Consider the following 144179-nt stretch of genomic DNA (forward strand, 5'->3'; position numbering starts at 1 on the left):
AGGACTACATGCACCCCTGTGTTTATAGCAGCGTTATTTATAATAGCCAAGATATGGAAGCAGCCCGCGTGTCCATCAATTGATGGATGGATAAAGAAGACACACAGCAGAATATTATTCAGCCATAAAAAGAACCAAATCTTGCCATTTGCAGCAACATAGATGTAGCTAGAGGGTATTATGCTAAGCAAAATAAGTCATAGAAAGACTAATACCATACAATTTCACTCATATGTGGAATTTAAGAAGCAAAACAAATGAGCAAAGGGAAGAACAAGAGAAAGAGACAAACCAACCAACAGACTCTTAATTATAGAGAACAAACCGTTGGTTATCAGACGGGAGAGGGTCAGGGGATGGGTGAAACAGGTGATTGGGATTAAGGAGGGCACTTGTGATGAGCACCAGGTGATGTATGGAAGTGTTGGTGGGATCCCTGGGTGGCTCAGCAGTTTAGCACCGCCTTCAATCCAGGGCGTGATCCTGGAGATCTGGGATCGAGTCCCACATCATGTTCCCTGCATGGAGCCTGCTTTTCTCTCTGCCTGTGTCTCTGCCCGCACCCCCTCCCATCTCTCATGAATAAATAAATACATTTTTTTAAAGGAAAGTGTTGAATCATGATACTGTACACCTGAAACTAATATAACACTGTTAACTGGAATTAAAATAAAAACTTAAAAAAAAAGAAAATATGGTATCTAAATGTTTATGTATGTGTGTTTATATATAATTTATATGTTATTATGTATTATGTGTCTTGTATATTTATTATATTTATATAGATACATGTATTCATATAATATACATAATGCATATAATATACATACATGTGTATATATAATCCCATGCACATAGTATATACATGCTTATATAATATGTATGGCCCAGTATTATTCAACAATAAAAAAGAATGAAATCTTGCCATTTATGACAATGTGGATAGAACTTGAGGACATTTTACTAAGTGAAATAAGTCAGGCGGAAGAAGATAAATACCCTATGACCTCTTTTATATATTGAATCTTTAAAAAAAAAAATGAGCTCAGGGGTATAGAAGACTGGTGGTTGCCTGAGGTGGAGAGTTGGTGAGTGAAGGAGGTCAAAAGGTATAAATTTCGGGTTATAAAATATGTGATGAGGATGATGTATACAGTGTAGTGACTATAATTAACAATACTATATTACATATTGGAAAGTAGCTAGGAGAGGGGCACCTGGGTGGCTCAGTCACTTAAGCAACTGCCGTCAGCTCAGGTCGTGATCCCAGGTTCCTCTGATTGAGCCTCACATTGGGGTCCCTGCTCAACGAAGAGTCTGCTTCTTCCTCTCCTTCAGCCCCTCCCCACTCACTCATGCTCTCTCTCTCAGATAAATAGATCAGATCTTTAAAAAAAAAAAAAAGAAAGTAGCTGGAAGAATAAATCTTGAAAGTTCTCATCATGAGAAAAAAATTTGCACCATGTGTGGTGATGGATAGTAACTGGATTTATTGTGATTATTTTGCACTATATACAAATATGAAAGCATTACACTTGAAATTATTATAGCATCAATTTTTTAAAAAAGGATAGTTCCATGAAAAGTGTGCACTATACACTCAAAGGTTGCCATTCATATCAGCCTATATTATGGATCTTCCCTGAATGTTTATATGCTTGGTATAGGGGAAAATGATGTCTCATTTAATTAGATTTATTCCATGAATAGTTCTTTGTCCTGCATGCTCAAGTATTGCCATTCAGGGCAGCCCAGGTGGCTCAGTGGTTTAGCGCCGCCTTCAGCCCAGGGCATGATCTTGGAGTCCCGGGATCAAGTCCCACGTCGGGCTCCCTGCATGGAGCCCACTTCTCCCTCTGCCTGTGTCTCTGCCTCTCTCTCTCTATCTATCTATCTCTCATGAATAAATAAATGAAATTTTTTTAAAAGTATTGCCATTCATACAACATTCTGGTGGTATGGTTATTTCTGGACTTCTAATATGGTAAACATGGATGTAACTAAGGGCATCATAAAAATGAAATATTCCTTGAACTTCAGGTACACTGTGCAACTCACAGGATGCCATTCATATACTATTATGTGTGTATGTGTAATTCTGATCTCCTGAGGTTCATATAGGGGTAAGAGATTACTGAATGAAAGTAGATTTATTCAGGGGCACCTGGTTGGCTCAATTGGTTAAGCATCTGCCTTCAGCTCAGGAGTCCCACATTGGGCTCCCTGCTCTATAGGGAGTCTACTTCTCCCTCTCCCTCTGCTCCTCCCCCCAGCTTGTGCTGTCTTTCTCAAATAAATAAATAAAATCTTTTTAAAGGAAGTAGATATATTTGATGCATATATGCATACACTGCACAAATGAATGGATTTCATTGACTATTTGGTCTAGTCTTTGACGTTTTCTAGACTCCTCTCTTCTTTTTTTTTTAAGATTTTATTTATTTATTTATTCATGAGAGACACAGAGAGAGAGAGAGAGGCAGAGACACAGGCAGAGGGAGAAGCAGGCTCCATGGAGGGAGCCTGATGTGGTACTCGATCCCAGGTCTCCAGGATCAGGCCCTGGGCTGAAGGCGGCGCTAAACCGCTGAGCCACCTGGGCTGCCCCTAGACGCCTCTCTTCTTAAAGTTGCAAGTAATGCCCACATGAAAGAAGGCTTATTCCATGCATACTTCAGTGCACTGCACACCTGAAGTAGTGCCATTCACTGTCTTACCTACTCCGTGGATATTTATGGGCTCCTCACTTCTTACCGTGGAGGTATGTAATGGCCACAATAAACTAGACTGATTCTCTCTGCTGTTTACTGCACTCCAAACCCATTTAGTACCCTTCATATCCCAGTCTGCACCATGGATCTTTCTGTCCATGCTAATGGAGAGGTATATCTGGGACACACAGAAGTAGATGGAGTTTGTTTACATGCACTGCATAGTCAAGTTATGTGATTCACATCCTAGTCTTTGCCATGGAGTTTTTGGATTCCTGACGTGGTCAATGTGGAAAAAGTGATGGTCACATGAATGTAGACTGGGTCCATGTGGAGCTGTGTGCTCTGCACACTCAAGGGTGCTATTGACATCTCATTTTATGACACGGATCTTTCTGTATCCTCATTGCACAATTGGGGAAGCAAGTGATGGCATGTGAAAGTCAGTTTTTTCCATTTATGCTTGGGTATGCATGAGAAGCAGTTGGTTGAGCTAAGACTTAGAAGCAAAGAAACTAAAAAAAAAAAAAAAACTAAAAAAAACTAAAAAACTAAAAAAACTAAAAAAAAAAAAAATTAAAAAAAAAAAAAAAAGAAGCAAAGAAACTGAACAGGATCACCAAACTCCACCAGCCTACTTCCATTTGTTATCTTCTCAGGAAAATCAGAAATCTTTTTTGTCTTTTTAACAGTTTTCCACTCCCTTGAAAACATTCCCACTATTTTGGTTTTAATCTGAGGCAAAAATACAATTTCTTAAGCACTTGCCATGTTTGGACACACTACTAAGCCCTTTACATAGTTTATCTCATTTATTCATTTCCATGGTCTCCCAAGTCAGATATTAGTCATATCTCATTTTTTAAAATGAGAAAATTGAGCTTTTTTTCACCCTCTCCAGCCTCTTCTCAACACTGCTCTGGCTGCACCTGTCTTGGTCTCAGCTCTGGGCTCCTGCTATGCAAGCACCACCATCCTCTTTCTCCAGCCACCATCACAATCATCTCCTGGGACCTCAACAGCTAGGATGAGGTGTTATCCAACATCTACAAGATCTGGGAGATTACATATGGGCTGTGCCTGGAGGTGGGGGAGAGGATGGTCAGGAGAACAGAGGGTAACGCCGATGCCTCGCTCATTGGTGAAATGCCTCCACAGAAGGCCCTGAGGGTGAAGGTTACAGAAAGTACAGTCAGCAGTGGTATAGATACTGTCCTGAACCATCACCTGCAGAAACCAGCTGCATAACAGAAGCCTACAAGAAAGTATGTCAAAGATTACACGAGATCAATCAAAGACAAACTTGAAGAACAGAGGCCAGAAAGAGTAAAACCCTTCATGACCCGGGCTACAGAACAAACCAAGCACATCCTCACTAATTGCAAAAACCTTTATTGATGAAAACATGAACCCAGATGGCAGGGCTGCTCTGCTGGACTATTCTGAGGGTGGTGAGACCCCATATAGGATTTTCTTTAAAGATGGTTTAGAAATGGAAAAATGTTAATGAATTTGGCTATTACTTTGGATGTATCACCTGTTGTCATAACTGGCTGCTGTTCCTCATCCATATAACACCAGGACTTTGATGAATGGGACTGAGGTCATCTTGGGCTCTTCATTTATTTTAACATTGATTTATTTGGAGTGGAGGCATTTAAAAAAAAAAAGAAAAAAGAAACATGTCAAGTATGTTGTCTACAAATAAAATACATTTAAACTAAAAAAAATGACGGGACACCTGGGTGGCTGAGTCTTTTGAACAGCTAACTCTTTTTCTCTGCTCAGGTCATGATTTTGGAGTCGTGTGGTCAAGCCCCACATCGGGCTCTGTGATTAATGGGGAATCTGCTTGATATTCTCTCTCTCTCTCTCTCTCTCTCTCTCCTCTCTCTCCTCTCTCCTCTCTCCCTCCCTCCCCTCCCTCTGCCCTTCCCCCTGATCACGCACTCTTTCCCTCCCTCCCTCTCTCCAATGGGTAAATGGGTCTTCAAGGGAGAAAAATAGACTAAACAAACAAGGAAACTGAGGCACTTAAATGGCTTTTAATAAAGCCAAGATTTAAATTTAGGCCAATCTGAAACCAGAACTCAAAGTACATGATCTTGTTAATACGTCTTTAAACTGTGTTGTCGTTCTACTAATGGTCTTTTGAGCAGAAAAATTTAGCTGCTTCATAAATATTACATTTTGGAAAAATGGAAAGTTCATTGAAGGAAAATGTGAGCCAGAAGATCTCAGACTGTCATGTGTATAAAGTGTTGTATTAATTAATGTGCTCCAGTGGCTGAGATTCCATTCTTTTCAAAAGAGATTAAATTTTAAGATTTAAAAAATTATGATTGTAGCCTTCACTTGGATCTTTGCCTAATATGACAGTCAAGTGTGACTGAAGCATAAAGGGTTTACGCACCCCTCTCAGAGGGAGCTCAGTTCACCTTGTGAAAAGTGAGTTACTGCAGAGATAAAAAAGAATGTGTCTAGAGGAAGCTATTGTAGCCATGTCTTCTTCCTGCTGGGCCTGAGCCTTCATGCAGATCCTGAGACCATATATCAAGACTTTTCTAAAAGCAGCATTATAGGGATGCCTGAGTGGCTCAGAGGTTGAGCGTCTGCCTTTTGCTCAGGACGTGATCCTGGGATCCAGGATCGAATCTCATGTCGGGCTCCCTGCATGGAGCCTGCTTCTCCTTCTGCCTGTGTCTCTTCCTCTCTCTGTGTGTCTCTTGTGAATAAATAAAATCTTTTTTAAAAAAAGCACCATTATATGAATTAATAAGTAAATCATTGAAAAGTGAAATTAAACTGAAATTCCTAGGAAAAGAAAATGAATACTCTAGGACACAATGTAGCTAAATTAGGCCAACATAATTAAGTTCTAGCTTTTAGATCACTCTAGTTTGTCTATCGATGTAGTATTGAATTGCTAACAAATTAGGGATATCTGGTCTTCACCCACAAGCTTCTGTTTATAAACACCAGATATTTCTGATACCACTACTTTTGCTGGGGAGGTTTAATTTTGCCTTGCAGTTCAATAGGATTGGAGTAGTTGGAATATATTCTCAGAGCTGAAGTATTCCTGAACTTCTAGAACAACCAGTAACAAGTACACTTATTTTAAAAGTGAAGTTCAGTGGTGAGCAATTCTATGAATAGTGAATGCCTTTTAACCTACACAATACCACCCTTGACTGATTTTCGTTTTTGGAGTGTCTAGGTTCAGTTCAAAGGATTTCAGCATGAAGTACACAAATAGCAAGTTTTTGTATTAATTTATTTTCACCGTGTTTCCCCATTCCTGTGTATATGTGTGTGTACAAACACCAACAATCTTCTTTTAATATAGAAATATAAATAATACCCACAAAAGAAGAGCTATTCTACTTTCCTTAGATGTTTAACTTATTGTTCAAATAAAAGTGTTAACAACTCCATCAAAGTCTAGCTGCCTCAAACCTAAAGATGTCTCCTGAACCTTGGATTTTTTTTTCATTTACTCTGTTCCTGAGTCTCTGCTGTGACTTAGTATGGAAACATACACCTTTGGTGTATGTTTGGTTTGCAATTTAAAAGAGACAGTTTCTGTCATGATTCCTTTAGAGTTTATGTTAATAATGCATCTTTTGGATTTCTGCTTCTAGCCAAGATGGAGTAACAGGGTCTGGATTTACAGGAACAAAGTTATGAAACAACAGTTTTCAAAACGTTGGATGTTAGGCAATGAAGGACAATCATCCCCAAAAAACAGGAAACATTCTATGTAAGCTTTATGATTGCCCCAGAATATTGAATCCAATAACATATAAAAAGGATACATCATGATCAAGTTGGGTTCACTCAGGAATACAAGGCTGGTTTAACATTTAAAAGTAAAGTGGCATCTGGGTGGCTCAGTGGTTGAGTGCCTGCCTTTGGCTCAGGTCGTGGCTCCAGGGTCCTGGGATCAAGTCTCTCATCAGGCTTCCTGCAGGGAGCCTACTTCTCCCTCTGTCTCTCCCTCTGCCTCTTTCTACATGTCTCTCACAAATAAATAAATAAAATCTTAAAAAAAGAAGTAATCCATAAAGGGGCACCTGAGTGGCTCCGTCGGTTAAGTGTCTGACTTCAGCTCAGGTCATGATCTCAGGGTCCTGGGACAGAGCCCCAAAAAGGGCTCCGTGCTCAGTCAGGGAGTGCTTCTCCTTCTCCCCCTACCCCTCACCCTCCACCCCCTACTCCCACTCCCTCTGCCCATCACACCCCACTCATGCACATGTGCACTTTCTCTCTCAAATAAAATATTTTTAAAAGAGTAATCAGTAGGGGATCCCTGGGTGGCTCAGTGGTTTAGTGCCTGCCTTTGGCCTGGGGAGTGATCCTGGAGTCCCAGGAACGAGTCCTGCATCGGGCTCCCTGCATGGAGTCTGCTTCTCCTTCTGCACCCCCCCCTCTCTCATGAGTAAATAAATAAAATCTTTTAAAAAAATAATCAGTAAAGACTCAACAAACTAGGAATAGAAGGGAACACTCACAACCTCATAAAAGACATCTATGAAAAAATTGCAACTAACCTTATACAAAATGATGACAGACTAAATGCTTTCTCTCTAACATCAGGAATAAGGCAACGATAGATCCTCTTATCAGTTCTGTTCAAAATTGTACTTGAGGTTGTAACCAGTGCAAGAAAACAAGAGAAACAAAAGGAATTGGAAGGGAAGAATAAAACTGTCTTTATTCACAAATAATATACTTTTCTTTGTAAAAAATATCCTCTGGAATTGCATAAAAGGTACTATAATAAGAGGGTTTAGAAAGCTGCAGAGTACAATATGCAAGAAATTACATTTCTATATGATAACAATGAAAACTTGGAAATTAAAATTATAAAAATATCATGTATAGGGACACAAGAAATATAAAATAACTATGAAAGAATCAGACAAATATATGTTATACTTGTAGACTGAAATCAGAAAAAACACTGCGTAGGAGCACCGGGGTGGCTCAGTTGGTTAAGCATTCTGCTCAGGTCATGATCCCAGGATCCTAGGATCCAGTCACATGTCAGGCTCCCTGCTCAGTGGGGAGCCTGCTTCTCCCTCTGCCTGCTGCTCCCCCTGCTTGCGCGCGCTCTCTCTCTCATTCTCTCACTGTCAAATAAATAAAATCTTTTTTTAAAAAGGAAAAAGGAAAAGTTAACAACTTACCAAATAAACATATGCCAGCCCTATGATTCAATTGTTCCTCTTCTACTTACTTGCCCAATGAAAGAAAAATAAAAGCTTATAGCCAAACAAAGACTTTTTTAAATTTTTTATTTATTTATAAGAAACACAGAGAGAGAATCACAGATATAAGCAGAGAGAGAAGCAGGCTCTCCGCCGGGAGCCGGATGAGGGACTCGATCCCAGGACCCTAGGACCACGCCCTGAACCAAAGGCAGACGCTTAACCACTTAGCCACCCAGGTACCCTCCACACAATGACTTGTATGCAAATGTCCATAGCCGCTTTACCTGTAATTATCAAATACTAGAAATATTCCAAATGTGCATCAATGAATGAACTTAAACAATTATGATGTATCATGAGGTGGAATACTATTAATAAGAAAAGCAGGGCATCTGGCTGACTCAGTGGATAGAACATGCAACTCTTGATCTCGGGCTTGAGTTCTAGCCCCATGTTGAGTGTGGACATGACTTAAAAATAAAATCTTTTGGGCAGCCCGGGTGGCTCAGCAGTTTAGCACTGCCTTTGGCCCAGGGCGTGATCCTGGAGACCTGGGATCGAGTCCCACGTTGGGCTCCCTGCATGGAGCCTGCTTCTCCCTCTGCCATTCTTTCTCTCTCTCTCTCTCTCATGAATAAAAATAAATTAAAAAAATAAAAAATAAAATCTTTTTTTAAGGTTTTATTTATTTGAGAGAGAGAGAGAGCAGGAGCAGAGGGAGAGGGAGAAGCAGATTTCCTGATGAACAGGGAGCCCGATGCAGGACTCGATCTCAGGAACCTGAGATCACTACCTGAACGGAAGGCAGATGCTTAACCAACTGAGCCACCCAAGCGCCCCCAAAATAAAATCTTAAAAAAATAAACCAATAAAGAAGAATGGGCTAGTGGTACATACAGCAACAAGGATGAATCTCAAAATACTTTTTCTGTATTAAAAAAGCCAAACGGAAATAAGTATTCCTGCATGATTCCACTTAGATAATATATAAAACTCTGAAACACGCAAACTGATCAAGAGCAACAAAAAAAACATACCAGTGGTTGCTTGGGTAAAGGGGATGAAAAGTACAGGAGGGATGTGAAGAAGCTTTTGGGAGTGAAATATTCTTTATCTAGATCGTGGTGATGTGTATATATCTATCAAAAGTCATCAAATTGTACACTTTACATATGTGAAGTTCACTGTTAATTACAGCTCAGTAAAACTACTTAATTATTTTTTCTTCTGTAGCAAATTAGCTTGCTGTATCTTTTTACAAAGATTTATTTTTTTTAATTTTTATTTATTTATGATAGTCACAGAGAGAGAGAGAGAGGCAGAGACACAGGCAGAGGGAGAAGCAGGCTCCATGCACCGGGAGCCCGACGCGGGATTCGATCCCGGGTCTCCAGGATCACGCCCTGGGCCAAAGGCAGGCGCCAAACCGCTGCGCCACCCAGGGATCCCTGTATCTTTTTACAAAGATTTATTTATTTGAGAGAGAGAGAGAGCACAAGCAAGGGGAGGAACAGAGGGAGAGGGAGACAAGCAGACTCGACTCAGGCTTGATCCAAGGACCCTGAGATCATGATCTGAGTTGAAACCACAAGTCAGATGCCCAACTGACTGAGCCACCAAGGCACCCCTTGCTTGCTGTATTCTAACAGATAGATGATCACTGTTACATTTGGTGCTTTGGTATCACACTACAAAAGACTTAGAAGTATTGAACAGAATGAGAAACATGGTCAAAGGGCAGCTGCCTTGTGGGTTAAAAGAATGTAAAAATAACTTCAGTCATCTTGAGAGGTTAGTACAGAAAGGGGAAGCAATTTTAGAGATGCTAATTATTCCTCATTTCATAAATTATTTCTACATGTATTTTGTTCCTGACCTGTTTTGTTCCTTGATGTTAAAGTTATTTTAAACTTAAAATTTAAAAGACAAACAAACACACACATTTCATTGAGGGAAGAGATTGCAATCACTGTGACCAGTTACTATCAGATACTGTGGCATGGTTTGTAATATAAATTGGGGTGAGAGAAGGCAAAAAAATTTTAAGGTAATAAGACAAGGGTATTACTTTTCAATAAATAAAAGTCAAACACGTATTAGAGAGGAAAATGGATTTCTCTTTCTTTTATAGACAGAACTATGGAAGAAAATTTTTGTGAAGACAAGATGTATTTGACTTTAAATTCTTTTTTTTAGATTTTATTTATTTATTCATGAGAGACACAGAGAAAGAGAGAGAGGCAGAGACATAGGCAGAGGGAGAAGCAGGCTCCATGCAGGGAGCCCGACGCAGGACTCGATCCCGAGGCTCCAGAATCAGGCCCTGGACTGAAGGTGGCGCTAAACCACTGAGCCCCCCGGGCTGCCCCTGACTTTAAATTCTTTAGATGATCAGGGGCACCTAGGAGGCTCAGTCAGTTAAGTGTCTGACTCCTGATTTCAGCTCAGGTCATGATTTCAGGTAATAAGATGGAGCCCCTTAATGGATTCTGGGCTGGGCAAGGAGCCTGCTTAAGATTAAGATTAAGATTCTCCTTCTCTCCCTCTGCTCCTCCCCCTAGCCATCGAAAAGAATGAAATCTTGCCAGTTGCAATGATGTGGATGGAGCTAGAGAGTATTATGCTAAGCAAAATAAGTCAGAGAAAGACAAATACCTTATGATTTCACTCATAGGTGGAATTTAAGAAACAAAACAAATGAGTGAAGGGGGGAAAAAAAGAGGCAAACCAAGAAACAGACTAGAGGGGACGGGGGTGGGGAGATGGGTGAAACAGATGATGAGGATTACGGAGTGCCCTTGTCGTGATGAGCACCAGGTGTTTTATGGAAGTGTCGCATCACTATATTATACCTCTGAAACTGATGTTACACTGTATGTTAACTAACTGGAATTTAAAAACTTTTTTAAAAGGTTAGGGGACGCCTAGGTGGCTCAGTGGTTGAGCGTCTGCCTTTAGCTCAGGTCATGATCCCAGGGTCCTGGAATCGAGTCCCACATCGAGCTCCTTGCAGGGAGCCTGCTTCTCCTTCTGCCTATGTCTCTGTGTCTCTCATGATTAAATAAATAAAATGTTTTTAAAAATAAAATAAAAAGGTAAAGAGAATTCTATAGAAGATAGGAATAGAAGATACAGAGGCTTCAAAACCCCTAGACTCAACATAGAGTGCCCAAGGAAGTTACCCCTCCCTGAAAGCTGAAATCCAGATCTTTTGGAGAAGTCAGGGTCATGACTAACTGGATGACAGAGAAGTCATTGTGGTGTCACAGCAGCAGAATTTGCTGGAAATCCGCTAACTTGCTGGAGAAAATCTGTTCCTCTAGGGTTCCTGGGAAGCTGTTCACAGGGAGGTGTGTCACAAGAGGCGCGCTGCTATAAAACCACTCAAGATGGGTGCCAAGGGAAGCTTCTGGATGATGGATGCTGCCAGCTTCGGTGCCCTGTGGGACCTGTGTGCTGAAGAAGTGGCACTAGTAAAGCCCAGCATCTAAATGAGCCTGCTGAGCAAGCATATCAGACCATGATGTGAAATCCTTTCCTCCTGCAATGGCTCTTCAAACACCTCTTACAAAGTTTGACACTGCAGCTAGCAGAGGACAATTTAAAGGGTTCTGACCCATTTTCCCACTGCAGGTGAAAAAGGGTAAATTTGAACCTGAGAGTCAAGGAAGCAATAACTGGCACAGGAATTGCACAAAATGATGAAGGCCTGGGAGGTGACCGTATAGCACAGCTCACATGTGCCCACAAGGTTCTGAGAAACAAAGGAGCTGAGTGCTGGTCCTCCTCAGCCCTCCAGCCATGGGGTTTTGGATCAGCTACTATCTCTCTGCAGATACAGTTTAATATATGCTCTGTGTCCTACTTGTATTCCCTTCAGAAAACTATGGTGGGGCACCTGGGTGGCTCAGTCTGCTAAACATCCGACTCTTGGTTTTGACCCAGGTCGTGATCTCAGGGTCATGAGATCGAGCTCCTACTCGGGCTCCACATTCAGCATTGAGTCTACTTGAGATTCTCTCTCCCTCTCCCTCTGCCCCTCCCACTAATGTGTGCTCTCTCTAAAAGAAATCAATCTTTTTTAAAAGAAAGAAAGAAAACAATGGTGTCTCAGGCAGGAAGGAATATCCTCATCTTCCATGTTCTTCAGCTCTCACTGGCTGTATTTATAATGTGGCTTACTAGGGGCCGACAAGGGTTTACCAAAAAGTGATGGCTTGAGCAGACTAGCAGTATTGTCATTTACCCGGCTTACCCTTCCCCAGCAGGCAACCAAAAAGAAAAGAAAGGGAAATGTCAGAAACATTTATTAAGTATTCTTTACCACATAAGCATTTGTATAAACTCTATACCTATACGGATATATTTTATACATGTACATTTTACAGCAGAGGCATCTGAAAATTAGTGACTTGTCCATGTGGCAGAGCTGTGACTCCTACCTTCTGATTCCAGTTCCAGAGTTCAGTTCACTAATCCACGTGGAATACTGGCTCCCCATAAAAATCGCCAAGACAATTTGTTGATAAGACAAAGCTGAGTTTATTCTTACTGCAGTAAAAGAGAGCAACCTTGACAGAATTTTGGGTGGGGAGGAGAAACCAAGCTGTTATGAGATATTCGAGTCTAGCTTCAGGAAGGCCTTTCAGTGGAGAGTCTTAGGATTAGGTAAGGATGGTGATGTAATAATTTAGGATGGGTGACTATGAGGTGAGGATTTTTAAGGCAAAGAATTCAGAGTCTGGAGGAATAATGTATCGTTCAGGAAGTTCCCAGAATGAGCAATAAAGTTATTTGCAACTATTATCTTATTGAGCAAGAGCCTAGCTGAGACAGCAAGTTAAGGTGAAGACAGCAAAGTATGAAGTAATAAAGTCACATTAATGAGGTAACAGTAAGCTCTGTCGCTGTATATGGTTTGGGTTGTCATCCATAAAGGTTTCTCTTTTCTCCGTCTCAATGCTCAAATTTAAGCATGATGTATGACAAGTTATTCTGTTAGTGGAATGATCATTAACCAATTTCAATATTAAGACCACTCAGCATAATGACTAACTCTTACGTAGTCCTTTCTATGTGCTCTTTATATCCTACTCATTGAAATCATTGTGACTCTATGAAGTGGGTAGTATTTTCATCCACATTGTATAGACGGCAAAGTGATGCACAGAGAGGTCAAGTAACTTACTCCAGTTTACAATGCATGAGGCAATTGAGCTGGAATTTGAATCCAGGCAGTCTAACTCCAAAGTCCTTTTGAGGACCTAATTAGCATACTAATTATTCCATGTTAGGGGTTTACGGTTACTGCTCCTTCAATTCATCTGTAATTCATATCATTCAGATCAGAGAGGTGATTCAGATTAATCTATTGCCCAAGGTCATCTAGTTAATAAGTTATGGCCTTCAAACTAAGTTTGCAGACTTCCTCACCTGAGTAATTATTTTCCCCATCACCTCCCTCCAATTTGTCCTCCCACAGCTACCTCTTGATCTCCAAAGAACAATGAACACAGATGCCTGGGTGCCTCAGCGGTTGAACGTCTGCCTTTAGGCTCAGGTCATGATCCCGGGGTCCTGGGATCGAGTCCCACATTGGGCTCCCCGCAGGGAGCCTGCTTCTCCCTCTGCCTGTGTCTCTGCCTCTCTCTCTGTCTCTTATGAATAAATAAATAAAATCTTAAAAAAAATAAAAAAGAACAATTAACAAATCCATTAAATATTGTCCGACAAAGACAAAATACACCCAAGAAAGCGAATTCTGTATTGTTAGGGATCTCTGCAAGTTAGAGCACGGATTGAATTCTGATTGCTTCTGTAAAATAGAATAAGAAAAAAAAAGAATTTTCATGTTCTCATGGCTTTGGAATAGCTTCACTAAATGACTTTCATTAAAAGGAGTGAGTGAAAGTAACAATCTTTGTCTTAGAACAAATATTTAACTTTTATAATAGAAATGTAAACAGAGCAATGATTTCTGATTTCTCAATATGTTCTCTCTTGCTGAAGGACATTTAACTAGTTGTGACCTATAGTTAGGATAAGTGTAGTGCAAACTTAAAATTCCCAACAGTAAGGACACACAAATAGGAAAGGTAAGCCTTGAGTGAATTCTTATTTGGCAAAGAGCACGGCACCAGTGAATTTCTAATGCTAAAGATTTTTTTGCCATTAACTCGGGAACTAAAGCTTTATGGAAGTCACTAGGGCTGACCTTCTCCTATCCTTTAACAGGATAAAACTCTTGTCTCTTTTAGTTGATGGGCCCTTTCTTCGGACTCTAGAGTTGATGGACAAGTTGCTAGATAGTCTGAGCGCCAGGGGAAAACCAATAGGCGTGCAACTTACAGACCATTGCCAATAAAAATGTAACCTTTTTTTGTTGTGCATTTCACAAGCAGATTACATAACCTTTTGGGGATATGTCATCACCACCAATAGCATTTTTTTAATTTAAGTTCTTATTTTAATTCCAGTTAGGGAACGTACAAAAATATGGAACTTTTTGCAAATTTGCCTGTCATCCTTACACGGGTGCCATGCTCATCTCTATATTGTTCCAATTTTAGTTTATGTGCTGCTGAAGGGAGCATGACAGCAAGCATATTTAAATAACAGATGCTAGGGCACCTGTGTGGGTTAGTTGGTTAAGCATCTGCCTTTGGCTCAGGTCATGATCCCCGAATCCTGGAATCGAGCCCCAAATTGCGCTCCCTGCTCAGTGGGGAGCCTGCTTCTCCCTCTCCCTCTGTCTGATGCTCCCCTTTGCTTGTGCTTGCTCTCTCGATCTCTCTCTTTCTCTCCTCTCCCCTATCAAATGAATAAATAAAATCTTAAAAAAAAAAACATGTTAACTGTGCAAGGCTTTTTGGTAAGTGTAGTTTGATTTGGGCTTTGTTTCTTCCCTTCTTTCCTCATGGCAAATGGGGGAGGGGGGTAATGAGAGAGAGAGAGGCAGGGGTAACAGGAATGTTCTAGTGGGCCCACTTGGAGAAAGGCACGCAGGTGCTTCCTGTTCGTTCCCCCAGCCCAACACACACCCACATTGTAGAAAGAGCCCCATGTGGATGAAAGAAGCTCTTTATGTTGCCTTAAAAATGACACAGTAATTATGTGTTTCTCAGTTGCCTCTCCCTAGATTTACATGCCCAAAGCCATGCAAAATTTCCACTCCTTAAGCCACCCTCTTCATCCCCTAATCTCTTGATATCATTTCCTTGTGAATCAACCACTGTGGAGGCTGTCACCTGGTTTCTAATATAGCTCGCCTTTAAACCAAATTAAAAAAAAAAAAAAAACCAGTACACTGGAGAAAAACTGCACATCAATGAGCAAGTGAATATTTGCTAAGAGACTGTGATGAGCCCACAGCTTTCCCTGATTCCAAGTAGATCCTATACAGGAAGTGCCCTCCCAAGCAGGAGACTCTCACCCTGTTCTTTACTGAAGAGGGACTCCCCCGTGTGGGACAGCCACCTCAGCCTTGACACTTTGCCCATCCCTCTGAAATGCAACAAATCAGTATTTTGTCCCCACTTTAAAGAGTGAAACATCTGGAACTGGGAGGCCAAAGATAAATCCTTAAGTTCTGGCTTAGTGGCTTAGAAGATACCACTTCTCTAAGTTGATAGCTCTTGTTCATGATTAATCTCTCCCATTTTTAAAAAAGATTTTATTTATTTATTCATGAGAGACCCAGAAACATAGGCAGAGGGACAAGCAGGCTCCCTGTGGGGAGCGTGATGTGGGACTCGATCCCAGGACCCCGGGATCACGACCTGAGCCAAAGGCACATGCTCAACCGCTGAGCCACCCAGGTGCTCAGGATTTGTATTTCAAGTCAAATTGCATTCTCCGTTTCTTTTCCTACCTGAACCTAAAGAACAGATCTTGTGTGCGTGTGTCTGTGTGCGTGTCACGCGTATACACCTCAAAAACGTGTTAACTCACACCATTTGTCAGTGAAGAGTGATGAGAAACGTTTCAGCAAGGGTTCTTGGGAGCGTTAGGAGTTTCTCAGGAAGCATGTGGACCATGGAGTACTGCGGTGACATATTTTCCCCCTAGGAATGTGATCCCGTTGGTGGATGAAGGACTCCACAAAAGAGCAAAAGCACTGATGCCGACATAGGGCCAGCAAATACATCTTAGAAATTTTAAATGGGGGAGGGGAGATCAAGGGTTTGAGCAATTGGGAGTCCTCTTTGCTTCCAGGCTCAACACAGACACAAAACTAACTTAACAGGTTTTCCTTGAGGCAAAACTAGACATACCGTCAGCTTGAGATTATAAGGCCACATTCATCCTCTGCAGATACCAGCGTTCCAGCTCCTCTGGCTCACCTTGGGACCATCCTGTGTAATCCCAGGAGTGGCCGTTGCCCTGACATTCTATGGTAGACCAAATACTGGTCGTCCTCAAATGTCCATGTCCTGACCTCTGGGGTCTTCACATAGGTATCCATACATGGCAAAAAGGAATTGAGGTTGGGGGTTGAATTAAGACTGCTAATCAGTTGACATCCTAATAGGGAAATTCTCCTAGATAATCTGGTGGGCTCAGTGTAATCAAGAGAGTCATTAAAAAATGGGAAAAAAGACTGTCAGAATGATGCCATGTAAGAAAGATTGGACTAGCCTTGCCCACCTTGAAAATGGCCTGAGTCAAGGAATGCCAGGGGCCTCTGCGAGCTGGAAAGAGCAAGAACACAGATTCTCCCCTGTGGAGCCCCGAGGAGAAATACAGCCTTGACAGCAGCTTGATTTAAGCTCAGTGAGATCCATTTTGTACTTCTGACCTCAGAACCGTAAGGTAATAAATGTGTGTGGCTTTAAGCCACTAGGTTTGTGGTGATTTGTTACAGCAGCCATAGGGAATTAAAACAGGGCCCATGTGACTTCTTAGCAATATTTTTCACGTATTTTTTTTTACTTTATTAAAGTATTGGATTTATTATTGGATTGGATTTTTTACTCAAAAACGAGGTTTTCTGTCCTTCCTCACCAATCCTATCTAAGGTTATAATGTAATATGCATTCTTCCCCAGGTTTTTTAATGAAAAATTTCACTTTGCAACTTAATCTCTTTCACTTAAAATTCTATGGATGTTTTTCCAGGTCCGTTCAGATGTAACTTAATATAAAAGTTAAATGTTTATTCTTTTGATCAGAGCAATATAAAGAAAATTTACAGAAAAGGATAAACTTGGGGCGGCCCAGGTGGCTCAGCGGTTTAGCGCCACCTTCGGTCCAAGGCCTCACCCTGGAGACCCCGGATCGAGTCCCACGTCAGTCTCCCTGCATGGAGCCTTCTTCTCCCTCTGCCTGTGTCTCTGCCTCTCTCTCTCTCTCTGTGTCTCTCATGAATAAATAAATAAAATCTTTAAAAATAAAAAACAAAGGATAAACTTGAGCCAAGAAACATAAAGAAAAAAATATTAACCCATGATTCTACAATCTGTGTAAAGTCTGCTGATAATTGTAAAATATCATTAATAGATATTAATAGGGAGAAAAATCCATACTGTGTGGATTAGTTCAAGATATTAAGTAAGAGCCTCCCTCTTTTCCTTCGTGAATATTTGTTCAAAGGCAACTACTACTCAAGGCTTCTTGTGTTTTCTTTTAGATTTTGGATATATGTGTGTGTTTGGGTATGTGTCTATCCCACACATATCGGAGACCATTCATGATTGTGTACCTTGCTCTTTTCTTCTTAATTTATGCTATAGATCTTTCCCAATGTGACATACACAGTCTCTTTTTTAGTGGTCTTATTCTGTCTGAAGGCCATTTCCAATTTATTTGACCAGCTTCCAATTAATAAATGTGTTAGTGATTTTTTTCCTCTATAATAATGTTGTAACGAACATCCTTTTGAACACACTTTGAAGAACTTTTACAAGTATACACCTAGGGTACATTCCTAGCAGTGGCATTTCTGGAAGCATTTAAATGATTGTTGGCTATTGCCAAACTGCCCTCCAGAAATCACTGTATCACTTGACACTTCCTCCAACACAATATGGCAATGCCCATTTCCCCCAACTCTCACCATCACTGGATACCATCATATATTTTTATTACTAACCGTATAAGTGATGCATAGCATTTTATTATTTTGATTTTCATTTCTTTAATTATGAACAGGGTTAAGGTAATGATACTTCTGACATTGAGTTGCTCTGCTTGATGATTCACATGTTCATTTGGAGGACTGACAAATCTGTTTATGACAAAATAAGTACTGTTTGTGTATCACCTAAAAATTAATTTGCAACTGACGAGTTCTGTGACTTCAAGCAAATCTCCTTGGGCCTTAGTGTCCTCATTCTCACAATTAGGTTGAACCAGACAATCTCCAAGAATATACCTAGTTCCAAGTCTACAAGTTGAGTTGATAGAAGAATAAAGAATCAGGGGCACCTGGCTGGCTCAGTCAGTATAGAACATGTGACTCTTCATCTCAGGGTTGTGAGTTTGAGCCCCATGTTGGGTGTAAAGATTACTTAAAAAATAATTTTTTAATAAAGGATCTAAGGGTATCACAATTACAAACAGTAAATGTCTGAGTCCATTTGAGCTGTTATAATGAAATACCATAGACTGGGTAGTTTATTTTAAAAATTTATTTCTCACACTTCTGAAGACTGGGAAGTCCAAGATCAAGGCACCAAGATTCATTGTCTGGTAAGAGCCCACTTCCTGGTTCATATGTCCTCTCACTAAAACCTCACAGGGCAAGAGGAACAAGGGAGCTCTCTGGGGACTTTTACAATGGCCCTAGTCCCATTTATGAGGGCACCACCCTCATGACATAATAACCTCCCAAAGGCCTTGCCCCCAAACACCATCACAATGGGGATTAGGTTTCAACATATGAATTTGGGAGGCAGAAACATTTGGTCTATAGCAACAAATGAGCCACAATGTATGGATGTTAAAAAAACAAGAAGAAGAAGAATGCACAACCCCAGGGAAGAATCTTATTTATCCCTGACTTTTTAAATGTATTTTCATATTTTTATGTTTTAACATTCTAGTTAAATGGTAGAGAGTCAAACCAAAATGTTTAAATGAAGGGAGAAACCTTCATTTAAAAATTATTTCTTGGGGGCAGCCCAGGTGGCTCAGTGGTTTACCGCAGCCTTCAGTCCAGGGTATGATCCTGGAGACTCGGATCGAGTCCCATGTCGGGCTCCCTGCATGGAGCCTGCTTGTGTCTCTGCTTCTCTGTGTCTCTCATGAATGAATAAATAAATAAAATGTTTTTTAAAAATAATAAATAAAAAATAAAAATTATTTCTTGGGATGCCTGGATAGCTCAGTGGTTGAGGGTCTGCTTTGGCTCAGGTCATGATCCCGGGGTCCTGGGATCGAGTCCCACATCGGGCTCCCCACAGGGAGCCTGCTTCTGTCTCTGCCTATGTCTGTGTCTCTCTCTGTGTTTCTCATGAATAAATAAATACAATCTTTAATATAAATAAATAAATAAAAATCTTAAAATAGATAAAAATTATTTCTTATTTATCAACAAGGTCCTTTCCAAATCTGTGGCTTACACTATGAATTTTATAAGGCTATTATGAACACTGTTCAACCATATCAATTGTTTATTTATGTAACATAATTTTATGTATTTACTTCCACATATCTATATGATCCTAACATATGTCATTTCTAATGGGAACATTAATTCATTGCCCAAACATATCAGTTTGCCTAAAAATTTCTCCACGGTGGTTTTTCAGAAGCTTTCCAATTTTGACAAGAATTCTATTAACCAAGTGTAAAAATAGCTTTTTTTCACACAACCCTGTCAACAATGACCTGTTTAAGTTGATTTATTTTTACTAATTAAATACAGTTAAGATGACACCTCATAGTTGCTCTAATTCACACAAATTGAAATTCTTCTGGAAGCTTAGCTTCCAGAACCTTTTGTGGGGTTTTGGGGTTTTTTTAAGATTTCATTTATTTATTCATGAGAGACACAGGGAGAGGCCAGAGACACAGGCAGAGGGAGAAGCAGGCTCCCTGCAGGGAGCCCGTAGCGGGACTGGATCCCAGGAGCCCGGGATCACGCCCTGAACCAAAGGCAGAGGCTCAACCACTGAGCCACCCAGGTGTCCCTGGAAGCTTAGCTTTTGAATAACATTTGATATATTTCTTCTACATAACTATACATTCATATTCTTTGACCATGCTTCCGTTAGAAAGTAGTTACTGCATTTATAAACCAATGTCTCTCTTGCTTACGTATTTTGGGGGTAAAATTTCTGTTCCTACACATCAGTTACAAGTATCTCTCTCACTCAGCTGTTTTCATTTGATTATTCATTGTTATGGGAAAACATTTCACTTCTTTTTTTTTTTTAACATTTCACTTCTTATTGTATCTATTTTACCATAGGTATTTTTATTAATTTAATTCTCAAAAAATTATCTCCCAAGGGATGCCTGGGTGGCTCAGCAGTTGAGAGCCTCCCTTCGGCCCAGGGCGTGATCCTAGGGTCCCAGGATTGAGTCCCACATCGAGCTCCCTGCATGCTTCTCTCTCTGCATATGTCTCTGCCTCTCTGTGTGTCTTTCATAAATAAATAAAATCTTTTTAAAAAAATGATCTCCCTTCTACAACTGACTTAAGATCTGTGATTCCACATTCTTCTAGCTTTGTGGATGGCTTTTTAATATTTAACTCTTTAATTTGAAATATTTAGGCGTGACACAGGTGGTTTCTGTACATTTATTTTTCTCCATTTTCATATTTATTTTCTTTTTTAAGTATTTTATTTATTTGAGAGAGAGACTGAGCAAGCACGAGTGCAGGGCAGAGGGAAAGGGAGAAGCAGGCTCTTGATTGAGTGGTGAGCCCAATGCAGGGCTTGATCCCAGGACCCTGGGACCATGACCTGAGCCAAAGGCAAACGCTTAACCGACTAAGCCACCCAGGCGCCCCCATATTCATTTTCTTTAATACATTTTTAGTGATGCATTTTTATTATTTTGTGTCACTTGATGTACCATATATTGACATCTTAAAAATGTTAGTAGTCTACTCTTTATTGCTACTGTACTTTATCATTATATTTTCTCTACTTAAGATAGTACCAGAAAATTATGACAATCGTTTAAAGTTTGGCAGAGTAAATCCTACACTATTATCTTTTCATCTAAGAATATTGCTTGGTTGCATGTTTTTCCCTGAGAAGTTTACAGATAGTCAAGTTCTCTTAAGTACTCTGTACTTAAGTACTCTGGATTTTAATTGCTAATAAATTAAATCTATAAATTGTGAAATACCTTTTTTATTATATTCTCTGCCCAAACAAGAGCATACATGTATTTCTTCTTGTGTTCAGGATCCTCGTTTCTGCTGTTAAAGATGCCCAATCCTTTTTTATAATTACAGATGTTCCTTATCAGATTAGTACTACACAGTTAATGTTTTTTATTATCCTCGACATTTCTGAAGCATGGGTCATGCAGACTCTGTTTTCACCAACAAGTCACTTAACACAGCAGTTTCCCATCCATTATCTCATTTGCGACTCACACCAACAATGTGAGACAGGTCAAGTTCCAGACTTGTGACTTCAGAGGTGAACATGTGTAAGAAGTAAGCCCAAGGTCACTGAGCCAATAACTGCTGAAAATAAGTCTCAAGCTCCAATTCAGAAGTCTCTCCATCTCCTTTTTGGATTGCATTAAGAAAACAGTGAAGGAAAAAAAAAGAAAACAGTGAAGGGGCACCTGGGTGGCTCAGTCAGTCAATGTCTGCCTTTGGCTCAGGTCATGATCCCAGGTCCTGGGATCGAACCCTATGGGGCTCCCTGCTCAGGAGGGAGCCTGCTTCTCCCTCTCCCTCTACCTGCCCCTCCCCCTGCTTGTACTCTCACTCACTCTCACTCTCTCTCTCTCCCTCTGTCAAATAAATAAAATCTTTAAAAAAAAAATTTTTTTTGTATATTTTTTATTGGAGTTCGATTTGCCAACACATAGTATAACACCCAGTGCTCACCCCATCAAGTGCCCCCCTCAGTGCCCGTCACTCAGTCACCCCCCCATCTTCCCACCCACTTCCCCTTCCACTACCCCTTGTTCGCTTCCCAGAGTTAGGAGTCTCTCATGTTCTGTCTCCCTCTCTGATATTTCTCACTCATTTTCTCTCCTTTCCCCTTTAATCCCTTTCACTATTTTTTTTATATTCCCCAAATGAATGAGACCATATAATGTTTGTCCTTCTCCGATTGATTTACTTCACTCAGCAAAATACCCTCCAGTTCCATCCACGTTGAAGCAAATGGTGGGTATTTGTCGTTTCTAGTGGCTGAGTAATATTCCATCGTATACATAAACCACATCTTCTTTATCCATTCATCTGTCGATGGGCACCCAGGCTCCTTCCACAGTTTGGCTATTGTGGACATTGCTGCTATAAACATTGGGGTGCAGGTGTCTCGGTTTTTAAAAAAAAAATTAACACAGAAAATGAGGAGTGATCTCCAAGTTTTCTTCCAACACATATATACTGTCATCCAGGGCTGTTAATTAGGGAAGCAACTTACATTTAATTTAAGGTACAATATTCATACTTGATCATTGCAGTTTCCATCTTTTACTGATGGTGGCAGTGGTTGTCTCCGTAGACACCAGAACTTTTGGAGTTAGAACAATACAGTTAAACAGATTTCACAAAACCTTTATTAGGTCTACTACATGTTGTATATGGCATGTATATGTTGTGTAAGTGGAAATGAAGCGTAACATTGTTTTATGTCAGAATATAGTAATAGCCTCTTTTTTTTTTTTTTTTTTTAAGTGCACCATGGGGATGTCACTGGCCCTGAGGTCAGAATTCCTGTCAGGTGATTTGTGCAATTCCAAACCAATTCTTTTCACTAGAATGTTACGACATTGCTGTTGGCTGCCATCACTGAGTCCACGTCAGTTCTCTAAGTAGGTTAGAGGTCATCCTGCACATATACACTTTTTTATTGCCTACATGAACTTTTCGTTATTTTTAAAGATTTTATTTACTTACTTTTAGAGCAAGAGTGAGGGAAGGCACAGCGGGAGAGAATATCTAAGCAGACTCCCCACTGAGCACAGAGCCCATGATGGGGCTCAATCCCATGACCCATGAGATCAGGACCTGAGCTGAAACCAAGAATCAGGTGCTCAACCGACTGAGCCACTTAGGGGTCCCAGCAGTGTGAACCTTTAAAAGTAGAGTTCATGGACGGGAATAAGACACTCTGGTCTACCTAGGAGACGCAGGATTTTGTATACTTTCATAAGCAGAGGTAGTCTTGGGCAAAAACTGTGAAGGTTATGTCATTTATCTTTTCTTCCAGATCCTCTCCTTGACCTTTTGCCCAGTTTTTTCCTATCAGGAGGAGCCGGATCTGAGAGGCAAAATGTAGAGGAAAGAGCATAGCTTTGGCATCAAAAAAACCCTCTGTTGTCATTCCTACTCTGCTATTTTGAATTTAATTGACCCTAAATTGGACCTGGTTTCCTCACTTATAAATGGGGATGAATGATAGCTTATGAAGGTTGCCAGAAAATAAAACAAATAGGGAAGTATTTATGTAATTTATACATTTAGGTTATTAATATACCAGGATCTGAACCTAAATATTTTATGCATTGCTCCTTACAGCAATTTATGAATAACCCCCAGGGTCTTTGCATGTGCTGCTGGCTGTGCTAGATGACATCTGCCTTTAACCCTCAGGATTCAGATTCTAGAAGGATGGTTAGAATTTCCCTCTTTGAGGCTCCAATAGCACTTATGCTTACTTCTCTTTGGTCTTTTAAAAAATATTTATTTCTTTATTTGAGAGAGAGACAGAGACAGAGATAGTGACAGAGAGCACGAGTGGGAGGAGAGGGAGAAGCAGGCTCCCCACTGAGCAGGGAGCCCAACACGAGACTCAATCCCAGGACCCCAGGATCATGACCTGAGCCATACTGAGCCACCCAGGAGCCCCTTCTCTTTGGTCTTTACCACATGTTGCAATTCCCGTTTACCTGTCTATATCTCCCTCTAGACAAACTAGAGTCTTTTGGGAGCAGACACCTTGAGGACATGCATTTTTAAAGGTCCAGATAAAATATAGGATGACCAAGAGATAACTAATATGCAGGGAATAGGAGGGAAAGAATGGATAAAACAAGTATATGTGAAAATGAGAATACATGACAGACTATGAGATGTACTCTGGGAGGTAAAGTAGGAATAGGTCATACGTCCTTAAGGGATCCACTTCATGGAAGAAGTGGAACTGGAGAAAGGCTTTGAAGGATGAGAAAAATTTGACAGGCAAACACTGAAGAGACAGTGTCCTAGATGGTGGGAGCAGTACAGTCAAAGGCACAGAAGGAGCAGGATATCTTTGGGGGGCTGGACAGCACCATTGGCAGAGGTAGATTACAGATGGGGAAGTTGTGGGGGGCGGTGCAATTGGAAAGGTAAGCAGGAGCTTACTCTGAATTCGGAGATGAGGAAGTTGAAAGAGTTCCCACTGCTGCTTGGCCCTTGTCCATTCCTTCCCCTAAGTGCTCAGAACAAGCTCCTCCCCCATTTCTTCTAACACTTCCAGTCAAGCCACAGCCTCCTTGCTACTCTTAGAAACTAGCTTACATCAGGAGCCTCTTCTGGGACAATCACAGTAAACTCTGCTAGTGACATACTTTCGTTGCCTTTTCCTCCTACCATCAGTTTGGCATCCAAAAACCTCTGTCGTCATCCTTACTTGCTGAGTCTTCCAACTTTGTCACCCTGATTGAAATAATCAGAACCAAAAAAATAAAATAAAATAAAAAATAAAAAAATCAGAATCTATGAACATCAGACTGCTCTGATTTTTTTAATGGTTACATGATTTCAACATGATCCATACATGACAAATAGATAAGGTAAAACGCAACAAATCGCCAGTTGAGTCACTTGGACCAGTGGTATGGGGGGTTGGGTGCAGGAAGCAGTGGGCTTACAAGACAAAAAAGCAGCATGAGCTAGCAGGATCATTCCATGGGTTTCTTTTTTTCTTGCCATGCCCTAAGGACCTTCAATAACCCTGCATCTCTGACCCTAGCCAAGTCTGACCAAAGCAGACCTTCTGGGGCCTGAAGTAGTCTTACCCTGTTAGTCTAGGGCCAGTGCTTGCCTGTTATCCTAACATCTTGCCTCTGACCTCTTCAATGTTGGCCAGACGTATGACTGTATATTTGTGTTGCTTTCTCAATGTGCACAGCAATTTGCTCATTTCGGGGAGTACAACTCTTCCCTGAACAACCTGGGAAGGTTCAGCCTCTCTTCTGTAGGACCATTACATGGCGTCAAGATTGCAGCTATAGCACCATATTGGATCTTCTGGAAGAATAGTTTTTATCCAGAGCAAGCCACTATCCACCATCTCTCTTTACCACTAAGCCACCCAGGGATCCCTCCACCATCTCTCTTTAAACAGCCATTCTGATTACTGACAATCTGAGAAGCCATTCCTATAGTAAATTAATTACTCTAGTCCTTAGAGTCTTCTCTTCCAGCTTTTCACCATTCATCACCACCACTACCATCTTTGTTGAGCCACAGATGAGTGTATCAAAGACATGAAAAAGGGAAAAGTGTACTAGGTTGCCTGGCTGGCCCCAATTTTTCACCCCTAACCAGCAGGCAGACACTTGCCATAGTCTCATCCCGGGTGGAGTGAATTTTCCTGCAACTCGACTTTGAGCTCAGCCACGTAACTTGCTTTGGTGAATGATATCTGGAAGGAAGTGCCACTGACAGTTTCGAGCCTAGGCCTTAATGGGCCTTGCGCATTTCCATTTGTTCTCTTGCACTTATAATATCACCATTAGATGAATGTACCTAAGAACAAGCCATCTTGACCAAGAAAAACAAAGAACACACGTGGAGCAGAACCACCCTATCTAATACACAATGCATGATGGGATACAGGGACACCCTAGCTGCCACATCCTGAAGCAGTGACATCCAGCCTGAGCCTGGCCTTGATCAATAGAACTTCAGCCAAACAGCAGATGCACAAAGACTTCCTGCCTACCCTAAATGTCCTGTGTCACCACTGCTGACCAGACCAGGGTGACCACTTGATAAAAGGGAAGCAAAAGGTAAATGAGACAAGCCAACCAAAGCATCTTTTTGAGGGTTTGTACATGGAAACAAATTGTAATCAGTAAGGGAACAGAGTCAGGTAAACTCGGAGTGTGAGGTGTCATTTAGAGCCCTGGGCAACTTGATAAATAAACAGAGAAAGGCAGTCTTGAGAGTGAAGTAAGAAAATGGCACATGTTCAGAGTTTCAGAGAAGAGTCCCTGAAAGACCAAAACAAAAAGATGGTTAGAGTATACTCAGTTCCCAGATGCCTCCAGCACCAGCAGACACAAAGCCAGGTTGAGCTGCAGGTCTCATGTCTAAGAAGTTGTCAATTGTGTCATCACAACCATTTCTCATCTCCCACTCAGCATGTGCACATGCACACACACAAAAGCACACAAAGAGTTTTTAGCTAGCTTAAATGGATTTTGTTCCTTGTAACTAAATAAATGGACTAAGGGGGCACCTGGGTGGCTCAATGGTTGAAAATCTGCCTTTGACTCAGGTTGTGAACCCGGGGTCCCAGGATCAAGTCCCACATCAGGCTCCCTGCACAGAGCCTGCTTCTCCCTCTGCCTATATCTCTCCCTCTGTGTCTCTCATGAATAAATAAATAAAATCTTGAAGAAGAAAAAAAAGAACTGGACTAAGATATTTTCCATAGTGGAAGAAGGGGAAAGAAGAGCAACCAGTTGTGTGGTCACATTCCCTCACATGATAGAAAACCACCCTAACTACAGGTGGGACCATGTATCCTGTACCTTTTGCTGCATAAGGAACCGTCTTCAAGTTTAAGGGTGTTGAACAAAAAAATATTTTGCTCACAATTTTGTGGATTGTAATGACTGGGATACTTGGGACATTTGTGATGGCTCTTCTGGTCTTGTCTGGCTGGGCTGACATGGGATGTTCTAGGATGGCCTCACATGTCTACTGATTGTTAAGCTGTTTTTCTAGTAGGGCCTTAGTGGCAACGATTTGTCTCTCCTCTGTGGCGGTCTCTCATCCTCCAACAAGCTAGTCTAGGCTGCCCTATACGGTGGTTTGAAGATGACCAAAGAAGAAGCAAAAGAGCAGTAGCCTAAATGAGGAAGTTTAAGTCTCTGCTCATGTCATAGTTACTAGTGCCCCTTAGCCAGAACAAATCACTTGGAGTATACACCCAGGGCGATGGAAACAAAGCAAGGGGTTACATACAGGGTGGAGTGAACACTTTGGAAGCTCTTATTGCAACAACACAGCAAAACTATAGTAGAGAGGGAGGAAGAAAGGAGTACTGCCAAGAAGGGCCTGTGTGCAAGGGCCAAAAGCCAGGGGAGTGGTATTTTTAAGGGAATGAATCTAAGAAAGCCTCTGGTTTGCTGTAACTTGATCTGTATACCTCTGGAAGAGTACAAAACTTTAATTCAGGGACTTATTACTCTACATTCATGGAAACATTGATCTAAATAGTTATAAAACAGGGGCGCCTGGGTGGCTCAGAAGGTTAAGTGTCTGCCTTCAGCTCAGGCCATGATCTCGGGGTCCTGGGATGGAGTCCCACATTGGGTTGTCTGCTCAGTGGGGAGTCTGTTTCTCTCTCCCTCTCCCTCTGCCCCTCCTTGCCGCTCTTTCTCTCTCTCTTTCAAATAAACAAATAACATCTTTAAAAATAAATAAATAGTTATAAAATACACCCTAAGCATCTGTAGTATTTCACCCTCCCTGGGATGCCTAACCTCCCTTTCTTCCTTTAGAAAAGCATTTCAGTTGAATTAAACAGGGGGAAAATATCAAAAGATTGAAAATAAAGTGTTTCCTGAATACAATTGATGTAATAAGTTCTCTTACACTTGATAGCAAAGAAGGCTCCCAAATAATAAACATAATTATGAGGGGGGGGGCTATTCTGTTGCAAACACTTCACAGGATGGGGAGGTACCACCTGAGGCACCAAACCCTTACTTGATGTGGAGCTTGTCCCTTTATGTATCATAACCATATAGCTGTGTGTCATAAGTTAAAAGTGATCATTCTGTTCCTTATTCCTGAACATGTATGCAAGTCTGGGCATCCATATCTAAGAGGTTGGCCGACTGGAAACCTCCAAAGGTCATAGCAGTAGGGACTCTATCACCTGTGTCATATGCAGGCATCTCAAAGGGTCTAAACATAGGCACTAGATCACAGCAAGTTCTCTTAGCTAGGCAGAGATGTCATATCACCCCATCCAGAAGAAGAAGAAGCCATGAAAGGAGAACCATGCAAATTTATGTTTTCCTCATTGTACAAATGCTAATTGACAAACAAGTTAATTCTCCTTTAACCATGTTCCTCTTGCTATGTTGCCTAACTACAAACCAACAATTGTGACATCACCATCACTTCCAGGCAGAGAAAATTTCCATTCGTAGACTGCAGTATCATTCACCAACAACTAGGGAAAAGGACATGCAGGGGAGTGGAAAAGCTAAGGTATACAGCATTTGAAAATGGAAGTTCAAAGTGTATGTGAAAGTTTTCTGAAGAGCAGGGATTGGCAGACCAACTGGTTTTATTCTATTTTGTTAAAAGATTTTATTTTTAACTAATAAACCGTAGGGCTCAAACTTAGAACCCTGAGATCAAGAGTCACATGGTCCACCGACTGAGCCAGCCAACGCCCAAAGCGTCCAACTGTTTTTATTTTTAAAGATGTTATTTATTTATTCATGAGACACACAGAGAAAGGCAGAGACATAGGCAGAGGGAGAAGCAGGCTCTCCTCAGGGAGCTGGAAGAGGGACTCAATCCCAGGACCTCAGGATCATGACACGAGCTGAAGGCATATGTTCAACCACTGAGCCACCTAGGTGCCCCACCAACTGTTTTTAAAAGGAGAAAAACACCTCTGTTCCCCATAAGTTGTGATTTCACGTGTGCCAATATTTTACAAGATTTTAAAATAACCTTTAAAAAAATGAAACGTGTAAGCTTATTTAAATACAACCAAATGGATTCTAATAAAATTTATTTTATCATTAGTGAGAAAATAGGCCAACACAAGCCATGTGGTCAAAAATAAAGAAGGTCAAGATCAGAGAATCAAAATGCCAATGGGAGGGAAACAGGAGATTTCTCAACCCAGGAAATGAATGCCCAGTAATGCACAGTCAGCCAAGGGAGACAAGTAGAGGACAGAACCATTCACATATGTTGAAACTATCTCTACAGTTTTTAAAAATAGACTTTATTTTTTAAAGATTTATTTCTTTGAAAGAGAAAGAGCACGAGTGGGAAAGGAGAGAGACCAGCAGACTTTGTGCTGAGCGCAGCGCCTGACACAGGGCTCCATCTCACAACCCTGAGATCATGATCTGAGCCAAAACCAAGAGTTGATAGCTAACGACTGTGCCACCCAGCCGCCCTAAAATCGACTTTATTTTTTAGAGCAGGTTTTAGTTTCACAGGAAATTTGAGCAGAATTTTCTTCATTTTCTTCAGCTGTAATCATAAATACCCTCTGCCCCCAGAGCCACAGCCTCCTCCATCATCCATATCCTCCACCAGAGGAGTCCTTTCATTACAACTGATGAACCTATATTGACATATCACCCAGAGTCCATAGTTTACATTAGGGTTCACTCACAGTGTTTGTATTCTCTGGGTTTAGACAAATGTATAATGACATGTATCCACCATTATAGCATCATACAGAGTTGTTTCATTGCACTAAAAATCCTGTGTACTTCACCTATTCATCGCTCAGGCTCCCACACACACCCCCAAACAACCTCCTGGCAAGCACTGATCTGGCTCTCTCCGTGGTTCTTCCTTTGCCAAATTGTCATTTAGGTAGAATCCTACTGTAAGCAGCCTTTTCAGTTTGGTTTCTTTCACTTAATAGTACACATTTAAGTTTCCTCCATGTCTTTGCATGGCTTGATAGCTCATTTCCTTTTGGCCCTGAATAATAGTCCATTGTCTGAACGGACTACAATTAATCCATTCACCTACTGAAAGACATCTTGCTTGCTTCTAAGTTTGGCAATTATGAATAAAGCTGCTATAAGCATCTGGTGCAGGTTTTATGTGGACATAAGTGTTCAACTCCTTTGGGTAAATACTAAGCAGCACGATTACTGGATCATGTGGTAAGAGTATGTTTAGTTTTGTAAGAAACTACCAAACTGGGGATCCGTGGGTGGCTCAGCGGTTTGGCACCTGCCTTCAGCCCAAGGCCTGATCCTGGAGTCCCAGGATCGAGTCCCACATCGGGCTCCCTGCATGGAGCCTGCTTCTCCCTCTGCCTGTGTCTGCCTCTCTCTCTCTCTCTCTCTCTGTGTCTTTCATGAATAAATAAATAAAATCTTTAAAAAAAAAAAAAAAAAGAAACTACCAAACTGTCTTCCAAAGTGGCTGCACCATTTTGCATTCCCACCAGCAATGAATGAGAGTCCCTGTTGCTCCACACCCTTGCCAGCGTTTAGTGTTTCTCTATAGTTTTTAATTCTTCATTCTCTAACACAGAGAGAATGGTGATAAAGACCCAGGTTTCATGCACTGTGGTGAGGAACGGGGATTTTGGAGAATGGAGTATAAAATATATAGTAGAAAACTATGAAAAAAGACCACGGGGGCACCTGGCCGGCTCAGTTGGTAGAGCAGAAACTATTGATTTCAGGGTCATGAGTTCAAGCCCCATGTTGGGTGCAGAGCTTACTTTAAAAAATAAAATTAAAAATACCACAACTTTTTTTTTCCAGTGATGGCCTAATTATTTATATATATACAATATTATATATTTTTATAATTATAATTATATATTATATAATATTTATGTTTACAGTATCTTTGGGAAAAGAGCACTATTGACTCATTGTAGGTTGACTTATACTCTGACTTCTCTTTTTTTTCATCAATTCATAAGATAAACATGTGTACCTTACCACTTGGTGACCAATTTCATACATTTAAGTGACCTTGGACAAGTGACCCAGATCCTTGCCTTTATTTTCTTCAGCTGTAATAAATGGAGTCGAGCTAGACAATTTGAAAAGTTCTTCCCAGTCCTTTAATTTTAAGAGATTACACCTGTAAAAAAAAAATTACACCTGTATGTTTCTTTACAAATAAGAAGTGCCCCCAAAGATACGTGATTTCAATGGATGTTTCCAAAGGCGGGAGAGTTTCCCATTAAAAAGGCAATGAATGGGCAGCCCAGGTGACTCAGCAGTTTAGCGCAGCCTTCAGCCCAGGGCCTGATCCTGAAAACCTGGTATTGAGTCCCATGTCAGGCTCCCTGCATGGAGCCTGCTTCCCTGTCTGCCTTTGTCTCTGCCTCTCTCTCTTTCTCTGTGTCTCTCATGAATAAATAAATAAAATATTTAAAAATAAAAAAATAAAAACGCAATGAATGTACTTAAATGAGGATTGTCTGTGCTCTTCCCTCATGTGCCATTCCTAAATGATAAATGATACATTTTCTTCCGAAATTTTTCCTAATCATGTTTAAATATGGAGCCTAAACAAGAAATCATCAAAACCAACTCTAGATAACTCAAGCTACTTAAATTGTTTGCCTAAAGTGCCTTGGTGTTCACCTCTGGGTTTCTCTGGTGGAAACAGATTGCCAGTGAAAATCCATCTTGCCTATCATGATTAACCATGCTACTTGTAGAGTGTGTTCACGCTTCCTCCCATCCACGTCAATAACATTTGCCCTATTTGACAAACTAGCAAAAGGAAGCCAGGGGAGAAAATTAGTTACTCAAGGTCATGAAGATCAAGTATTGAATGGCAGAGCCAAGATCAGACCAAGATCCTTAGCTTTCCCAATCCAGTTTCCTCCACTGCTTTACTTTCAGACCTGAACTGGGTGGCAGGGCAAGCAAGGTGGAGCAGCATCCTGCCTTCTTCCTTTTGTGTTTATTTTTCCTTCTTTTCCTGGCTTCCCTTCCCTCAGACTGCTATAAAAGGGCATCAGGCCTGATGTCAGTCAGGAGACTGAAATTTTAGTCCTGCTTCTGTCACAGAAGGCTGGCTGACCTCAGACAAGTCACTTAGGCTCTCTGGGCTCACGTGTCCATTGTTACTTCCAACTCTGCCTCAGTAACAGTATGAAAAATGAAATCAGACCATCTATTGGTGGGGGTCCCTGGGTGGCTCAGCAGTTTAGTGCCTGCCTTTGCTCAGGGCATGATCCTGGAGTCCCGGGATTGAGTCCCGTGTCAGGCTCCCTGCATGGAGCCTGCTTCTCCCTCTGCCTGTGTCTCTGCCTCTGTGTGTGTGTGTCTCTCATGAGTAAATAAATAAATTTTTTTAAAAGTATCTATTGGCTGATTTTTACATTCATGTAAATTTGAGTTTTCAGGGTGCAGCTAGGGTTTGAACAGTTGAGAAAGAGCAGGCAAATGGGAGTCATTCCATCTGGGTAAGAGGAAATAGGACTAGGAGACTCAGAGTAAATATTTAAGGTGTGGAGATTAGATAAGGAGAGCTAGACTCTTCTATTTAAGACCCTTGCCTTTGACCTTCCCTGATCGCCAAGAGGGAGCTTAGATGTGTGTGATTCCTGAAAGCTGAAATATTTTGGCCTCTCAGTTTTGTTTTGGTGAAAGGAATCAGGATGTGAAATTCAGACTGCTATGGGAACCACAGGATCAATATATTTAAGAATCTCTCATGTACATCTAGCCCCACTTATTCTGAAATGTTTGAATTCTGATCCCATCATATTGGTAAATAATTTGCTGTCCTCTTAGAAACTGGGAGTCAAAAGTGTGTGAAAGTTGGAACATGATCAGCCACTTTTTTTTTTTATTGGATCGATGGAGTAGGTTTGGTGGCTTTTTACTGCCTCTTAGAATCAAGGAAATCCTTATCTATATCATTTAATTAATGCCTTTCATGGTGTTTAGAGGCAAGTTAGCCTACTTCCTTTACATTTGCCTGAATGCCTGTCTGTGTCTTCTTCCAGGAAATTCAGAAATACTGATTCAACTGCCCTCTTCTCCTAAGGAGGCCAGCTTATCAGTAGTTATTAAGTCCAGCATTTGTATAAGCAGGCCCCATGCGGAATACCAGAGCCTGACATCTACACAGAGTTTGGAAAATTTCCTTCCAGAGCAAGTGTGGTTAAACTATAAACACAGAGATAGACAGGAGAGTGTGATGCAGAGTAAGGGCTAGAGTGGAAAAAAATAGAAATGATGTTCCAGAACACTGAGAGATTAGGGGAAAGGATGGAAAGAAATGAAAGAGGGCCATTAGAAACGACAAATACCCACCATTTGCTTCGAAGTGGATGGAACTGGAAGGTATTATGCTGAGTGAAATAAGTCAATCGGAGGACAAACATTATATGGTCTCATTCATTTGGGGAATATTAAAAATAGTGAAAGGGAATAAAGGGGAAAGAAGAGAAAATGAGTGGGAAATATCAGAGAGGGAGACAGAACATGAGAGACTCCTGACTCTGGGAAATGAACAAGGGGTGGTGGAAAGGGAGGTGGGCGGGGGGTGGGGGTGACTGGGTGACGGGCACTGAGGGGGGGCACTTGATGGGATGAGCACTGGGTGTTATGCTATATGTTGGCAAATTGAACTCCAATAAAATGAAATTTTTTTAAAAAAGGAAAGAAATGAGAGAGGGACAATATTAGAGTGCTTTTGAAATTGACAGTATGGTGGTTTACATAATTAATTTAGTGACTTTCAATCAGCATCTTTTAAAAATTAGGGAATTGTATAAAATTTCAGGACACAAGAGACTTCAGTTCGAAGCTTCATTTTTCTTCCAACTGAGGAACTGTTGTACTGGACCAGAGGTGGCAATTCTTTTACAAGCAATTGCTCATAAAATTTCAACAGAACAAATGGCATTCAGATTATATGAGGACAGTGAAGTGAATTAATACATACAAGGAACAGTTGTGTTTGACAGCGCCGATAAAATAATAAATACAATAGTAATCAGAAGCAGCTCCACCAGTCAGCACCAAAATAGTGGGTTTTTTTCTTTGTTTAAATCATGTAATTATGGCTTGCTTCTTTCCCATAAAACCCCCCTGGTTTCCCCACACGAGCAGACATTTTTCCCACTCCTCTGGAATCTGTGCACCTGAATTGCAATTGTGAGATCACAAATAAAAGTCTGTCTTCTTTTTCAGTTTTGCCTCCTTTTCTCAGTTGACAGAAACAGCATCAGAACATCTTGGAATCCAAAGCGATGCACAACTCTGATTCTAGGACTGCAGTTGAATTCAAACATGGTACCTGCCTGAGCAAGCAGCTCAGAGTTCTTTTGGTGAGTTCTCTTAGTTCTGAACCTCTCTGTTTCCATAATTTTTTAAAGTAGGCTGTATGCCCAATGTGGGCTGGAACTCACAACCTCAAGATCAGGAGTCACATGCTCTACCCATTAAGCCAGCCAGGAACACCATCCTCGCCCCAACCTTCCTCTTTTTGGTTGAGGCTCAGGTCCAGGTTTGGGGTGTCTTTCCCATGTCCCATGTGGGCTTTTGTCTGTCTGTCTGAACTACAGTTACTCTCTTTTGTCTGGTAAATACTAAGTGGGGTCTTTGATTTGGAAAATTGCTGCGGGACAGCAACCCTCCTGGGACCCCAGCTAGGTGTATGTTATGGGTCCATTTCTTCTAAATTTCTGTCTTGTTGGATCAATCTTATTTGTTATTACAGTGGCCACTCCGGAGATCTTTTGAGATTCCAAAATTAGTTTATTTGCATGCACAATTGGAAAAAGAAAAGAGAACCAAGCAGCTTGAGTAGGAAGCATAATTCACTTGGTATTTGGAGGCCTCTGAAAAATTAAATGATTCTAAACTTGCTTCCTTACACAAAAATAACTAAACTTTCTAAAGCCAACTCTGACCTCCCTCAGAGATGATCTGTTCCAAAAAAGTTTATGAGAAACTGATACTTCTCTGTTGCTCTTCCTCTACATTCTCCCTCCTGCTCTCCACCTGTATATCCTAGGATATTTTTTAAAGATTTATTTATTCATTTTGAAAGAGAGAGAGAGAGCATGAGCGGTAGAGGCAGAGAGAAAAGATCTCAAGCAGACTCCCTGCTGAGCGCAGAGCGCAACTCCATGTGTGAGTCCATATCACTACCCTGAAATCACAACCTGAGCCAAATCGAAGAGTCAGACAGTTAAATAACTGTACCACCCAGGCTGTCCTGTATATCCTAGTTTTACAGAACTTCCATTCTATAATTTCAAACTGGAGTTTCCTCTGGACCCTTCAGTCATCCAAACTCCTTCTAAATTTATAACTAATGGAGGGTCTAAGACTTCATCAGTCATTTATACTCCTTGGACCAAGGCAGGCTTGTGAGCCACTACCAAGGACTTTCCCAATGCCCTTGAAGAACCCTCCAGGATTTGCTAAGGAATTCATTTTAGTTATTCTGACCTATAAACCTGGTAATTCTGACCTTTATCAACTTATACATATGCTTGTAAGTGAGGGGACTATAAGCAAGGCGATGAATGGAAAAAGCAGGCTGGACAAAGCCTTTTGATGATTTTTCTAAGTGAAAAGCTATATGGACTACTGAAACATTAATTACTAAAACATATGCTTATTTACTTTTGACTTCCTATTACAGAGAAACTAAAGATATTTAGGTCTGTTGGTAAATGTTTTGTGCAATACTGAGAAATTTACTACAAGAAGGTCTATGTTTCTAAAAATTATGAAATGTATTAATAAATTTGCCAGTCTAAAGAATGCTGGTATAGCAGTACCTAGCTGGCTCAGTCAGTGGAGCGTGCAACTCTTGATCTCGGGGTTGTGAGTTCAAGCCTCACATTGGGTGTAGAGATTGCTTAAAAATAAAATCTTAAAAAAAAAAGAGGGGCACCTGGCTGGCTCAGTTGGTAGAGCATTTGACTCTTGCTCTCAGGGTCATGGGTTTAAGGCCCACACTGAGGGTAGAGATTACTTTAAAAAAATAAAAAAATAAAACTTTTTTTAAAAAAAATGCTGGTATAATGGTCCACAACTGTTTACTTTTTATTTTTCATTAGAAATTAAGGTTTCCAGAGGCGCCTGGGTGGTTCAGTCAGTTAAGTATATAACTCTTGATTTGGGCTCAGGTCATGATTTCAGGGTCCTGAGATAGAACTTCATGTCCAATTCCTCACTGGGCGTAGATAGAATCTACTTAAGATTCTTTCTCTCCTCTCTCTCTGCCCCCACTCCCCCACCGCCCACCCCTCACTCCATCTAAAAAAAAAAAAAAAAGAAAGAAAGAAATTAAGGTTTCCTGGAGTGCCTGGCTGGTTCAATTGGTAGAGCCTGTGACTTTTGATCTCAGGATCATGTGTTTGAGCCCCACATTGAGTGTGGAATTGCTTAAGAAAGAAAAATAAGGTTTCTACTAAATATAATTTAAGCTACTGGAAATAATAAGGAAATATTTCCACATGCCAGGAAAGTGAGGTGTTATGTATATGGGAAGAAAAGATATGAGAAATGGAGATGTGTTTTTTTGTTGAGGGAAAATTAAGTAGTTTTGTCCTAAAGCAAGACTGCTTTAAAGAAGGAAAACAAAAACAAGGACAAAATCTAAATCTAAGGATGAACATTGTGGAACGTTCATGAAAAAGGAATCTTCAAAAAAAATTTTATGCATGGTCAGGACTACATTTGGAATGAATGAGCTTTAATGTCAAAGGTACGTATTGTACGTATGTACAAGATTAGACTTGGTTTCCTCTCGCTGTTAAAACAACAAAGTTTTCTTAGATTATTGGTCCATTCTTGATAAGAAATTGTAAACAAAGGTTTTTCTTTGTCTCTGATATAATCTAGGTAAGTAAACCGAAGTTTCAATGTTTTGTCTTTATCAGGTGTTTGATTACTAAAGGAAACTGAATCTTCTCAATATTAAAAGAGCTAAGTTTTGCAAATAAACCTATATTTGCCTTAGAATCTTTTATTGTCATCTTGGGTAATAAATAAAAGAGTATTAAGTTTTGTAATTATCTGTGATCCTATTTAGGCATATGCTTGAAAAACTTCTGATATATTTAACAGACTTCTTCAAATTCTAATTCTAAATGAAGTGTTTTTGAACAAATTGTCAAATTACCAAAACATTGTCAGATATGTGATGATAACCCTTCTTAGGTTATATTGTATGGGTGAGTTGGTAGTAATATAACTGCTCCAGAAATAATAGGAAATTCCTAAAGTTTCAATATGTCCTGGTACAATGTTATCACCTCTAATTCAAATTATTAAAGTGTGCGTGTCACAGAAATAACCACATTTCTTTGTCAAGTGCATTGTGATGGACTCTCCTCGGACCATGGCCATTTTGAGTCTTTTGTCATTTAAAGTTCTTGTGTTATATATACTTGATGCTCTTGCAAATGTGTTTCAGTTTCAAGGAGATTCATGGAAGGGACTCTTGACAAATACAGGTTTCTGCTGATCTTAAGATCAGAAAATCGAACTGGATAAGAATTCCTGTCAGTAGTACAAAACCTGAAATCAAACAACAAGAATTAATAACATGGGCCTGGGGATGCCTGGGTGGCTCAGTTGTTGAGCATCTGCCTTCAGCTCAGAGCGTGATCCTGGAGACCAGGGATCAAGTCCCACATCGGGCTCCCTGCATGGAGCCTGCTTCTCCCTCTGCCTGTGTCTCTGCCTCTCTCTGTGTCTCTCATGAATAAATAAATAAAATTTAAAAAAAAAATAACATGGGCCTGAATAAACTGAGGAACATGATTGTTGTTTTTATGACTCTTGTTTGAAATGTTGCTGATTTTCTAATGTTTGCTCTTCCAGATTTAAGGAAACTTTCTCTCTTAAGCTATCTACAACTTACTGAAATTTGATAAAATATTCCTTTGTAAACAAATATGAAACATTTGTCTTTTTCTCCCTATCGGATCCCTCCGGAGTTTAGAAGCTCTCAGTGAATATTCCTATTTTCACGGCAATTATAGTTATTTGCAAAATTGAGTAAGAATCTGCTCTCCTTGTAACAGAACATCATTGCAAATATTGGTTATATTACCCAGGCTTTGACTGGAGTGTCATATTTGAGAGAGAAGTGCATAGACTCAGATATAACTAATTTCATGGAGCCAATGAAGCCCCTTGGAAAAATAAGCCTGATACTTTGCTTACAGGGTTCCCAGCAGCCTTACCAGGTGAGCAAGGAACGTCACTTCTTGGCAGGCACAGGAACCTCAGGATATTTTGGGGTCCTCAAGAAGAGAGGATTCACCCGAGTCCATAGCTATAAATTACACACAATTCTGATGGCAAGTGTTTGGGTTGGCTTCTTAGCTTGGAGAAGCTGTTGAAAGTTCAATCTAAAATCCTTATGAGGGGGATCCCTGGGTGGCGCAGCGGTTTGGCGCCTGCCTTTGGCCCAGGGAGCGATCCTGGAGACCCGGGATCGAATCCCACATCAGGCTCCCGGTGCATGGAGCCTGCTTCTTCCTCCGCCTGTGTCTCTGCCTCTCTCTCTCTCTCTGTGACTATCATAAATAAATAAATAAAAAATTAAAAAAAAATAAAATAAAATCCTTATGAGGGACACCTGGGTGGCTCAGCAGTTGAGCGTCTGCCTTTGGCTCAGGTTGTGATCCTGGAGTCCTGGGACCAAGTCCCACATCAGGCTCCCTGCATGGAGCCTGCTTCTCCCTCTGCCGGTGTCTCTGCCTCTCTGTCTCTCATGAGTAAATAAATAAATCTTTGAAAAATAAATAAAATCCTTATGAAAAGTTACAGCAAAGCAGACTTAAAAGAAGCTATATAATCAATCACTATTCTTGCTACACTTTTGAAGATCAGGCCAAGGTGTTAAAATTGGACTTATTTACAAACAAATTAGTATTCATTTGGCTATCTTTAGTGGATGTGAGGGTGATTTTAGAGAATGCTAAAAAAGAAAACCCAAACTGAATGAACCTAAGGATCTAATGGGTTTTATTAAAAGATTCGTGAATCAAGCAGCATCCCATCCAGCAAATTGGGGGCAGTTTGAGAAATTGTACAAAACGGAAGGTGTTTATAGGAAGGAGGGTGGTGCTGGAAAGTTATTAGTAAAAGAAAAGGATTGTTCCAGGCAAGGTCACTTTCCCTTGGGGGAAGCAGCAGGGGGTCTTATCATGCAGGTAACCTCATCCTCCTTTGAGGGATGGAGAGGACCCAAGTGACAGACTCTTTGGCGCTGATGAGGAAGATTCCTGACTGACCAGTTCAAATTACATTTCTGGGTTTGCAACAACGTGGATGGAACGAGAGGGTATTATTCTAAGCGAAATAAGTCAGTCAGAGAAAGACAATGATATGATCTCACTCATATGTGGAATTTAAGAAACAAAACAGAGGATCATAGGGAAAGGGAGGGGAAAATATGAAATCAGAGAGGGAGACAAACCATAAGAGATTCCTAATCATAGGAAACACATTGAGGGTCGCTGGAGGGGAAGGTGAGGAGGGAGGGGGTAACTGGGTGATGGGCATTGAGGGCACCTGATGTAATGAACATGGGTGTTATAGAAGACTGATAAATCAGTGACCCATACCTCTGAAACTAGTGATATATGTTAACTAATTGAGTTTAAATTTTTTAAAAAGATTATATTTCTGGGGGAGATTGAAACTGCAATCAAATTAGGTATTAAGTACCAGTTTGGAAACTCGGCCTAAGGAACACCATTTTGGGCCTGTGGTTTTCTTTTTAGAAAGAGAAAAAAAATTCTATTTCAGTAACACACGTGTGCGCATGTTAGATTCTAGTTCTGATTGAGGGTTTGTGGTTTCCCTATAAAACTGGGCTGGATCCTGAATTCTGGTTTCTTCAGCTATCTGACTGTGATTCTCCAGCTAAGGTTTCTAATTTTCTTTCCTTCTTTTGACTTGGAATCACTGAGAACTAAAATTGCCACTTTGTGGATGCCTGAGTGGCTCAGTAGGTGAATTGGCTGCCTTCCGCTGCTCAGGTGGTGATCTCCAGGGAGGTGGGGGGAGGGGAGGAAGACTGAGATCCGGCCAGTGTTGGGCTCCCTGCTAAGCTGGGAGTTTGCATCGCCCGCTGCTCCTCCCTCCCCGTGTGTGCTCTCTAATAAATAAAACCTTTTCCAAACATTGCCGTTTTTTCCTAGAGCCCTGCAAACTGAAGTAGACAACTTGAGATAAACTTCAGGGACATTGCCACAACAGCCCACAGTCTTCGTGCCTGTTGCTATATGGGCCACTCAGAAAGATCACCAGAGGTATTCAGAATGCAAACCAGGGAGATCTATCAGATTGCCACTGCCTGCTCTCACTCCCGGTGAAGACGCTATGAGCCTGACATCTAGAAATCTCAGCAGAAGCACTCAGGACTCACACATTGGGTTTATAATTTGCTCTAGTCAATAACCTTTGTTTCCTTTGTTTTTCTTTTGTTTCCATAGAGATGCCTCTTTTTAATCACCTGATTGCTTGCAGCAGATAGGCCTAATTTTGGGAACCCCTTTTGTTTTTTGTTTTTTAATTATTTTTTTATTGGAGTTCAATTTGCCAACATATAGCATATCACCCAGTGCTCATCCCCTCAGTGCCCGTCACCCAGTCACCCCAACCCCCCACCCACCTCCCCTTCCACTACCCCTTGTTCGCTTCCCAGAGTTAGGAGTCTCTCATGTCCTATCATCCTCACTGATATTTCCCACTCATTTTCTCTCCTTTCCCCTTTATTCCCTTTCACTATTTTTTGTATTCCCCAAATGAATGAGACCATATAATGTTTGTCCTTCTCTGATGGACTTATTTCACTCAGCATAATTACCCTCCAGTTCCATCCACGTTGAAGCAAATGGTGGGTATTTGTCATTTCTAATGGCTGAGGAATATTCCATTGTATACACAGACCACAGCTTCTTTATCCATTCATCTTTCGATGGACACCGAGGCTCCTTCCACAGTCTGGCTATTGTGGACATTGCTGCTAGAAACATCGGGGTGCAGGTGTCCTACCGTTTCACTGCATCAGTATCTTTGGGGTAAATCCCCAGCAGTGCAATTCCTGGGTCCGGTTGTAGGGCAGGTCTATTTTTAACTCTGAGGAACCTCCACACAGTTTTCCAGAGTGGCTGTACCAGTTCACATTCCCACCAACAGCGCAAGAGGGTAGGGAACCCCTTTTGTAAGACCACCTTCTGAAATGAGACACAACTGTTTGACTAAACTGACCTACTTTCAAAAGTAGGACTTGTTCCTGAGATATGGAGCAGATCTCTTACTCAAGGTCCAGAACAGAACATTTAAACTCCAGCTACCAGAAAATAATATTGATCTCTGATTTTTTTTAAAGATTTTATTTATTTATTCATGAGAGACAGGGAGAGGCAGGCTCCATGCAGGGAGCCCGATGTGGGACTCGATCCCAGGACCCCAGAATCATGCCCTGCGCTGAAGTCAGATGCTTAACCACTGAGCCACCGAGGCGTCCCTCTGATATTTTTGTTAAAAACAAATATTTCTGGACATAATATTCTCCATTTTGAAGCTCCATTTTTTCTTTCCAACTCATGAACTCTTGAACAAGGAGGCCAGGAGCAGCAATTGTTTTACAAATAGTTGATCATATAAACAGAGCAACTGGCATTCACATCATATGAGGTCAGTAAAGTGGATTAATACATACCAGAGACAGGTTGGTTTCACAGCACCAATAAAATATTTAAAAAGTAATCAGAAGTGGCTCCATGGGTCAGTACCGAAGTAGCAGTTTTTTCACTTCTTTAAATCATGTAATTAATTAGCCCTTCCTTCTTGCTGATAAAAACCCCTTGTTTTCCCCACATGAGCAAGACCCTTTTCTGATGTCTTCAGAATCTGTACACCTGAATTACAATTCTAAGACCCCAAATAAAGGCCTTTGTTTTTTCAGCTTTGCCTCCTTTACTCAGTTGATAAAACGATATTCAGTAGAGGAAGACAATGCAGAACTCATAGCATGGAGGGATAAATTGTTTTGGAAACATTTTCCACTAATGTAAATATACATAAGATATATTCATGTATAAATATAGGTATCATATATAAATTATGCGCATGCACACACTCTCTCTCTCTCTCTCTCACACACACACACACACCTGGAGTTGTCACCTATTTCTCACAGTGAGTCTCGATTCAAAGTTTGAAAAGCCCCTGAAACCTGGGAGTCAAAAAGGGTCCTGGCAAGGTAAATTCAAGGTCAAATGAGAAGAGACCCTTTCCTCTCCCTTTGCAAAGTAGAGCAGTTAATGGAGGGAGAGGAAATGGCGTGGGAGGGTGGGGACACTGGAGTGAGGTCAAGCGAGGAGCAAGGGCGCATCAGGACAGGGAGGTGCCGGATGCCCAATTGTCAACTAAGGGACCCGGGAAGGTTGATCTTGCCATCTTCCCTTAAATGCTAAACCGAAAGAACTTCCGCGTTCCTTGTCTCTGAAGCGTATACAGATGAGGGATTCGCCGCGCTCCCGCCGTGCTCCCGGGGGTCACACTACACGGGGCCGGTTCCTGCTCAGGGAATTCTTATCCAGGGCAGGGATACGCGAGTGGGCGGGGCGTGGGAAGCGCGGGAAGGCCTGAGCAGGTCAGTCTACCGAGCGAGTCACGCCGCACTGTGCGGCGCTCCCCAGAGGAACCGGCAGTTCTGCACTCTGGGGCCCATTCGCGGGAGGGAGCTCCGGGGCGAGGGTTGGGAGCTGTAGCCTTTCCACGGGCCAGCGACCCTCCCCGCCAAAGGGCAGCGCCCGCCCCCCGGCCCCGGCCCTGCCCGGCCCGGGCCCTGCGGCAGGACGGCTCCGCCGCCGGGTCGCGGGAGCCCACGTGATCTGCTGCGCGGGCCACCGCCTCCGCCGCGCCCAGGCCCCGCCCCCGTGACGTCTCACCGCCCTCCGATTGTCGGAGCGGTCCGCCTCTTTCTGCGCTCGCTAATTGGCTGGCCCGGCGGGCAGCGCCCCCCCGCGCCACGCCCCTAAGTCGTTGGGAACGCGTTTAGGGGCGGGGTCTGGGCCGGAGGGGCGGGGTGAGGAGGTTCCGCGCGGGTAAAGGGGCTGCCTGGAGCGCGGTCCGAGCGTTCTGGCGTCGCGCGCCGCTTCGTCTACCGGCTCGCCGCCCGCCCCTCCCCCGCCCGCCGCCGTCACCGGGGAAACGGGCCGCGATAGCCCGCTGACCCGAAGCTGGTTTCATGGCAGCCGCGAAGAAAGCAGTTTTGGGGCCGTTGGTGGGGGCAGTGGACCAGGGCACCAGCTCAACGCGCTTTTTGGTGAGCCCAGGGTGACATTTGAGGAGGCGCCGAGCCGAGGCGGGAGCCCAGGGACTCGGGGCTGGCTGTCGCGTCCCCAACCCGAGCCTTCCCCGACCCTGGGCCCCGGTGGCTAGGCAAAGGGTGGAGGCCAAGGCCCCCAAAGCGGGACCTGCCACGCTGGAGCTGCCCTGCGTGGGCCTCGGGGACCTCGGCCTCTCGCGACCCCCGCGGCCGAGCTGAGCAGCCCCGGCCTTGGTGGTGGAGCCGGGTCACCTACTAATAGTGGGACTCCACCCCCAAAGGGAACTAGGGCTAGCCGAGCATCCGTCCTGAGCGGCCCGCTCGCCCCCAGGGACAGGTGGCCACACTGACCGCTATTGCGGGCTTCCCCAGGAGCATTTGGCCTGCGGGGCGCAGGACGTCCTTGGATGGGGCGAAAGCTGTGTCACGGCTCTGGTAGCCTAACATAGCGTCCTTTGGAGCAGCGGAACGAATATAGTATTAGTGTGATGGTGCGTTGTCATCCTCTCCCACAGAAACTGCAGAAGGTGGAATGCCGGCGTGGTGGAGGGGGCTGCTGAACACATTAGGAAAGTCACACTACACTGCTTTTACCAGCATCTTTATTTAATTTCGGAGACTCACAAATTTCAGTTCTGTTACTTTGCCGGTTACAAACAGATGGTTTTCTCCGTGCTTCACAGCATAAAGTGACAGGAAAATTCTGTTTCTCTTTTTATTTACCATGTATGACAGCAGTTTTATCACAACGGAGTGCTATTTAAGGGACTCTGCTTATTAATATGTTTTTGCAATTAGGAAACTTGCTCTTAAAGTGATCCAGCATCAGTTTAGCAAGAGAATTTAAAAGTTATTTAAATAAATGATTGTTAAGAACTCAAGCTTTCAGTGGATATTTGACTAATTTCACAGGTTGGTGTAAATACTGAATGATTATTTAACTCTGTCTTCACTTCTTCGAATGATTTTTTTCGTGCATTATTTTGTATGTATATATATATATATATATATACACACACATAGGTGTACCTATATGTATACATTATATGTAAAGTTGATTCATTTTTTCCAAGTTCTGTTTAGCTGACCACTTGACTAAAAACCTGCATTTGTGCCTTCATATTGATACTAGCCTCTCATCTCCAGCAAAAAGCTTTCAGCCCAGTTTAAGTTTGAATCTTCTTTAATGACTTACCCTGGTTTGAGCTGCCAAGACATAGTTCTACTGTCTCTTACATTGCTTATCTTTTAATCACCCAGGGCAGGTTTCACTTTGTCTGATTTTCATATAAATGTTTGTAAAGTAATCCTGAATCATAAGTAAAATAGTCTGTCTAACTGGATTTGATTAATACATAAAATACACAATCATCATTACCATCTCCCCCAGATTAAGAAAGACCATTAAGACGTGTGCTAACTGTGGGTTAATTTTTGAAATCACACTCAAGAATTGCCCACACAAATGCCTGCAGGGGCCAGCCAGGTAGAAGGTGGAGAGCAGACTCAGGCCAAGGGGACAGCCTACAGCTGCCAAGCAGGAACATCAGCCCAGTGGTTGCCAGATCTTCAAATTCTTTAAGAAAAGCTGATAGTCTAAAGTTTTCAGTGAAATCTTTCAATTTTTAAATGTTGGCAACTAGTTCATAAAGCACTGGGAGAGGGTCAAACTAAACATGGTGATTGTTTTCAAGTTTATGCAGCTTTTGCCTTCTATGAATACAGGTAAAGTATTTCATAACTTTGTAGGCTTCCCTTTTAGGCGCCAGCCTGTACGTGACTCTTCACTGTTGCTGTCCTACTGCAGCTTGTTCTAAAGATTCTGTTGCCCAAGAGGCATCTTTCTGCCTTGGTGGGGAAAGAATTCATCAGGTTCGTATTCTCACGATCATCTATCTGTTCAGTGTGTGACATGAACAACACAAGCCCCCAGAAGTTGAGTTCTGTTTGCTGGGCTCTGTGCGGCATGGTCTCGTTGAGTAAGCTAAGGTGCAAATTCATAAGATTCCCATCCTACTTATGGAATGATGTGAAAAAGTCAATTAACTTTTCTGCCTCTTGAGAAACAACTGTGAAAGCATGCCTCACAGGTAGATAAAAGACTTAGAGATCATGTGTGAAGTCGAACAGAACTTAGGAATGGTTTAGCGAGGTGTTTTCTTCTTTGGTTATAAGGAAAGTGGTTGCTAAACCACTCCCTGCAAAATACAGATAATGGATTTGCTGAATAAGTGCTTCAATCCCAAGGTGATTCCCAGGAGTTGTTCCAGTAGTTTTGTTCCATGTTGTAATTATGATTCAAAACTCATTGCTTACCTTCTCCGGGAAGAATACAGTGGATAAGAACTGTCATAAGGAACTTTATAAAGTTAAAGGTGTTTGAATAATTTCCTGACCATTATTCATTAGATTTACATATCATTTGACTTTTATAAGACCAATAACCTCTGCAAACTTTCTTCTTCCTTTTCCTATACTAGCAATGTTTGCTTTTCTCCCATGATGGACACAAGATTTCTTTATTTGTGGTCTTCATCTGTGCGAATTGCCTCCTCCCTTATTCCCCAGATCTGCTGCTTGAAATTTGAATCTGCCTCCAAATAGTGCCTCAACTGCCATCTCCTAACAAGTCTTCCTCAAACTCTTGGAATTTTCTATCCCTTCCTTTTTTTTTAAGATTTTATTTATTCATGAGAGACACAGAGAGAGAAAGAGAGAGACAGAGGGACACAGGCAGAGGGAGAAGCAGGCTTCATGCAGGGAGCCTGATATGGGACTCGATCCCGGGACTCCAGGATCACGCCCTGGGCCAAAGGCAGGTGCTAAATGGCTGAGCCACCCAGGGATCCCCTATCCCTCCCTATACTACTTTTCTTACACCTCTATTCAAAGCTCTTATCTGCTTTGTATTATAATTATATACCTTCTGTAATTCGGAGCCAAAAAATCTTAAAACTTCCTGACTTGGGTATGCTTGATTACTTAATTTCTTCTATTTTAGTAGTATACCTGCCATTTTAGAACATGCTCACTTCTAGTTGCCAAAAAGTCCACCCTGGGATCCTCTGGATAGGCTTTGTACTAAAGGAAAAATTTCATACTTGTCTGATAGGACAGTGAACTGGGGTTGACACGTGATTACTCAGATTACAGAATAGGAACTTCTTGGAAAGAGAATGAGTGTAACAGGTTTTAAGGAGGGGCCATTTCTTTAGAAGACCAAAGTTTCAGCTGAAATAGTCAACTTCCTTCTTTAATTTGGTAACTTTGTTTTTCTCCCATTGAGTTGAATGTTACAAAAGCAAAGGCTTGGAATGTGGTATGACTTGAAATGTGCTGGATGCTACATTTGAGGATTTTTTCCATCATTATCTCATTTAATCCTCCTAACAACCATGATGTAGGTAGTACTATTAAGTTCCTTTCCACAGGTGATTGGACTGTGCTGAACACTGTGCCCAAGATCACAGAGTAACCGGTGGAACGAGGATTCAAGGCCAGGTCTGTCACACTCAGAAGCCTGTCCTCTTAATGCCCTGCCCTAGGCTCCCCGGCTGCTTGGAGTGATGTGACAGGAAAATGAGAGACTGGGGAAGGCCACTTACCTATCTTTCAGATGTCTGTTCTGATTATAATCACGGATAAATCTTCACCAAGAAAAACATACACATACTATTGGTTTCGCAATATGTAAAAAACGTTGCCTTTGAATAAGTCTTGCCGGTTTTGATCATCTTGTGACTCAGATTCAGCGGGTCCTGGGCAGGGCTCAGGTGTAATCACCGTGGATAAGGTTACGCAACCATTTTGTTCCAATAGTCTCCAAAGCATGGCTAGAACTGTAGTTTCGTGCTTGCTTTGGCAGGAATCATTGCCTTGGCCCCAGTTGTTCCATCATGCTTCCAGATCTCATAAGGCTTAGGGACAGATTTCCACTTTCTTTCATGTATTTATTTGACACATATTTATTAAGCATCCATGAAGGGACAGCCACTAATGAACAGTAAATTTGGTTGAACTATTCTGGCTCATCGGTAGATTGAGGCCACTGTTGTGATAACTACAGTTGCGCTTCTTTTGTGTTTTTCTTTTTTCCACTAGGTTGGCTTATTTTCTTGCCCATCACCTTACACAAATGGCAAGAACACGGTCTCATAGAGCTGTCACCCTCTCATCCTCTTGTCTCCCGTAAACATTGCATGTTAAGAACTTTTAATTTTAAGTTCCCTAAAGGGCAGGATAGGGTAGTTTTTTTCCTCCCCAAGGCCTAACACAGCATCTCACATGTGGTGGGTGCTCATTACATGACTGGACATCTGAGCCCTTCAGATGTGTTGACTAGAACTCTAGGGTTGGAAGACTAGGAAGGGTAAAATTTGTGGAGTCTTGGAAAAAGTCTAATTTGGCAACTATAGCTGTATTAGAGATTATATGCTATTTAATGTGGTTTCATTTTTAAGAAAAATATATTGTCATTCATGTTTTCCTTACCTCTGTGGCTTGTTGGAAGATGCCAGTATACCATTTGTGGTCTCAAGTTTACAATGTAATATATTTGTAGCTAGTATTTTTTAAAGATTTTATTTATTTGAGAGAGAGAGATTATGAGCAGGGGGAGCAGCAGGCAGAGGGAGAGGGAGAGGGAGAAGCAGACCTCCCGCTGAGCAGTGAACCTGATGTGGGGCTACATCCCAGGCCCCTAGGATCATGACCTGAGCTGAAGGCAGATCTTTTTACCAACTGAGCCAACCAGGCACCCCTGTAGCTAGTATTTTTATTTTAGGTCATTCAAATTTATATAGTATCATAGAGTTCTAGAGAGGGAGTTTACATTCCTAAAAAAATGTTTTATCACATAGTAAAGCTGAGTGTGGTGTAAAAGCGTAGGCTAGTGGGGAAATCACGTGGGGAGGGAAATGAATGTGCATGTTTATGATGGGCTGGCTAAATTAGTCATAGGATGAGTGAGCAAGGATAAGTGAATTCATCTTGGGACCCCAAGGGACAGTTTCTTAGTAAGGACAGCATGCCGATCTCCCTACTGCTCTCCTTCTAAGACAAGGAAGGCTTGCTTTGTTTCAGAAACTCCTTAAATAGTTTTTTTGTAAAATTAATTTTCCTTGTTTCTTCATTTTTTAAACCATCCCTGTCCGGCAAAGCTGGAATTGAGTCATGAATTAGACTTAAAGATGACTATAGAGCTGGTGATTTCTAATTCTGTCACTTGAGGGGAATGGTAGTAGTAGTAGTAGTAGCCCTAACAATAGGAATAAGCATTAGTAGTGGCGGCAGCAGCAGTAATGATGACATTTTTAGGATGTATGCTATGTGCCTGCACTGCCAAATTCCTCTCCTACATTCACTTCTTTCTTCAGTTTATTTTTACTTTTAAGATTTATTTATTGAAAAAAAGATTTATTTATTAAGAGATAGAGAGGGAGCACACTTGCACGCAAAAGGAGGGGGAGGAGCAGAGAGGGAGGGACAAAGAATCTCAAGCAGATTCCCCAGCCAGCAGGGAGGCCATTTCATTGGGCTCTGTCCCAGGACCCTGAGAGCATGACCTGAGCTGAAATAAGAATCCAAAGCTTAACCGACTGAACTACTCAGGTGCCCCTTTAGTATCATTCAAGACTCAGATGTTCAGTATTCCTTTTTTGGAAACAACAACAACAACAACAAACCTCTCAAGTTTGTAGCTGTCCTCCCCATAAAACAGAATCTAGAACTGCAAAGTGATTTGTGCTTAGAGATGAACATAGCACACGTGACTTTGAATCCTAACTCCCACTGGTGGGTCGTGCTGCTGGCTGGTGGTAGTAGTAACAGCAGTAACAGTAATGAAAATAGCAGTCGCGGTACCACCGGTGCTTGTCCTGTCATTTGGATAACATACTATGTACTTGCCCTGTGTGAAACACTTTCCATAAATTCTTCCATTTAATCCTTTGACAGATGGAAAAGTTGAGGTTCAGGAAATTTAAAATCACACCACTGACATGGGCAGGACCGGAGCTTGACCCGCACCCTCAGCTCTGTGTGCTTCCCGGGCCTGTGCTCTTTGCCTCCGTGTTACACCAACCGTGAAGATCTCTTCTGCCTCTCTGGCCAACTCAAAATTCTGAAAACAGATCTCTTCCTCTCTCCTTTTTTTTTTTCTCTTTTTTTTTTAATTAAAATATAACCAACAGGTAACAGTATAAGTGTAAGGTGTACAGAGTGTTGTTTGATCCACTTGTGTATTGTAATACGGTTACCATGGTAGCATTAATACTTCAATCATGTCACATAATTATCCTTTCTTTTTTGTGGTAGGAACAATTAAGATCTAGTCTCTTGGCAACTTTAAAGTTTATAATACAATATTATGGGCTGTACTCACTGTGCTCTGTGTTAGATCTCCAGGACCTAACCCATCTTACTAGTTCCAGGTTTGTAACCTGAACAAATCTCATTCTTGAGGCTTAGGACCTAAAATATAAGCAACTTCCCAATGGGCATCTCAACATCTATGCCTGAATGACACCCCAAATAACACATTATCTACAATGAACTTTGAAATCTCCTTAACCCCTCTGTGTGCCACAACCACTGTTCCTACTGTATCCTGTATTGTGTAAACACTGCCTCCTGCTAACCTGTCCCCTGTCCTGCATGGGTGTCCCTCATTTTCCTTGACTCCTCCCCCTCCAAGCCCTTGATGCAGCTAATTGCTTATATCCTGTTAAGTCTCTCAGCAATGTACTTCCTTTCTTTCAATCCCCGATGCTGCTCCCAGTCTGACAGGAGCCCTCAGCTATCTCACCTGGATCCCCACAGACACATGGCAGCTGCTCTCCCCCCTTCATCCTAACCTCCCATCCCTTCCCAGGCCCACACGCACTCCCTTCGAGTCCACCTTCAATCTTAGTCTAGAAGTTACCTATTCTGATATGATAGCCCCTCTCCGACCCCCAGAAGTCTGAATGAGGTGTCCTTTCTCTTTTGATGTCCTAAAACTCCCATATATGCTGCCATGTAATGGAGGATGAAAAGACATAATTTATATTAACATGATTTTGTACTGGAAAAGCACTGAATTGGCATTTAGGAAACTCAGAGGTTAGCTCTGTTTGTATTAGCCAATCTTCTGGAGCTCACTTTTTAAGCACAGTAGCATGACATTAGGGCCACGGGTTTCAGTTAGTGTCATCATTTGTTTTTTGTTTTAGAACTCCTTTGTTAGGCTTTTCTCTGGAAGGACCTAAATCTCGAAGCTAAAATTGATAAAAATGTGAAATCCAGGGTATGGCATAGCCCAGAGGCTCAGCTGGAGCTCCCTGTCCTCCTTCCCAGCTTCTGAAGGGTCCTGGAGATGCAAGGAGTACATTTTGAAAATGCTGGCCCTACAGGATCTCAAGGATGTCTTCCAGGAAGCATAGACTCCTTGTGCCTTCAAATATTCCTTTTAATTAATTTTCTTAAAGAGACCCTTCGGTTCTGTGCTGTTATACATCTGAAGTCTTAACTGACTTAAAATTTGGTGAATTACAAATCTGGAAAGGGAGAAAAAGGTAAGGGCCATCTGTAATTCCGAAGTCTTTCTCCTTTGCCACCTAATGAGTTTTAAACAATGACCATGCTAGAACTTTTATAAGACAAACTAGATAGCTACTGCCATCTTTACTTGGCAGTGGCTTTTACAATCTACTAGATTAGCACTGTTGCTACTGGGCATTGTGTTCTCATATAAAATATGTAACCTTCCAGGCAGAAAGGATTCTGGAAGCATCATTAGCCTTCTTTGTACATTTGTCCATCTGCAAGCAGATGGACAGCCATTAAAACTCTTCACATGAACCTAGATGTATGAGGAAAAATAGTACTGCAGAACTTCACTGTCTTGTACAATAGCCACTAACTAGCAACATGTGGCTATGGACCACTTTCAATGTGCTTCGTCCAAATTGTGGTGGACCATAAGCAAAACATATACCAAATTTCAAAGAGTTACTTCTAAAACAAGTAACAGATCTCATTAATAGGTTTTGCTATTGATCACGTCAGAGTGATAATTATTTTAGATATATTGGCTTAAATAAAATGTTACTAAAATTAACTTTACCTTCCTCTTTTTACTGTTTTTTATGAAAATACTTAAAATTACATAAGTGGTTTGCTTTATATTTCTGTTGGACAGTGCTGCAGAAAGTTGATGATTCCAAAAAATATTAAACCTAGAAAGTGTCCCACAAACTTGGAAGTGTTGCACAGGGTCAAATCCTAAACATCTAAAGGTAGTGTCTGTATGCTACAGTTTCAGAGCTCTGAAGAAGTAAGGAAGTCCAGGTTCCATCCTTTTATATCCAAATGCTGTGTGACTACCAGCATCATGGTCTAATAAGCCAAATGGAATTTACCAAAATTCTTCCCTTTTCTGTGCCTGTTTCAAAGGCCCACAAATCCATTGTTAGTGTAGACTCCTGAAGTTAGCCTCCTTAAAACTAGTAGGTGATGGAACAGGGATCCTACTCCATTCAGAGCCTCATAGATCTGCTATAGAGGTCTTTATGAATCCAGCCAACCAAAAGGGACACTTTTCTCCTAACCCAACGCCCTTTGGGGATTTGTGAGAAGACCCTGGGAGCAGTACTAGTATGAATAAAAATTATACAACTATGGTTTCCTCTTAAGAGTTTTTCTGCCACATAACCATTTCTCGTTTGATTTGATAGTTTTTCTCCCAATAAGTACCTGGTAGGCCATATTTTTTTCAGACATTCAACAAATATTTATTGTCAGTCCTATGCCAGGTACTATTCTAGGCCTTAGAGATAATCCAGATAAAACAGGACAAATGGAGTGAACATCCTATAGATACACTCTACGGCTAAGTTGTAAATTAGGGGGATATTATTTGGGGTTCTGTCAAGTGCCTTTTATTTATGACATGTCAAGTTAACCTTTGGCTTGTAAGATATTTTATCTCCGCAAAGGACTTGAGAATTTACCTTCTTACTTTTCATTAGATTCATCACTTCCTCCCAAAAGGGAGATAGTGTCCTGGGGAGGGAGGGCAGCAGCCACTCATGGTGTGTTTTCTCTTTTTACTTTCCCTTTCGTAGCCTGCAATGAGCAGGTAATTTTCTCCCACAGGAAAGCTAGGCATGGAAACACTTTCTTACCTAATTGGATGTAACTTTACTGCTGTAATTACAATGATTTCGGAAGCTGGGTTTAATTAAAATACGAATCCAGACTCTGAAAGACTAAGTACTTTGCCACTCAAGTATAGGTACATGCAGGTCAAAAAGAATGTACGTGAGGAAAGATGGCTAAGGGTTTTTCTTTTAATGTATTATTTTAGTAGTAGTAAAATTGTGGAGGATTGTACAGCACCTCTTTGGGAGCTTTATGTTTTAATGTTTTATACCAGAGGTCAACAATTCATAATAATTGTGTGACAGGGAAGCACTCAGCCAGATGGATGCCAGGATACACTTCTCCCCCTGTGGATAGGACCCCATTTACCTTTGTAAGAGCTAGATGCATTGCTGTGCTTCCCTTCAAAGGGATTTCCACAGTGCCCTTCTCTGCCTGGGCACCTATGACTTTTTATTTATTTATTTTAATTTATTTATTTGTTTATTCATGGAGACAGAGAGAGAGAGAAAGAGAGAGAGAGGCCGAGACAGGCGGAGGGAGAAGCAGGCTCCATGCTGGGAGCCCGACGTGGGACTCGATCCCAGGTCTTCAGGATCATGCCCTGGACCGAAGGTGGCGCTAAACTGCTGAGCCACCCGGGCTGCCTGTACCTATGACTCTTACTGTGTCACCTATGACTCTTAGTGTGTCTCCTCCTTAGTGGAAGCAGAATGGAACCTTCCAGCGTCCCCATCAGCATTCTACCTCCTTTCTCTTATTCTTGGTTTTCCTATTCTCTCTTGAGATCCATGCTATTAATTGGTTGATGTATTAAATTTCCTATAGCTTGGAGCCAGTTGTGCTTTTTTTAAGATTAAGAAATTGCCCCTTAGCTTCATGTTCAATAGATTTCTCTTTATCATGATTCTGTCTGAAAGAACGTAGAACATCCTGTGTGGCATTTCACTGATTGGACTTTTTTTTCTGTTGGTGACTGATGACTTCAGTTGCTGAATAGCTTTGAACACCTTTCCTCTCTACCTGCATTTTCACCCTAACATTGCAATATGTTTTTCAGGTTTTCAATTCAAGAACAGCCGAACTACTTAGTCATCACCAAGTGGAAATAAAACAAGAGTTTCCAAGAGAAGGGTACGTTCCCTGATTTACTATGTAAAGCTACCTTGTATTTATTAATCCATCTCACCTTACCTGCCCAGTGGCCTTGTAAGTTAAACTTGACTGAACCCCTCCTGAGAAGGCTTGAGAGATAGGTTTTAGTCAAGGAAAGAAGCAGTACCTTGGTGGCTCAGCAAAAACATATGGGTGATTGACAGCTTGGGAATTCAGTGACAGGAAAGGAAGCGATAATAAAGTAGCAAGGCAGAGGAGCATTAAATAACAGAAATTCCACATTGACCTCAAAGGCATTTAGTTCTATGTCCATCCTTGGCAAACACTGCTTTGCTGATTGGAGTGTAAACATTCACATATCTTATCATCTAGTGCTAAAATCACCCTTCTTGGAATAATGTGCATATGTAGTAGTTGTGATTAAATAGAATTCTAAGTATATTATTTAAAAGTTAATGATGTTTATGATACAACTACTTTGAAAAACGGCGGCAGTTTCTTATAAAATCAGCCATATATCTGCAGATTCTGCTCTTAGGAATTTATCCAAGAGAAATGAAAGCAGAAAGCATATGGCTATAGAAAGATATACATGAATGTTTATAGCAGCTTTGTTCATAATAGCCCAAACTGGAAACAACCCAAATGTCTGTCATCTGTAGAATGGATAACAGTGAAATACCATGAGGCAATTTTTAAAAAGTGAACTGATGCATGCCACAACATGGTTGATTTGTATTAATATCATGAAACATGAACAAAGCTGAACACAAAGGAGTACACACTGCATGGCTGTATCTGAGATATAAGAAGAGACTAAGGTAATCTAAGATAATAGAAATCCAAAAATTGATTGCCTGTGGACTATGTGATTGACTTGAAAGAGGCATGAAAAAACTTTCAGGAGCAACAGAAATAATTCTGTATCTTGACTGGGATGGTGGTTAGATGGGGACATACATTTGTTAAAACTCAACAGATTATGCACTTTTGATCTATTTATTTTACTTAACAACTAAATGCAATTTAAGAAAGAGAAAAAAAAACTTGATGCCCTACCAAATTTTAGTATTTCCTTTTCATGAAAAATGTTCTCCTGCATTTTAGAGAATTATTTTATTTTATTTATTTTTTATTTTTTTAAAGGTTTTGTTTTTTTTCATTCATGAGAGACACACAGAGAGAGAGAGGCAGAGACATAGGCAGAGGGAGAAGCAGGCTCCCTGCAAGGATCCCGATTCGGGACTCATGACCTGAGCCAAAGGCAGATGCTCAACCCCTGAGCCACCCAGGTGCCCCTCTCTCTAGAATTATTTTATTTTATTTATTTTTTATTTTTTTAAAGGTTTTGTTTTTTTTCATTCATGAGAGACACAGAGAGAGAGAGAGAGGCAGAGACATAGGCAGAGGGAGAAGCAGGCTCCCTGCAAGGATCCCGATTCGGGACTCATGACCTGAGCCAAAGGCAGATGCTCAACCCCTGAGCCACCCAGGTGCCCCTCTCTCTAGAGTTATTTTAGTAATGAAAGCTATTGATACCATACTAGCCTTAGAATGACTGTCCACAGGCCTAATCCCAGTGCAATTTGGAGAGAGCACGTAGGTCTTGAATGGACAAAAGTTAGAAATATGTGGAAGGAGCTTAAGTTTTTAGAAAAAGAATTTAGAGACTACTCAAAGCTCAGGAGAGCCAGGCAGGCTCAAGGAAGGCCAAGAAAAAAGGCATTTGGAATTCCCTTGGACTTCCAGATTCGAGGGTAGGATTTTTTAAATTTGGGTCCTTTCTACTTGTGGTTTTCCTCAATTGCCATTTTGGTTTTTTCCACACTTCTTTTCCTTGTCATTTATGATGAGCCCTTCATCTTTCTGAGGTCCTTGTACCTTACCAAAATGGCGCCAGGATTGGGTCTGAAAACTGGAAGCAATGCCTTGTCTACATGAAATAATTACTGGATGTAATTTAAATTTTTCCCTAAATTCTCACAAAATATTTTGGGAGAAAAATGGCAAAAGAGATTAGTATACTTCTTTTCAGAATTCCTTTTGCTTCACAAATAAATAAGTACATACACAAACAAGTAAGTAAATAAGTAGATCAGTCACTGCCCCCATCCCAAGAGTGATATATGTATCTCAATCTACTTAGAAATAGCTAGTGACTAGTGAAAACATGCAGTTGGCTTATCAAAATTCATCAAAAGTCACAGGATCTAAAGAATTGGGGAGCTAATTTTTTATTAGATTCAAAAATAATTATTTAAAAGTAGGTAGAGTATCTGCTATTTATGGTCTGCCATTGCTTGCCTTCTTTCAAATGAGTAATTACTATGTGAAGAATGAGAAAAATGTAAGGGAAATGGGCTTTTGTTTAAATCATTTCTTTGGAATACTGGTGATACTTTCCTTTGCTAATGTAATTTTCTTTGATTTGTGCACCTGCCACACCTTCATAAGCATACATATCTAGAGGAATAAGCTATGTTTATATTGCTTCCTTGTGGACTAACCAAATACATTCTTTTGTTCAAAGATGGGTGGAACAAGACCCTAAGGAAATTCTGCAGTCTGTCTATGAGTGTATAGAGAAAACATGTGAGAAACTTGGACAGCTCAATATTGATATTTCCAACATAAAAGGTATTTTTAATAGAATATTTTTCTCCATGTATGATTATCTCAATTGAATTCAATCATTCATTCATTCAGCACATAGCCAAACACCTGTGCAATGGCAAGCATTTCTGTGCCAACTGAGGGAGTGACAATAAATGGGTAGATGAAATCCATGTTCTCATGAAGCTTTCATTCCAGTGGGTGTAAGAGCAGGCAAATGCGAGCTGATCTCAGGTCCTGGGAAGCCCTGTACAGGGGCTAAAACTGAGTTGATACTGTAGGGTGGGCCCAGAGAGGCTTACTTTAGATTGAACAGCTAGAGAAGGCCTCTCTAAGAAGTTGACACTGTTGCCAAGGTCTCAAAAGCCGAAAGGGGCCCACCGTGCAGATGGCTGGGAGAAGAATGTGTAAGGAAAAGGAAGCAGCATGTGCAAAGGTCCTGAGGTGGGAATACGCTTGGCCTATTTCTGGGTTGGAAAAAGACCAGTGTGTGAAAAGTGGAGGAAAGGAGGGTGGGGGTGGATCAGAGGTTTCAGTAGGAACAGTAATCAGGGAAGCCAATAGGGCCTTGTCAGCCACAGTTAGGAGTTTGGGTGCTATTCTTAGTATCACGGGAAGCCGGCAGTGAGAAGGTTTTAAGCAAGGTGACGGGATGACAGGATCTGACTTGCAGTTTAAAGACAACTTCCTCACTGCACTGTGGAGCCATGTGGGGGCGGACAGTAAAGGTCTGAGTGGCTGCTGTGGAAGTCCTGAGAAAGAGGATGGGGACCTGACTGGCAGTGGTAGCAGGGGAGGTGATTTGAGGGGGCAGAACTGGATGATACATTGGAATTCAGGGTAGTAGAGAGAGCAGTATTGTCAGGGGATGTGATTGGTCAAAGATGATGCTTGGGTTTTTGCTGGAGCCCCAAGATAGATTGGGGAACATGGGCGGTGGGGGGGGGGTTGAAATGAAAGCATTTCACTTAGAGCATCTCCTTGAAATAACTGGAAGTGTTAGATTATTACAGGATCTGTATTAATTCCAAGTAGTTTATTGTTTTTGAAGATTTATTTATTTGAGAGAGTGAAAGAGAGTGCAAGAGCATGAGCGGGGAGGGTGGCAGAGGGACAGGGAGCATTCTCAAGCAGACTTGGAGCTGAGCAGCAAGCCCGATGCAGGGAACAATCCTACAACCCTGAAATGCCCGGAGCCAAAATCCAGTCAGTGGCTTAACCAACTGAGCCACCCAGGCACCCTTGTAGGTAGTTTGACCCCAAGTAAGGGCAACCTTCAATTGGTGATAGTGGTGCCTTGATTCACATCATCTTGGCTATGAGATTTACCAGCACTCCTGAATTGAAACTTTGATTGTTCATTTTGGTGGAGATGCTGGGGAGAAACTTTGAATTTTTTTTCAGACTTTGCTCTATTTGTATAAATAAAACTTACTTTAAAAAGACTGAATGGAGCATCTAGATGGCACACTTGGTTAAGCATCTGACTCTTGGTTTCCACTGGGCTGGTGGACTTGAGCCTCATGCCGGGCTCTGTCCTCAGCGGGTAGTCTGCTTCGACTTCTCTCTGCCTCTCTTGCTCTGTTCTCTCTCTCTCTCTCTGTCTGTCTCAAATGGATTCATCTTTAAAAAAAGACTGAATGTTATCAAAATCAATTGTTCAGCAGATTCACATGCTGGGTATGCTAGGGAAACAGTGGAGCACAATAGGGTTGTGCCACCAACAGCCAAGTGACGGAAGCACATGTTAATGCTATCACAAATTAATGGAATATCCTACCCCGTTTGTCCCTATATCAATGTGGAAGTGTTTCAAACTTCTTTTAGAGTATCACTCACCAAGTTCTAGATGAGTTGTGCAAATCAAAGTGATGGTTGGTTGTGTCCTTGAATTGTTCTCCCAGGTTTTCCAGCCTCAATGACCTAAACATATAGGAGGCATTCAGTAGTACACTCCATTGTCAAAATATCTTATTACCAAAGACATGAAAAATCTATGTGGCTTATAAAAGCCACACTCCATTGTCAAAATATCTTATTACCAAAGATAACTTCACAAACCACTTCACTTTTTTTTTTTCAAACCACTTCACTTTTTAGCTCTAGTGTAGCAAATAACTCTAGCTAAAAAGTTATTTATTTGTAGCCTTACCTATTAATCATTAAGAATTTATCATAGCTGGTTGTATTTCTTTTAAAAAAATATTTTGCTTATTTTTTTAAAGATTTTATTTTTAAACAACATCTACAGCCCTCTGCACCCAGCATGGGGCCCCGACTCAAAACCCTGAGATCAAGAGTCAGATGCTCCCCTGATTGAGCCAGCCAGGTGCCAATCGCTGGTTGTTTTCTTTTGCAGAACCTAGTTTGGTGTTAGTTGTCTTCCACCAGAAACTTTATAGATTTCAGGTATGGATGAGCAATGTCTCCAAAATCAAAGTTCACTCAGTGCAACAGCACATAGGAGTCCAAGACAAGTAAATAGGGGGCTGCTTTACTTCTTAGAGTGGGCAGCTCTGTTTAAGCCTGCCATTGAACTGAAGGCGCTACAAAGTTCATCCTCATGTGGTAGAAGCAAAATATAACATACACTGCTTTAACATTGAGACTATAGGGGTCCCTGGCTGGCTTAATCAGTAGAGCATGCAACTCTTGAGCTTGGGGTCATGAATTTAAACCTCAGGTTGAGTTATGAAGATTACTTTAAAAATAAATTTTAAGGGATCCCTGGGTGGCACAGCGGTTTAGCGCCTGCCTTTGGCCCAGGGCACGATCCTGGAGGCCTGGGATCGAATCCCATGTCGGGCTCCCAGTGCATGGAGCCTGCTTCTCCCTCTGCCTATGTCTCTGCCTCTCTCTCTCTCTGTGTGACTATCATAAATAAATAAAAATTAAAATAAAATAAAATAAAATAAATTTTAAAAACTCAGGAGCATAAAATTTTCAGCTGTTAAATTCCCTTGTATCCAAAGTAGTTAAGTAGTTACCACACTATTGGAGGAAAGGGAAACCACCCCCCACCCACTGCCTTGCCCTGCCAAACATCCACACACATTTCTGTCTTCTATCTACTCTCAGGGGGTCTCAGAAAGGTACCTTATTGTCCAAAATAGCTTCCCAGCTGTGGCTGGATCTCATTTCCAATTGTTATAACATGCCTCAAGCACACATCTTCCAGAGACTGTTTTTCTTAGAGCTTTACACCTCTTCCCATATGGCACTTTTAGTAGCCCTAGAGCCTTCCTCCAGGGTTCTTATTTCACTTTGGTTGGTTTTAGAGTTTTGGGGTTTTTTTCCCCTAAAAACTTGTTCCAATTATAAATTATGACTTTATTTTTATTTATTTTTATTTTTTTAAGATTTTATTTATTGATTTTTAAAGTGGGTTCTAGGCCCAACATGGGGCTTGAACTCAGTACCCTAAGATCAGAGTTGCATGCTCTACCAACTGAGCCAGCCAGGTGCCCTGATTTTATTTTTAAATAAGGATGCATACCATCCATAATTCTACCAACAATTATAACACCCTACAGTATTTCCAAAGTCTTTTTCTAAGTATATTTTCTTAACTATGATCATAGCTTTTCACAGGCAATATTAAGCAAAATTGAACCAGAGATTTTGAAGTTAGCATTTGACTAGCTAATTTTACTCGCAGCATTCACTGTCCAGAAAAATACCTCCTGAGAAAGAACATGCAGGTGAAGCTTGAACTTCCTAGATACAGTGTACTGCATTGGGTTTTATATATGCCAATGATGATAGTATCTGTAACTAAAAGACTGTGGGACCAGGAAATTATACATACTTGAGACATGTAACTCTCATATGCTCCTAAGTAGGAGATAAACCAGGGTAGAGAATTACAGGACCTGAATATGTAATTCTGAGAAAGAAGGAATTAAAAATTAGGCACTATTTAGAGAAGCATGTGTGCTGGGAATTGGCAAAAAAGTTTTGTTTTTATTTAAATTTAATTAACATATTGTATTACTAGTTTCAGAGGTAGAATTTAGTAGAGTTGGTTTTTAAAGATTATTTGAGTGGGGGTACCTGGGTGGCTCAGTTAGCTAGGCGTTTGCCTTTTTGGCTCAGGTTATGATTCTGGAGTCTCAGGATCAAGGCCCACATAGGGCTCCCTGCTCTGCAGGGAGTTTGCTTCTCCCTCTGCTCCTCACCCAACTCGTTCTCTCTCTCTCTCTCTCTCTCTCTGTCCTCCAAATAAATAAATAAATAATAAAATCTTTTTTAAAAAAGTATTTGAGAGAGAGCATGTGCACACACAAACACGAGTGGGGGGGGGGCGAGCAGAGGGAGAAAGAGAGAAGCTGACTCCCCACTGAGCACAGAGCTCATCATGGTGCTCAGTCTCACAATCCTGAGATCATGACCTGAAATCAAGAGTCTGCTGCTCAAGAAACTGAGCCACCCAGGTACCCCAGAAAAGTTATCTTTTCTTTTTTTTAAGATTTTTATTTATTCATGAAAGATAGGAGAAGCAGGCTCCCAATGGGGAGCCTGAAGCAGAATTTGATCCCAGGACCCCAGGATCACGAACCAAAGGCAGACGCTCAACCACTGAGCTACTCAGATGCCCCTAGAAAAGTTTTCTTTAAAAAAAAAAAAAAAAAAACCAAAAGGGTGCCTGGCTGGCCCCGTAGGTAGAGCATGTGAGTCTTGATCTCAGGGCCATGAGTTCAAGCCCCACATAAAACAAACCTTAAAAAAATACAGAGGATTTTAGGGTAAAATAGATGTTGGAACACTGAAAAAGTTCAGAAGAACTACATAAAGCCTGCATGCGCTGGGGAGAAATCAGTAATGGAGATGTGTTTATGGCAGCAGGAGAATCCTAAGAAGCTATTTCGCTGGACTTTGATCGTCTGCAAGAAAAGCAATTTTACTTAGGACAAAGGAACCGAATTAAGATAGAAGGAAAAGAAAGAGTGGTCAGGGAGGAATCTGTGACCAATGAGTCAGATAGAAATAGCTCTCAATTACATTCTGAATGTAAGTTAGAATGAGGCAATAAAGAAAGGTAGCCCAAAGGACGTAGGATAGTGACTCAGAGACTGCGGCTAAGCGAGCAGCCAGTCTATTTATGGAAAATTAATGTACTAGGGAAAAATAGGAGATTTTACTGGACTATGAATTCATTGTGATCTCACAGTGTAAAGTTGTCACAGAACTATTATGTTCACAGTATTCCAATTTAGCAGTCTGTTGCTGAGGTCCAACTGAGTTCTCTGGTCTCTGTATTGTGTCCACAGTGCTGCCGGGAAATTCTTTTATGAGTCCTGCTTAGCTCAGTCCCATTCTCTGCAACTATTAGTTCACTCTCTCCTCAGCAATATTGATGAGAATGAGGGGTACCTGGTGGCTCAGTCAGTTAAGTGACCAACTCCTGGTTTCTGCTCAGGTGGTAATCTCATGGTTTGTGGGATCAAGCCCTGTGTCGGCTCTGAGCTCAGTGTGGCGTCTGCTTGAGTCTCTTTCTGCCCCTCCCACTCGTGCTTTTTCTTACTCTAAAATAAATTAATTAAAAATAATATTTTAACAATGAACGGAAGCAGTAAGAAACATTTATTGAGCAGTTATTATGTGCCAAGCACTGTTGTAATACATAGTAACTCATTGTAACCCTGTTAGGTGGGAACTATTCTCCAATTTACAGAAGATAAAACAGATTGAGATCCAGGGTCCTGCTGCTAGGAAACAGGAATTTGAATGAACCCCAGCAGTCTGGCTTCAGAACCTGAGCTCTAATTGAATGATGCCCCAAACTCATGATCCTAATTTGCTTGACCCCATTTGAGCAGATAACCTTGTGTGCTACTTCACAGAGAACATTGAGGCTCTGGGGCCTTAATTCCTCATTTCCTTTCCCCATACTTGGATAAAGGTTATTTAGATGAACTGTTAGCCGGACTCCCTAAAAACAAAAGAAAGGGCTCAAATAAATAAATGAAAGGGAGGAAGTTACAACTGATACCAAAGAAATACAAAGCATCATAAGAGAATGCTATGAAAAATTCTAGGTAAATAAATTGGACAACCTAGAAGAAATTGATACATTCCTGGAAACCTACACTCTTCCCAGACTGAATCACGAAGGTATAGAAAATCAGAATAGGCCAAACATTAGCAAGGAGTTTGAATCAGTAATCAAAAACTAAACTAAATTGAGCTAAAAAGCTTACTGCACAGCAATGGAAACCATCAACAAAATAAGCAACCTACTAAATGGGAAAATATATTTGCAAATCATTTATCTGATAAGGGGTTAATACCAAAGCTACAAAGAATCCATACAACTCAATAGCAAACAGATAGTCTGATTAAAAACTGATCACAGGACCCAGATGTCTTTTTTCCAGAGAAGTCATACACATGGCCAATAGGCACCTGAAAAGATGCTCATCATCGCTCATTTTCAGGCAAATGCAAATCAAAATCCCAATGAATCCCAATGGAAAATTAATGTACTAGGGAAAAATAGGAGATTTTACTGGACTATGAATTCATTGTGATCTCACAGTGTAAAGTTGTCACAGAACTATTATGTTCACAGTATTCCAATTTAGCAGTCTGTTGCTGAGGTCCAACTGAGTTCTCTGGTCTCTGTATTGTGTCCACAGTGCTGCCGGGAAATTCTTTTATGAGTCCTGCTTAGCTCAGTCCCATTCTCTGCAACTATTATTAATCACACCACACCTATCAGAATAGCTATTCTCAAAACCGTGACAACTGTTGGTGAGGTTGTGGAGGAAAGGGAACCCTCATGCACTGTTAGTGGGAATGCAAACTGGTGCAGCCACTGTGGAAAACAGTATGGAGGTTTCTCCAAAAACTAAAAACAGAACTACCATATGATCCAGCAATTTTACTTCTGGGTATTTACGCAAAGAAAATGAGAACACTAATTCAAAAAGATAAATACACCCCTATGTTCATTGCAGTGACTCACAATAGCCAAGATATGTAAACAACCAAAGTGTCCTTTGATGGATGAATATACAATGGAATATTATTCAGTCATAAAATGAAATCTTGTCATTTGTGACAACATGGATGGACCTTAAGGGTATGCTAAGTGAAATAAGTCAGACAGGAAGACAAATGCTGTAGGACTTTACTTTTATGTGGAATTTTAAAAACAACATGAACAAAACAAAACTCGTAGGTGCAGAGATCAGATTGATGGTTGCTGGGGGGAGGGCCCAAAATGGGAGAAGGGAGTTGAGGTACAAACTTCAGTCATAAAATAAGTAAGTCATGGGGATATGATGTGCAGCATGATGACTATAGTCAACAATATTGTATTGCATATTATGTAACTTTGTATGGTGACAAGAGGATACTAGATTTACTGTGATCTCTGCAGTGTATCCAGTCATTATGTTGTATACTTGAAACTAATGTTTTGTGTCAACTATGTACCTTAATAAAAAAGTATGTAGCTCATTTTCCACAGGCCAGTTTTCATTGCTCTCTATTACATATAAAATCCACTTACAGTAAAGTCTAAGTAATTACTTTTTAGTTTAGATTTTAGTGTATGGTTTTAAAAATAAACTGTTGTTTTGAGCTTTAAAACAAAGATTATTTAGAACAAGGGAACTATTGGTTCCCCCTCAGCTCTGTACTATTCAGAACATTCCAGTTATGTTTTATTCTAGGTATACAATTTGAACAATCTGGGCAGAAAGTTGTGTGTTCCTAGGGGAGGTGGTCAAGGGACTTTCAGTCATACCACGTGGACGGGGGCCTGGCTGGCTCAGTCAGTAGAACATCTGATCTTAGGGTTGTGAGCTTGAGCCCCATGCCGGGCATAGGGATTACTTAAAATAAAAATAAACCATACCATATGGTGGGAGCAGTAGAAGGAAATTGGACTGTTTAGCTTATATAGGGGAAAAGAAGACCTGAGAGACCATACAACTGCCTCAAGTTCATGAAAAACTCACATATAAAAGTATTAATCTTATTGCATGTATCTCCAAAGACTGTAGCTAAGATCTGTAGGTGAAAGCTACAGGAAGAGGATTTTTTTAAAAAAACAAAGTTGTGTATAAAGATTGGTCTGCCTCGAGAGGTACTGAATATTTTGTCACTAGAAGTGCTGTCTGAATGGTCACATGAGGAGTCGTTTTGGGGGAAATTTAACCGGAAGACCTGTCTATTATTGATTATGTAGCCTTTAAAGTCAGTCTTCACCTTACATTCTGAAAGAGTTCAATCCTTCAGGCCAGTGCGTTCAACCCAGGCTGCACGGTAAAATCACTCGGGGAACTTTAAGGAAAAATAGTAATGCTCAGATCCTACTCCGTCTGTTAAATTGGAATGTTTGGGTCATGGCCTGGGCATTGATGTTTTTTTTTTTAAAGCTCTCCAGTTGATTCTAATGTACAGCCAAGTCTGAGAACCTGTGAGTTAGCTGAATCAAGCTGAATTGAGTAAAATGGTATGGATTAGTGTTTTACTTATAGTAACTGTAACTATGGCATTTGAGTCCTATGAAGGTCAGTATAATGTAAATGCCATCACATGTTGTATTTATGCCTGATTCAAATTCATATGTCTTACAACATACTCAAATATGAGAACAAAACAATTCCCAAAGAACCACCATAGGAGGTTGCCCAGCCTGAAGGATTTTATCTGTTTTCTTAAAATGCAGGTGCATGCATGCACAGAGAGAGAAATCGCTTATAGCAATTAGTAAATAAATGGATGAGATGATTGTTGGTCTCCTTAGAATAATAAATTGGGCACTGTAAATTTGGACTTTGTGCATTCCCTTTTTTATAAGGTAACCTGGGAGCCTTTCATTTGGATATTGATCTGGGTTCATTTTGTGCTGGTAGTGAGGCAGGAAGCAGTCTGTAGAAATAAAAAGAAGCTCTTGACAGTGGGTGTTTACTTTTCCTGGAGCCACTCACAGACAATATATTCAGTACCACGACAAAAGTGCCAAATGTTTTTTCAAACTGTTATGTTTAGTTATGCCTATTAAAAAGAAAACATGAGAACTATTCTCCTGAAGTAGTTTTCTACTTGTTTAATTTGTACTCCCTTCTGTTTAATTTTCTCTTTCAAGCTATTGGTGTCAGTAACCAGAGGGAAACCACTGTAGTCTGGGACAAGTTAACTGGAGAGCCACTCTACAATGCTGTGGGTAAGCTGTTATTCATGGATGTCAAATGAGAGGCCTTTCTCCACTTGCAGACACTGTCACGCTGAAAGGTCTGGCTGAGAAAGCATGTGGTCATGTTTCCTAGACTCAGATGGGATGGGCACGTATAGTCCTCTAAGAAATCAGTTTTTAGGTATTTACCATCTTCTGGTATTTTATTCACATCTTGAATTAACTTTTCCCCTTGTTTCCTCCTTTTCTTGATTATTTGTATCATACAAATGGTTCAGTGTTGCCCGAACTGTTTCATGGTCCCTGTTGCTCATGAAACCTAAAAGAGATCCCGCCTCCTCCCCTTAAAAATCGAAATTACACATGTTCACATACCTCTCTCTATAAAGTACTTGTGTACTTGTTTTCCCATCTGGTAATTTGAATGGACTCACCTGAGGTTCTGAAAATAAAATCTCAAAATTTTAGCTCCTTCCGCTACACATTTGGCTATTTCAACTGGGGTTCCAAAACTCAAAATCTCAAATACACCAACATTAGCTATTACATCTTACTTAAATGTAAATGACCATGAGCGTATTGTAGTATTCTCTTCGCACATGACAGTAGGTACTAAATGACACTGTCATTTGCTAAAAGGAAACTTCTGTTGTAAATATACAGTCACTAAAACACATCATTCTGTTCACAAATAACAAAACACAATTTTTTGTCAATAAAATACCAGATTGTGAGGTGTGGAATGGAGGTAGAAATTGTCAGAGATGGTATGATTTTTAGAGTGAGCTATTTTTACTTTATAGTTACTTTAATATTGATTGGAAGAAAGTGATCTTTGAGCAGAAAATACACTAAAACGGTGCCTGGTAAGAGTAGCATAAAACCTTTGGAAATAATCTTTGTAAAAAATTAGATATTTGCTGTAATTGTGTTATTAGAGACAATTTAGTATATCTTCGGTACTTTGTTTAAAAAAATTAAAGACTCAGAAAATGTCAATTGTAACTATAGGTCCTGTTACACAAAAGTACACATTTTAAATCTTTATTTTGTTCTCATTCTCATGAGCAAATCATTTTGAATATAAGCAAAGCAGGATATTACAGTTTTAATGACTGATACCTAGGGGGTATTCTTTCATGGATCACTATTAGCCAACATCTTGAACTAGATAGGTTTTGCTTTTTTTTTCCTGTGGGGGAAAAGGATGGACCTTCTCAAAAGAACCAGAAAGTTCCTGTTAAACTCTAAACTTTGAATTGTAAAAATGCAACTTTGGACTTTGAGTTGTCATTTTAAAATAATGCAACTAGCTTAGTGGAAGTTATAGTAAAAGATTTAAGTAAATATTTCACCAGAAATAACTTTGTTTTCTGATTTGCTTATGTAGTCATTTCCTTTTCTTCTACCTTTGTCCCTCTGTGCCCCATCCTATGTGCTTTTCAGTATTAATTTCTACTGCACCTATGGGATATGAGGAATTTTTTTCTTTTTTTTAAAGATTTTATTTATTTATTCAAAGAGAGAGAGAGATAGGCAGAGACATAGGCAGAGGGAGAAGCAGGCACCATACAGAGAGGCTGACATGGGACTCGATCCCGGGTCTCCAGGATCACACCCTGGGCTGCAGGCGGCGCTAAACTGCTGTGCCACCGGGGCTGCCCAAGGAATTTTTTTCAATACTGAACCATGCACATGTCTTGAGAACCTCTTATGTTTGGTGCTATACTACATGTGTTATAGAGACTATGAGTTATTGGGCAGTTTTATAAGAGGCTAACACAAAATTAGGGAATAGTTGATAAGCTATGCTGATAAAATGAATAGGAATTAGAGGAAGTACACGTTAGTATGGATTTTGAATTTTGGGTATACTTCTGCAGGAGCTTGAACTTCATTTTAGGGCTTGTAGAATGTGTTGGATTATATTAGGAAAAGGGAATATTGAAGGCTAGTGTGAACAAGCGATGAAGGTGAAAATGTCTATACAATATTTCACCAAAGAGTGAAGAGACTGATCAGATTCGTGGGTAGGATGGCTTCTTTATTAGTTTTAATAAAACTAGCAGTGATAATAATGCTCAGTAAGTGCTAACATTACTGTGTACTAAGGATTTTGCTAAACACTTCATCCCTATTATTTAATCTCAATGACCCTGAAGCAGGTTTTACTTGCCTTTTCTTACAAACGAATTAGGGGGGGGGGGTGGAGGGGGCAGCTACATACCTTGTCCAAGGCCGTATAGCTGTAAATAGAGGTAAAGCCACAGTTTGAACATAAACCTCTAACCCCAAAGCCTATTTTGGATAAAAAGGGGTTGGGGAGGATATAGAAGGCACTGAAAGCCATGTGCTGGGTAACATGGGACAAAATGAGTAATAAAGGAGAATGTACCTTCCCTTATGGAGGAATGGGTTGGTTCAAATGTACCTTTCTACTGAGAACAGTTCAAGAAGTTAGACAAAACAAAAGAAAACTCTGTCTGAGGGACTTGAAGGCTACCAAGGCAGTGAGGAATTATAGGACCAAGATCCAGGAAAGAAGGAAAGCCTAGAGAGATAAACCTGGCCTTCAGTGCTGCTTATTCCCTAGAAATACTGGTGGATTCTAAAAGGAGTATCTGAGGCTAAGCAGCATTTTCATAGGTTCATGGAAATAGGGAGGCAAAAGGCAGTCAGGCTGCCATGGGTAGAGATGAATAGGGGCAAAATCCTAGACTTTTGATTGTGATTGTGATGGGCCAACCCAAAAAGTGAGGTAAACTGGAAATACTCTGTCACAGGAAGTAAAGCCCAGATTCAAGTAATTTAAAGCACTGAGCAGATTATGATGATCTAAGATTGCTAATGCTCTTAGCCTAACTTCCTTTCAGAAACAAAAATGAACCCTTTTTGGAGGAAGATTATCTCTAGAGTTTTTCATATATGCTTTCTAGTTTTCTACTAAAAAAAAAAGAATCAAGCATACAAAACATGACTAAAAACCAACAGAAACAAATAACCTTAAAAGCCAAACCATAGGAAATCCCGATATTAGAGTTCTCAGTCTTTATTTTTTTTTTTTTTAATTTTTATTTATTTATGATAGTCACAGAGAGATAGAGAGAGGCAGAGACACAGGCAGAGGGAGAAGCAGGCTCCATGCACCGGGAGCCCGACGTGGGATTCGATCCCAGGTCTCCAGGATCGCACCCTGGGCCAAAGGCAGGCGCCAAACCGCTGCGCCACCCAGGGATCCCGTCAGTCTTTAAAGTAATACATGTTCAAGGAATTGCTTGACAAAATTAATCACCTTAGCCAAGAGTTGGGAATTTAAAAATAGAAATTCTGGAGCTGTGTTAAAAACTCAGTTGATGAGTTTTGCAAAAGATTAGACACAGCTGGAGATGAATCAGTAAACTGGGAGACCGACCAGAAGTAAATATCCAGATTAGAGCACAGAGAGATAAAGGTTTAGGAAACAGAGAGGAATCTAGGAGAAAGATGGAGTAAGGTGAGGAGGTCTAATATGTTTGTCACTGGAGTCCCAGGAGAAGAGGAAAGAGAAATGATAAGGTTTTTTCAAAACTGATGAAAGCTATCACAGATTCAAGAAGCACTATGATTCCCAGGCAAGATAAATACAGAAAGCCATATATAAACATACGAAGAGACCTGAAGATAAAAAGAAAAATGTTTACGTAGCCAGAGGATATGACCTTCAGGAGTGCCACACTGACTTTCAATTGATTTCTCAATGGAAACAAAGTAAGTCAGAATACAATAGAATGAAATCTCTAAAATGCTTTATGACTATAACTTCCACCTAGGATTCTATACCTGTGAAAATATTCTTACATAATTAAGGTGAAATATAAAGGCAAAGACAAACAAAAAAACAGATAGAAATCATTGCAAGCAAACCCCCACTGAAAGAAAAACTAAGCACTGTTTTTTCATGTAGAAGGGAAATGGTCTCACCCAGGAGTTTGGCAATGTTATAAGGAATGGAAAGCTCTAGAAAGGGTCAGTCTAAATGAATTTTGATGGCATGAAACAATAACATCTTATGATGTTCAAAATACATTAAGTATTAAAATGCACGGCAGCAGTTGTACATGAAAGGAATTTGGGGCAGACGAGTCTAAACTGTTTTCTGGTCCTTATATCGTCAAGGATGCGTGTTGCAATAATTTCGGGGAAACGATGAGAGTAAAATAATGTGTAATTAACAAGCTTATCAAGGGGAAATACTGAATGATTTTTTTTTAAAAAAGGCAAGGAAAGAATAAGAAATGTGAAACAGGAAGGAAGGACATATAGAAAGCATTTAAATCCAAATATGTAAATAAGTATATGAAAAAGGAAAAGATTCGTTTCTCCACCATAAATTCTGGCAAAGGGGTTGAGACTGCTAATCAGTGGATGGGATTAGTGCCAAGACATTGGAGAGAAGGCAAGCTGGAGAGACCTTTCAGAGGAAAGATATCACCTGTATGTTTATAAATCAGATAGGGCATAAAGATAAGGCGGGGGATGGGGGGGCAGGGGAGACAGAGCTGCAGATTTTTAGCCTGAGAGAACAGAAGGAAATATTTAAGGAGTGCCAGCCTGGGAGAAGAATGGCTTGCTTCTTTGAACGAGGTGAGTATTGGACTTGTAATCAAAGCTCATTTATGGGCAATTAAGTTTGTGGCTCTTTTATAAAGAGATTGTTCAAATGTAAGATGGAGACTTAAAGTCGGCACCGGACAGTCGCAGTTTATTATAGATGACTTCACTATAGGAATGAATGTAAATTATTCAACAAGAGTCAAAGAACCCTTCTGGGTACAGGTTCTGTAATGAGCCCTAGGCATCTAGTGACAAACCAGGCAGGCCCCGTGCTTGCCTTTGTGACTCAGAGGGCCAAGGAGGGGAATCTGGAAGTAAAAAGGAGGAAGGCAGATAGAAAAGGAGGAGAGAGGAGGAGTAATTGCCTGAGAAGGGAAGCCACTCGGTCATGCCAAGGATAGATTCCACCTCCAATTTTATGTCACCCGGGAAAATGCTAAGGTGTCATACCTCCATGCAAGTCTCAGTTGAGAACATCAACATAATATTAAATCTTCGGCAGCTTTCTCTTAACACAAGGTGGGGTTGGTGGAAACAGAATCAGATTTTCACATATCTTTGTCTTTGAGCTTCGTCTTTGTTTATATCACAGTCTGTAGGTTTTATTCTCTCTCCTCTCTCTTTGTCCCTCTGTCACTCTAGTCCTGTCCTCCTCTTCATCTCCCTCTTTACTCAATTATGTAACTGATGAGCAGTGTTTGCTATAGACAGGCCAATGAGAGAAGCAGTCTACACTTCTCTTTTTAAAAATTGCTTTTTTTATGTGGTCTTCTTGTTTATGGCCCAAGGCATCTGTGATAAGCAATCAGCTCACTCATCCCCAGTACCAGGACAGAGGTAGGAAGTCTTCAGGGTCCTATTTGTGGATCTGAAATACACTTGATGAAGAAGTTAAAGACTAAGAAAGCCTATTTTTTCTTGCTTCCAATAAAAGTGTGTGTGTTTACTGACGTCTTTTATAACAGTTATAAGCACAGAAAAAAAAAAAAACATTTAAATCTGTCCATTGAGGCACCGATGGCTAGTTCCATACAGTTTTAGAATTTGTGTGCTAATTGTGTGGTGGGCGAGGTAAACATTGGTGTGGTACCTAAAATAGAGCAGTGTCACTTTGCATCACTGCTCTGCCATCACTGTGCCCTGATGCAGCCGTTGATTCTGATGGCCCGGGTGGACTGCAGGAGCTTTGTGGCCCTGGATCCTTTGGCTGTCTTCACTCATCCTTGCGAGGCTTTTTTCTCTCCCTCTTAGCATTCCCTTCATCAGTATTCTTTTCCAAGGACTTCCCTGCACCCCAATCCCTACTATTTTTCTAAGCCTTTTCCTCCCAAAACCAGTTCTTATTAGTGGTCTAGAGACCTTGCAGTCTCCTAAGAATTAGTGAAAGAAAGGTTGGGGTTTACAAATACACCACAGACGAAACTGAGCACAACTACAACTGCACAGCCAAGCCCAAAACCACTGAAGTGGTAGGAAAAGGCTTGGATCAGTGATGTTTAATATCTTCATGTGCAATTTCACTGATGCTGCCAGTGAAACATTCTGGCCTAACGAGGATGGCCCAACTGTTTTTCTGTCCTTCTTGGACAGTTTTTGTCACTCTGTTACTTACACTTGATGAGTGTGCATGGCAAGCCTAAGTGCAATATGACCTTGCTCCAGTAGCTTTCTGTAGAGCATAATTCATGATGTAATATAAAAATATGCATATTAAAGAATAATATCCAGAAAGGCAAGAGTCACTGATTTGAGACCCTTAGTACATGAAAGAAAACCACTAACAAGAATAATTTGTCCTCAATTTTTCTTTATTTAAATGGTATTGCAAACATTTATTTCTAAGATGTTGGATTTAAAGTATCCTGTGGGGCTCCTGACTGGCTCAGTCAGTGGAACACGTGACTCTTGTTCATGGGATTGTAAATTCGAGCCTCATGTAAGGTGTAGAGATTACTTCAAATAAAATCTTCAAAAATAAAAAATAAAAATAGGGGCCCCTGCGTGGTTCAGTTGATTGAGCGTCTGACTTGATTTCTGCTCAGGTCATGAGATCAAGCCCTATGCTGGCTCTGCACTTGATATAGAGTCTGCTTGTCTTTATCCCTCTCTGCTCCTCCTCCTACTGTCTCCCTCTCTCAAATAAATAAAAAAAAATAAAATATTAAAAAAAATAATGTTCCTATATAGCTCTTCATGCAGTGTTGCAGTTGTAGACATTGATCATCCTTTTTGCCTTTTTTAGTTTTTACATACTGGTTAACCCCGGGCCAATGATTAAACCCGTGTAATCATCTGTCAAGATCTGAAGGAACCTTGAGCTCAACTTTTTTTAACCTTTTCTGGGACTGGATTATGTTTCAGAGTATCAGCATAACAAAAAACCATAAATGGCAAGCTACCTAAAATTTGGAAGCACATTTGTCTTGAAACAGCAAAAGTGTGGTTTTGTTTTTATTGCTGTGCTTTGGAAGGGAGCAAATTTTTTTCACTTTTGTAAAAATCTGGAATATTCAGCTTGATCAAGATATACTTAATTTCTCCTTATTTCGAGTCCTTTATTACAAAATTCTTTGAATGCCTTACATTTCCTTCAATCCAGGGTAAAAAAGAAAATTTCTGTGTATTTTGCAATTGATAAATTCTTCAACTCTGGCCAATTTAAAGAGAAACAATCTGATTTCAACTTTGAAGTTTCTAATCTTTAATATTTCTTTATATTCTGTTTAAGACTTTGAATTCATTCTGGCTTATCTGTGTCGTAGGGGTTTCATGCTGGATTCAGACTGTGGGTTTAAATCCTGGCTTTTCCACTTACTACCATTCTGTGCCTGTTCTCGCTACAGTTAAATTGGAGAAATTGAAAGTGTGAACCTCCTAGGCATGAGGTAAAAAGAAGTGAGTTAATATGTGTAGAGTACTTAGAGTTCCTAGCAAATTAGAAGGCTGCAGTAAGTGTTAGCCATGGCCACTGTTCTGAACTGGCTGATAATCTTTTTAAAATTCAGGAATCCAGATGGAATGATTGATTTATACATGACAGGTGTTCTTCGGAGAAATGCAAAGCTTACCTGGGTCACAGACACCTGTGTCAGTCATCAGCATTCCAGCATTTATTCATTCACCCAAGAGCTGAAATACTTTTCAGCCCCAAGGTGTGGCACATATATGTTTTAAATCACCCCCCTCCCTAATGCTCCATTTTTCTTTTGGCCCCAGGTGATTTCTGAAAATGCCATCAGGTGAGGGACAGTCATCGATTATAGTCTCTTCTCCTTGGCAAGTGACCTCTTGCCCAGCTTAATTAATAGCTTAACTTTTGGCAAGTGATAACACATAGCAATTAAATCTAGTTTACTATTATCCTCTCTCGTGGGAGAAGCGAGCTGATAGTACTTTGTGTAACCGTCAGCAGTCCTTGCTTAGGGCGAGCTCTGTAACCTGGGGCCTCACCTTCGGGTCACTTCCCATCAGGCTGGTAGCTCCACACAGCCCTCTCAGAGATGTATTATTTGCCTTTCTTCTAATCCATTGAAAAACTCAGATGATTTCTAGTTAATTTTCAATTTTTTTCTTAGGTACTTTTCCCTTCTATTTTTATGACTAACCAAAAATGATGCAAATTTAAGTATTCTGAAAGTCATTTCTTCCTCTGTGCTGTCACTGCATCTCCAAACTGACCCTGGTCTGTGGGCATTGAGGTAACTGCATATCTCTTCACTCTTAAAACTTTGGTTTTTCAGACCAGACAAAATCTAAACAGAGCTATATTTTGGTTGCGACTTTATTTAATACAAATGAAAGTTTATCTTGTCATCCAACTGGGTTTAAAAAAAAAAAAAACTTTCTCATTTCATGGTTTGAACCATTTAAATCAGATTTACTGGGTCTGAATAAGGGACATGCCTTATAAAAAGCAGGCTGTATGGTGTTCTGGACTCCCTAGCATCTGTTTTCCTTCTTTTTTTGTTGTTTTTTTTTCCAAATTACTTTAGAACTTAGAAGTTCCTGTTCCCTCTAGCCACGTTTTTCCTGTTTGTGGTGGTGGGCTTCACCTCCTGCTAACCCTACCACGGAAGTGCTTTCTTGGGGCCTGGCCTTCCCAAAGCAGCCTTTTCACATCTCCCTATAAATCACCCCAATAGAGATTATGGCACACTCCTTAGCGTTCCTTTCTAAGGAACAGTCCATGACCTTTCGATTCAGATTCACTGGTCGCTGGTCAGGTGAGCAGTCAGTAACCGGCGGAGCCACTTTTCTAAGGAGGGTACAGATACGTTGCCAGGTAGGGAAGACTCATCCTGAAGTACAAGCACATATTACCTGGTCTTTGTCCTCATGGGTGAAGTCCCCCGAACTGGAGAATCTGACCCGACTGCCTTCGTTTCCTTTCTACTCCTTGGCTTTTCCTTTCTTTTTCTATGCTCAAATGCATAGAAAATGTTCGTTCTGATTAACTTGCCCAAGTGATCTGCCATTTCCTAAGTGGTCAGCGAGACAACACAGACCTTGAATCTGGCCACCTCTAGCATGAATTGCCATTATTTCTCCTAATGCTCCAGCTGCTCCAGTTTCTCCTGGTCCTTCAGATCCAGTTGCCGCCGTCCCCTCTGGCTCTGCAGTTCCAGCTGCTGGCACTTCCTCAGGTATCTGGCGCTCCGGCCCCTGCTCACTCCCGGCCTTCCGACCCAGACCCTGACACGTGATGGGGGAAATTGACCACCGTGATGGGGGAAATTGACCACCGCTGCTGGATCTGGATCTGGCACTTCTTTTGATTGTTCTCAGAAATCTCCTCCACCGGGGGCACAGTCCTCCAGCTTGGGGTCTTCTCTTTGGCTTTTGGTCTCTTCGTCTGCAAATCTAATTCTGCCATCTTAGCTTCTTTAATGAGTTTTCTAATTTTTTTGTTCTTAATTCAATTAATTTTTGAGCATTTGTGAATTGTTTGGTAGTGTATCAACCACTGACATTTTTCTCCTTGGCAGTTGTACTAATTCATTCCATGTATTCTAATTGCCTTAAATTCTGGGGCTATAAAAACAAAGTGAATCTGCCAGCCTTCTGTGATGGTGGAATAATGGTGGGAGAGGGACTACGGACACCATCTAGTCTCACTGCCTTATTTTATATTCAGGAAATCTAAGCCACGAGAGGTGAAATAACTTGCTTAAGTCACATAACTTGCTGGTGGCAAAATCAGAAGACCTAGAACTTTGGTCTCCTGATTTCATGCCCAGTGTTTTGACTCTTTTTGGTGAGGGATTGATTCTGTGGATTCCACTGTGGAGACTTCCAAGCTCTCAAGTGAAGAGTAAAGTGTCCAGTTATGTAAGTGGTCCTTGTCCAGGAGCAATAGAGTCGCAGAGCCACTGGAACTCCAGGGAACCACCTGGTCATCAGTTTGTCATTTTGTTTTTAAAGAAATAATTGGAACAAATTCTATATCCTAAATATCATGCCCTAGAAAAGAGCTTCTCAAGTTCTAGTATAACACTGAATAACTTGGGATGCCCCTAACAAAAATAGACTCGGGCCTTCCTTGCCTAGACCTGCAACTAGAATCCTGCAAAGTAGGGCTTGGAATGTGTGATTTCAAATTTTTCCACGGGATTCTGGTATGCTTTCTGGGTAAGGACCACTGCTGTGGAGTCTAGCAATGTTTCTTAAAGGGTGGGCACCTATTTATTTTTTTTAAAGATTTTATTTATTTATTCATGAGACACAGAGAGAGGCAGAGAGACAAGCAGACTTCCTGTGGGGATCCCGATGCAGGACTTGATTCCAGGACCCAGGGATCATGACCTGAGCCAAAGGCAAATGCTCAACCACTGAGCCACCCAGGTGCCTCTGGCTGGCACATTTAAAAGACATATTTCTGGGCTCCCTCCCTGGACCTACTTTTCTAGAATATCAGGGAATGGGGTCCATCTTTAAGCTCCCTAGTAACTCTTTACATTAAAATACAGAAAAGCCCTGATCTAGGAGGCTTTGAGCCATTAAACAGCCTAGAACAATGACTTTCAGGTCCTTTGTTCATGTCTCTTAATAAGAAAGCTATTTTATATCATGATTCATCAAACTCACATAACTAAAACAAAAGTTTCACAAGTCCATTCTTAGCCTTACTGAGTTCAGTGAACTCTCTTATCATTCTAATCCATCCTATTTCGTTTTTTTAAAAGTAAGTAGTTGAATCACACTTGATTGATTTTAAACCCCCCAGCCCGGTGTAGCTCGAAACACTGAGAATTGAGATGTGTTTGTTGATTCTACCTGTCATAGACTCAAACCTTCTCTCTGGAATTCCTCTCCTTTTCCCAATTAGTCCTGCTAGTACCTGCTGGGGTTGCTTGCCTAATGAGGAAGGTCTGCTTTTGCCACAGTCATGCAATCCCGCCCCTGTGTGCAAAGTGGACTGCCTCGGTTCCCTGAGCATGGGGGTGCTTGCCCACTCCATGCTGCTGCTGCTAATGAGCTTATATCAATCACAATGCAAGTAATAGAAAACTCAACCCTCACTAAATAAAGTAAAACAATTTTTTTTAAGTAATTCTTTAGTTCCTGGAACCAGCAATGCAATAGTAGCTTAGTTCAGGTGCTAATTCTAGACTCAGACATATGACCTGGATTCCCCACAAATCTTTTTCTGGGATGGCTCCAGATATGGCCAGTTCAGCTCCTCTCTTCATGGGGACAGCAGTCCCAGCCACACACTGCCTAGTAGAGCTGAGGAGAGGGGCCCTGTCAGACTGAGCACAAACCTCCATTGGGCTGATTTAGACTCCACTCTCTACTGAATCAGTCACCGGGATCGGGACATGATGCTGGAGCTACAGGTAGGGTCAAATCTCCAGCAAACCACATGGCTGAGGATGAGGGAGAGACAATTTCCTGAAGAGAATTTGAGATACTTCCCAGGAGCAAGAGGAATATGTGGTGGGCGGCAAATGCAGGTGTGCTGTATAGGCCATGCATTCCCCTGGTGTTCCTCTCTGTCTTCTCTTTCCTCAGTTGTGAGGAGCCTTTTCTCACTGCTTTTCACACCTGTGGAAACCAGTCTATTGTCCTGAAGTAGCCACTGTCAAAATCAAGCTCAGGCAGCCCTCGGGGGAAATGACAGTTGAGGTAATTAGAAAGAACTGATTAAAACTCACTACAGAAAAGAACTGGTTTTTAAATGAAAAGACAGGAATAGTCTAGTTAAGGGTGAACCAAACTATGCAATTAAGTGGCCAGCATTCACGTGTGCAGTGGGCAAGCCTGTTTTATCTTCCCTGGTGCCCTGTAAATAAACTATGGGCCTGAGGCTTTTCAGGAGGCATCTGAGCACAGTCCGTGCCAAAAATAATCTGTTAGTGACTACTAACAGATTAAAAGTGATGGAAATTAAGTACAAAACTTAAATCTGACAAAGAAAAGTTAGCTGACCTATTGGTTACCTTTCACAGTTGCTTTATGTGATGATACCTTTTCTTTCTCAGGCCTTCTGTCATGAAGCAGAACAGAAATATTTTCTACTAAAGGATCTGAAAGTGGACGATAGTTACTTAGTATAAATAATCTCTTAAAACAGCTTTTTTACAATCTAGTGTGGAGCAAGAATGCTGACCTTTAAACAATTCTTTTAACAATTCTGGCTTTTAGCCTACTTTTGCAATGGAAGAGTTTAACGTACATAAGGATTTCATATATAAGAAACTGAATCTTAACTTTTTCCTTCAATAAATAGTACCAGGTTCTCTGCTCTGTCACAAATTGCTCCCAAGTTTTCTAAAATACCTGCTTTATACCCAGTATGGTGATCCTGAGCTATGTATCCTGCCCCGGCAACTAGCCTGCCGAGCATTTAGACTTTGTCTTTACTCATGTATTCTTAGAAAATTCTTATCCAAAACATTTTTTCATTGTTTTTTTTTTTCTATAAAAAGGATACAAAATAAGTACCTTAAGGTTTGTATTACTCTCCTAACTTGGTCTGTAATTTGGCATAAAAGCTTTAAATTCTTCCTCATAAATTTATTCTTTTTTCTAACAATATACCCATTCATTTCTAATTTTCTAATTTCTATCTTTTGAAACCTCTAGCATTTTAATTGCTTATGGAAACTAATCAGTATCCTATCCTTGACAATGATTTCATTAAGATCTGATTTTTTTTAAACGAAGTTTTTCATATATGTTATTATATTTTGGTCTATAGTGTGGCTTGATCTAAGAACCCAGTCTACCGTTGAGAATCTTAGTAAGAGAATTCCAGGAAATAATAACTTTGTCAAGGTAAGAGATCTCTTTAAAAGTATACTATAAGAATGCTTGTTTAAAAAAAGGGTTTAGAGATTTCAACTGAAAGACTATTTGGGCCTTACATCCTTTTGCATAATAGTTAATTGATACATTTTACAGACTATTTCTCTGCAGACAATTGAGGACAGCTCAAGTATTTACCTTCCTGTCTTCATCCCTTAAGGTGGATTAGAGCATTCATATTCTGAGGTTGATAGGCTGGAGGGGATTATAAAATAGTGTCCTAGTGGCTTAAACCATACTCCCTCATGTTTTCTTCTATCTGTCAAAGAAAGTACTGGATGCTTTTTACTTTTTAGGCATCTGGATTCAGGGAGAAAAAGTTAAAAGACACTCTAGCCCCTCACTGAACTCCTTTTCCACTTTCTTCCTATGAAGAAGGCTGATAAAAAGTGCCTGTATTTCAATCTATATGTAAAGCTCTCTTCAGTTAAGTGGAGAGAATTTTTGAAATAGGCAAGGTATTTTTCTTAGGAAGGTCAAGGCCCACTTCTAACATCCAAAGGAAGTTCTCTTTTTTTTGGTTTATCCCCTTTATATTTATTTGTCAGTGGGACTCTTAGGACAGTGGTTCTTGGTTCTGAAACAAATCCCATTAATTGTAGCAATTTAACAAACCATTCCCTGCCTTTGCCCTGGGAATAACTTCAGGCTAGTCCTGAATATACCCTTACCCATTTCCTATTCTGTTCCCCCTTGTCACCCTGCCCAACCCTCACCCCCACCTCCAGCTGCACTTGCTTCAAGGGGTACATGTTTTTCTCTTCAATGCCATTTTAGTCAACTTCTACACTTGCTACCTAAATCATTCAAATGGGATATTATCGACTACCTCACTGTTGGCTTTGTGGGATGACCCTTGGTCCTTCAAATCAAAGAGGAATAATCCCATACATTATTTCCTTTCATTATTTTTGAGTATTGATCTTATTTTTTTTCTAGGAAAGCTAGAAAACCATGAGTTAAAAGAGTCTTAAAGAGTGCATTAAACTATTAAATGGTTTGGTTTGAATCTTTCTACCAAACATATCCATAGCAGATAAGAAGGAAAAAGGTATCACTTTCTGTACTTAGGTAATAAATCAAGAGACTAAGGATTAGGGGAGGGGAGAAAGAGTTGCATTATTTTGGTGTATATATCTTCTTAGCCACTTTCATCAGCCCTTGTAAATATATTTGGTGTTTAATATACTAACAGAAATAATAGTTGAACCTGATCCATTCTCAAGGAAGATTGATAAGCCCATATGTGTCTTATATTTACCATTTATCCTTTATTCAATACATCCTCTCTTTATTTAATGTACTAGCTGAGTTTTTAGGCAACTACTTTCTTATAGATAGTGACTCACTATTGCTTTCATCTGGCATGTCCTTGAGCTCTACTTTATTCTTCACTTATGTTATTTGAATATGTATGTGTTTATGTATATATCACTTAGAATATATATTTTTTACACATATAAGTATATTGTTAAGCCTTCTATATTAAAACAAATTTTCTAGTTATGGTCATTAGTTTATGATGCAATATGCTCTCTGATTTTTAATAGTTTAAAATATCACTTTCATGAACTAGAAAATGAAAAAGCAGAGTTTCAGACTGGGTTCTGCATGTAATACTCATCACAAAAGCTAACATCTACGTGTTCACTATCTAGATTACAGGGTGTTGTGTCATTTAATTCTCTTTACCTTGCAACGTGGATGCTCTTTGAACTGCAAACATATCATGTTTATCTTTGTTCATGAACAATGAACATGCCTTCCTGTGCCACAAGATAGGAAAAATTTTTTATCCATAATACCATGGGATTGACTTTTGGGCCATTGAATATTTTGTGATTTGTGGAGTTTGTTGGTTTGGTGTTTTATTTTTTAAACTGTTGGGAATTTAATTTGCTGGCTGAATTTCATAACTGTTTTTAGTCCAAGACAGGCCTTCCACTTAGCACTTACTTCAGTGCCGTGAAACTTCGTTGGCTCCTTGACAATGTGAGAAAAGTTCAAAAGGCTGTTGAAGAAGATAGAGCTCTTTTTGGGACCATTGATTCATGGCTTATTTGGGTACGTTTAAATAGAATGTATGTATGGAGAAAGTTTTTTCAGAAATTTTTTAGACTGGCTTGCCTACTCTCTGTTTTGTATTAAGAGTTCAAGCTTTTTTTTAAGGTTTATTCATTTATTTGTTGGCTGGGGGCGGGGGGGGGGGGGCTTGTGTGCATGCGTGAGTGGGGTTGGGGGAGAGACAGAGGGAGAGGGAGGGAGAGAATCTTAAGCAGGCTCCATGCCCAGCCTGGAACTGATGCCAGTTTGATCTCACAACCCTGAGATCATGACCAGAGCCAAAATTAAGAGTCAGACACTCAACCAACTGAGCCACCCAGGCACCCTGAGTTCAGACTTTTTCATTGGCAAAATTATTAAGAAAAGTCACTCAAGAGACAGCAGAACATTTCAGCCTCCATTTAAGAGACGTTTTTGCCTACTTCCTCCTTGTTTTTCTTGCTTTATTTTCATAAAAATGGAGGGTGATTACCAAAACCACATCTCATATCTATTATCTTTAGAATAAGTAATTTAAGTAATTAGTAATTTAGGTAGTCTTTTTCTCTTGCCTTTCATAAGCTCTTTTCCAGTGGTCATTTCTTAAAAGAAGTAACAATTTAACATAATAGAACATCTATGTGACTTTTATCATTTGCTTTCAGCATTGCACAGCTGTCTCTAATTAAGCCATAATACGAAAAATCATAGTGGGATTTCGATGTATAATCTTTTTGCCTAAGCTGAACACAGAAGAGTAGAAACTCACATTTTAGACGTTTCCCAGAGTTATCTTAAAAGTGCATGTTCTCTCTCACTTTGTCTCTTTTGTTCTCTGTTATTTTTATTATGGCCATTTCCAAATGTACCCAAAAGCAGAGGGGACAGTGTAATGAACTTCTGCAACAGTGGGCCAGCTACAGCAATCAACTATGGCCAGTCTTGTTTCAACTATATTCATATCTTCTTTCTCCCCACAGATAATTGTAAAGTAAATCCCATACATATAATTTCATTTGTAATTACTTCAGTAAGTATGTGATTATCTTTTTCAACATTCAAGAGAGCTTCAGGGGAATATTGTCCCTATTCTCTCTTGCCATATCCCCAGAGCACATCTTCCAGAACCAGTACCAGGAAGTGGCACTTTTTCCACCCCTCCCTGGGCTTGGTGCTCCCTTGGCCTGCAGTTTCCATACCTGTCACAGTTGAAATAGTTCAAATAGTTCCAGACAACAGTTCTGACAATCAGTTGCTTGAAACCAGAGTAAGGTCAGGGTGTGGCACCTGTGAGCTGCAGGAGATGGGGGAGCTCATATGGCTGCAGGGTGGGGACCTATTCCTGGGATGCCCAGATGTCTTTTCTTGCTTTTGTTCCATTCTTACTTACTGCTCCCACACAAAAGAAAGCAGCAGTGCTTTCAGCTCAGGCCCGAGGGTATTAACACTAGAGAATTTAAAACCCTGCTTTCAGGATACATGCGTGGGTAGGCACAACCCAATGACAATTATGATTCCAAAAAAATAAAAACAGAGAAATGGCAACACAGAGGTCTGTGAGATCCTGAAAAGGCAGGCATATTGATATATTTCATCTTGCCAAATTTAGTAAGAGTGCATTTTCCAAAGATAATGGATAAAAATAAAACATTTTTTTTGTTTAACCATCAGTTTACTAGAACTCTTCCTGTCTAATATCATTGCTGGTTGAGCACATGTGGCTACCAAGCACTTGAAATGTAACTAGTCTGAATCAAGATGTGCTATGAGTGTAAAATAAAATATACACTGGACTTAAATAGGTAAAATGTTAGGGCGCCTGACTGGCTCTCAATCAGTAGAACACACAACTCTTGATCTGGGGGTTGTGAGTTCAAGCCCTGTGCTCAGTGTAGATATTACTTAAAAATAAATAAATATGGCAGCCTGGGTGGCTCAGCAGTTTAGCGCCACCTTCAGCCCGGGCCGTGATCCTGGAGATCCAGGATTGAGTCCCATATTGGGCTCCCTGCATGGAGCCTGCTTCTCCCTCTGCCTGTGTCTCTGCCTTTCTCTGTACATCTCTCTGTGTCTCTAAATAATAAATAAATAAATAAATAAATAAATAAATAAATAAATAAAATTTTTTAAAAAAATATTTAAAAATAAATACATAATACATACATACATACATAGGTAAAATGTCTCAGTAATTATTTTTTATGTTAAAAGGATATTTTGGGGGGTGCCTGATTGGCTCAGCCAGTGGATCATATGACTACTGATCTCAGGGTTGTAGGTTCAAGCCCCATGTTGGGTGTAGAGATTACTTAAAAAATAATAATAATAATAATAAATCTTAAATAAATGAATGGATATTTGGGATATATCAGGTTAAATAAAATATATAGTGTTATTAAAATTAATTTCACCTGCTTCTTTATACTTTTTAAACGTAGCTACTAGAAAATTTAAAATTACATAGGTAGCTAGCATTATATTTCTATTGGACACCACTGGAAATCAGAAAATTAAATAATTGAAACGTACCATTCTCCTGCTTTATGTACTCTGCTGCTTATTATGGTCCTTGGCAACATGTAAATTAAATTGCAGATTAGGGAGTGCCTCAGTCAGTTTGAGCATCTGACTCTTGATTTCGTCTCAGGCTCAAGTCATGATCTCAGGGTCTGGGAATCAAGCCCTGTGTCTGGCTCTGTGCTCAGTGAGGAGTCTGCTTGTGGATTCTCTCTTGCTCTCTCCTTCTGCCCCTCCCCCAGCTCACATATTCTCTCTCAACTAAATAAATCTTTTTAAAAATAAAAATAAGTAAATAGCAAATTAGTATAAATCTAACATGTCCTTTTATTCTGTCTAGAGTTTGACAGGAGGGGCCAATGGAGGCGTCCATTGTACGGATGTAACAAATGCAAGTAGGACAATGCTTTTCAACATTCATTCTCTGGAATGGGATAAAGAGCTCTGCGAGTGAGTTGTGTTTTGCCCTAAGAAGCACTTCCCAATATATTACCTATATATAACCTAAGTCTTAGTATTTTCAGATGTTGGTAGAACACCAAACTTTAATTGTTGATATTTCAACTACAGTATGCAAGTCTGTACTGTGTATTCAAAGAAGAGACTATTGTTGCATATATAGCAAACAGGCAAAATTAATTGTCTTGTTTAGGAAGATTAAGTTTCTTTAGAAAAGTACTTTGTTTTCTGTGTGCTTCTTAGTTTTTCTTGGTTTCTATAAAGTTAGAATGTTAAATATCCAAACATACAACTATGTTGTCCTGGCTTATTTTTTTTTTAAGATTTTATTTATTTATTCATAGAGATGCAGAGAGAGAGAGAGAGAGAGAGAGGCAGAGACACAGGCAGAGGGAGAAGCAGGCTCCATGCAGAGAGCCTGATGTGGGACTTGATCCAGAGTCTCCAGGATCATGCCCTGGGCTGCAGGCGGCGCTAAACCGCTGCGCCACCGGGGCTGCCCTGTCCTGGCTTATTTAATTCTGCACTCCAATACATCCATTTTTTAATTGCTATTTACATTTTTTGCCTTTAAATCCATATAAATGTTTCTAGATATTTATTTAAAATAGTGATATATACCCAATCCTATCTTACTGTTTTCCAGATTTTTTGAAATTCCAATGAAAATTCTTCCAAATGTCCGGAGTTCTTCTGAGATCTATGGCCTAATGGTAAAAAAAAAAAAAAAAAAAAAAAAAAAAAAAAAAATTTCATTTTTAAAAAAGCTTTGCTATTCAGAATTCAAAGATAAGTTGTATTATGTTTTCTAGTTTGAGAGTTGTGACTCTTCTGTAAGTGTTGATAGTATGTAAAATAAGAATTTAGTGCTGTTTAAACAGTTTTATAACTTAAAAATTTTAGAATCCTTCTTACCAGTTGATTTTATATTTTATAAACATTAATTGGCTTTTCTTTGAGTATTCTAAAGTATTAATGCAAAAATCTACAGAGGGTAGCATGGGAATGTTTGAGCTTGTTTATTCTTTTAATTGAAATAACTAGTAGTTTTGGTGTTGTGTGCTTATAATTTATAGGAAAGACTCTTCACATTTTCATGTTCTTTTTCCTGTTGAATCTCTTTTAATAGCCAAACCATGTTTTTTATATTAAATTCTTGGTCAACTTGAGCAAAACTTTAGCAAAGAAACCAAAAACAAAGTCTGTTCTGATTTGTGATTGCTAATTAAACTGGTTTCTGTGATGGACATTTTACTGTTGCTTTCACTGAAACCGAAAGAAAAAGTACTTTCAGCAAAAAGTGTGCTTAGCATCATTGAGTATCTCTGATTACACATCAGGGATGAAAACCTCCAGGAGGATTTGAACTGGTATTTGAGCACAAAACTCTAGAATTTATGTGAAACTTAAAAATATGTCTAAGGTCAATTGCAAAAAAAAAAAATATTGTTTAGACATTTCATGACAAGTATTAGAAACTCTACTTATAGAGTTAACAATAATAGAGTTGAATACTAAGTGCTCTGGATAAAGTTTGAGCAGAGTTCTTAAATACTTCATTTATAATAAAGCCTTCTAACGCATCATGGAAATTTTTAAGGGAAGCACTGCTCATCTACAATAAAAATAATTTGATGACTTCATAGTCTACAGACTGACCTGGGTCAGGGAAAAAAAACCTATCTTTGAGAAATAGTTTTAGAGAATGGTTGAAATATCATTTACTGGCCTAGTTTTTTTCTTGCATTTAAAATATTATGCTTCTGTCCTCCTTTTCCCCCCTTGCTGACTATAGAAAATCTCTCATAGCCTGGTGAGTAGGTTGCCCACCAATTATGCTACCCATTCATTTGGAAAAGATACAGTGCATTTCCATTTAGTTTTAGACAAGCATAAATCCATTTACTAAGCAGATTGATCTAGAATCTCCATGACCCACCAAATTGCTATAAGCTCTAGACAAGCTCTAGGTTTTCTTTAAACTCAGTCATGTGTCTTTTTAAGCTTCCCATAAGACTGAAAGTGGGGTTTCAAAATAAAAGACTAAGCTAGTTTTCTGGACTGAGAAATTCTGATGTCTCCCATTACAAAGTACACCTGTGATGTGCTTTGGGCTTTAGCATAACAGGGAAATTAGATGTAGTTTTTAAACATCCTAAACATCTATCTTAAATGATACTTGACCAACCTTTCAGACTAGTTAGTTGGAAATGCACTGTCACTTTTTCTGCATGCTTCACCAGAGGACGTGCCCAGGAATCCTCCAGAAACCCCTCCCTGTGAAGGCAAAGTGCTTTATGTGCCTGAATGCACATTAGTAGATCCTGCTGGTAGTTTGATAATACCTTCGAAAGTGTCAGCAAAGACTTCTTTTCATATTTAAGTATATAAAGATATACAGCCTCCCAGTTTCTATGGATTCACTTTCAGCTCCTTATGAAGGATACCTGTCACTTACTACCCAGGTTCAGGTTTCCCAAGAATATTTAGTCAATAAAAATGATAGCTCTTGAATTAAGCAGAAAGCATGAAAGAAATAAAACAATATCCACCACTGAGAAGATGTTTTCTGTTTTGTACAGGGTTTCCACATGTATGCTATTACTTTCTTATCATCGTAGCCATGTGAGGTGGCTTCTGTTCTTAGCCTCACTTTTCCAGATGGGGAACCTGAAGCTCCCAGAGGCTGGGAGACCGGCTCACAAATGGCAGACCAAGGGGGGCAGTCAATGGAGAGCTTTTGTTTGGTGCTATTCCTAATATACATCACACTACTTCATGGGTCACGTTCCTTCCCCCTAATTCCTTAATACCAGCACAAATTGCTTTGTATTAAAGGCTTTTTAAATTAAGATTGGTAAAATATGTAACCACTCTCATTTTCCTCCCTAGAATGCTAGCCATACTTTCCAAATAAAAACCACTATTCATGACCTAAATTAACTCTTGCTTATCTAAACTTGAAGAATAATGTCGGCTGCAAACCAAATGCTCTTGGGTTCCTTGCTTCTCTTAAGAGCAGTTTTGGGTAAGGAAAGCTAATTGGTAAAACACAGCCTTCCAAAGTGAGGCTGTTCCGTGCTGGTTTGATAGTTGCTCATATGTTCGTTTTAAAGGATGTGTTAGTCTTCTTATTAATGGCAATAATAACAAAGAGTTATCAGACCTAGGCATTCATGTTACCTGGACTCCATTTTGTATATCAAGAAATTGAGGCATAGAGAAGTTTCAGCAGCCTGCTCAGTGGCTTAACACCAACTAACCAAGAGTAGACCCCTCGTCTCCTGACTCAGTCCAGTGTTCGATGTTCGTTCTCCCTCCAATGCTATGTCTCTTCTTGTCACTCTAGAAATTCGTCTAGTATCTGTCTCTGAACCACATATGTAGTTGAAATACTTGCTTTGTCTTGTCTGCCCACATGCTCTGGCATGTTGCTATTCATGTTCATTCCTATTGCAGTTGTGTTAGTAGAGATAACAGTTTGTGATTACTCATAATCCTTTTTTAAAATTTTATTAGAAAGCTGGAGCCTTGGAAGGTGTGCCAATATCTGGGGTAAGTTCCATCTCCCTGCTACCTCCTCGACCCTCTCCCCTTCCGTGTTATGGGCTTCTTCCTACATCTTAATCAGTCTGCACCTTCCTAAACTATGGGGAAAAGGTAAAAGCAGCAAAATTGGCTGTTTTTTGTTAGTAGGTGACACAGTATGGGCCACTGAGAATCTTTTGACTAAATTCTAACTCTTCCTTTCCATACCTACTGTCTTGTAGGAGATATTAAGAAATGGGAGAATGGCCAAATGAAAGCAATGCAGAAATCAAAACAGTTCACTCCTTGATAAATATAAAAGGGAAAATAAATCCTATGACTGATCTAAAAGGGAAATTAATAATATTGTCTTAGTGTTCTTTATTGTCATTTATGCTTTCAGTGTTTGGGGGACCAGTCTGCTGCATTGGTGGGACAAATGTGCTTCCAGGATGGAGAAGCCAAAAATACGTGAGTTTGAGAAACAGATCCAAAACCTGTGGTGTTTTGTTTATCTGTTTCTCCCTTTGATGTTTTGAATGAGAAAAATCTGTTGAAGTTCATCCAGGCTGAAAATCAATAGCTTAAGAGTTCAATAAGTTTTTGCCATTCAGTTTTCTTTCTCTCCAAATAAAATACATTATGCTGTATATAAACACACTGCTAAGGCTCCCTGAGTGGCTCAGCAGTTGGGCGCCTGCCTTCAGCCCAGGTCATGATCTTGGAGTCCAGGATCGAGTCCCACATCGTGCTTCCTGCATGGAGCCTGCTTCTCCCTCTGCCTGTGTCTCTGCCTCTCTCTCTCTCTCTCTCTCTCTCTCTCTGCATCTCTATGAATAAATAAATAAAATCTTTATTTTTTTTTTAAATTTTTTTTTTTATTATTTATTTATGATAGGCACACAGTGAGAGAGAGAGAGGCAGAGATATAGGCAGAGGGAGAAGCAGGCTCCATGCACTGGGAGCCCGACGTGGGATTCGATCCCGGGTCTCCAGGATCGCGCCCTGGGCTAAAGGCAGGCGCCAAACCGCTGCGCCACCCAGGGATCCCAAATAAAATCTTTATAAAAAAGACCTTAATTTATAAGATTCAATACTTTTTATATCCAGAAACTAAATTTTGGTGCTTTGTTTTGTCTTTAAAGATTTTATTATTTATTTGACAAAAAGAGAGTCCACACAGGCAGAGGGAGAAGCAGGATTGTGCTGTCTCTCACTTGCTATCTCTCTTAAATAAATAAAATATTTTTTAAAAATTTTTTAATTTAAAAACAATTTTAAAAAGATAAAAATGAACTGTATTTCTCAACATACTGTTCCTGCTTAGACTTTCTCACTATAACTATAAAATTCTATTTTTGTGGGATTTTCAGTGCTGGCATTGTGCTTTCTCCCCATTACCCAGAGTTTCTCCTTTGACAAGAAGTAGAAGGAATGATGGAAGTAGAGATTTGGTGCATTTGTTTCCTAATCTCATCTCCTTACTACTGATACATGGGGAGTCTATAATAAGCCTAAGAGTGATTAAGCCTAAGGTTTCTGAAAACAGATGTTTAGAGTGGTTAAGCTAGTAAGTGAAAGAAGGAGCAGTCTTTGTTCCCGGATCCATCTGATTTGACTTAGCCAGGGCTCTTAACCATTCTATGTTACTGTACCCTGTGTAGAAAAGATTTCCATAGACCCAGAAGGAAACTATCTACATTTATTCTTTTTTAGAGGATTTCCTACTTCTCTCATCAATGTTAACCTCAGTGATGAAGTTCTTCTTTTGTGAATAATGGAATGTCTAACATTTTTTAAATATTTATTGATCATTTTATTATTTTTATTATTATTTTTATTTTTATATATTATATTTATTTTTATATTTTATATTTTATATTTATTTTTTATTGTTTATTATTTTATTTTTTTATTTATTTATTCATGAGAGACGCAGAGAGAGAGAGAGAGGGGAAGAGACGTAGGCAGAGAGAGAAGCAGGCTCCGTGCAGGGAGTCTGATGTGGGACTCGATCCCGGGACTCCCAAGATCATGCCTTGGGCCAAAGGCAGACACTTAGCTGCTGAGCCACCCAGGCATCCTGGAATGTCTGACCTTTTTTTAAAGATTTTATTTATTTATTTATGAGAGACACACGGAGAGAGGCAGAGACACAGCAGAAGGAAAAGCAGGCTTCATGCAGGGAGCCTGACATGGGACTCGATCCTGGGTCTCCAGGATCACGCCCTGGGTTGAAGGCGGCGCTAAACCGCTGAGCCACCTGGGCTGCCCACATCTGACATTTTTAATGAAATGTTCTTGTGGTCTAGCACGGTCAGCAGTCCTCATGTGAGAGTTTGACATCATTTGTGAGAGATTTTTGGAGGGGGAGGAGAGATACGAAAGGTCATGGTATCCTGAGGTTATGACCAAGAGAGCTTGAATGAGCACGTGTCTGGAAATATACTCTTTGAATTCTGGCTTCCAAGCAGCTATACCAGGAGTCAAGAGAAATGTGTAAGAAATTAGGCTATTTCCTCTACACTGTTCCTCCTCTGCTACACACATTAATGCTAGTAAATCAGATGTGCTATTTGTCAAGTACCTAACACAGTGTAGAGCACATGGGAGGTACCCAATAACATTGCTGGCTTTTCCTCCTCTTTCTGCTCCCTTCCCACTTAAGCATCATCAGCCAAGTCCTGGAATGATGAATTTAAGTGAGGCAGGGCTTATGGAATACCTCTGCAGCCACTGCAGCGTGGAGGAGGGAAATAGCAAACTGTAGGATCTTTGGGCTTGTATTTCACTTCCCGAGAGGAGACAAGACAAATACACAGTTAATCATATGAGAAGTCAGAACTTACATGCCATAGGAAACATTGAAATACTGCTTGGGTTTCAGAGGAGGAGGAGAGAAATCACAAAAGGTTATATTAATAATGAGATGTTTTGAAGAAGGAGCTATGCTAGTGAGGGCACCAGAACACTGAACAAATATGCAAAGAGGTAAATGAAGACTCTGTTTAGAGAATGTAGAGAACATTCAGGTAGGGCAATGATAGAAAATAAGGCTAGGATCATGTTGTGAAGCCCAAAATTTCAGACTGAGGAGTGTCCCCCGGCAGTGGGACACTTCTGAATGTTTATGAGCTGGTGTTCAGAGTGGCTAGAACTGTTCGTTGATAATATCGAAGTTCTTGGCCAAAGTGAAGAGAGACTAGAGACAAAGAGGCCATGTGGGCATCCTGGTTCCGAATACAAGGACTAAAAGTTAGGATGAGACCAGAGAGGGAGGCTGTGGGTGGGTACCCAGGGCACTGTCCAGGGACAAGAGACAGGAAGTAGTTATGGGGTGTAGTCACCTTGGCCCTGTGGGTAGGCTTAGCCTACTATAAGGAACAGTTCTGAATGGTATACTTTCTATTTGGGATGTGTTTATGGCTCTGGTAGGCTGTATATTGTCCACATTTGTAAGTACGAAATGAGTTCAGTATAAAAGTAGAGATTTTTAATTTCCTTACATAGAGATGATTTTTGAAGAAGTAGGAATAGGCACAATTACCAAGAAAAAGTATACAGGTAGAAAAGACACAGGGATGGGAAGTTCATAAAAACAGAATGAAATTATTCATGAATCTGGAAATCCAGGGTAGAGATATTTAAGAGAGAGACTTGGTCAGCAGTGCAAAATACTACATAAAGGTCAGGAGGCTGAGAATCGAAGAGACCATTGTACATAGAAAGTAGGTCTTCAGTGGTGACTTCTAAGAATGAAGCTTTAGTAGAATGCTCAAGAGGAAAGCCGGGTGGCAAATAGCCAAAAGGGATGTGGGCCGGTAGAAAATAGAGACAGCAAGACAGAATGTAGTTTGCAAAAATGACCATCCAGAAGCTGTGAGCGAAGTAGGTGGTTTAAGTTAACAGCATCATGCCAAGCATGGGGCATTTTGTATGTGCTTTTAAGTTATAGTAAGACCAGAGAATGTTTCTTTGCAGGCTAAGTAGAGAACAGATGGGAGTTGTAAAATGAATAAGAGAGAAGCAATGGGCAGCAGTCCTAAGAGGTTGGAGAGGATGAAATTGAGAATTGAGTCAATCTCTTCCAACCTCAGCAGGGAGCAAATGACTGCCAACTCAGAATTGAGTGGAAAGCCCATCTCTGTGTTGGTGCAGAGGGACAGATTGTGGATTATTCTAATTTTTCTCTTGGCTTGTCTATATTTTCTATTTTTTTCTTGCATGAACATGGATTATTTGAACATTTATTTTTTTTAAGATTTTATTTATTTATTCATGAGAGAGACACAGAGAGAGGCAGAGACACAGGCAGAGGGAGAAGCAGGCTCTATGCAGAGAGCCTGATGTGGGACTCGATCCCTGGACTCCAGGATCATACCTTGGGCCAAAGACAGGCGCTAAACCACTGAGCTACCCGGGCTGCCCTATTTGAACATTTAATTTTGCTTTTAAGGACGAAAACCTAAGAAAAAAAAAAAAAGGACAAGAACCTAAGATAGGTGCCCTCTCTCCCCAGAGGCCTTAAATATCCTAAAGGAGCCCTTGACCTCCCTCACGACTTTGGCTGGGGCCACTCACCCTCCTCCTGTGTGCCAGCTTTGGCACACTCCTCCACAAGGGAGAGTGGGAAGCCATCAACTTCACAGAGGTTAGAAAAGTCAGACATCTTTCTGGGATTCAAACACAGTACGATCTTGAGAAAGGATAGGTAGACCATATAAATGCTAAAAACTCCATATGTTTGATGACTGGGAAGAAAAAGTAATACAATTTCAGAGGAAAATAATTGCCTCTGTACTGCTTTGAAAGCTGTGGCCTGTATCTATCTAGAGTCTCCTCATACATTGATAATGTTCATTAATTACTTATGAAGTATACTAAGATAACAATTCATTTTTATTAAATGCCTTGAGCCTCTGCATCAAATTGGTACTCTGAGACTTGTGCACTACTGTTTGATAGGCAGGCTGTTTATATGGGGACTAGATTTAAAGATTTCTCCTTTAAAAAGCGTGCAACAGGTAATTTCCATTTTTAAGAATATTTATTAAAGGAGATTAACTTAAAATATATAGCTTTTTCAGCATCGTGGAAGTAAAAGACTATGGTGATTTATGTGTTTGCAGTTAGTAAATGTATTATTACCTGTACCTAGTGCTAGTTGGCTGGTGTCTTTAAAAACATAGGTACTTGTTAATCACGTACTCCCTGAGTGTGTTAGCTGTTTGTCTACAGGCAGAGAATACATTTGCATGAAAAGAGGGTGTCTTGGGTGAATTCTTATTCATGACCTCAGTGCCTAAAAATGCGTGCTGGAAAAAATTGCGCTCGGTTTCTGTTTGCTCCATACCACTCGTGACTGCTGACCTAGTGCTTACTGGTAGTAGCTTCTGCTGGGACCCCTCCGCCTGCCTCTGAACTGAGTGCTCCCCGCTCTCCCACCTGCTGGAATGTCAAAGAGCAGAGTAGCAAGGCCCATGAGGGGGCAATCCCAAACTTGGGCAGAATGGTTGTAGAGAGCCAAGTGTAACAGTCGCAGCCAGCTCAGTGGAAAACTGTTTCCCTGGGACCCTTCCCTGTATCACTTTGGATTACTTCTCTGCCTGGCACAAGTCAAAACTAGTCATTAATGTCCAAATGCCAGACTTGCTGCAGAGTCCAAAGCTTCTACTTATAAGGCTGCCATAAAATAAATTCAGTTCTTCCATGGCAGTCGTGTTCCATTCTTGCTCTGACTGTCCTACCTGTTAAAATGCCCTAGCCTGCAGAGAGAATGGGAAAGCTAGGCCTTCAGTAGTTTTCCCCTCTGTGCCACTCTTGTCCCCAAGATCCATTTCTACTTACCCACATTCTGGACCTAACCTCCCCTCCATGCCAGCAGACAACGTGTTTCTCAGCTCATGACTGTACTATTGATAGAGCTAAAGCAGCCAGCCCCATTGGTGAGATACTCCATTCCACATGGGTTAGTAGCAGCTTAACTGTGACTGGACACAGAATTTGTTGTACTTTGGTGACATTTTATCGACACAAAGTCCTGGGCTACAACTAGGCACTAAATATTTTTCCACTAGGATTGCACTAAGTACATATTCTTTTAGGCTTAGTCTTTAAAATGGTATTCCAAATGGAGTATGTGATGCTTGTTAACTTTTGGAACTTTTCTAAAAGTTTAAGATAATGACTTTTATTGTACATCAGGCTAAATGATTTATATTATTGACATATATATTATTTGACATTTATATTATTGACAATATATATTATTGTCCTTTATATTCATGATTTATTTTTAATAAAATTGTCATATTGTTCATTCTTCCCCCAACTATAGGTATGGAACAGGCTGTTTCTTACTATGTAATACAGGCCGTAAGGTTGGTTTTTCCCAATTAAAAGATTGACAGTCTTCTTTAACTTCATATAAATAATGCCTGAGCATAATTTGCTATTGTTACTTATGATTCTGCAGATTTAGTTTGATTTTCATTAGGATTTAATTTAGAGCTCAGTAAAAATGATGAAAATCACTAAATTTAAATGACTCTAATAAGAACCATTTTAGGTTCTTTGCATTTTTTATGTGTGTTTTTGATTGTTGGTGGAATATCTATACTAGGACTGTGTCAGATTCTTAATGCAAATCTAATTTTGAACAAGGGATAACCATTTTGTACTATTGACATGAATTGTCCTTATTACTGGTAAATTGGCCTCTTAAAGATTTATTTTTTAATTGTACATATTTGTTGAATTATTTTGTACCAAGGTCATCTTAACCTTAAGAAATATTTTTCTGCTAGCTTTTTATATTCCTTGCTGCTGAAATATTTTTCTCTTTCCTACAGTGTGTATTTTCTGAGCATGGTCTTCTGACCACCGTGGCTTACAAGCTCGGCAGAGACAAACCAGTGTATTATGCATTGGAAGTAAGTACATTTCAATCAATATGAGTAGTATGGCAAACAGTCAGAACCAGTGAAAATCATGGTGCTCTCTGATACCTTTTCTGGTAAATCTTAATATATGGAACTGAAAAAACTCCATTTTTTTTCTTGGCATTTGGTTGAGTGGAAGGAACCCAGCACTGAGCTGGGGTCAGGACTCCCAGGAGATCTTGAGCATATCGGATCCTTGGTTCTTTGACCAGTCCCTTGTAGCCATGTGGCAGTGTAAGATTTTCTGTGTTTGAAGTTTATTGAAGGTGTTGACTTGCTCTCCAGGTATTTCTGTCAACTGGAAAATTCTGTGTCTTAATAGCTATGATGCCCCAGTGTTCTAAAGAGAACCACTGGGGGCAAAAGCAGAGGAACTCTATTCACATGTCTCCCCATAAAAATAAATTTTGCATCCGCTTTTGATATGGGAAAGAAAGTGAGAAGATTTATGCCGTATTTCAGTGGAAGCATTTGTTTCAAACACATTTATAAATTCTAGTAGGAATATATCAAATCTAAGTCTGTAGGGCACAGTGAATTTATATTAGAAACATTAGTAATTTTTATTGGTAAGGTCAAAGAAGCAATACTCTTTTTATCAAATCGGATATAGTTTTTTTCTAAGATTTTATTTTTAAGTAATCTGTCTACATTCAGTGTGGGTCTCAAACTCAATCCCAAGTCACATATTTTACTGTTTTACTGACTGAGCCAGCCAGGTACGCCAGTCTTTTTTTTCTTTTTTCTTTTTCTTTTTCTTTTCCTTTTTTTTTTTTTTTGAGTATAGTTGACTCACAATGTTACATTACATTCAGGTGTACAGCTTAGTGACTTAGCAGGCTTACATACTCTGCTCACCACAAGTGCAGCTCCCATCTGTCCCGCACAGCACTGTTAAAAATTTCATTAACTGTATTCCTTATACTGTGCCTCTTATTCCTGTGACTTATTGATTCCATAACTGGAAGCCTGTATCTCATTCTCCTTCACCCATTTCACCCATTCCCCACCCCCTCCCCTTAGATATCTTTCTTAAAAGCATCTCTTTACAATTCATTTTCATTGGTTCCCTTATAATGTACAAATATACAATTGATCTGAAGGCTAACTGAGGCTTGTTCCCTAAAGTATCCAATAATAATTTGGTCACAAGTGTTAGACTTCTGTTTATAGTTCAAACATTTTATTAGTTGCTATGCCTAGAGCACAAAGAATTTATTTCCAATTTTTTCTTGCCTCCTCCCGGCATAAGCACTGTACTCTCTCCCCTAATCCCTTCTCTGTAGATAATAGAAGCATTGGGAAACACTTGCTCTGTCTAATAATGGTATCATATCATTTCTCAAAAGTTAAATTCCTATGAGCCCTGTCCTCTGTTTCTACCTGCGGAAAGTGCTTAGTACAGTGCTGGGCACATTGAATATGTACTATTTGATAAATGTTACCTATAGCAATTAAGTATGCTGCTCTCTTTTTTCCTTATACTGGAGACAGTCATTTAGAATTAGACATGCTTTAGACCTGGAAAAGGCCTCTGGGATATGGCATATCTGGTCTTAACTTCCTCCCAACATGAAGAGCCTTCTCTTCTTTCCTTCACCGATAGCCCTCCAACTTCTGTTTGAAGATAGCACCAAAAACTGCTTCTTACTAATACCTCAACCACTAGACCTAGATTAGCTGTCAAGAGCATTCAAATACTAGCAGGCAGCTATCACTTTTTCTGGGTCTTTCTACTCCAGGATGAATTTCCTCATGCCCTAATGTCATATGGTTTCTGGATGCTTTCCAGTTCTGGACTCCCTTCGTTAGATGCATTCCAATCTGTCAGACTCTTCCAGAATGGAATAGAATGTAATCTGACCTGTACTGACTAGTCTGATTTATTCCTCTCTGACCATAAACACTGCTTCAGCTACTGTAGCCTGAGAATTCATTAACTTAGTCTAATAACCCCATCATATCATTGGCTCTAGGAGCAGGTGTTAAAATATCTGGCTCTTACAAAAAAAAAAAAAAATCTGGCTCTTTTTCAAATGATTCATTGTCATGCCAAGTCCTCTCCATTCTGTATTTGTACAGATCTTTTTATTTTTCCCCTTTTAAGTAATCTGTACACCCAAGGTGGGGCTTGAGCTCATGACCCCGAGATTAAGAGTCAAATGCTCTATAGATTGAGCTAGCCTGACCCTGCATATCTTTTGTTAATCTAAATGCAGGTCTTTGGGCACTGAGGGGGGCACTTGACGGGATGAGTGTTATTCTGTATGTTGGCAAATTGAACACCAATAAAAAATAAATTTATTATTAAAAAAAAATAAAAAAAATAAATGCAGGTCTTTGTGGGGGATCCCTGGGTGGCTCAGCAGTTTAGCGCCTGCCTTGGCCCAGGGCGTGATCCTGGAGTCCCAGGATCAAGTCCTGCGTCGGGCTTCCTGCATGGAGCCTGCTTCTCCCTCTGCCTGTGTCTCTGCCTCTCTCTCACTCTCTCTCTGTATCTCATGAATAAATAAAAATCTTTTTAAAAAATTTTTAAAAAAATAAATTCAGGTCTTTGCTTCTTCCTGTCAAATTTCATGATAGTAATTTCAGCCTATACTGACACACTCTGGATTCTTTTTCAGTCTTTGCTCTGTTACTTTTCCCATTTTGCCTCATCTAGAAACTTAACAAGCATATGCTTTATGATTTTGTTTCGATTCATGTAACTTTTTTTTAAAGATTTTATTTATTTATTCATGAGAGACACACAGAGAGAGACGCAGAGACACAAGCAGGCTCCATGCAGGGAGCCCAACGTGGGACTCGATCCCGGGTCTCCAGGATCACACCCCGGGCTGCAGGCAGCGCTAAACCGCTGCGCCACGGGGGCTGCCCTCATGTAACTTTTTTAAAAAATTCATAGAACTTTAAATCTGAGAGGAACAGTAGATCAGACTGACAAACAGGCTTTGTTATGTTCTCATAAGGCCTTTGAGAGTAGGACGTGAAATCAAAGTTACTTGGCTATGGTAACTTTTGATAGCTAGTAAGTAGCAGATCCAGGATGCAAATTCAGGCTATTGGACTCAAAATCTAGAAACCTGGCCAGCACTATGCCATCACCAGTCTCCCGAGTCGAGTTGTTCTTTCCATTGCATCTCAGATATGTCACTTTGTCTCCTCACCTAGCAGCCTGCCTGAGCCACAACATATACACTTAAACAGATGGTGAACATGGACACTCACAGTAGTAGATAGGATTTTTCCTGTATTTTCTAACTTTTTTGTTCCAACTAACAGACATGTAAAAAAAATTGAACCAAACCAGAAAAGAGGGCAAAGCATAAAGCTACATTGGTAAAACTTTTTCTCAGTAAATTCCTGCTAATTCCACTTGGTCACACCACTTCCACTTTTTGTAAATAGTGTGACCAAGTGTATATTTACACTTATTTATATATACACTGACAAAGTGTATATTTAATAATCATTTTTTAATTAGGTTGTTAGGTTTGGCAATCTTAGGTATTAAAAATTTACTTTCCCTTTTTTATTTTTATTTTTTTTTTAATTTTTTTTATTATTATTTATTTATGATAGTCATACAGAGAGAGAGAGAGGCAGAGACAAGGCAGAGATACAGGCAGAGGGAGAAGCAGGCTCCATGCACCGGGAGCCTGATGTGGGATTCGATCCCGGGTCTCCAGGATCGCGCCCTGGGCCAAAGGCAGGCGCCAAACCGCTGCGCCACCCAGGGATCCCTACTTTCCCTTTTTTAAAAACTAAAATTATAGCTGCCCATCTTAGGTCTTAATCTTGCATTCTTCCTGTGTTGATTTGGAAGCAACATCATGTATTTCCTATTGTTGTTGTTGTTGTTTTGGGTTTTTTTTCTTTTGTGGGCACCTTAAAATTTTTTAAATATTATTTAACTATAGGGTACCTGGTGGCTCAGTCGGTAGAGCCTCCAACTCGATCTCAGGGTCATGAGTTCAAGCCCCACATTGGATGTAGAGCCTACTTAAAAATATATATTATTTAAAAAATAAAAATAAAAATAAAAATAAAAATAAAAATAAAAATATATATTATTTAGCTATATATTTTCCTAGCAGTGTTGATAGTTGTTTAGTAATTTGAATGTCCCACCCATGATGATGACCTCAAATGCTTTTCCTCTGTTACCTCTGCCAGCAATCCTGTCATTGAGTTTAAAGTATTCATCCCCCCCCCTTTTTTTTAAAGTAGGCTCCTCGCCCAACATAGAGCCCATAGGGCTCAAACTCGACCCTGAGGTCAAGACCTGAGCTGAGATAGAGTCAGAAGCTTAACTAACTGACTGAGCCCCCTAGGCACGCCCTCCCCTTTTTCTTAAGCAAGCAGTTACTCTGTTTTCTTATCAGTAGATAATAAGTCATATTTAATGGCTTATTTTATCATTTTTTGTGGCCAGAGTCATTTCTTTGGGGTCAAACCTTTTATGGCCCTACCTCCATTTTTTTTTTCTTGCAGAGGGGCATTCTTTTGTGGTTCTCTTATTAAGAGCCTTGGGTATTTAAGCCTATTCCTTTTAGGTTTGTCTTTATTTCACCCTCTCTCTGGGGTGGTTATAGAATCTTAGGGACGCCTGGGTGGCTCAGTGGTTGAGCATCTGCCTTCAGCTCAGGGCGTGATCCTAGAGTCCCAGGATCGAGTATCGCATCGGGCTCCTTGCAGGGGCCTGCTTCTCCCTCAGCCTGTGTCTCTGCCTCTCTCTCTCTGTTTGTGTCGCTCACAAAAGACAATTAGGTTTATATTTCATTTTACTGATCTTGTTAGATAAATTGGATACAAGTGTGCCTTCGATTCTAGAAAATCCTCAGCAGTTACCTCTTTAAGCATTGCTACTCTACCATTACCTCCAGCCTCTTCTGCAGTTGCTATTGTATAGATATTGGAACCTTTCTACCCATCCTCCCCATCTCTGAACTGTTCTTTTGTATATTTTTCATCCCTTTGTTTCTCTGTGCTGCATCTCTGGCTAGTTCCTACCTACCTACCTTTCTTTCCAAATTCTCTTTAAAACAAAGCTGGGGGGCAGCCGGGGTGGCTCAGCGGTTTAGCACCGCCTTCAGCCCAGGGCGTGATCCTGGAGACCCAGGATGGAGTCCCACATCAGGTTCCCTGCATGGAGCCTGCTTGTGTCTCTGCCTCTCTCTCTGTGTGTGTCTGTCATGAATAAATAAATAAAATCTTAAAAAAAATAATAAAAAATAGGGCAGCCCCGGTGGCGCAGCGGTTTGGCGCCGCCTGCAGCCTAGGGCGTGATCCTGGAGACCCTGGATCGAGTCGCAGGTCAGGCTCTCTGCATGGTGCCTGCTTCTCCCTTTGCCTGTGTCTCTGCCTCTCTCTCTCTCTGTGTATGTGTCTCTATGAATAAATAAATAAATAAATAATCTTTTTTAAAAAAATAAATAAAAATAAAAAATAAAAAATAAAACAAAGCTGGGATGCCTGGGTGGTTCAGTGGTTGAGTGCCTCCCTTCAGCCCAGGGTATGATCCTGGAGTCCCACGATCAAGTCCTGCATTGGGTTCCCTGTGAGGAGCCTGCTTCTGTCTCTGTCTCTTATGAATAAATAAAATATTTTAAAATAAATAAATAAAACAAAGCAAAACAAATCTTTTTATTGTGAAACAGAAAACGTGTACAGAAAGATGCATAAAATATCAATTTACAGCTTGACAAATGATTATATAGAGAAATTCATGTATCCTCTACCCAGGAAGCAGAAAACTGGCAGCAACCAGGAAGCTGTGTGCTCCTCCCACTCACAGCCTTTCCCTCTCCCCTAAAGTCACCAGTGCCCTGACTTTTATTATAATCTCTACCTTGCTTTTTTTAATAGTTCCAGAACTTTATATGTGCAACCCTCTGTGCACCTGAGTGGCTCAGTAGGTTAAACATCTGCCTTCAGCTCAGGCCATGATCCCAGGGTCCTGGGATCTAGCCCTGCATCAGGCTCCCTGCTCAGCGGGGAGTCTGCTTCTCCCGCTCCCTCTGCCCCAACCCCTCCACACACACACTCTTGTGCGTACTCTCTCTCTTAAATAAATATTAAAATATGTGCAACCCTCAACACCAGAGTTGAGTTTTTCAATACTTTGTATATTAAAAATATAAAAGAGAAAGTGAGAGAGACTGAGTCATATGGTATGTATTCTTTGATGTGGCTTCTTTCACTCAACATGACATTTGTGAGGTTCATCCATGGTGTTCGATAGAGCTTTGACATCATTCCTTTTCATCACCATATGAAAATATCACAGCTTAGTATTTATCCATCTGTTGATGACCTTTTGGTTGTTTTCGCTTTTCATCTCTGATGAAAAATGCTACTATGAACATTTTTGTATACATCTTGCTATAGGAATAGAATTTGTAGGCAGTACATTATGTGTATCTTCCCTTTGAGTAGATGATGCAAACCATTTTTCACAGTGAAGGCAGCAAATTACACTGTCACCTCCAGTGTATGGAAATATCATCTCGTCTTTTCTCAAATGGATCTCACATATTACACTCTTAAATTTCACTCAATAACTCCATTCCCATGATTTTTAACTGGTTAATTGTTCATATCCACCTGATCTTGTTTTATTTCTCTTTTTTTTCTCTCTCTTCTTTTGATACGTAATTTCCTGGCTGGTTTTTAAAAATGGAAATCATGCCTGAATCTATTTCTTTGAATTCTTCTCACACTTATGTATTTTAAAGTCCTTGTCAGATTGGAGTGAGTTCTCTTCCAGCTGTTAAGTTTTGTTGACTGTTGGTAATAGATTTCTTCATGTGTTTTGGAATTTTTACTTCTGGTCTCATATATTAAGCCTTTTTCAGCAAATAGTTATCCATAAGCAAGCAGGAGAGCGCCACCTAGCCCCTGGCTTCAAGCCCTGAAGCTGATTTCCATTTCTTCTCTTGCAAACCACTCTGGAGCTCTTTGCTCAGGAGAAGCCAGTTCCTGGCCATGCTCCTGCTTCCTGACATTTACTGAAGAACTAAGCAGAACCTCCTATGCCTGTGGTCTCAAGCCCTGCTCAGTTGTGCGTTTCTGTTTCTGTCCACATCTACCGCTGCTCCACGTTTGAGTCAGCATGTGTTGTTTGGGTGTTCCCTTTTTACATTTTGCCCCGTTATCCTGTTTCTAGAACAGGGGATTTTTAAAGCGCAAACTCACCATTTCTGATGTGGACATCAAGAGAATTCTTTTTTTTTCTCCCTCCTCCCTAGCATGTGATTCATCTGGGCCTGACACGTTAACATCCCTAGGCTCTTACTTTCATTATCAATAAAAAGGAATTGGGGCACATGATCCTTGAATCGTTCTAAGACTTTATTTTTTTGTTGTTGTTTTAAGACTTTAAACTCATATTAAACTGCTTCAATTTGTCTTACCCTTTCACTGGAAAATTTTCCCTTTTTTCTTTAAAGATTTCTTTATTTTTTTTTTAAAGATTTCTTTATTTTTAAGTAGTCTCTCTACCCAACGTGGGGCTCGAACTCACAATCCTGAGATCAAGAGTCACACACTCCAATGACTGAGCCAGCCAGGTGCCCCCCACTAGAAAATTTTTCTTAGTGGTAGGAGAGGTTGAAGAAAATAGAGCAGTTGAGTAGGTCTGCCTTTTCTGTGCTGTTAATCAGACACCATCTTCCTTAAGCTGTGCTTCTCCCTTCCATTGTTTATCTTTTTCTAAATATCATTTCACAAAACAAAAATCCTTTGGGGGCCTTTAATATTTAAGAAGTTGAGCTTACTAAAAAAAAAAAAAAAGAAGAAGGTGAGCTTACTTAGAATTGGAGACTTCTGTGTTCTGTATTGTCACCGAGCTGCTAGTTCCCTGAGGACATGGTACTTGTCTTTCTGCTTCACCTCTCCATGGGAGCAGGCTGGCATGTAGTAGATAATAAATACTGTTTATATGCCAAATCTTATGCCATTTTTATCCATTTTAATATGAATTTCTGAGGCGCCTGGGTGGCTTGGTCAGTTGGGTATCTGCCTTCAGCTCAGGCCATGATCTCTTGGTCTTGGGATCAAGCTCATTGTTGGGCTCTCTGCTCAGCAGGGAGTCTGCCTCTCCTCTCACTCTCCCTCTGTGCTCTCTCTCAAATAAATAAAATCTAAATAAATAAATAAATAAATAAATAAATAAATAAATAAGAGTTTCAAAGAGGATTTCCCTCTATGCCCCCTAGGTTTCTTTAAATGTCCCTTCTCGGGGATCCCTGGGTGGCTCAGCAGTTTAGCGCCTGCCTTTGGCCCAGGGAGCGGTCCTGGAGTCCCGGGACCGAGTCCCATGTCGGGCTCCTGGCATGGAGCCTGCTTCTCCCTCCTCCTGTGTCTCTGCCTCTCTCTCTCTCTCTCTCTATGTCTATCATAAATAAATCTTAAAAAAAATAAAAATAAAAAATAAAAAATAAAAGTCTCAGAACTTTAAAAAATAAAAAAATAAATAAATGTCCCTTCTCCCATCTCTTCTTTGGTATGATTTATGATGATGGTGTCAAGTTTTCCTTATTAGAATTTTTCATCCTTCTTAAGCCAGGTATTCCATTTTTGGTAGAAGCCTATGTATTAGTTAGCTATTGCTGTATGACAGTTTTACCACAAATGTAAGTAGCTTACAACCACTTGTCTTACAAGTCAAAGGTGTTGGTTTGAGGGTGTGGTCTCATCCAAAGCTCCATCTGCTTCCATGCCCACTCACTCAGATTATTGGCTAAATTCAGCGTCAGTTTCTTGGTAGGTGTCAGTCAAAGGCTGCCCACAACTCCTAGAGACCACCTGCACTGTCTTCTCATATGAAAGACCCCGACAGAGGACCCCCCGCTGCTTTCTCAAAGCCAGCAAGGAAGGGAGAAAATCCAGACAACAGCCACGATAATCTTATGTAGCTTAATCCCGTATACTCCATCACATGCATCCCATCACCTCTGACATGTGCTATTGCATGGAAGCAAGTCCTAGGTCCCACCATGCTCAAGAGAGGATCCATGTGGGCATCAACACCAGGAGGTGGGGACCATGGAGGCTGCCTTCATTAAGAATCTGCCTGCCACAGTCTATAAACGTTGTTTGTGAACTTCTACAATGTATTTTCTTGGAAAGTAAACTTTCTGAGTGGTAAATGCTTTTTATCTTAATTTCTTTACTTGTTACTGAAGTATTAATAATATAGATTATATTTTATTTATTTTTTAAAAAAAATTTTTAAGACTTTTATTTATTTATTCATAGAGACACACAGAGAGAGAGGCGCAGACACACACAGGCAGAGGGAGAAGCAAGCTCCATGCAGAGAGCCCGGCGCGGGACTTGATCCCGGGTCTCCAGGATCACGCCCTGGGCTGCAGGCGGCACTAAACGGCTGCGCCACTGGGGCTGCCCTTATTTATTTATTTTTAAAGATTTTATTTATTCCTGAAAGATACAGAGAGAGGCAGAGACATAGGCAGAGAGAGAAGCAGGCTTTCCACAGGGAGCCTGATGCCAGATTCAATCCCAGGACCCCAGGATCATGATCTGAGCCAAAGGCAGACACTCAACCACTGAGCCACCCAAGTGCCCCTATAGATTACAATTTAAAAATAATATTCCCCCAATTTAACTCTAGGTTTCTGTTCTCTCTTCTATGCAACTAAAAATGATATGGAGTTAGAGTTTGCATTTATAATCTTATACAAATTAAGTACAGTATAAATTATATACGTAGAGATAACATAGGGGATCCCTGGGTGGCTCAACGGTTTAGCGCCTGCCTTCAGCCCAGGGCCTAATCCTGGAGACCTGGGATCAAGTCCCACGTCAGGCTTCCTGCATGGAGCCTGCTTCTCCCTCTGCCTGTGTCTCTGCATCGGTCTGTCTCTCTCTCTCTCTGGTGCCTCTCATGAATAAATAGATAAAATATTTTTTAAAAAATAGAGATAACATATTACTGAAGCATACACAAAGTATGTTTTCTATACCTAATGGATGATTTTAAGCTATTTATTTTTTTAAAGATTTTATTTATTTATTCATAGAGAGGCAGAGACACAGGCAGAGGGAGAAGCAGGCTCCATGCAGGGAACCTGATGTGGGACTTGATCCCGGGTCTCCAGGATCATACCCCGGGCTGCAGGTGGCGCTAAACCGCTGTGCCACCAGGGCTGCACCCCCTTTTTTTTAAAGGATTTTAAGCAATTTAAAGATAATCTTAATTTTACATAATTTTTCTCCATACCCACTGATTTTAAACACAACTGCCTTGTTGATAGAACTACCCCACATCCAGAAATGTCTCCTTAAAATAGATACTGTTCATGGCTATGGCATTCGTGGCAAGGAGCTCTTTTTTTTTTTTTTAAGATTTTATTTATTCATGAGAGACACAGAGAGAGGCAGAGACACAGGCAGAGGGAGGAGCAGGCACCATACAGAGAGCCTGATGTGGGACTCAATCCAGGGTCTCCAGGATCATGCCCTGGGCTACAGGCAGCGCTAAACCGCTGCGCCACCAGGGCTGCCCAAGGAGTTCGTGAGGAAAAGTATATTTGTCTGCTATGATGTTACATCAGTTCTGCTTCATTATTTATTTTTTAAGAGACAGAGCATGTGCAAGCAGGGGTGGGGGGAGAGGGAGAGGGAGAGTGAATCTTAAGCAGACTCCATGCCCAGTGCAGAGCCCAAAGTGCAGCTGGATCTCATGACTCTGAGATCATGACCTGAGCTGAAATCAAGAGTTGGTTGCTTAACCAACTAAGCCACCCAGGTGCTCCCTACTTCATTATTTTTATAATTTGCTCTTTCCATAGCCTGTTTCTTAGCCTCCCACTTTCCAGGCTATGTATCTAATTTTTAAATGATTTATTCCTCTTATCTTGTTCATCATTTCATTTATTTTTCTTTATACCTTCTCATTTCTTTTTGTCTTTCTTAGGGTACAACTACTCAGCTTACATGCACCTCTCCCATAGGTCATGTTTTCTAATGAGAGTTCATTCATGTTTGTAGATGTTGCACTGAAGTATTGGATCTTTATAGTTAGGATATAATTGACAATAACTTATTTGATAGCAAGTAGATCACCACCTTCTGTCATTTTAGGTTTCTGTTCCTGTACTCTTTTTCTGACCCATCTTGAAAGCAATATACCATCTCCCACTTTATCTTCTGCCTCTGAATTCAAAAGACCCATCTTTTATGAATTTGGAGGTTTCTTTCATTTTTATTAATTTTTTAGAAGGCCAGCTAATACCATGTGTTATATCCTGGTACCAAAATTATATTCTTATTTCAGATAAGTGTTTTAATCTGCCTTTTATTTTCTTATACTGAATTTTATTTTTTCAGTCATTCCTGAATCAAACACTCCTGTACACTCCTGATGATGGAATTTAAAATAATTTTCTTCTGGAGCTTTAAGAGTGGCTTTGTGTTTTTTTTTCTTTTGTTTTAATCTAAGTAATGACCTCTAGCTCACAACCAGTTACTTTTCATTAAAACCTTGAGGGCAGCCTGTGTGGCTCAGCGGTTTAGCGCCACCTTTGGCCCAGGATGTGATCCTGGAGACCCGGGATCGGGATCAAGTCCCATGTCAGGCTCCCTGCTTGGAGCCTGCTTCTCCCTCTGCCTCTCTCTCTCTGAATAAATAAATAAAATCTTAAAAAAAAAACTTGAGCTTCCTTTTGCTAAAACAATATTACTTCCTCTCCCCCACAAAAAATTATCTAAGCCCATTACATACTGCCTTTTCAATGGAAATAAGATTCATCAGTGTTCGCTTTCCCAAAGTATGAAGTTCCATTAGCTAATAACCACAAAACCATTCCACTAGACTTCTTGCACAGTAGCTGTTTGAAGTTCATTAGTTTACTCACCTAAAACTATTGAAAATCTATGCATTTCTTGGTTAGATGTGATTTAGGGCCAGTATTTTTTGAGAGTATAGGGAGAAAGGGACACTTGTTTTTTTTCAATTAGATCTAGAATCGTGCTGTCCTGTATGGTAGCTACTAGGAACATGTGGCTAGTCCAAATTAAGATGTGGCAGAAGTGTAAAATATATACCCGATTTCAAATACTTAGTACAAAAAATATCAAATACCTCAATACTTTTTATATTGATTGCATGTTGCAGTGATAATACTTTTAATATATTGGTTTAAGCACAATATATTACAATTAATTTAACCTGTTTCATTTTACTCTTCTAATATGGTAACTACAAAGTTTGAATTACATATATGGCTGACATTATATTTCTACTGAACAGTGCTGGTCTAGAATATCTTAGACATTTACTTGTCTTTGACAACTACCATCTCTGAATTGTTTGCTTCCAAAGGAAATTTGAGAGTGAAATTCTAAAATCTCTTTAACCCCAAAATTTTGTTTTCCTTAATGGTTCCACTAAGCACCTAAACATATATCAAAATTAGGAAGTGTATTAAATTTTTTTTCAGAGAAAGAGACAGTAGGTTAGAGTCCCTTCAAGGTATTCACTGAATTGGGTTTTTTCCCCATTTTTAAAGCTCGGTTAAATTTGCCCTGCGATGTCAAATCTCTTCCTCAGTAATTTTCTATAGCTAAAAAGCTGCTGTATAAAGAGAACAATTGTAGTATTCTGCACTTTGCAGTGACATATAGTGACTTGTCCTCATAGAAGCCATGAATGATAGAATGAATCAACATATTCCACATCTTGTTCGTTTATATCCTGGACATTAACAGCAAGGAGAGTGACCATTTATAATTCAGCTAATTGAGTTGGTGACAGGATGGTAGGCAACAGCGAAAAAACATTCTGTTGCCTGCACTTAGTATCACCTGATGTTTTGGTTTAGGATGACTCTGTGAAAGTAATTTGCATTAATAATCTGTATGGGGAGAATCCCTGGGTGGCTCAGCGGTTTAGCACCTGCCTTTGGCTCAGGGCGCGATCCTGAAGTCCCGGGATCAAGTCCCGCGTCGGGCTCCCTGCATGGAGCCTGCTTCTCCTTCTGCCTGTGTCTCTGCCTCTCTCTCTCTCTCTCTCTCTCTCTCTGTCTATCGTGACTAAATAAATAAAATCTTTTAAAAAAAATAAATAATCTGTATGAATGAAACATCAGGCCCCCAAAACTTTTTTTTTGCAATTCCTAATGTTGGTGTGTTGGTACTTTCTTTCCTTTTGCCCCTCAGGATCTTTTTATAATAGCCTTATTAAGAAATAATTTGCATATCATATGATTCATCCTTTTAAAGTATACAGTTCAGTGGTTTTCAGTATATTCACAGAGTCATGCAACCATCATTGCAGCCAAACATTAGAACATTTTCATCACCCTGAAAAAATAACCCCACCACCCCAACCTTAAGCAACCACTAATCTACTCTTTGTCTCCATGGATAGGCTTATTGTGGACATTTCATATAAATAGAATCATGCACTTTAGAGTCTTCTGTGACCAGCTCCTTTCACTTAGCATAATATTTTCAAAGTTCACATCTTAGCAGAACTTCATTCCTTCTTGTGACCAAATAATATTCCATTGTGTGGATATACTATATTTATTTGTTCATTCATCAGTGGAATTTGGATTATGCTTTTTTAACACATAAAAAATTAATGAAGCTAATATTTATATTCAGTAATAACCTTCCCCTCCAGTCTCATATCGAGCCTCATAGTAGTTTAAGTAGGTGTTGTGATAGTCAAGCACCATTTTATAGGTCATGGAATGGAGGCTCACCAAGCCTAACTAATTGGCCTAAGATCACATAGCAGTTAAGAACTAGAACTTGGATTTAAAGCCTGTCTATCTGACTCCAAGTTGTGTGTTTCTTCCTTATTGCCATAGCCTCATCCCCTGCACCCCATCCCCTGGTGATTTCGTTGAATAATGGCTTTGTAGTTAGCCTCTTTGCTAACTTTTTGTTGCTGTTTCTTGATTTAATATACTGTTAGATACAGGAAATGGAAAAAACTTTTAATGTGGCCTCTTCTGATAACTCGGGGGATAAGGTGGAAATGTTTTCTGGGTGATAATCTACCTCATAGTTTAACAACAGTCCGTAGAACAACAGCTTGTACAGGTCCAAGGGTGTGCTGGAGGCCTCACTTCTTGTCCGTCTCATGAAAAAACTTCTAATGACCTAGATAAAACTACATTTGTATTAGTAGACCTAGCTTATGATACTTGTAAAAGTCTCAAACTTGAAATTTAAAAATTTTATCCATCTTCTAGTGTCAGACATAGAGAAATGCTCAAAAAAGTCTTTTGATAGTGATAAAATATTCTCTCTGGGATTCCTTCTCTTTTGTAGGGTTCTGTAGCTATAGCTGGTGCTGTTATTCGCTGGCTAAGAGACAATCTTGGAATTATAAAGACCTCAGAGGAAATTGGTGAGTATGTTCTACCAAAGCATTGGCATCTAAATAATGAAAATTTTAAATATTTTACCTTTGCAGTCTGTTAATACTTGTACTTTGAGCCATGTGATATTAGATGATATAGATTCCTATTACAAGTTGGATTTTTATAGAAAAGACTATCTTGTGAAGATTGATAAAACAACAAATTGGCATAATTAGTGGTGGCTATTAACAAACTGGTAAGGCAGGACATAAAAATTACCCAAGTGTAAAATCAAATGCCAGAGATTACCAGAATATGCAGGTAAAGTAGTCCAGTTAAATTTATCTGATGGGAAAGAGCTTTAACTCTTAGATTAGAGTGAGCATTAAAACACCAGTACCTATTATGTAACTATTAATGTGGCTATTTTCCGTATGGATAATTGTTTTTTAACTCATCTACCCACTTTTTCATCTATTTGTTTACTTCAGCCTGAAGGTAAGATGATCAGAAACGCATTTCTTATGGGTGACACATTGGAGGCTACTTTTTCGTCTCCTATTCAACAACCTTAGAAATAGTGGAAATGAGTTAAAATACTTCAATGAAACTAATCTAATTCCTTTATTTCTTGGCCTGAGTTACATTGTAGTGGGAGATATTCAACGTGGTGAATTTGGATTTTGTTGCTCCCAGCTTACGGCTTTGATTCAGAACATTTTGCTCCTCTAGGGAATAAGAAATCAAAAGCCCTGTCCTAAATTTTTATACAGAGGTGTTGACTATCTAAAGTAATAGAATAGGGATCCCTGGGTGGCACAGCGGTTTAGCGCCTGCCTTTGGCCCAGGGCGCGATCCTGGAGACCCGGGATCGAATCCCACATCGGGCTCCCGGTGCATGGAGCCTGCTTTTCCCTCTGCCTATGTCTCTGCCTCTCTCTCTCTCTCTATCATAAATAAATAAAAATTTTAAAAAAATAAAGTAATAGAATATATTAGAGTGATTTTTGTTTTTCTTTTTTTTTTAATGTTAGAAAAACTTGCTAAAGAAGTGGGTACATCCTATGGCTGCTATTTCGTCCCCGCGTTTTCAGGGTTATATGCACCTTACTGGGAGCCCAGTGCAAGAGGGTAAGAATCTAGTATGAGGTATGCTTTTGAGGGCCTTGATTTATTTACTAAATCGGCTAATAACTTGTTAGTTACTATTTTCCTATCTATTTTCAAATGATTTTAAAGTGTGAAGGAAAGCTTTTCTGTTTGGAGAGTATTAATTTCAGAACCTTTAAATTGCAAGAAGTTATAAATCATTTGGCAATAAGCTTCCCAGCCACATCCACGTTAGTGTTATGACCTTTTATCTTCAAGGCATCTGCAAATTCTGTACTGAAGGGGCATCGTTTAGATGAATTCTGATGGTATCACATTATTGTTATCCATTCATTGGATCCCAGGCTTTTTCCTATGTGGATGTGGGATTGTGAACCATAAGGACTTTCTAAGCTGCTTAGTGTTGATGTCTGCTTTCTTTTATGTGTATTTTTTTTCCCTGAACCTCTCTATCTACTGAGGTCAACCCTTTCATATTCAGGACATGTCAGACTGATGACTTGTGTACTCTGCTCTAATTTTCACAATCTTTGTGTGTGTTTTTAGGATCATCTGTGGGCTCACTCAATTCACCAATAAATGCCATATTGCTTTTGCTGCATTAGAAGCTGTTTGTTTCCAAACCCGGGAGGTAATAAGGACTCTTTTCCTGTACTTTGTCTTTTTTTATCACTTTTAGACAAATTCTGTATTAATGCTGAAAATCTACTAAATACTTCATTATTAAATACCTAATCAAAAGTGAAGCCTTCCTCAGCTCTATTCTAATAAATATAAGTTTCTCCTCTTTTTCCTAGCTGTCATTACCTTTGAGTTTCTGTCATCCTGCCAGGCACTGGGTGTTTTACAGTTGGGAGGATGTTGAGTAGTACATGTTCAGCAAAGGAAATAATAAATAGCACAAACATAGGCATCAAGGCAGGAAACCAGGATGCAAAATTGAGGTTTTTGGCATGACGGGCTCTACGAGGGAGGGCAGAGGTGTAGTGAAAAAGAAAGGTTCGTGTGACTACATCAAGGAAAGCTTGGAAGACCAGAATAAGAAATCTAAATTTCATTGTGTACGCTTTGGGAAGCTCTTAAGGGCTTTTGAGTAGAAGATGGCCATTGTCAGAGATGTCATTCTGAAGTTGGAGTTTAATTATGTTCATTGCATTTATTTAAGATTTTGGATGCCATGAACCGAGACTGCGGAATTCCACTCAGTCATTTGCAGGTAGATGGAGGAATGACCAACAACAAAATTCTTATGCAACTACAAGCAGACATTCTATATATCCCAGTAGGTCAGTAAGCCTTCATGCCTTTAAACTCCTAGAGTACTATCTCTTTTGGAAGAACTGGTATTTTAGGCATACATAACTGCAAAGATGTTAACGTTGCCATCTTCCCTCAGTGAAGCCCTCGATGCCAGAAACAACTGCCCTGGGAGCTGCCATGGCAGCCGGGGCTGCGGAGGGAGTCGGTGTTTGGAGTCTTGAACCCGAGGATCTGTCAGCAGTCACGATGGAGCGATTTGAACCCCAGATCAATGCTGAGGGTATGTTTAAAAAAATGAAAATCTAGGGACGTCTGGCTGGCTCAGTCAGTAGAACACATGGGACTCCTGACATCATGGTCATCAGCTCAAGTTCCATGTTGGGTGTAGAGATTACTTAAAAATGAGATGTTTTTTAAATGTAAAGTTAATAGTATCCCTGTTGAAAGGAGAGGGCATTTTCCTTTCTGTTTATTTGTAAGTTCAGAAACTAATATAGCAAGTACTACGGTTTTAAACAAGCTACTAAGCATATTGGAGTACACTGAATATGAAGGAGAGAAAAAGTGCCTTATATTAAAAAAAAACCTTCCAATACCACTTTTTTTGCCATTGACTTCTGCTTACAGTCATTTCATGCAAGTGTTAATTACTTCTAGCTTTGCTAACTTAGCCTTTTTTAAAAGTGAGAAGGGAGATAGATGGGCTGCAGAGCTGATCATCTTTGGTGCCAGTGGCCCAGTTGTTAGGACATGATTAGCTGGGCTGAGGGACATCCTGGTAACTTTTACACAGAGCAGAGCTGGCCTGACAAAAGCAGTCACAATGTAAGTAAACAAGCCTCAAAGACCTGATCCACTGTCCTAACCAGCTAAGCTAAGCCATAAGCTCTGACCAACACCTTTGTTACAATACAGTGGTACATCTCTTAAATTGAAAGAAATGTGAGTACAAAAATAAGGTTTTACATATATTGAATTTGGTTCTATAACTTTTTAAAACCTATGTATAAAATTGCATCAAAGTAGGTTTTGCACTACTGGGAAATAAGCTTTCAAATGCATTTCTCTTTAATTTTCTGGAAGACTAAGCCAGCGCTTCTTAATTTTATTTCTTCCCACATACAAGAAAATGGATTGTAACACTAGTAATTTTATAGTCAGACAGTATGCCATGTAACTTGATGTAGAAATGTGTTTCAAAATCTGATATTCTCTCTGTAAGTAATTTTTAACTTCTATTGGATTAAATGGGGAGGAGCTCAATAAATTTTCCACCTCTCAAAAAAATCAATTTTTTAATAAATAATGTTCAGAGTGAGCATATGTTTTCGAGATGGTAATCCCACTCTTAAGGAAGTTTTGTGCAAAGGGTTTCCTGTTTTCTGAGAGCCTTCTTTGCCGGTTTTTAAGGCCTTAGCCCAGAGTTGGTCAGTGATGTCAGCTGCCCTTCCCTTCACCGGCCCCACTCCCCTCCACACATACACACACGCACATGTGTGTGCATGCCAGGCATGTAGGTCTAAATAATTCATTCTCCAGCAGACTTTTTTTAGAGCTGAGTCTGATGTGGGGATATAGAGATGAATAAGACCAAGTCCTTGCCCTCCCAATGACTTATGTACATTGGAAGAGGCAGACAAAGCCATGTCAGGTCACTGCGGAGACTGATAGCCTGAGTTATGTGTGGAATACTGTGGGAAGATGGAGGAGGGGCATAAATAGGGCCCTGGAAAGCTTTCTGAAGTGAGCGATGCTGGAGCAGTGTCACCCAGGTATTGCAGGCTTCAGGTGCCGCAGAAAGGCCTGGAGGCCTGACAGGGACACCTTCCTCTGTGCTGTTCCCTGTTACTAGAAGTACATGTGGGCGACATACCAGTGGTGTCCGTTTTTGTTTAGTACTCTGACTGGATTTCCATTGTAAAAAAAAAAATTACTGTCTTACCGGAATCCAATTTGAATCTTGTGAGAAATCAATAGTTGTTAAATCCTTTGCCTAGACCAACTAATAATTCTCCTTCTAGTCTTTCCACATTGTAGTATACCCTTCCCTGTATCCCAAGCTCCCCTCTCCTCACAAAAAGAGAGAACAGATCAAATGGGAATCCCTTTCTAATTCATCACCACGTGTTTGCGAATGGCCTGGTCTTCACCTATAGCCCGGCTCCCGGCTCCCTTCACCCTGGCACACCATGCTGAATTTCGCCTCTGCCTTCCAACAGGTGTCTCTCTTATTTACTGGCAGTTGCTAGACCCTGGTGTCCCAAATCCAAGTTCTGGTAAAGCCCCATGCCAGTTGAATACGTATCACCATTTGTTGAAAATGCTGAGTGAACTTAAGTATGGTGCTTAGACAATCTCCATAAACTACTTTTTCCTGCCTTCTATTTCTAGAAAGTGAAATTCGTTACTCTACATGGAAGAAGGCTGTGATGAAGTCAGTGGGCTGGGTTACAACTCAGTCTTCAGAAAGTGGTAAAAATGTTTTTATTATCCTTGCCGCTTTGCCTTAGTATGTTAAAGAACTTATTTAAGTATTTAACCATTTACACTTAGCAAGGCTGCTCTGAAGGAAAGCATTATTGTATGTCCAGAGTTTCTGATGTTTTGAAAACACTTTAAAGTTCTAAATCTACAATGTAAATTTTCAGGTTGATAGACACGTACTTAATTCTATCCTGCCCTCTCTTTTCCTCATTAGTTTACTCCTGGTGCTTCAGTGGGTAACTGAGCTTTTTAAAAGTAAAATTCTTTCTTTCTTCTCAATGAAAAAGAAAATCAACCAGAGTCTTCCTTTTCTTTATTTTTTCACTTAAGTGTCTTTTTTTTCCCTTTTTGGGGGGCTGTCTTTATGGATGGAACCAACTGAAACTTCTGTTAATTTCAGAATATATTTCACTACTTCCTAGGCTGATTCCAAGTTCTTAGCGATGTATATTATGAGAACTATTGGAATCAGAGAGGAAGAAATGTACCAAACAGTAAATTAGAAGTGTCCTACCAGATTGGGAAATGCTCTTGGCAGAAAACAGAGGACTCGTTTTTTTCTTTTTTTTTTTCAGTCACTTAAGTATGAAGGTTTTGGGCTTATTTAACCATTCAGTCATAGACAGCCTTGAGCTAGCTGCCTTTACTATGCACTTGATAATTAAACAGACTTAAACATGCCTTTAATATGCCATAATATTTTAATTCTTTGCTAAATGAAGATTTAGAACATAATGAGTAGAATAATGTCCAATAATCTACTGAAGCATACACATTAATGGAGAAGAGTTTACACATGAAATATTACGTGCCTTCCAACCCAAAACTGAGTATAAAATTAGTTTTAATATATCTGGCTTCTAGGAGACACTTCTGGAACCCTCTATTACTATAGATCACTGATCTATCTATATTTTCAGTCCTGGATGTTCCTACCTGAAGGGTTTTTTCTCCTAAATAAGCTTAACATCCTTTTTCTTTAAATCTTTTGTTCTGGGCAGCCCCGGTGGCGCAGCGGTTTAGCGCCGCCTGCAGCCCAGGGTGTGATCCTAGAGACCCAGGATTGAGTCCCACATCGGGCCTCCTGCATGGAGCCTGCTTCTCCCTCTGCCTGTGTCTCTGCCTCTCTCTCTCTCTCTCTCTGAATAAATAAATAAATCTTTAAAAAAATAAAAAACAAAAACAAAAACAAAAATAAATAAATAAATCTTTTGTTCTGAGACTCAGTTTCCTTTCCAAGATAGTGGCAAAGCTTTTCTTACTAAGACCTTTTGCAATTTTGAGACCATTTATGATTAAACTTCATCATAAGTGTTTGCACAGCTAGTTGCTCTGCAAGATATAACAACATGGACCCTGATTTATTTTCTAGCTACCCTTAATCAATGGCTAATGAGAAGTTGAGTCCTATAATTTCTTGTTGGATTTTTTTATACGACACAGTTGTCCCTTTGTCCCTCCTTACACCAAAGTGCTGCACACACACACACCTCACAGGCAGTTGAAGATAAAATTTTAACTTCAAAATCCCCACAAAACCAATGGATCATTTTCACTTTGTTTGCATACCTTACTGTCAGAGTGAGTTTAAGACAAAAAATTGATGAAAGGAAATTGCATGATGTCTTAAGTTTCTGCTATCAGCATTGATGATAAAAGTAATTTGAGTTTTTGAGAGTTTTATATTTTTCACATTTTGTTTTTGTTTCATTTTGCAGTACATTTAAGAGTTTGAAGACTTTTTTAGTAGATTTATGAAACACTCTATAATATTGAGTCTCTAAGCTATATAATAAACTCTAAGAATAATATTCAATTAGTGACATCCTAATTGTATTTCTTCAGGCAATATAAACATATAATTGTATATTAGTAAGCTATATAATAGTAGCAGTACAGATAGAATCCTATTTTAATAATCTTGAAAGTATACTAGAATCGCTACCTGGTCTTTTATGCTCTTTAAATTGCTTTAATTTATGAGGAAAATTTTATGTTAGCTTAATTTCCAAAGCAGTTTGGCACTTTTGAAGCAGTCATATTTATTTTCTTATTTCTAACTATATTTGAACATATTATAAATGATTTTTAATTTGCATTTTGACATGTGTTTAAAATGTTGTAGAAGTGATTGGGGGGGGGTTGGTGGTTTGTACTCCAAACACACCAAAACAACATTTTGAAAACAGGTCAAATTGGTTTAAAAATACACAGCTATCAGGGATGCCTGGGTGGCTCAGTAGTTGAATGTCTGCCTTCGGCCCAGGGCATGATCCTGGAATACTGGGATCGAGTTCCACATCGGGCTCCCTGCACAGAGCCTGCTTCTCCCTCTGCCTGTGTCTCTGCCCCCACCCCCCCGCCCTCTCTCTCTCTCTCTCTGATGAATAAACAAATAAAATATTTAACAACAAATAAATAAATAACAGTAATATTAATTGTGAGGCACATTTCCTTACATAGCAAATTCTTTTTTTTTTGCAAATTCTATTTATTTTTTTTAAGATTTATTTTTTAATTTTTTATTTATCTATGATAGTCACACAGAGAGAGAGAGAGAGAGAGAGAGAGAGAGGCAGAGACACAGGCAGAGGGAGAAGCAGGCTCCATGCACCGGGAGCCCGACATGGGATTCGATCCCGGGTCTCCAGGATCGCGCCCTGGGCCAAAGGCAGGCGCTAAACTGCTGCGCCACCCAGGGATCCCTGCAAATTCTATTTAAAAGAGAAAACAAAACCACTATCTTAGCAAAAATAGGGCTTGAAGTTCATTTTCAGTAGAACAATATTACTCTTCTCCCATAGCTAAAGGATCTCTAATTTGAATCTTGGGGGAATTGGATTGCTCATTTAGTATCTTTGGGGGTAAGAATCAAAAGAGCTAAAATCAACAGCCTCCCAAAAAGTTCTCCATCAGCTCTCTTCGGCTTTGCCAATGGAAGGCTTATGTGGGTTTATATGTATTATGTTCTTGGCTACTTGTGGCATGCTATCCGTATTGTTTGTTAACTGTCATAAGCCTTCAATATTGATTATATTTTTGATTTGAAGTAATAACTCTGCTAGCTTTGATGAATATACTATTTTTATAACTTATTATGTTTTGCTGTCATGTGATTCTTAACACAAATATTGTAATTATGTGTCTCTCTTTTGGTTTGCTTGACTGGAATTCCCTTCTACTTGGATGACCACAGGTGACCCTAGTATCTTCTGTAGTCTACCCTTGGGCTTTTTTATAGTGAGTAGCATGGTAATGTTAATCGGAGCAAGGTACATCTCAGGTCAGTTACTCTTTAAATTAGACAATTTTATTAGTTAGCACTAATGTATTTGTGTATAACTTGACAGAAAATGTTCATTGTTTTTCATTCTTCCTATGCTTAGGAACCTGGAAGATCCCTGAAAGGTCTAATTTGTTAGACTGTTTAATCTTTCGGGGCAGTCAGAATCGAGGACTGTGCCTATGCTTAATTCTTTTATTATTAGTAGATGACAATTTCTTTGAGGGGTTACATTCAGCTGTGAGCTGCAGCAGGAAGCAAAAGTGAAAGTACTGCTATGAAAGCTTCCATGAGGGCTTTCAGAGTGACAGATGAACATTAAAGTACAATTTTTGACATTCATTAAATTGGCTTTCAAATGTACATAAATTCTTCATACTTAAGAAAATTTGCTATGCAACTCAATATTTCAGTTCTGTTAAGAATTTCTACCAGAGTATGTTTAGCAGAGTCTCTGGAAAACCCTACAATTGGGAAATATGTATAGTTACCTTTATTTTAGTTAAAAGAATATATTTTGTGAAATGAAGTCTTTTAAATTACTGCTAAAATAATTGGAGTCGAAGTTAAAACCAAATTATTTTTTGCACATTAACTGCTGAATATTCTTAGAATAAACCAAATTATTTTTTGCACATTAACTGCTGAATATTCTTAGAAAAGTAAAATTGCTCAATGTGTTATGAAATACTTTGACAACCTGTGTTAATATAAATGTGATAATCACTTTGGGGAGCTCTTCCTAATGAGAGCTCCACGTGTCTTCATACTGAAGCTTAAGAGCTTCTGTGGCAATGACCTGTCCCATATGTTACCAAGAAAGTGAAATTTTTTTTAATCTTCATGATTAAGGAAAGAGTTAAATTACTTCTCTTAATTAATTAGTTGATGACCTGGGTTTACCATGTAAAATGTGAACTTTATTGATGCGGAGGGATTGTAGAAATCTGATGAGCCTTAACTTAGCTTGACATCATTGGTTTGGAGCTACATATAAATAGGGAGTGAAAAGTAGTTCCATCAGCAGAACATTAGATTGTCTTTTAATGATAAGATAGGAGTTACTTGCATAAGAACTTAAAACTAGACTACCATTTTCTGTATCCTTCATATTTGGGATAAGTTCAAATCCGCTTTCATAAAAAAAATACTTTCTATTGGTATTAGTGCTTTCCACCTCAGGAAAGGCTTCTGTATACATAAGTCTATGCAGAATTTGCAGATGTTTATTAGATGGCTGTTTTCTTTCTGCTTCTAGGGAATGTTTGGTAGAAAAGCCCAAATGCTGTGATCCAAAATGAGTATCCAAAATATTTTCCAAATACAGTGATAATCCAAAAATAAGTAATTTAAATTTATAAAGGAACTTATGTGCCATTTTAGGAAAAGTTCTATATTTTTTTTCATTATCTTGAGTTTTTCTGGCTGCATAATGATGGTTTGGAAAAGGGGAAAGAATATTGCAACTGAATGTTTTCACTGATTTTTTTTTTTCCTCCTGTTTCCCCCTTGATACCATGAGGGATAAAAAGGCCTACTCTCAGGAAACTGAGACATAAAGCTTATCTCTCTAAGCTAAGGAATACATTGCCTGTCTAAATTCCTAGGCTTCCAAATGGATGTGGTTATCATCTTTAGGTTCTCTCTCTTGGTAACATATGCTGAGATTGGATAACAGTGGGAATTGCTTGCCTTGGTAAACAGTTAGCAGTAGTGTTAATATTTGCTAATTTTGGAATCAGCCTAGTTATATTTGCTGCATTTTAACTGTGAAGCAGTATTTAGAAATCATGTGGAATTTGTAGCTCAATAAATGATTGAATAGTCTTCATTGCCTTAACTCCTAAACTGTGTTTATGTTGTTATTGACATATATGATTTTCGTTCCCCATTTTAGGTATCCCATAAATGATACCAACTCATGGATTCCAAAGATGCAAGCTCTTTGCCTAATGGGAGAATCCAACAATTGTCTTTTAATGTGATGACACTATTCATAGACTCCGATTTTATTTATAAGCCACTTGCTGCATGACCCTCCAAGTAGACCTGTGGCTTGAAATAAAGAAAATGCAGCAGAAAGAATGCTATAGAAACATTTGGTGTGTTTTTTAACATCAAGAGTTAAGATTGGACCAGCCACCTTGGGGGCTGACCCCTCCTTTACCTTCGCGTCCTGCCCCATTCCCTCTGAGATCTAGGAAGAATTCGGGTCCATCACTGGAATCTTTCATCAAACACACTCAAATGCTGATGGTCTAGGATTTTATTCTCTACACTACACACACTTGACTAAGGGGTGATTACTAACGAGCTAAAAATGAGTGGTGTTTTGTTTTGTTTTGCTTTGTTTTGTTTTGTTGTTAACAGACCCTTTTAAAAGTCCTCTTTTCTGCATATTAAGAAGACCACAACATCTTCCCTGGATGTTTAAGTGGAAACCTCTACTAAATTCTTAAAATGGAAATTTAGTACTCTCTCAGAGCTTAGATATTTTTCAGAAAGGTATTTGCCAAAACTGAATTTCTTCAGACATTTTACACGGTCTCACTAATTCATTGAATTGCCATCTGGGTCTTCTAGGGAAGGACACTTTTTCCTTTCTTTTTTCATCTCTTTTTATATTTTTCACTTTGTATATGTAACATACATGCCTATATATTTTATATACTGAGGGCAGCCCATTTATAAATTAAGAGTATGTTTTACATGATCTCACTAATTAGACTAAATTTCTGTCTGGATCTTACAGGGAAGAACACTTTTTTCTTTTCATCTCTCCTTTTTATATTTCTTACTTTGTATGTATAACATACATGCCTATATATTTTATATACAGAGGGTAGCCCATTTATAAATTCAGAGCACATTGTATTCAGTAGGATATAATGGGGCTGGCCTTAAGTGGACCACTATGTGTATAAATATTTCGGGGAAAACACTGTTATACCATTTTTGGGCAACAGTTATGCATATTTACAAGGAGAAACTTTTTCTTAAAGAGCCAGCATTTAAAGTTTATGTTCTATGTCAATAAAAGAAAATGTACTTTTTGTGACTTCAACTATTTTCTTATATCTTACACCTTTTTATTTAATTGTTTTAGCTGGATATATGTTAAAAAAAAAAAAAAGAAAAGAAAAGAAAAGAAAAAGACCAAAAAAGCTGTGGAATCCTATGGTAAATACTGTTTTCAAACAAGCACTAGTCCATATAAAGTTATCTTCCTTTGACATAATTTTAGACATATTTGGGATTCTTTTGAGGGGATATCAATAAAAGGTTAAACACTTAAGTAGAAGAAAACCTTAGGAATAAAGCCAAGAATCTTTTTTTTTCCAAATATGTTATTAGTTCTCTTTGGGATCACAGAGAATTATCTCCACTTACTGTCAATAGTACAACTGAAGAAAGGTTTGCAGTTAGAAATGGCTTCCAGTGAAACCAAGAATTTCTCAAAATATTTAGTATTACATGTTATAAAAACCTACCTAATCTAGCATCTTAATGTCAGTTTTTTAAAATCGTCAGATTAATTTCTGTTTACTACAAATAAAATACTGCCTTCTAATATTTTCTTCAACCTGTACTGAAAAAATGGGAAAATATTTATATATTAGTATAAAAGATTTTGTTTTGTTTGGAATTAATGGTAGCTTGCATTTGCAGTTCTGATTGTACTGTTTCTAAATTATTGAATCTACTTGGGTTTTATTGATGCAGCTGCCATTTGAATGACAAAAATATTATAGAAAGGTATTGTGAAATTATTACTTTGTGATGAGGGTACTTTTAAACATAATTGTTTCTACAAAAGTAGGTTAATTGTAAATGTTAAATGTTCAGGTAATTTTAAGATTACATTAATTTTCTATAAACGGCAATATTTATAAATGTTTGAAACTGTGCACATTGGTATTTAATGATAAGTTGACTTAAAATAAATTGACCCCTCATTCTTACTTGCATTTCTCATTTATAGACTTAGATCAAAGTTAAATCCAGAAGGATGTTTCAGGAAACCTAAAACTCAACTGTTAGTACTCAATCAGGCATACTCTGAAGAATTAACCAAAAGCCTAAGTAGTTGTTTCTGGAATGATGAGCACCTTAATCATTCTATTGGAAAAGACTGTACTGTTCTATCTCAGCATCCAGAAAATACTTGCTGATGTCAGAAGTCCTTATCAATTAGAGCCTCTCATGGCTAGCCATGCCTTTCTACTGGTTTCTTTCTGTTCTATCTGGGTCTGAGCTGGTGGAGTCAAGTGTGCTATTGTTCTCTCAACTTGATAGCCCATACCTCAGTCCTTTGTTTTTTTAGTTAATCAGTAAAAGAAGTAAATGCATCTTTGCTTCTCTGACTCTTCTTAGATATCTTAGAATTTTCAGTGTTTCTTTTGAAGCACCAGAATTCAATTCTTTGATTTCTGAATGTTTTGCATCATGTGGGAATGAAGAATGATAGCTATTTATGGGAAACCAGCAAACAAGATGTCCCAGCGGCAGAAACTAACAGCATTGATGGTAGAGTGGGTAGTGTTTAACTCCTGGCGTCTGCCTAATAGTAAATAGAAGTACAGAAGTTATTTGTTACACCTTTAATGAGGTATAAAATTGATACACAGAAAACTGCACAAATTTAATGTATACAATTTGGAGTTTGGACATCTGCAAACACCCATTATACCATCACCACAGTCATGATAATAAACATACCCATCCCCCCTCACAAGCTTCCTTGTGTCCCTTTGCTTTGGGTGTGGGTGTGGTAAGAATGCTTACCATGAGGGCAACCCCGGGTGGCTCAGCGGTTTAGCGCCGCCTTCAGCCTGGGGCCTGATCCTGGAGACCTAGGATGGAGTCCCACATCAGGCTCCTGGCATGGAGCCTGCTTCTCCCTCTGCCTATGCCTCTGCCTCTCTCTCTCTCCGTGTGTCTCTCATGAATAAATAAATCTTAAAAAAAAAAAAAAGAATGCTTACCATGAGATCTACCCTCTTAACAAATGCTTAAGTGCACAGTACCCTGTTGTTAACCATAGACCGCACATTAGACAGCCACTCTTGAACTTTTCTCATAGAACTAACTGAACCCGTTGAACAGCAACTCCCCATTTCCCCAACCCCTGGAAAGCACTAATTTACTCTCTGTTGCTATAAGTTTGACATTTTTGTTTCCTCTTTAGATTCCACATATAAGTGAGATCGTGCAGTATTTGACTTTCCTTGTGTGGCTTATTTCACTTAGCATGATGTCATCTAGGTCCAGTGATGTTGCAAATGGTAGGATTTCCTCCCTTTTTAAAGATTTTATTCATCTGAGAGAAAAAGCACAAGCAGGGGGAAGGGCAGAGGGAGGAGGAGCGGGCTCCCTGTTGAGCAGCCTAGGACCCTGAGATCACAACCTGAGCCAAAGGCAGACACTTCACTGATTGAACCACCCAGGTGCCCCAGATTTCCTTCTTTTGAGGCTAAATAATATTTCATTGTATGTATGTACCACATTTTTTTATCCACTCATCTGTAAATGGACTTTTGGCTTGTTTCCATAACTTGGATGTTGTGAATACTGCTGCAGTGAACTTGAGACTGTAGATAATTCCTTGAGATCCTGATTTCCATTTTTGTGTATAAATACCCAGAAGTGAGATTGTTGAATCTTATGGTAATTCTATTTTTAATTTTTTAAGGAATCTCCATACTGTTTTCCATAGGGACTGCACCATTTTACATTCCTATCAACAGTGTACAGGGGTTCCAAAAATTATTTTTTGACTAAATTTATTTTAAAATATATTTATTCAAAAAAATATATATATATATATATATTTATTCATGAGAGACACAGGCAGAGGGAGAAGCAGGCTCTCCGCAGGGAGCCCAATGCAGGACTCAATCCCAGGACTCTGGGATCACCCCCTGAGGTCAAAAACAGATGCTCAACTGCTGAGCCACCCAGGCTTCCCTTGACTAAATTTTTAATAGCTTATTTTATTTTTTTAAAGGTTATTTATTTGACAGCACGAGCAGGGGGAGTGGCAGGCAGAGGAGAGGGAGAGGGAGAAGCAGGCTCCCCGCTGAGCAAGGATCCTGATTCAGGGTTCAATCCCAGGACCCTGAGATCATGACCTGAGCCAAAGGCAGATGTTTAACCAACTGAGCCACCCAGGTGCCTTGAAAACTGACTTTTAAATCAACTTGATTGCTACTTGTACTTTATAGGAATGTATCTTAATTGTGGTTTTATGATAAAATATTTTTTAAAAAGATTTTATTTATCCATTCATAGAGACAGAGAGAGGCAGAGACACAGGCAGAGGGAGAAGCAGGCTCCATGCAGGGAGCCTGACATGGGACTCAATCCCGGGTCTCCAGGATCACACCCCAGGCTGCAGACTATACTAAACTGCTGCGCCACCAGGGCTGCCCTATGATAAAATATTAAATGTGCTAAACACCATAGAGAAAAAACTAAAAAGTATTTCCTGAGATTTTCCTTTCATCACATTTAGTGAAAAAGACCCATTGAATTACATGTGGGGATATAGATATAAAGGTAAATATTCTGATAAGCAGAAGGTAGGCTCAAGACAAGTTGCTCATGGGGTGCCTGGCTGGCTCAGTTAGTGGAGTATGCAACTCAATGTTGGGGTTGTGAGTTCAAGCCCCACACTGGGTATAGACATTGCTTAAGAATAGAATCTTTAAAAATAAATAAACTGGTACAACCACACAACAGAACGTGTAGCTTTAGAAAAGAACGATACTGTAGTAACATGAAAGCCTATCCAGGAAAATTGAAAAAGTAAAGTGCAGGGGAGTGCCTAAGTGTTCTCTCATTCTATTTAAAAAAGAGAGAGAAAACTGGGATGTTTGCTTATGCTGTGAGGATACCTAAGGAACTGTTAATAGTGTTTACTTAGTGGGACAGAACAGTGATAATTGGGCATGTGGGAGACAAGGGTGAGAAAAAAACTTTTCACTGTTTATATATATTTGAACTATGTTAATTGTGTTGTGATCTTGAACCATTTTAATGTATTAGCTGTGTATAAATCTAAGGGGTGCATGATCTGGTGAGTTTAAGCCCCATGTTGGACTTCACACTGGGCACAGAACTTACTTTAATAAAATCTAATTTAAAAATTTTAAATTCAGGGGATCCCTGGGTGGCGCAGCAGTTTAGCGCCTGCCTTTGGCCCAGGGCGCGATCCTGGAGACCCGGGATCGAGTCCCACATCAGGCTCCTGGCATGGAGCCTGCTTCTCCCTCTGCCTGTGTCTCTGCCTCTCTCTCTCTCTATCATGAATAAATAAATAACATCTTTAAATTAAAAAATAAAATAAAATAAAATAAATAAATAAATAAATAAATAAATAAATAAATAAATAAATAAAAATAAAAATTTTAAATTCAGAGTTCAGGGCACACAGGTGACTTGGTTGAGCATCTGCCTTTGGTCCGGGTCATGATCCCACGGTCCTAGGATCGAGTCCTGCATCAGGCTCCCTGCTCAGCAAGGAGTCTGTTTCTCCTTCTCTCTCTACCCCTACCCCCTGCTCATGCTCTCTCTCTCACACACACTCTCAAATAAAATCTTTATAATAAATAAATTCAGAGGTCATTCATTTTACATGAATGTTCACAAGAGCATTATTCATAATAGTCAAAAAACAGGAAACAATTCAAATGTTGATGACTGGACAAACAAAAGGTGGTATATCATACAGTGGAATATTATTCAGGTATAAAAATGAATAAAGCACTAATACATTCATGTTGGAACATGAATGAACCTTGAAAACTACAAAGTGAAAAAAATAAGACACAAGCCACATACTATATGATTCCATTTGTAGGAAATGTCCAGAATAGAAAAATCTATAGAGGGAAAGATGATTAGTAGTCACCAGCATCTGACGAGGGAGGGGAAAGAAGTAACTGCCAATGGGTACAGGGTTTTGGGGGTGAGATGAAAATGTTCTGGAATTAGTGGCGATGGTTGTACAACTTGGTGAATATACTAAAAACCACTGAATGATACACTTTATTTTTTTTAAAAAAGATTTGATTTATTCATTCGTGAGAGACAGAGGAGAGGCAGGCTCCATGCAGGGAGCCCAACAAGAGACTCGATCCCGGGTCCCCAGAATCATGCCGTGGGCTGAAGGCAGTGCTAAACTGCTGAGCCACCCTGGCTGCCCTGAATGATATACTTTATTTTTTTTAAGATTTTTTAAAAATATTTTATTTATTTATTCATGAGAAACACAGAGAGGCGGAGACACAGGCAGAGGGAGAGCAGGCTCCATGCAGGGAGCCCGACATGGGACTCGATCCCTTGTCTCCAGGATCACACCCTAGTCTGTACTAAACCGCTGAGCCACCAGGACTGCCCAAGAAATAATTTTTAAATGAAGGTTTCTCTCCTCATTTAAACATTACATTTCCTTACTTGTTACTGAAGTATTAATAATATATATTATATTTTATTTATTTTTTTAAAGATTTTATTTATTCCTGAAAGATACAGAGAGAGGCAGAGACATAGGCAGAGAGACAAGCAGGCTTTCCACAGGGAGCCTGATGCCAGATTCAATCCCAGGACCTCAGGATCATGACCTGAGCCAAAGGCAGACACTCAACCACTGAACCACCTAGGTGCCCTTATAGATTACAATTTAAAAATAATATTCCCCCAATTTAACTCTAGGTTTCTGTTCTCTCTTCTATGCAACTAAAAATGGTATGGAGTTAAGAGTTTGCATTTATATTCTTTTTTTTTAAAGATTTTAATTATTCATGAAAGACACAGAGCGAGAGAGAGGCAGAGACACAGGCAGAGGGAGAAGCAGGCTCCATGCAGGGAGCCTGATGCGGGACTCGATCCTGGGTCTCCAGGATCAGGCCCTGGGCTGAAGGAGGCACTAAACCGCTGAGCCACCAGGGCTGCCCTGAATGATATACTTTAAAGGAGCATTTATGGCATATGTATATATATCAATAAAATCTGTAAGAGTTCAGATGTTACAAGTTAGTTACCCACAGGCCAAATTCAGCCCACAGGCTTGTTTAAAATATCAAAATTATTAATTCACACTTATGTAAAGTCAGCCTATGACCAGTCCCTAATGGCATTTAAGTTTGTAATCTCTGAAATGAGCCCTTGGAAGGAAGGCTCCTTGAGAAAATGGAGGTTAATAAATTTAACTCCTTTTTATTCCACTTTTATTAACTTTTTAAAGCATCTAATATTGGAAAAAAGGAAAATGCCTTAGACACTAATACATAAAAGATTATGATAAAACGAAAGATCTGGCCTTCTATTCACCTTCCCGGAGATTTCCGTGGTCTCTCCAATAGAATATACTCTATACTAATATTAAAGGATGCATCTGACCTGTTTCCCCCAAAGCCTTGATAAAGAGCCAGTCTTCTGAAAGTGTTAACCAAAATATATTACCAAAATTACCAGTAACTTGATTTTTCTCTAAGCAGTACCCTCTGTCATTTCTTAAGGATCTAAACAGTGCTTTTTTTTTTTAAGATTTATTTGAAAGAGAGGAAGAGTGTGGAGGGGAGTGGCAGAGGAGAGGGAGAGAGAGTCTTAAGCATACTCCACATTGAGCTCAGAGCCTGAGGTCATGACCTGAGCCAAAACCAAGAGTTGGACACTTGGACACTCAAGATTACACCATCCATGTGCCCCAGGTTCTCAACAGTTTAGTTTCATATGTTCATTATCCTTTCTCCCCAAACTGTTTAAACTGTCAGCCCTTTGCCAACTTAACACCGCATTTTTCTTTACTACAAAAGTTAAAAGAAGAAACAATAGGTATGATTGTAATCTACCTCTTCAATTAACTGTAAATCTAATCCAAAGGACAGTGAGGGACGCCTGGGTAGCTCAGTGGTTGAGCACCTGTCTTTGGCTCTGGGCATGATCTTGCTGTCCCAGAATTGAGTCCCATATCGGGCTCCCCGCAGGGAGCCTGCTTCTCTCTCTGCCTGTCTCTGCCTCTCTTTCTCTGTCTCCCATGAAAAAATAAATAAAATCTTTAAGAACAAAACAAAACAAAGGACAGTGAATGCCAGTTCACAGTCTACATCATTGGTTTCTCAGCTCAGGGAGCTCTTTTTTTTTTTTTTTAACTTTATACCCAATGAGGGGCTCGAACTCATGACCCTTGAGATGGAGTCACATGCTCTGGTACTGACCCAGCCAGTACCTCCCAGGGAGCTCTTTAAAATGAGCAACTGGGGGATCCCTGGGTGGCTCAGCAGTTTGGCACCTGCCTTTGGCCCAGGCCACAATCCTGGAGTCCCAGGATCGAGTCCCACTTCAGGCTCCCGGCATGGAGCCTGCTTCTCCCTCCTCCTGTGTCTCTGCCATTCTCTCTCTCTCTCTCTTTCTCTCTCTCTCTCTATCATAAATAAATCTTTTTAAAAAATTGAGCAACTGGAAAAAAATTTTTTAAATAAATAAAATAAAATGAGCAACTGGGTGATGGACACTGAGGAGGGCACTTGATGTGATGACCACTGGGTATTATACACTGAGAAATCGAACTTCAGTAAAAACAAATAAAAATTTTAAAAAAATGGGATCCCTGGGTGGCGCAGCGGTTTGGCGCCTGCCTTTGGCCCAGGGCGCGATCCTGGAGACCCGGGATCGAATCCCACGTCGGGCTCCCGGTGCATGGAGCCTGCTTCTCCCTCTGCCTGTGTCTCTGCCTCTCTCTCTCTCTCTCTCTGTATGACTATCATAAATTAAAAAAAAAAAAATTAAAAAAAAATAAAATGAACATTCCTGGGTCACCAGGGTGGCTTAGTGGTTGAGCCTTTGGTTCAGGTTGTGATCCCGGGATCCAGGATCAAGTCCCACATCAGACTCCCTGTGGGGAGCCTGCTTCTCCCTCTGCTTATGTCTCTGCCTCTCCTGTGTGTCTCATGAATAAATAAATAAAATCTTTTTTAAAAAATGAGGATCCCTTAGGGCACCTTGGCTGACTCAGTTGGTAGAGCATGCGGCTCTTGATCTCAAGGTCCCAAATTGAGCCTAATACTTGCTTTAAAAAAAAAAGAAAGAAAACAGAGGTTCCTGGGTGGCTCAGTTGGTTAGGCTACTGCCTTCAGCTCAGGTCGTGATCCTGAGGTCCTGGGATTGAGCCCTGTATAGGCATCCCTGCTCATCAGAGTCGGCTTCTCCCTCTTCCTCTCACTGCTGCTCTCTCATTCTCTCTCAAATAAATAAAATCTTTTATTTTTTTTAAAGGTTTTATTTATTTATTCATGAGAGACACAGAGAGAAAGGCAGAGAGATACGCAGAGGGAGAAGCAGGCTCCATGCAGGGAGCCTGATGTGGGACTTGATCCCCAAACTCCAGGATCACGCCTGGGCCGAAGGCAGATGCTCAACCGCTGAACCACCCAGGCATCCCCAAATAAAATCTTTTAAAACAAAACAAAAGGGGCAGCCCAGATGGCTCAGTGGTTTAGCGCCGCCTTTGGCCCAGGATGTGATCCTGGAGACCCAGGATCGAGTCCCATGTTGGGCTCCCTGCATGGAGCCTGCTTCTCCCTCTGCCTGTGTCTCTGCCTCTCTCTCTTTCTATGTCTTTCATGAATAAATAAATAAAATATTTTAAAAATAATAAAATAAAAAAACAAAACCTGGAACATTCCTGTGCTTTTTTTTTCTTTTTTTGGATCAAATAGCTGTTTTGGAAATAGATAAGAATACTGCTTTTAGAAAAATTGGAAAATAGGCTGGAGGAGTAGAAAATAATCCATAATCCTAAAATGATGCCTGTGGTAATTTTTCCCCCAAAACTTTGAGTGTTTTCAAAGATCTTGAATGTTCATAAGGTTTATGTAAAAATGTTAACACAAAAAACACAAAGTGTCACTTGTATGGACACATACAGGTGAACTAGAGGTATAAAGCTTGCATGGGGGCAGCCGGAGTGGCTTAGTGGTTTAGCGCCGCCTTCAGCCCAGGGTGTGATTCTGGAGACCCGGGATTGAGTCCCAGGTCAGGCTCCCTGCATGGAGCCTGCTTCTCCCTCCTCCTGTGTCTCTGCCTCTCACTCTCTGTGTGTCTCTCATGAATAAATAAATAATTTTTTTAAAAAAAGCTTGCATAGGGATGATACCAAGTTTAGGATGGTGGTTACCTCTAGAGGGGAGATGTTGTAATCAACCTGAAAAGTTGTGTTTAAAAAACTAAAAGAGGTAGAGCTAATATAGCAAAATCGTAAGATCTGACACTTCTGAGTGGTGAGTACGTATGTATTTACTATCTTCTCTACTTCTCTGTATGTTTGAAATAGTTCGTAATAGAAAGATAAGACATATTGCTCTAATTGTACATGCATAAGCCCATCCCTCACTGTCCATTACTGCAATTTTGTTTATCCTGAAAGCTTTCCCAACTAAAAGGGTTGAAGTCTTACTGATCTTCCCACACAATTATTTCAAGTCTTTTTCTTCCCTCAGAGAGAGGCACAAACATATATATGCCAGGCCTGGACAGGGCCATGGGTTTGGTACACAGGCTTTGTATGCTCTGAAGCCTGTTGCTGCTTATTACTGCTTCCTAATTTACTTCAGTGACTCTGGCTAACTGAACTGCACTCCCTGGTAACAGCACGGACATCTCAGAAAGAAGGCTGCCTTTCAAAACCAAGGAAAGAAAATCCTGTCTTCATAGGCATCCCCAGGTTCTTTGGTTGAGCCAACCAACTGTTCAGTTCAAGCCAAAGATTTGTTTCCCCCAACTGGAAAAAGAACTGGTGAAGCTACAAGTGTTAACGTAGACTTCTTTCACCTGATCATAGTAGACAGGATTTCAAATAGTATGAGTTTTTATTGAGTTATATATATTTTTTAAATATTTTATTTATTTATTCGTGAGAGACACACACAGAGAGAGACAGAGGCAGAAACAGGCAGAGGGAGAAGCAGGCCCCATGCAGGGAGCCTGGGGTAGGACTCGATCCCGGGTCTCCAGGATCACACCCTGGGCTGAAGGCGGCGCTAAACCGCTGAGCCACCCAGGCTGCCCTATTGAGTTATATTTTAGACACCATAATACCAACATTACCGATTATAACAGGGACAGAGGCTGAACCATTTCTACTGAAACGTTTAAACATCCAATCACAATTTACTAAGTCATGTGTACAAGATTCCTTTATCTTCTCCAAGTCCACCACTTGTAGTCAAATCTTTTAGCAGGTTGCTAAAAGCCATGTAGGACAGGATCCAGTGACCTGGCTATCGCTTGAAAAGCTGGTTTCTTGTTAAAAACAAATGTAACCCCCAGGTGGCGCTGCTCTCCACACTCAGGCTTTTCTGTCCTCTCTGGCATCTTTCTATCAGCTGTAAGGCAGCGCACAAGTTGCTGGGGTCCCCTGTTCGGAATCCTAGTTAATGACCATGGGAGATGTCCATGATGCCTTCATGCGGGGATCATAAATACCAAAGGCTTAAGCAAAGCCATAAATCCATTTACACTTGTTTGCAGCTTTGATTTTTCTTAGTTTTTTCAGGTAACCATAAACATAGATTTGTAATTCCCTTCACAATCTATAATTTAACATTTATCAATTATTTAAAAACTGTAACATCGGGCAGCCCGGGTGGCTCAGCGGTTTGGCACCTGCCTTCGGCCCAGGGCACGATCCTGGAGACCGGGGATCGAATCCCACATCGGGCTCCCGGTGCATGGGGCCTGCTTCTCCTTCTGCCTATGTCTCTGCCTCTCTCTCTCTCTCTCTCTGTGACTATCATAAATAATTAATTAATTAATTAATTAATTAATTTAAAAAAAAAACTGTAACATCGGGCAGCCCGGGTGGCTCAGCGGTTTGGCACCTGCCTTCGGCCCAGGGTGTGATCCTGGAGACCCAGGATCAAGTCCCAAGTCAGGCTCCCTGTATGGAGCCTGTCTTCCTCTCTCCCTGTGTTTCTTCCTCTCCCTGAGTCTCTGCTTCTCTCTCTCTGTGTCTCTCATGAATAAATAAATAAAATCTTTTTTAAAAAACTGTAATATCTCTGGTAATTACACATTTTATGCTTTCCTAGATTTATTCGAAATTTCTTAGTTACATCCTGTTTTTTTTTTATAATTTTTTTTTAATTTTTATTTATTTATGATAGTCACACAGAGAGAGAGAGAGGCAGAGACACAGGCAGAGGGAGAAGCAGGCTCCATGCACCGGGAGCCCGACGTGGGATTCGATCCCGGGTCTCCAGGATCGCGCCCTGGGCCAAAGGCAGGCGCCAAACCGCTGCGCCACCCAGGGATCCCTACATCCTGTTTTTTAAAAGTTTTTTTTTTTTTTAAGATTTATTCATTGGGGAAAAAAAAAAAGATTTATTCATTGGGACGCCTGGGTGGCTCAGCAGTTGAGCATGTGCCTTTGGCTCAGGGTTGTGATCCTGGTTCTGGGATCGAGTCCCACTTCGGGGTCCCTGTGGAGAGCTGCTTCTTTCTCTGCCTCTCTCTGTGTGTCTTTCACGAATAAATAAATAAAATAAAATAAAAAGATTTATTTATTTTAGAGAGAGCCCAAGCTCCAGGGGAGAGGGAGGGCAGAGGGAGGGAGGAGGGAGAGAGAATCTCAAGCAGACTCCCCATTGAGCACAGAGCAAATGCAGGGCTCCATCTTAGGAACCAAAGATCATGACCTGAGCTGAAGCCAACAGTCACCTAATGGACTGAGCCACCCAGGTGTCCCTGAAAGCTATTTTTAAGCACATCAGTTCAGGAGTACCTAAGTGGCTCAGTCAGTAAAGCGGCTACCTTTGGCTTAGGTCCTGATCCCAAAGTCCCAGGATGAAGCCCTGCATCAGACTCTCTCTCACTGGGGAGTCAGCTTCTCCCTCCACCCCTCATCCCATTCCTGCCGTCTCTCTCTGTCTCCTCTCTCTCTCAAATAAATAAATAATTTTTTTAAAAAAAGAATTTCAATAACCACATCAATTCACAATGGACTTTTGGATGACATAGTAGAATCAACCAATGCCAAGGCAAAATTGTGCCCCCTTTTTCTAATAACAACCAAATTACTTTTTTTCCCTATTGTTTTTGTTTTAAACCTATTTGGCTCTAGAAAATTACAAGGAAATAATCTCATAACAATCCACAAACATGATCAAATCAAGACAAAATTTTGTCAATTGTGCCATATGTTGATATGATTATTGTCTCAATACCAAACAAATCTTTTTTATTTTTTATTTTGTTTTTTAAAATATTTTATTTATTTATTCATAAGAGACAGAGAGAGAGAGAGGCAGAGACGTAGGCAGAGGGAGATGTGGGACTCAATCCCGGATCCCCAGGATCACACCCTCGGCTAAAGGCAACGCTAAACCCCTGGGCCACACGGTCTGCTCTAAACAAATCTTTTTTGACTCTTACAGTTGTCATTAGCTTTTAACATATTGAGCTTTACACAGTTATGAAGATAATATTCTTTATTATTACAATCCATCAGCATTTAGATTATATGTTCTAAGCACCATAAGCACTTTAGCATCCAAATAAAATAAAACTTAGAAAATGATGAAAAATCTAATTTATAGAATATTTTGTAGCAAAAAAAACTTCCCCAGTTGTATGAGACAGAGGGTTTACTTTGAAGAAAACAATCACAATAGATTCATATCAATGTTAATCAGCTACAAGTAGGATTAAATTCCTTTAATTGCAAAACAGTTATTGAGCCAACAATTTTATTTTTTAAAAGATTTTATTTATTTATTCATGAGAAAGACAGAGAGAGAGGGGCAGAGAGAGAAGCAGGCTCCATGCAGGAAGCCCGATGTGGGACTCGACCCCGGGACTCCAGGATCACACCCTGGGCCAAAGGCAAGCCCTAAACTGCTGGGCCACCCGGGGATCCCCTTGAGCCAACAATTTTAACAACCTAATTCCTTGGCATCTTTTGAATAAAGTGTATTTTATTTTTTTGTGGTTTTTTTTTGTTTCAAGATTTTATTTATTTATTTGTTTATTCATTCATGAGAGACACAAAGAGAGACAAAGACATGGGCAGAGAGAGAAGCAGGCTCCATGCAGGGAGCCTGATGCGGGACTCAATCCCCAGACTGGGATCACGCCCTGAGCTGAAGGCAGATGCTCAACTGCTGAGCTACCCAGGCGTCCCTTGTTTTGTTTTGTTTTTTTAAAGATTTATTTATTTATTTATTTATTTATTTATTTATTTATGATAGAGAGAGAGAGAGAGGCAGAGACACAGGAGGAGGGAGAAGCAGGCTCCATGCAGGGAGCCTGACGTGGGACCCGATCCCAGGACTCCAGGATCGCGCCCTGGGCCAAAGGCAGGCGCTAAACCACTGAGGCACCCAGGGGTCCCCCCTTGTTTTTATTTAAAATTTTATCTATGTATTTAAGTAAACTCTGCACTCAGTGTGGGGCTCGAACTCACAACCCCGAGATCAAGAGTTGCATGTTCCACGGACTGAGCCAGCCAGGTACCCCAAATAAAGTATATTTTAAATTGAATTCTTTTTGGGACACCTGGGTGGCTCAGCGGTTGAGTGTCTGCCTTCGCTAAGGACGTGATCCCAGGATCCAGGATCGAGTCCCACATTGGGCTCCCCACATGGAGCCTGCTTCTCCCTCTGCCTATGTCTCGGCCTCTCTCTGTGTGTGTCTCTCATGAATAAATAAATAAAATTCTTTAAAAAAATAAATTCAATTCTTTTTATATAAAATACGGAATTTAATTTTTAGTAGGCTCCACACCCAGTGTTGAACTTGAACTCACAACCCTGATATTAAGTCAAACAAACAAACAAACAAAAAATAAACTAGTTGCATGTTTTACTGACTGACCCAGCCAGGTGCCCCTAAGAAAAGACACTTTTAAAAGAAATTTCTGTGAATATACCTCTCTAAGCAGAATTATGAATAACTTTGGAATAGTGTAATTAGAATTAATTTTTTTTTAAGATTTTATTTATTTATTCATGAGAGACACACAGAGAGAGACAGAGACAGAGGCAGAGAGAGAAGCAGGCTCCATGCCTGGAGCCAGAGGTGGGACTCGATCCCAGGACTCCAGGATCACGCTCTGGGCCGAAGGCAGGCACCAAACCACTGAGCCACCCAGGGATCCCTGGAATTAATTTTTAGCTTCAAGAAGTAATGGTATTTTGATTTGCCTTGTCCTATTAGAAACTTAATTGGGGTGACACCTGGGTGGCTCAGTGGTTGAGCGTCTGCCTTTGCCTCAGGGCGTGATCCTGGAGTCCCGGATCGAGTCCCACCTCAGGCTCCCTGCATGAAGCCTGCTTCTCCCTCTGCCTGTGTCTCTGCCTCTCTCTCTCTCTGTGTGTTTGTCTCTCATGAATAAATAAAATATTTTTTTAAAAAAAGAAGAAGAGGGGATCAACTAATACAGATAACCTGATAAAATGTTATCCCACACCCAGTCATCCAATTAGCCACAAGTCCTTGTTACAAGTATGGCAGGAAGTAATACTTTAATAACCAAGGTTTTTCTTCCTTCCATTATTTTTGATGATCTTGGGCACTCCATCCATTGGGTTAGTGGTATTCCTTGAGTCAGGGGAGGGCTAGCTCAACTGATTATAGATAAATCAAATGAATTTGTTTTTTTTTTAATCAAATGAAATCCTGAGGTTTTTTAAACTCCTAGAAACAGAAGTTGTAAAAACCTACCTTCCAGTAAACTCTACCTCAAAGGAAGAGAACCTAGAGTTTAAGCCATATGCATTTAACTCTAAAAACCATATGAGGATGTGAGAACAATTTCCTGCCCCCGGGCACGTAAAGAATCCATGTATTTGGGACACCTGGGTGGCTCAGCACCTGTCTTCTGCCCAGGGTGTGATCTCAGAGTCCCAGGATCCAGTCCCACATTGGGCTCCCTGCATGGAGCCTGCTTCTCCCTCTGCCTATGTCTCTGCCTCTCTCTTTGTGTCTCTCATGAATAAATAAATAAAATCTTTAAAAAAAAAACAAGAAAGAAACTTAGTTGGAGGTGTATAGATGCCCAAAAATGCATAAGCTGAAAAACATAGTGAAAGACTGTCTTACTTTAGTACTCTTTTTTGGAGCTCTACTGTAGAAAGACATTAAAAAGGATTTAATCCAAACCAGATGAGTAGAAATTTAACTTGAAATAAAATGAATGACCTTAGAGCTGTATTATTCCTATCTCTGCACTCAGATTTCTAGGTGAAGGAATAATGAGTTTTGTTTCTTTTTTTAAAGATTTTATTTATTTATTCATGAGAGACACAGAGAAAGAGAGGCAGGGACACAGGCAGAGGGAGAAGCAGGCTCCATGCAGAAAGCCCGATGCGGGACTCGATCCTGGGTCTTCAGGATCACAAACTGGGCTGAAGGCGGCGCTAAACCACTGAGCCACCTGGGCTGCCCTGAGTTTTGTTTCTAAAATTGATTTTAGGGGCACCTGGGTGGCTCAGTGGTTGAGCATCTGCCTTTGGCTCAGGTCATGATCCCGGGATCCTGGGATCAAGTCCCACATCAGGCTCCCTCCAGGGAGCCTGCTTCTCCCTCTGTGTCTCTACCCCTCTCTCTCTGTGTATCGCTCATGAATAAATAAATAAAATATTTAAAAATAAATAATAAAATTGTTTTTAGCAGAGCTCACTTTAGTCCCCTTGGGGGAAGGTGTGGAGAAAGGCAGGTATGATTTTTCCTACCATGCTTTAGTGATCTATTGATTTTAGAAGATGCAGATGAACTTGGCCATTCTAACCATGTATGCTTAAAGATGTTTCTGAAATCAAAGGGAAAAAAGAATTCAAATCCAATTCTGCCATGAAATATTTGATTACTAAAGTAAAATATAGGGCAGCCCAGGTAGCTCAGTGGTTTGGCGTCGCCTTCAGCCCAGGGTGTGATCCTGAAGACCCGGGATCGAGTCCATGTCGGGCTCCCTGCATGGAGCCTGCTTCTCCCCCTGACTGTGTCTCTGCCTCTCTCTCTCTGTTTCTCTCATGAATAAATAAATAAAATCTTAAAAATAATAATAATAAAAAATGTAAGGGAGTGATTAACATAGAAGTCAGCATAGTTGTTACTTCTGGGAGCATGTGGAGGGAGTCTGGTTGGCTAATGTCTCAGTTCATTCGGGCTGTCATAACAAAAATACCATAGACTGGTGACTTCAACAACCAACATCTATTTCACACAGTTCTGGAGGTACCCAGCAGCAGAATCGGTGTCTGGAGTGGACGTGTTTCCTGCTTCGTCGACACTTCTCACTGTCTTCACAAGGCAGAGGGTGGAGGGAGCGCCCAGATTTCTTTTATGAGGTCACAAATGGCATTTGTGAGGGCTCCACCTTCACGACTTAATCACTTCCCAAAGGCCTCTTGTCCAAACATCATCACATTAGGGATTAGGCTTCACATTAATTTGGGAGGGCAGAAACATTCAGTATATAGCAGACAGTATGATATGGGAAGCTTATAGGATGGTGGCCCTTCTAGCTCATGATGGGTAGGTGGGTGTTCACTTTATAATAATATGTAGCTAGTTCAACCACTAGCTATGTTTTTTTTTTTAAGATTTTATTTATTTATTCATGAGAGACACAGAGAGAGAGAGAGGCAGAGACACAGGTAGAGAGAGAAGCAGCCTCCATGCAAGGAGCCTGATCACACCCTGGGCTGCAGGCGGCGCTAAACCGCTGGGCCACCGGGGCTGCCCCCAAGTTACGCTTTATATGCTTTTCTGTCTATAAGTCATATCTCACAATAAAAAAGGCTAAAAATATAAACAGAGACTATGGATGAAAATATCTTTTTTTAAAGATTCATTTGTCAGAGAGAGAGCACAAGAAGGAGGAGCAGCAGGCAGAGGGAGAGGCAGGCTCCACGATGAGCAGGGAGTCCAATATGGGACTCGATTCTGGGACCCTGGGATCATGACCTGAGCCAAAGGCAGACACTTAAAGGACTGAGCCACCCAGGCACTGTGAAAATATCTTAAATAAGAGAAAAAGCACAAGAGCACCATCATAAGCCTATCCAACACTTTTTACTCTCTTTCCTGCAATTTTTCATCCATAACACTTACCACCATCTGACACATTGTGTATTTTATGAAATGACTTTCTTTTTTTTTATAAAGTTTTTTTAAAAAAAGATTTTATTTATTTATTCATAGAGACAGAGAGAGAGGCAGAGACACAGGCAGAGGGAGAGGCAGGCATCATACAGAGAGCCTGACGTGGGACTCGATCCAGGGTCTCCAGGATCATGCCCTGGGCTGCAGGCGGCGCTAAACCGCTACACCACTGGGGCTGCCCTGAAATGACTTTGTCATCCAGTTACATCCACCCAGAATGTATTTTTCATGAATACAGGGCTCTTTCTTTTTAATTTATTTTTTAATCCTCAATATTTAGGAGTGTATAGCACACGGTAGGTGCTGAATATATATGTATTGAATCAATGAATGAATGAGTAGCATTCTAAGAATTAACCTTTTGCTACAAGAGAGACTGTTCTGGTGGTTTGAGAATGGCCATTTTAGAATGCCACTTTATGAATAATAAACTTCCTGGTGGCTTTGATAATGATTTTTCCTCCTCTATCTGGTGATCAGTCACGGGAGTGTTGAGTTTCCCATGGAGTTTGATGTGAAAGAAGGCCCATGGGCCATTTCATCTCCTAGGAGTTGTCTCTGCTGTCACTCTTCTGCTTATGCATTTTCCTTAAAGGTTGAGGTAAAGTGAGAAAGGTTATCAGAAATTACCAGAACTCAGAGCAATTCTGGACATAGCTCCTGCATATTACAGTCATCCTATTATAAACTCTGTGATACTGATTTTTTCCTGCTCTGACCACGTGATGTCAGAGAATACTATTGAGGTTCCTAAAAGAGGTCTAAAACCGCATGATTAACAGTGCTTTCTTCCTGGACTATGGGGAAAGGGACTCTTCATTTCTATTGTATATACACATGTATTGTTCAACTTTTTAAAAAGGTCTGGTAAAGGGCAGCCCCGGTGGCCCAGTGTTTGGCGCTGCCTTCAACCCAGGGTGTGATCCTGGAGACTCGGGATCAAGTCCCACATGAGGATCCTTGCATGGAGGCTGCTTCTCCCTCTGCCTGTGTCTCTGCCTCTCTCTCTCTCTCTGTTTCTCATGAATAAATAAATAAATAAATAAATAAATAAATAAATAAATAAATAAAAATAAATCTTTAAAAAAAAAAAAAAAGAACACAGTGGCTAAGGCCTTCAGACCTCTGCCTGAGTCTGACCTGCACGAATGAGTCATGTGGCCTTCATCTACTCGTTTAACTTGTTTGCATCATTCCCTCATCCAGACAATGAAGATAACAATCCCCACTTCTTAGAGTTATGAGGATTCTACTAAATAATACATACACATTCGTCAGAACAAGGGTGTCACAGAATAACTGCTCCATAACTGTTAACCAGTATGATCATTTAATCAGGAGGGAAAATAGTCATGAGAAGGTATCACAGAAGGAGGAGGGTCTACTGAGGAAGAGGGTCCCTCCGTGTCCTATGCCCATCTCAAAATGTCAAATGTCCACAGAGTCCAGGAAAGAACGGCAAAAAGGGAAGAAGGAAAGCAAGCAGGAGAAACAGAGCTCTGTAGAAACAGAGACTACGTCCGCTGCGTGAATGGGAATTGTTGCCATGGGGGAGTTGTTGGCTCCTGTTGCAATATCCTAATCAGCAGAATCCTACTCATATAAAGTAGACACTGGGGACATAGGAATAGACTACGTTAAATTCAAAAGCTCTTGGGAGATGGGTTACCAAAGCCTGAAAAATATTGCACACCCTTAAAAAAAGAAGAGCCAGAATTTTTTAAAAATATTTTATTATTTATTTATTCATGAGAGACACAGAGAGAGAGGTAGAGACAGAGGCAGAGGGAGAAGCAGGCTCCATGCTGGGAGCCCGATGTGGGACTTGATCCCTGGTCTCCAGGATCACATCCTAGGCTGAAGGTGGCGCTAAACTGCTGGGCCACCCGGGCTGCCCAAGAGGCAGAATTTGAATCTAGATCTGTCTTTCCCCTTGGCAAAATGCTTAAGACATTGAATATAAAGTATTGACCTTCTGGATTTTAAAACGTTGCTCACAGATGATAATGACAGACGACAATCATTAAGATGATGATGACAATGATTGAGTTGTTGCTGCTAGATTTCCAGCTTGAGTGTTTTACATATTTTATCATACATTATCACATTTAAGTCTCAGAAATACCCTTTAAGTTAGTTAATATTACTTCCATTCTACCAGATAATTTATTGAGCTATTAGAACACATTTGCTTCCTGCTGTATGTTTTTTTTCTTTTTTTTAAGATTTTATTTATTTATTTATTTATTTATTTATTTATTTATTTATTTGAGACACAGAGAGAGCGAGAGACAGAGACACAGGCAGAGGGAGAAGCAGGCTCCATACAAGGAGCCTGATGCGGGACTCGATCCCTGGACTCCAGAATCATGCTCTGGGCTGAAGACAGGCTCTGAACCACTGAGCCACCCAGGGATCCCCTGTTTTTTTTTTCTTTTAATGATTGGAGGGCTTTGTGCTTGGGAGGAAGAGAAAAAATCTAAGTGCTTCTCAGGCCAGTGAGGAAAGAAAGGAAACAAAGGGGGCTGAGCCCCAAGTTTCCACAAGAGGGGATACTCAGGTTCTTTTCCCTCCCAAGACTTGAGGAGAAAACTTCAGAGGCTTTATAGGTGGGCAGTTGTGGCAAGGAGCAGGTAGTGAGGTGGTGTTCAGGGAAGCTGATCCTAAGACTAGAATCTTCCTCAGGAAGAGACAAGCATCTGGAATCCCTAGAGACAGCTAGAGATGTGAAGGAATGCTTTGCCCAAGGTCCAAGAACAAGTGTGTAACAGAACTGAGATTCAAGCCCAAGTGTGTCAGACTGCAAAGCCAAAGCTCTTCACCATTCTACCAACTTCTTAGTATCATTGACTCTCTTCTGGTCATGATTAACTGTTATCCTGTTATACACATTTCTGGCCTCCAAAACTGGTTAATGTATACATTCAGAAATGGTACCAAAGGATGCCTGGGTGGCTCAGCGGCTGAGTGCATGCCTTTGGCCCAGGGCATGATCCTGGAGTCCCAGGATCCAGTCCCACATCGGGCTCCCTGCATGGAGCCTGCTTCTCTCTCTGCTCGTGTCTCTGCCTCTCTCTCTGCTCGTGTCTCTGCCTCTCTCTCTGCTCATGTCTCTGCCTCTCTCTCTGTGTCTCTCATGAATGAATGAATAAATAAATAAATAAATAAAATTTTTTTTAAAGGTACCAAGAAATGGTAGTAATACAAGAGACAGCAATTCAACTGTCTGCCCCGAAACCCTACTAGGTCAGTTTTGATCCTACAGTCTATGGCTTGCTTCTACTTGAACTCTCTGAAATTGTCATGATGACTGTTTGTAAGTATATTTACTTGCAAGCCTTTATTTTCTACTTCAGTAACCTCTGCCATTAATATTTATTATTAATCCATAAAGCATATATAATTAGACCTAAGTAGGTGACCCTAAATTAGCCAATTCCTAGCCAATCGACTGCAGAAGATGTATTGGTTCCAGTAGTAATTCATTTTTTTCATCGCTGATTCTCTGGGGGGGATTTCAGAGCTTTGTTTCATGGCCATGGCTTTGCAGATAACTGGCAAAATACCCTGAGCAGCCTTTGAAAGTGCTGGATATTTGATAAGTGTTTAGAACTTTCACTTAAAATTAAGAACAGACGGTGATCATTTCTCTGTGAATAATAATACCAGAAAAGGAAAGAATGTCTTGATATATTAGGATAAGAAGGGCACAGTGAGTGATATACTTGGTAACTTAATTTGGTGAATAAATTTCTTACCCACCTGTTCTGGCAAGTGACAAGTGCAGGAATAATAAACAAGCTAAAATATCTGTATGAAAAAAATATCTGTATGAATGTTATAAATAAAAGAATGAATCAAAGAAAAGGCATCTCATGGGGTGCCTGGGTGGCTCAGTTGGTTAAGCATCTGCCTTCGACTCAGGTCATGATCCCAAAGTTCGAGGATCCAGCCCCACACTGGGTTCCTTGCTCAGTGGGGAGCCTGCTTCTCCCTCTCCCTCTGCTACTCCCCTTGCTTGTCCTCTCTCTCTCTGTGTCAAATAAATAAAGTCTTTTTTTAAAAAAGGCATCTCAGATAAACAACAATCATTTAGGGGAAAAATTGAAAATAAAAAGCCAAAGAAATAATATACTGTGTCTTAAAACTTTAAAAGCCACATTTTATTTTTTTTTTTTCTTAAAGATTTTATTTATTAATGAGAGACATACAGAGAGAGGCAGAGACACAGGCAGAGGGAGAAGCAGGCTCCATGCAGGGAGCCCAATGCAGGACTTGATCCCGGGACTCAGGGGTCACACCCTGAGAGGAAGGCAGGTGCTAAACCACTGAGCAACCCAGGGATCCCCTAAAAGCCACAATTTAAAGACAGAAGGGGAGAAGGGGAAGGCAGGGGAAGGAGAGACAGAAATTGAGAAAGAAAGTAAGTGGGAGGGATCCCTGGGTGGTGCAGCGGTTTAGCCCCTGCCTTTAGCCCAGGGCGCAATCCTGGAGACCCAGAATCGAATCCCACGTCGGGCTCCCGGTGCATGGAGCCTGCTTCTCCCTCTGCCTATGTCTCTGCCTCTCTCTCTCTCTCTCTGTGACTATCATAAATAAATTTAAAAATTTTTTTAAAAAGAAAAAAAAAAAAGAAAGTAAGTGGGAGGGCAGCCTGGGTGACTCAGGGGTTTAGCGCTGCCTTCAGCCCAGGGCCTGATCCTGGAGACCCGGGATCAAGTCCCACGTGGGGCTCCCTGCATGGAGCCTGCTTCTCCCTTTGCCTGTGTTGTGTCTCTGCCTTTTTCTCTGTGCGTGTCTCTTATGAATAAATAAAATCTTAAAAAAAAAAAAAAAAGAAAGAAAGAAAGTAGGAGATGGAGAAGCCAATGAACAAACAAGTGGGTGCTGGATAGCTCAGTTAGTTGAGCATCCTATTCTTGATCTTAGCTCAGGTCTTGATCTCAGGGTCTCAGAATCATGAGTTCGAGCCCTGCATTGGGCTCCAGGCTGGGCATAGAGCCTACTTAAAAACAAACAAGCAAATCAAACCAGAAAGGATTAGGACATAAGTTATTATTAAAAATCCCTTATTAGCTGTCCCTGTGGATCAGGGACGATGAGAGACACATGGAGGTGACCCAGATCTAGCTTAGATCAGCAGACTTCCCAGCATATGCACAGCTGTGTGAGCACAATCAATGTATATTGTTGTATGCAATAGAAATTGTGGGTTTAGTTATTACATACCAATAGCTGACTGATGCAATTATTGTGTCTGTTGGAAAGAAAAGATATTTATATTTTTTTGTTTCTAGCACTTTTAACTTTTATATAATTTCAAACCTTCTGAAAAGTCCATTAATTGTTCATATTTGCCCCATTTGCTTTATCATTTCTCTCCAAATACAGTATAGATATAAAATATCTGTTTTCTGGGGGTGTCTGGGTGGCTCAGCGGGTTAAGTGTCTGACTTCAGCTCAGGTCAAGATCTCAGGGTCCTGGGATCAAGCACCTGCTCTCAGCAAGGAGTCTGCTTGTCCCTCTCCCTGTACACCTCCCCCTCCTCCAGCTCATGTTCCCCCTGCCCCACACCCTGCTCATTTTCATCCTTGCTCTCTCAAATAACTAAAATCTTAAAAAATATATATTTGTTTTCTGAACCATTTGGAAGTAAATTGGAAACATCAGGTCCTTTTGCTTGTAAGAAAGTATATTTTTATTTTTTTCACCCTGTGCCCCAAGAAAGGACATTTTTTTTTTAATTTTTTTTTTATTTTTATTTATTTATGATAGTCACAGAGAGAGAGAGAGAGAGGCAGAGACACAGGCAGAGGGAGAAACAGGCTCCATGCACCGGGAGCCTGACGTGGGATTCGATCCTGGGTCTCCAGGATCGCGCCCTGGGTCAAAGGCAGGCGCCAAACCGCTGCGCCACCCAGGGATCCCAGAAAGGACATTTTTAAATGGAAAGCTTACATAAGAAAATATATAGTGATCCATGAAACAGCTTGAGTTAAATACATGATAATGAAGACCAAAAAAATAATTCCAAGTATCCTCATTAGAAGCACAAAACCTACAAGAAATGATAGTGCAGAGGCTGGAGAGCCTGCTAAGGAATCAAGGCATCACAGCCAAGGTGATCCAGGAGGAGGGCTAAGATATGGCATAGTCTCAACTAACTATGCTCTGTTCTTAGCTACTGAGGACAGGCCACCACAGCTAGGCAGTAGCTCAAGAACACCAAGTCAAACGATGGTTGTGCTAGATAATAACGTGTTGATTCTACATAAATGTGTGTAAGTTCCTGAGATCATAGGAAATCCTCCCATAAGTTCGAAGTTATTCATAGTTGAAACAATGACTGGGACGCCTGGGTGGCTCAGCGGTTGAGCGTCTGTCTGCCTTCAGCTCAGGGCGTGATCCTGGGTCCTAGGATCGAGTCCCACATTGCGCTCCCTGCAGGGGAGCCTGCTTCTCCCTCTACCTGTGTCTCTGCCTCTCTCTCTCTGTGTCTCTGATGAATAAATAAATAAAATCCTAAAAAAAAAAAGAAACAATAAAATTGTAGAGGCCAAGGGCATGCCATCCCAAGATGGTTCACTTTGGCATATTGATAGTTTGTTTATTTTATATTTATTTATTTATTTATTTATTTATTCATTCATTCATTCATTCATTCATGAGAGATACAGAGAGAGGCAGAGACATAGGCAGAGGGAGAAGCAGGCTCCCTGAAGGGAGCCTGACGTGGGACTTGATCCCAGGACCCGGAGATCACGACCTGAGTCAAAAGCAGATGCTCAACCACTGAGCCACCCAGGTGCCCTGATTAGCTGTTTTTTTTTTTTTAAAGATTTTTATTATTTTTTTAAAGATTTTTTTTTTTTTTTAATTCATGAAAGACACAGAGAGAGAGGCAGAGACACAGGCAGAGGGAGAAGCAGGCTCCACGCAGGAAGCCCGATGTGGGATTTGATCCCAGGTCTCCAGGACTGTGCCCTGGGCCTTAGGTGGCTCTAACCCGCAGAGCCACCTGGGGTGCCCTTAAAATTTTTATTTATTGGGATCCCTGGGTGGCTCAGTGGTTAAGTGTCTCAGCCCACTTAAGTGCCTTCAGCCCAGGGCGTGATCCTAGAGTCCCAGGATGGAGTCCCAGGAGATCAAGTCCCAGGATCGAGTCCCATATTGGGCTCCCTGCATGGAGCCTGCTTCTCCCTCTACCTTGTGTCCCTGCCTCTCTCTCTCTCTCTCTCTCTGTGTGTGTGTGTCTCTCGTGAATAAATAAATAAAATCTTTAAAAAAAAAATTTTTATTTATTTATTAGAGAGCCCTCACAGGAGCATGAAGAGGGAGGGTCAGAGTCAGAGGGACAGACTCCCCCCTGAGCAGGGAGCCCGGGCGGGGCGCTCGAGCTCAAGACCCCCAGACCATGACTTAAGCCAGAGGCAGGCACTTAACTGAGCCACCCAGGCACCCCTTCATTAATTTAAATAAAAGTTACTGAAGAGACAGCCTATGCAAGAAGGGCCCTCAGACCCTCCTCTGTCTCCCTGAAAGCAGGAAATAAATCTCCCACGTGGAAGGTGCCACCCCTGTGCCAGGAGGTAGAGACATCCTTATCGCCTGACGAGGGGAAGTTAGAGTCCCGAGGCTATATAAACAACCCTGGCTACTTCTTACTAATTTACTACTGCAGTCCGAATTCTGTCTCGAATTCCTGGCTAGTTGATACTCTCAAAGTTAAGTTTTCTTTGTTCTGTCAATTTCTCACAGATTATTGTGTCCTCTAAAAAGCCTAAAAACCACCTGCCTTGGTCATTGATTTAGGTCTCC

General features: G+C 40.3%; 1 protein-coding gene, 1 non-coding gene and 1 pseudogene across 9 annotated transcripts; 2 read left to right on the forward strand and 1 right to left on the reverse strand.

The window, feature by feature from the left end:
• The first annotated feature begins 3623 nt into the window (after positions 1-3623).
• LOC112919057 (translationally-controlled tumor protein-like) lies at positions 3624-4300 on the forward strand (annotated as a pseudogene).
• A 10116-nt stretch (positions 4301-14416) lies between these two features.
• Positions 14417-14520, reverse strand: LOC112919170 (U6 spliceosomal RNA). Its single transcript, XR_003234834.1, has one exon. It is a non-coding gene; the product is annotated as a U6 spliceosomal RNA (small nuclear RNA).
• A 28396-nt stretch (positions 14521-42916) lies between these two features.
• GK (glycerol kinase) lies at positions 42917-120159 on the forward strand. Of its 8 annotated transcripts, XM_072744265.1 has the most exons (22): positions 43063-43309; positions 53514-53587; positions 56100-56206; positions 65283-65360; positions 74483-74566; positions 78124-78200; positions 80157-80294; positions 83131-83240; positions 83896-83962; positions 85045-85062; positions 86769-86804; positions 87181-87248; positions 93115-93157; positions 93629-93709; positions 108029-108107; positions 109095-109191; positions 109717-109801; positions 110336-110456; positions 110567-110710; positions 112822-112902; positions 116111-116197; positions 118095-120159. In XM_072744265.1, the coding sequence occupies exons 1-22, from the start codon at positions 43232-43234 to the stop codon at positions 118103-118105; spliced, it is 1764 nt and encodes a 587-aa protein (XP_072600366.1). In that variant the 5' UTR covers positions 43063-43231; the 3' UTR covers positions 118106-120159. The 8 variants fall into 8 exon arrangements, with proteins under 8 accessions (XP_072600368.1, XP_072600372.1, XP_072600370.1 ...); XM_072744267.1 differs by lacking the exon at positions 74483-74566 and having other exon boundaries at positions 42917-43309; XM_072744266.1 differs by lacking the exon at positions 85045-85062.
• The last annotated feature ends 24020 nt before the right edge of the window (positions 120160-144179 follow it).

This window comes from Vulpes vulpes, chromosome X (genome assembly GCF_048418805.1).
Source record: "Vulpes vulpes isolate BD-2025 chromosome X, VulVul3, whole genome shotgun sequence".
Taxonomy (NCBI): domain Eukaryota; kingdom Metazoa; phylum Chordata; class Mammalia; order Carnivora; family Canidae; genus Vulpes; species Vulpes vulpes.

What these genes read in the sequence shown, in the direction of transcription:
- GK (XM_072744265.1), top strand. Translation starts at nt 43,232, where the DNA reads ATGGCAGCCGCGAAGAAAGCAGTTTTGGGGCCGTTGGTGGGGGCAGTG. An exon ending in GAAATAATAACTTTGTCAAG is followed by an intron (nt 78,201 to 80,156) that starts GTAAGAGATCTC and finishes AACTGTTTTTAG; the next exon opens with TCCAAGACAGGCCTTCCACT. An exon ending in TGGGAGCCCAGTGCAAGAGG is followed by an intron (nt 109,192 to 109,716) that starts GTAAGAATCTAG and finishes GTGTGTTTTTAG; the next exon opens with GATCATCTGTGGGCTCACTC.